Source organism: Podarcis pityusensis, assembly GCF_964106645.2.
Source record: "Podarcis pityusensis genome assembly, chromosome: 3".
Classification (NCBI taxonomy): Eukaryota; Metazoa; Chordata; class Lepidosauria; order Squamata; family Lacertidae; genus Podarcis; species Podarcis pityusensis.
In genome coordinates this window covers 47,065,734-47,189,868 of record NC_138026.1, presented here as the reverse complement: position 1 = coordinate 47,189,868, position 124,135 = coordinate 47,065,734, and the positions used below count along the sequence as shown (strand labels likewise).

Genomic DNA, 124,135 nt, shown 5'->3' with positions numbered 1-124,135 from the left:
CGCGTTTCAATCCCCTAGACGGCCTCGCAAGTACGAGGGGGTGGGATGGCGCGGCCCTAACGTGGTTTTCGCCCCTCTGTCGATCAAAGGGTTTGCTGCGAGCGACGGGAGAGTGGAAGGGAGGAAAAGACGCAATGGAAACGTCTCTCTCCCGCCCCCGATCGGTGGCCTTAATCGCAGGTCTGCGAAGGACTCGTCGGGGGACAAGGAATTAATGGCACTTCCTTTCCTACCTCTAACGAAATCATCTCCTCCTCCAGTCTGTTACTGGAGCGATTATAGCTTCGTTTGGGAGCTGCGTCTTCTCTGCCCGATCCCCACCCTGGCTAAACTCCACGACTGGAATTGAAACCGATTCCCCCCACTCCTTATTAAGAGCGGCTTGGCTCAGTACAGTATTCGGTTGAGCTGGGCAGAGCGTGTAGATCGGCCCACAGAGAAGGAATGGCATTGCCTCTCTTATTTATCTCTCCTGGACCGTCCATTCCTTTCCCACCCACCCAACTTAAAGCTGTACGCGTTGAATTCTGTTTTGTTTTGGCTTTTAAAGAAGGCCATTGGTTTCTTATTGATATCACTTTTGCATCGGGAAAACAAACAAACAAACAAACAAACAAACAAACAAACAAACTAAAGATTACCACCCTCTTGAGGAATAGAATAAATTTACCACCATTAAGCTCGGCTGTAAACTGCCAAGGTGCAAGCCAATCCCAAACACTTTGACTCACACAAGTCTCACAGACTTAACTCCCTCATAGGGATGCATTAGGATTGGAGTCTATTGGCAAATAGGCTTTCCCACTAAACGTATTTCGAGTTCAGGCGCCTGCTCCTTTGGAAGGCACGTTGCCCCAGAGCGCATTTAACTTGGAAGCTGTGATCTCTTCCTGCATCCGTTTAGGGCTGGAAGAAAGGGAAAGCTGGTCTCCGCTATCTTTGGAAGCTTAAAGGCTCCAAGATCTGGGTTCGTATTAAGCGACAGTTTGAGGACATTTTTGGAATAATAATTATTATTATGTTTATGTCTTGCCTGTGTCCAAAGTTTCAAGGCGAGGGTCATTTAGAAAAGAGGGGATCCAAACAGTTTTTCAAAATAAAAATCTTCCGGAGAAATCCACATTCTCCTTCTTTTATGACGTACAAATCTCTAAGCCACGGGGAACGCCTCTGTAGAAGGACTTTTTTCCCCATTCGAAAACTCCACCTGCATAACATTTAGCCGTTGTCAGACAAACAAAACAGCAGATCAGGGTAGATTAAACACTTAATGGCATTAAATCAAGGATCATGTCCCCAAGTATGCTCTCTCTCTCTCTATATATATAGAGAGAGAGAGAGGAACAGGACTCTGGTGCTTTTAATAGTTGTGCAAAAGAAGGAAATTCTTTTGCCACTAGTCGCCTTAGCAAAACATCGTCTTCCGGGCCTGGCCGTGAAATATTAGTAGTCAGTGGCTGCTTAGTCAGTTGCCCCCCTGAGCATGCACATAATTGGCTTTAGAGGCACGTTTCATTTCAGATCAGTAGAGAGAGCAAACACAATCCACACTACTATGCCGCCTGCCTGCTCTTCCCATAGGGCTAAATAGATGAACCCAAAAGACCAGATATAAAAGATATAAAAGATATGCTTTAAGTATATCCTGTGGGTTTATACAGGCTTCTCCACCTCACCCTCTTCCCTGCATTTATCCCTGAGAAATTACTTGTGCAGTTTGATCCTATCCATATTGGAAACGGGTTGCGCGTGTTCGGGATCCAGCGTCTGAGGCCTCGCTTTCCTAAACCGTTCTGCGCCTTGGTGATCCTTAAAAGAAACAGCCTCTCTGAGTCGTCTTCCAAAGGCAAGCAGAGCCATGGCTCTATTTAGCTAGTCCCTTAAAAACCCGTAGAGATGATGTTTTTAATCCAAACATCTAACGGAAACGAAGGGAATTTTAACTGGGCTTTTAAAGCACTGCTGGATAACAACTAATGAATAGCGCAACCTTTGACGTGTCCCATTGACACGCACAGCCCAGACAAGTGTATATAATAGGTTGGCAGCAAAATAAGCCTATGCATGTTTACTCGGAGGTAAGTCCCACTGTGTTCTATTGGCCTTGCCTTATTGTAATGTAAGGCAACAGAAGCATCCCGTGTAACCAGGCAGAGAGGTGTGTGTGTGTGTGTGTGTGTGTGTGTGTGTGTGTGTATCTCTATCTACACACACATACCCCTGTACATTACCTCTCTGCACATTTACACATTTTATCTGCTCATTTTCGGTGCTTGTTTACTTTAAACGAGAGAAGTTGTAATCCCTCCACCACCAGGCGAAAACTTGCGTGGCAGACCTTGGCTAAGGGAGCTCTTGACAATCACGTTCTTTTGCTTCTGAAACTGAAACACTTTCAGGCTGCCGTCCGAAAACACACGAAGTGAGGGAACGATGTGCTGAGGATTGCGGGGTTAATTCTCTCTCCTAGGATTTGGCCAGCCCTCCAGTTGTATGTGTGCGTATTTTCTTCCCTTCCAGTTCTGAATCCGCCTCCATTATCATCAGCTCGCAAGACTTTCTTCTTCCTCTTCTTCTTCCTCTTCCTCTTCTTGGTGCAGTTCGCCCCACTTTCTGCCAACAGATAATTTAAAGCTGATTCCTGTTTTATTGAATCGTCAAGAGTGGCGCGCCGCGTCCCAACGTGTGACTGTCCTTCAAACCGGCACGAGAGCGCATTAAGGAGGCGTGGGTTGTACAGACCCTAAACAATTACTACTCTGCTCTGTTATTAAACAATTACTACTCTGCTCTGTTATCTGTTTCTAGAGGAGGCTAGTAAACCTCTGTCCTAAACTCGGATAATAAATTGGTCCTATAGAAATTCGTGAAAATATATTTCCAAATAATGTGCTCGAATTTGAGTCAGCAATCCTCAAACTGATCACTCGGAAGGAAACCCCGTTGACAACAGAAGTGGATACGGTTTATTTTTAAACGCCGGCCAATAAGTTTAGGGTCTGACTCTGAGGCCATTAAACGTTTTCACTCTTCCTTGAGTTTCCCACGGGCGTTATTTGCGTTCGATACCTCCAAGTTCACAGGCACAAGGGATCTGCCTCTTTGGAAGAGCGCTGGTCCAGCGGGGACCACGACTCCCAAAACCTTCCTGTCTCTCCAGTTGCAAGAAGCAAAGTGGTTTAACATGAGCCTGGCGCGAGCAGAAATAGGAGCGGGGTGCTCTTTCCCCAGGACTGTCGAAGAGCTGCCGTCGGGGTACTTTCCTTCTCATCTCCCTGGGATCCCGGAGCGGAGCGATCCAGCCGCTTCTTGGCGCGTCCCCTCCTTCGGAGCGCGGAGGTCAGAAACCAGACGCGGCGCGCGCAAGGGTAAAAAGGGGTGTGTCCGACATGCGGTGACGTCACTGCGCCGCCCAGCCAGTGCGAGGCCGGCCTTTCGGAGCCCCGTTCCAATAGGAAGCGAGCTAGCTCTGTGAGTGGCATTAAGGCCGGGCTAGAAGAAAGCAGGACTGAGAAATGAAGTTGTGCTAAAAAGCCCTTTTGGCTATCCAGAAGTTTATTAGGCATTTCTCAGCCGGAAATTAAGGGATCTTCATTAATAGCCCCTCTTCATCCCAGATTAGAGCCCAGGGCGAACCTGGGAGAAACCGAAGCGAGATGGGACGGAGGAAAACTCCATTGCCCGCGGCAGGGGAAGCTAACTTCTTCTCCACCTTGGGAGGATCTTCCTGAGTTTCATTCAAGCGCCGAGATTGTCACCTTGGGCGCGGGGACAGAAGGTAAGTGGCCGAAGGGCACGCGAGAGGGCGGGGGAGGCGAGGGCCCCCGAGGCTGTTTTGGGGAGCGGGGAGGTGCGATCCCTTCGGACTTGGCCAAACATCATCCGGACTCCCCCCCCCCATGTGGCGCTCAGATAAAGGTTATCTGATGCTCTCCCTTGCTGCGAAAATCTGTTTTGGGGGAAAGCGGGTGGGAGCACTCCCTTCGAAGGAGCTCTGCGTAGCAGTGCAAGAGAATGATTTTGGAAGGAGCGTTTGCAAGGGACCCGAACGGGATCAGCTGCGGAGGATTCTCCAAGGGCAGAGCGACAGAGGTCTCTGTTTGATCCTACCATTCCTCCCTCTCCATATTGAGATCCAAATAGAGGGAGGGGGGAGAGGAGGGACTAGCTGATTTCATTATCCACAGGTGCCGCCATCCTCAAAGTGTTTAAGCCAGAGTACCGGATTTAATAGCTGAACTGGTTCAAATGGGTTTCAAACAAGACCGGACACTACGTTAAGCGAAGGAATCCGGCCTAACTCGTTTCTGGATCGGAAGCACCGTTTGCATTGCAGGGCGTTGGACTAGATGACCCTCGGTGTCGGTGTCCCTTCCAACGCTACAATTCTTTCTGGCTGCATCACTGATTGTATTTTTCTCCTAAGAACTGGTTGCTAGGAGGAAATGGGAGATTGACACCATAGTAATAATTAATAATATCAGCAACAAGGGGCCCAAATTATTGGGGAAATCTGCGCGAATCCTGTTAAAATGAACAGAATCTGAGAAACACTGATATCAACAGAGTGTGATAAGAACATCTGCATGGGACTGGGCCCTAAATAATAATGGTGGTGGTGGTGATTACTTTTTGTTTTTACTTGGTTAAAGACTCTGCATCTGTGATGTATTGTTTAATGGAGTTACGCAGAGCCGAAGCGTTCCCCCTGGTTTCGATTATTCGGAGGAATGGGCACCACTTGAAACAGTGCCGCTTCCAAGGGAGGCCATCTGATCCCTTCTCCTCCTCCCATTCCCAATGCTGAAAGCGACACTCACTGGCCCCAGTTGCAGTCCTCGGAAGCTAGTCCCGCTGGGCTCGACGGGGCTTACACCCAAGGAAGTGTGCGCAGGATTGCACAAAATTGTAATCCTACAGGTGCCTGACTCCAAAAGCAAGCCTCCGCTGAGTTCAGTGGGACTCACTGCCAGGGAAGGATGCCCAGGTGGATGTCAGCCTCATTCCCTCCGGGGAAAGGCTTTACTTACTTACACACCGCAGAATGCTTCCAAGGTGCGATGTTTTCCCTTGAGAATTAAACCCTTCGACCTCCCCGTCTCACCTCCCTGCCGTTGTTGTCTTCACAGTAGCCTGAAGGAACGGTCCCTGCGTCTGCAGATTCCCGGCCACTTTTTCCCCCGCAAAGAGAGAGGAAGAGCTAGAGAGGCCTGGAGATTGTCAAACGTTTGAAGAGACGCTATCATGTCTCTTTTGCCCGGAATTACATTTTCAGCCACGACAGGAAGAAAGCATCAAGTACCCCCTGACTGGATTGCTGAGCTCTGAAGCCATCTTGCCGCTCTCCTCTCTACCAGTCGCTTTTGGATTCCCAGAGCTGGATTCGCAACTTTTACAGCCCATTGATAATCAGCTCCTTAATAATAATAATAATAATAATAATAATAATAATAATAATAGATGGTCTTGCATCTATCACCACCCCGCACCCTGAAGCTTAAGCATTCGCGCGCCCGCAATTTAAAATGACTTTGTGATTTCAAAACAAAGCAACAAACAATTTCACGATGCTTTGCTGGAACTGACCGAGGCGCCCGCACGCACACTTTTGTTTATTTTTTTGGATGCATCTGTGGAGCTTACACTGTCAGAAAGAAAGGGGAAGAAACCACCATGAAAGAGAAGTCCAAAAATGCGGCCCGGACTAGGCGGGAGAAAGAAAACAGCGAGTTTTACGAACTGGCCAAACTGCTGCCTTTGCCTTCCGCCATCACCTCGCAGCTGGATAAAGCCTCCATCATCAGGCTCACCACCAGCTACCTGAAGATGCGGGTGGTTTTCCCCGAAGGTAGGTGCCCATTGTCGCGGGATTCAGCTACCCACCCCTATTTCCTAATCAGCGGGCGGGGGGGGGGGGAGGTCCTTGATAGCCCAGGAAGCCCGCAGTGCTGGCCTCTTCCTCCTCTCATCTGGTCCAGTAGTTTAAGAGCGGACTAGGGGAGCCGTCGAGGAGGAGTCGCCTCGTGGCCCTGTTCCTCTGGCCTGTGTAGATTTCGCACCAGACGGCTCTCTGGAGTGGTTCCCCACTCTCTTTCAAAAATAAATCTTTCTCTTCTCTCGCTCCCCCTCTCTCCCTCCCTGCCCATAAACACTTTCCCCTTTGGTACATAGGATGTGTTTGGCTGGGAACCGCTGGCACCTTTGTCAACACGTCGAGGCTCAGAGCTCAGCTGCTTGTTCCAGTAAAACAAACAATGCATTTTCTCTCTCCGCCCCGCGTCTCCCTCCCGGCGAAGCCACGTGCGTTGCTCAAAAGGGCAATTCTCTCATATTTATTGTAGATAAATTGGGCAGGAGGGAGGAGAAGGTGGGGGAAATGAATTAATACGAGGCTAAATATTTGCATGGATGGATCGACAGCGCGCAGCCCCTGGGCTTCTGTGCCGAGCAAAAAAAGGGAGGCAGCCGCGGACAGATGCGTCGCGTCGCGGTGGAGAAAGGTGCGGGGGCGGAGGAAGGAGCCGACGAATTTAAATGCCTCTTTTGAATATGCATGAACGTGGCACATCTGGAACTGATGTCGAGGGTCCAGGTTTTTGAGAAGGCATGAATCAAGGCCGTCGGTGTAGTCAGCGAAAAACAAAAACAGTCTTTCCTGGTGTTAAAAGTTCTTCGTAAGAAGCAAGGCCGCGTTAACTGCCCGTTCTGGGTGATTAGGATGGGGGAAATAGCTGGAGTGTTTTTCTGGAGTAGAGTGATTAAAAAAAGGGGGGGGGAGAACAGGATTCCTTAACAATAAGGTATGACAAACTTCAAACGGGGAGGGGGGGAATCCAAAGAAAAGCCAGGAACATCGGCCTCGATCCCCTCTGGCAACGGCTTTTAAGAGGAAATTCCCATTGCCTAGCTGAATGTTCGACTTGCTTTTTTAAAAAAAAAAAGATCAGACTGTTACTCTAGGATCCTGTGTACTTTAAAAACGTCAGTAAGCCAAGGGCTTTTCTCCTGTGAAACTCGGATCCCAAATATGTTGGGACTGAACTCGGAAGAGAATCGTGGGACTTCCTTGCGTCGCTCCAAACTCTTCTTTGGATTAAGGGCCCCTCGTGTTTTTTGCTGTCACCAAATGAGACTTCCTTTCCCGTCTACATGGAATCGGGATATGAATATGATCCCGATTAATCTAAAATATATATTTGGCGTTATAAGATCAGTGGCTATTTTTAAATCAGGCAAGGGGTTAGAAAAATTCACTAAGGATGATACCAATATTTTGTAAAGATAAACAGGAAACCAGGGGGTATAGGAAATGGGGGGGGGGGGAATGGAATTTCTCCCGGCGGAGTTAACGAAAACAAATCATTAGGATAGCTATAGCCTTAAGAACATATGTAGTTTTATTGGGGAAGTGAGGCGATCGCATCCACAGGATATTTCAGTTATGAAATCGAGGAGAACACAAGCGCAAGGTGTTTGTTTTTACAGAAAGTCAGCCCCGACCAAATTCACTTGGAAATAAGTTGAAGTGGAATTTATTTCCCAGAAAGTCTACAATCATACTTGCTCAGAAAACGTTCCTTTGAAATTGAGGGGACTTCAGAATAACTGGGCTTGTGACGCAGCTGTGCCTTCTGCATATTTTGCAACGTGCAGTTCAACTTATTAATATGCATCAGGCTGTTTTCGTAAAACAGGATCCAACTTTCATTCTTTTTAGCTTCCGAAAGCGGGGGAGTTAAACACATGCTCAGAGAGCAGCAAAAGAAACCAGAGGGATTTAAACACAATTAACTTTGGCTGGATCGCACCCATACTTTGCAACACGTAACTTGCTGTTATTTATACAAGCATTAGATGAAAACAAGGCAGTTTGGGATGTGATGATGATTATTATTTTCCCTTTACCGTCCTGCACATACCCAAGGCACCTCCAGATTCCCCTTCTGCGCATACATATTTTCGTTTGTTTGCAAGGAAGTTCCCTTGATTTCAAGGTGGGCATGATCCAGCTAGAGCCGGTAACTTCACCAGCATACACCACACGTGCCGCATTCCTTTATGCCGCGGCTGATGGGATTAAAGCGCGCTCAATTTCGGCTGGATAATGCTCTGTGTTTGGGAAAGCAATCCAACCTGTGTGTGTGTGTTGTACACTGAGCCACTGCTCCCAAATATCCGTGTTTAGGAGAAGGGTGCTAATCACTCTTGGGGTGAGGGAGAGAAGATGCAAAGGCGATGAAGTCACCTTATCATTCCGGCGCACAGTTTTTGGAGACCTTTTATGCGCACCCTCCCTTCCTAATTTCCCCCTTTCGAAAAGGCGGCTCCTTTCGACTGTCCACGCGGAACTTGTGGAAGTATTGGGCCCGTGGGGGGCCCTTGGGGTTCCTCCAAAGATGATTAGCCACGATTTGCCCGCTTCCTCGGTCCCGGCGGGCTTCCTCCGGAGCGTGCTTTGCAGCAGCTCTGTGCAATTACCGGCGCCTCCCTCGCGGGCTTGTGCGATCAGAAGAAGCATATGGTGTTGCTTGTCGGCTGCGAGCAATCAGAGGAGGCAAAGAAGGGCTGATCCTCTGTCCCAGCTTCCCCCTGGCTTGTAAGCCGGCGAATGTCTGGAAAGAGAAAGGAAAGGGGTGGGGGGAGAGGAGAGAGAGCGAAAGTCATCAGGGAATTGAGGTGGTCAAGGGCAAAGCGAGCCAGATCCGCTGCTGGGGTAATGGCCCCCAGCGTCTGCCACACTCGGAGGCAACGAGAGAAGTTTTGGGGGCTCGGACTTCCTTTATCTCTGTTGTCTCTTTCTCTTTTGCTTCTTTTTCTTGTTTTCTATCTTAGGCAGCTGTGATATTCTTGTATCGTATGGGGAGATCTCAATAAAAATCTTACTGAAAGGTGTTCAGCTCCAGCTACGGATGGCTAAGGTTGGCCTGGATTTTGGCTCCGGTGCTTGCCCGAAGTGGGCTCCCTCCACATTTTTTATTTTTTTATTTTTTAATTATTAAGGTCGATCTTAAACGTGCTGGGCACCGCGCGACACCCAGGAGCTTCCAAGCCCATTGCAGTCACTAGACAGCAAGCCTAAATCCAGCGATTAGGAAATAAATCCCACCTCAGGCAAGGGGAATTTAACTTCTTCCTGAGCACGCACCCGCTTCTCTCTCCCTCATTCTCTCTCTTTCTCCCCACCCCCACCTCAACCATCCTCTTTATATGGGTGGGCTAAGGTAGGGAAGGGTTATGGGGAATGCGTCTTATGCGATGGCTTGCGTTTTGGTTAAAATCACTGCATATCTTGATTTTGGGAAAGGGGCGCAGAGAGAATTAGCCTGCAAGAGCTAATTGGGCTTCGGACTCGGCTGAGGGTCTTCCTTACTTCTTCCAAGCACGTTGGTAGGGATCGGGGCCTACAGGCCTGAGCCTAGCCGCCTAGATGAAGCCCCATCGATTTCAGTGGCGCCAAGCAGGGTCTCGGGCACAGCTGCCTTGTGGAATGGTTGTATCCATGTGGAAGGAGTCCCAGGATCTATCTGTGTGTGGTCCGGACTGAGCATGTTCAGGATTGCCACTTGAAGGAAGGCGAGGAAGGAGAACAGCAGTGGGGTGAGGAAAGCGAGCTTTAGAAGCAGACGCAGAAACAAACCAGCGGCGTCCAAACCATTATTGTTACTATGGCAAGGCAGGGATGGGGGAATCAGATCCTAAATGACAACTCCCATCACCTCTGGCTATTGGACGTTGGGCTGATGGGAGCTGGAGTCTAGCAGCCGTTGGAGGGCCACGGGCTCACCGCCCCCCTCCCCCGTATTATCAAGCCATCTCTTTCCTCTGAAGTACACGTGGCACCATCAGCAACCCATCAACTGTGCTGGGCCTCTGATCTAAAGCGGCCTGGCAAACTTAGCCCGGCTGAACAACGTAGGACTAGATTCCCCAGGTCTAAGGGCGCTCTCTCTCCCTCTCCCTCTCCCTCTACGTCTTGGGATCGAAGCCTTAGCACATCAAAGGCCAGCAGGTTCACTTAAAAGCGGAGCTACCGCTGGTTTCTGGATTTTGACTTGTTTTTCTTGGCTGGTTCTTGAAGACAGGCAAATACATCGCCTCTCTCCCGAATTTTTCATAGGGCCTGAAATGCTCAGCGGAATAGGGTGGGATTTGCTTAGGATCCGGGTCTGGGCGTGTTGTGAGAATGGACGCGCCGTGGCACGCAATCGCAGACAGTAGTAGGTGATTAATTTATTTTTGCACCAATTCTCTTTTTGGGGGGTGGGGGTGGGAATGACGCTTTCTGCCTTTTCCTGAGCTCTCCAGATGTTGCGTTAAGGCAAGGAAGGGAAATGCCAGACCTCGCTAAACCTACCGCATCTCTCTACTTCCGAGTCCCCAGAGATCTTAAGTGAATTCGTATTCACGCCGGTTTGGAGGGCAAAGGTCAAATTCAGGACTCCGTTTCGCCTTCCTGTGTTTATGAACGAGCTCTGGCCTTGATCCTTTTACAAATAAATGGGAGAGGGGGGACATCCCTCCTCCTCTTCTCACCCCCTCCTCTCCTCCAAGGACAAAAGCACATTTAAAGGTGAGAAGCCGGCTAACTTCCTCCCCAGAAACAAGCAGTGACGGAGCGAGTGACGGAGCCAAACGAGAGAATGACGCCATGGCGACGCCTTGCTAGGCTTTCTACGTCAGCGCCCAGTTCGGGGACCGTCTGTTAGGGATCGAAGGACTCTTGGCTGAGCCAAATCAGGCCAAGTAGCTGAACGACAGAACCATTTTTAAAGGAACCCTGCTGTAAGGGTTGCATTATTCGCAGAATGAAATGCTGCAGAAGACCATCAAGCCTGTCTTGCTTCCATGCCCCATCTGTTGTAGAGAGCTGTTGTTGCGGTTGTTGTTTCCCCAAACATTACTAAAGTTTGGTAAAATATTTTAAGGAGAGAAACACAGCTCAGCGATTTGGGAGCATGCCACGCGTCTTTTCGTCTCTCTTGTCTAAAATATTTCCTAAGCAGCGTTTGCATTCAGATGCTTGAGGGCCACCAGTTATTACGTAGCTGTTGCTTTACACCTGTGCAAGATTAGATCGAAGGGCCCAGGTCCTCCAGATAGGGAAGGGTTTATAAACCATAGCGGATAGATTTCTAGAAACGTTTTAACCGATGCCCAAACCAGGGAGTGGTCTTCGTTGCTTTAAACACGGGGGAATGAGGTGTCTTCAGAAGCAAGTTCCACTGAAGCCATGGGGGCTGTCCCTCAGTGAAGTTTTGGTAATTTAAATAGGATATTAACTATAGACCCGGTTACATTGGTTTGTGGAAAGCATGAAATAGCTGCCCAAATACATAAAACGGCTATTTTGACTGGCGAGTCCGAGGGGCAGGTAGACAGAGGGGTCGAGAGGAGGGTTCACGCAGGCAACGCCGAGAGGTCTGCGGAACGAATATTAGAGCTAACCTTGAAACACAAAGTGCGGGTTTTCGCCTGCCGGTTGGTTGCGATGGAAAGGTTCGTTGGTTGTCGGTATTTTTGTGTGTGCGCGCTTGATATTTCTCTCGCTTATTTCGTAATTATTTTTTTTATGTTCCAGTAGGAGTCTTGCTTAAAAATTGCAACTGAAACTGTGAGGCGTTTGATTCATTTTTTCCCTTCACCTGTCTTTCAAGAGGAGAGAACTCAGGTACATGGGAACAAAAATAAAAAAATAAAAAAAATCCTTCCAATAGCACCTTAGAGACCAACTAAGTTATTGGTATAAGCTTTCGTGTGCATGCACACTTCTTCAGATACGAACGAAAGCTGTTTATGTGTGAGGAATGGGCGGGTGTGGACTGGACGGAGCTGGATTGCACCGTTCTCTGAAAAGGGCTACAAGAATTAGACCTCTAGGAAGGAGAATAGCGGTCCAAAAGTCCAGAGTTTTTGCCTCCAAGTATTCATTTCTTCTCTAGAACAATCGTTTGTTGCTGTTGTTTTCAAAAAGAGCTGTAAGGTTAACGACAGCAAGAGTGAGGTAGGCAATCCTTCCCGCAGGCCTTAAATCGAAAAAGGGCTTGCTACCTTCGTTGCTGTACTTCTTTTGCGGTGTTTCAAAAGTAAAAGTGCAAGTTAAAACAGGAACAACGCGTGGAGGGAATTTCCGCGCGGTTCTCACGTCGATTTATAATTATGAAAATGTTCATTGATTTCAACTCACCCGGTGTTCTCCTATTTTTCCGATTGTTTGAGATATATATGTGGGGTTTGTGTTTGTGTGCATTGTGCGTGCGTGGGTTTATCTATGTGTACGTTATGCACTACGTGACCAGAAACACACACACACCCTCCTTCTGAAATCATCCCATCTCCATTGGGGTGGGCCGACTGGCGGATTAAACAGGCGCTTGACATCATTTTTTGATAGTAAAAATAAGGAAATGCGAGGATTTTGAAAACATATATACTGTTAATCTATCACTAGTTGGATTCTGGACGCTGCGATCAGGCGGCAATCCTATATCCACTTACCAAGCAGTAAGCCCCATTAAACTGAATGGGACATGCGTTTTGAACAGGCACCGGCAGCTTCTTGCCGCTCCGCTTAAAGGTACCCCTGCCCCGTACGGGCCAGTCGTGTCCGACTTTAGGGTTGTGCGCCCATCTCACTCAAGAGGCCGGGGGCCAGCGCTGTCCGGAGACACTTCCGGGTCACGTGGCCAGCGTGACAAGGCTGCTCTGGCGAGCCAGAGCCGCACACGGAACGCCGTTTACCTTCCCGCTAGTAAGCGGTCCCTATTTATCTACTTGCACCCGGGGGTGCTTTCGAACTGCTAGGTTGGCAGGCACTGGGACCGAGCAAGGGAGCGCCCCCCGCCGCGGGGATTCGAACCGCCGACCTTTCGATTGGCAAGCCCTAGGCGCTGAGGCTTTTACCCACAGCACCACCCGCGTCCCCCGCCGCTCAGCTTAGGGTTACTCAAAATCGCTTAGCAATGCAGCTCGACAGTTCTACACTCCATAATTTTGCAGCTACTATTTTGTTAAATAAATAAATGCGTTTAGCGTTTCAGTATTGAAATCCATTGCCTTGTTTTAGTTGGGAGGCGGTATTTAAAACAAAAACAACAAAGGGGAGAAAAGGCAGAAAAAACAACAACCCCCTTTCCCACGTGGATCGGTGATTTAATGCTGTTTTTCTTGCTGCTGAGGGAAATGATTGAGCATTGGGTTTCAGTGTTTATTTTCTTACAGACGTTTTTCTCATTTAAAAGCCTTTAAGCTGCCTCCCTTTGTTTGATTCCAGTTTTGATGTGGACTTGAAATGTGAAGTGCAGAACGAAAGCCCCGGCATAACTGCTCCAAAAGCAAATTTATGGCTGAGAAAAGCAGAGGTCAGGCTGATTGGCAAAAACCGTAATTTCTTCGCGGAAAGCCGCCTCGATCGCCAGAATAAAAAAAATGATGATGGTGGTGGTGGTAATGGTATTAATTAATAAGATGTTTGCAGATATTTTCATCAGTCGTGAGGTTAGTAGGTGGTGAAATAATTCATCCTCACCCCCCTTCCCCAAGGATTTCAGGACGAAATGTTAATTTCCCCCCTCCTCTGTTGTTATGGTTAGCATGGAAAACGGAATCGTTTTATGGGTCTGATTAACAGAGCAATACTATAGAGTTTAATGGGACTTTTCCCCAGGTAAGTGAGCATATGATTCATCTATTTTCACTTGTCTATTTTCCTGGTAAAATACGATTCTGCTTGCCAAGGCTGAATGAATCCATATCTGTTCTGCTTCCTAACGATTTTCTTTTTTAAAAACTTGTGGCAGTGGGGTTTGTGTGGATAAAACATTTTACACATATACCGTTTATTGATATTATTTAAATCACAGCATATTAAACCACCGGATTCCACTTATTATTAAAGACAAACAGCACTTTGTTTCTGCGTACATTTTTATATGCATGTAAACAGAGCTGATTTGTGCTTTTTAATGGGCAGGGTCGTAAATTTTGTAGAGGTCGCTAGCAACTGATGGTTCTGTAAGGTCGAATCTGAGCCGATCCAGCGTAAAGTTAGTTAATAAATATCGTGAACTGGATACCTAAATATGGCAGAACCCGGGTCTGTCGAAGTGAAAAGTCAGCCTCCTCGGTGTGGGGCTTTGGTTCTTGTTCTCAGTAATCAGAGCACACACACCCCTCACACACACACCATCCTAAATAAATACACGGAAACGAGGAAATTTGAGGTCCCTTGAAACAATCGCTTAAAAGGACTGACAGTCCAAGTCCCCTTTCCTCTGATTGTGTGCGAGCCATTTACAGCTCAGTCCTATGCACATCTACTCAGCAGTAAATCCCAATGAGACTTACTCTCCGCCCGGTTAAATGTGTACAGGACTGCGGCATTCCTCAATAATCCCAGTTTCCCCAATAATCCGGCCGGTGGTGTCGGAGGCATGCCTGATTTTGTCGAGGTTGCTCCAGCCCCTAGGATTCGAATACTCGAATTTGTGTGTTTCAATTCAACCCAGTTCGAAGTCAAGCGCTTCGCTTTCCTGCCTTCTTTTTGGGGAGGGGAGAGGACACTGGATAATATCGCTGGGTAGAATTAGTATTAATCCTCGAAGCCTTAAAATAAGCGAGAAAGTGGTGAAGTGTCTGCTGAGGGGGTTTAAAAGGTGCTCATTTTCTAAGCTGCAGGCTGAAATGGCCGCCTGATGACCAGGGTCTCCTCGACAAACCAAGAGGCTGAAGGGCCGCCACGTGGTGAGGGAAATGGGTTGGGTCAAAGACTGCGCATGCCTCTGCCAAGCCTGGGATGTGGCAAACTCCACTCAGTCCTTCCTCGTCTGGAGCCTTCAGGGAGACTGAGCCGAATCTGAGTAAGCAGATGCGCCACAGTTGTTCTTCCTGCTCTCCTCTGAGTCCAGAGCGGAGGAGAGACAGATTAATACGTATTATGAATTTTAATGTGAGCATTAATAAGCAAAATAGTCAATCAGCAAACTTCCGAGAAGCGCAGAATGCATTCTCAGAAGGCCTCTGCCTCACGTGGGACCTTGGCGGTACCTTGGCTCCATATCTATACGGCTCCAGACTCTATATCGACAGTCTTAGACGCGAATTTAGCTGGGTGTAAGTCTCACGGAACTGAACTCAAAGTTCTGAGCAGGCATGTATAGGACTGCACAGTTTAAACGCAAACTTGGGTGTTTCAGGGCAGACTTGGTGGGCGGGGTGGGGATGATCGAGATAAAAACAACCACCATCCTGGATTCGGACCAGGTTTTCGTTTGGTGAACTGTCTCCAAACGAGGGACACACTCCTGTAAGGAATCTCAACAGTCAACCCGAGAGCGCTGACCTCAGAGAAAAAAGCGAGGGGGGAAACCCTTCCCAGAGACTGGGATTGAAAGCGATACAGTCGGCCAAATGTCTGTAAAACTGCCTGCCTGCTCCTTGGAGAAATCCAATGTGGTTCATGGGACTTTTAGCTTTAGCTGCAGTTCTGACTGAAGTTGCTTTAGCTTGGGAGAAACTCAGTGGGATTTAACTTCCGAGTAGGGCTTGTTCCTGCTTTCTGTCTCTCGTGAACCCGGATCGATGAATTTGGAAGCGCCTTGGCAACCTGAACCAGAAAGTGCCGCGCATGCCAGCCGTGAATCTCCTGTTGCTGTCGAGAGTAAAAGCAGATCAGGCCATCTGGAAAGATGGCATTATTTAAGCACTTTTATTTAAGCACTCAGTAGAAGGGAGGGAGGGAGACGGGGGAGAGGAGGGGGGGGGGACCTTCCGTAACTCCTTTCTCATCAACAACAATCCAATTAAGAAGCAATACTTGGGTTTAGGTCAAGGTGGGCTGCACGCGCATTCCCTCCGTCTCCTGCGAGCCTGGTTTGTAGCACAAGGGCCGTGGCTCAGCGGTAGAGCAGAGAAGAGGCCTCTTAGGGGGCCTTGGCTAGACTAGAGGTCGGAGGGGGCCAAGACAGGTGGTTGCTTCAGTCCAGCTTTTGAGGGACCAGGACAGACACGGAGAGTGGCTCTCAAGTATATGACTGTTGCTGGAGAATTGGAAGGACAGAGTGACCACGGCCGCGCGATCCGCAACCCGCTGAGGTTCAGCCCGAGCCTCTTCGGCTAAAAAGAACGTGACAAGCTTTTCTTCTGTAGATTAGGAAAAACCCACGGCGGGCTGACTACCTGAGAAGGTATCGAGATGTCTACTGCAGCCACTTCCTTTGGTCCAGGGCTGAACTATGTCCACATTCAAGAGCAGATCGTGCTGCAGCGTGTTTGCTGAGCGAAACTCTGTCTGATATACGTATAACGTTGGGTGCTGGTTGCATCTCCTGAAGTAGCTGTACCACTTCAGGCTGCTCACCTGATGGAATGCTCCCCCGTCTCTCTAAACCAGGGGTGACGAGCCTTTTGTCCTCCTCCAGATGCGGCTGAACTAGAACTCCCATCACCTCTGGCCATTGGCCGGGCTTGTTCTGGATGATGGGAGTTGTAGTTCATCAACACCCTAGTGGGCCAAATATTCCCCACACCTGCTCTAAATAAAACACCTGTATATAGATGGAGATTGTGTCAGGGAGAACCATTCCCCTTGGCACTTACTTTTAGGGTAATTTTATTATTGTGCGTTATTTATTTATGGTTTTGTTTGTGGCATTTATATTCCATCTTTTCCTCCATGGAGCTAACGGCGGCGCAAATAATTCTCCCCTCTTCATTTTATCCTCACAACAACGCTGTGGGTGGGGTAGGTCACGCTGAGAGGCAGTGACTGGTTCAAGATCAGCTTGTGAGTTTCGTAGCCAACTGAGGACTTGAACCCAGGATTCCCAGATCCTAGACTTGGGCACAGCCCTTAGTGCAAACTCAGCCCAAGAGTGAAATAAGTCGAAAGGTGCAGTAGATCTACCAAGGCAAGTTCCATGTATTCTGCCTTAATTAGTTTGATGACAGCATTTTTTCAAAGAATGTGTTTGTCGGATAATTGTCCTTGAATTAACAAACCGAAGGTCCTAACTGTGGCTCCGAAGCCCAGGGTCTCATCCTTGCCTCCCTGCTTCCCACCGAACCTGCTACATACTAAATAAACGCGGCCGCAGGATTCTGCTCATCTCAGCCGAAGCCCTGCCTTTCCGGTCTTGCGTTCCTCATTGTTTATTTCAAATTGTAAACTCCGTGGAGGCAGGGACCTGTCCATTTTTATTTTATTTTATTGCTTATCGGTATGTAAAGAGCCCTGCACTGTAGCAATGGTAACAACATTTTTTCTCAGGTCTGTAGGACGAAATTATGCGTGATCTAGAAAGGTGCCGGAAATGGAGGTTTGCAGGAAGCCAACACTGCAATTTCCAAGGGCAGCGAACTACTCTAGATAAGAAAGGTGCATGGAAAGATCACTGCACAGTCGGATGGTATGAAGGGAAATGAGGTTATTCCCCGCGGTCTAATAATAAATAAAGGTTAGATTCTGGCTAGGTATAATGCAGAGCGTTGACACACAGGTAGTGTACTGTGAATTCTTGGGGACACGCAGCTCTTAGGCTCTCGGCTGAAATATGAGGACTGTGGTACTGGCCTGCCTTGCGGTGTTGTTGTAAAAATGTGTACGGGACGCGCTTTGAATACATACAAAAACACTACAGTATTAGACATGTTCAGTATTAGCCTGATCCTTCAATAACCCTTTAAAAGGCCACTAGATATAGAAACAACCCAAAGTAGAAAATCACATTTGAAAATCGGAATATTTGGGGGGGTTGGGATCCTGAAAAAATAACGTTCAGAGAAATCCTTGACATGTTTACTCAGATATATAAGCCCACCCCCCAGCGTTTCTATGGGCTTTTCTTCCAGAAAAGCATGCATAGGATCGCAGCCTATCGGTGCTGCTGTATGCTTACGAGGAAGTTAGTCTCCCAGAGGCCATTAGGACTTCCTCGCAGGGTTTCAGCGCAGGTTTGTCCGAGCTGGTTTGCCCTCCGCCCCTAATTTGAAAGAGGCGTTTGGGGACCCAAACCCTTCGCTCCAGGTTTCCGAATGCGCCTAACATGCGTCCGACCACCACATCTTTTTCGAATGACCCACCTGGGAGGGTGAAGCGCAGCGACAGAGTGGAGCTTCTCCCTGTCCCCCTTCCCAACATTTCTGAATGGAGCCACTAACCCACCTTTCCGAAGTAATGGGTTCAGTGAGACTTGCTTCCCCTTCCAACCAGTGGGTTAAGGACCCCAGTTTTTTAATCTGGCAGTGGGTGGCATTTGGAGTTTTGAATGCACCAGCAAAAGCTGAACTGAACACCGAGTCCCGTTTGGAGAAGCGCACTTTACCTTGAGATGCGGGCTCAGAGAGACGCCGAATTGGGAAAGTAATAAAGCTACATTTAGTAAAGGAAGTTTGATGGGAACGTTCATCGCTCTAATCTGAGGTGGCGATGCACAAAGAGCCATGCTTGCTCTTTGTTCTCAGCGGGAGAGGCCTACAAAGATGTCTCCTCTCCCAAGCTGAGGATGAAGGAGCAGGAAATTAGGTCAGCAACGCTAAGAGTTTCCCTCCAGCAGCTGAAGGAATGTCAGCACAGGTCGAAGGACAGTCTAGGATGCTTGCAGATTCTTCTATCTACTCTACTCTTTCCCATGCAAAGCCAACAACCTATAGGCAAGCTGTGTTGCATCTCAACACTTCCTGCAGTAGCTGGGCTTAACAGGGTTATGGGTGGGGTTTTAAGTTGCAGCTTTCTATATGTTATTACTTGGGAGTAGGCCTCAACTGAAATCTGTAGAGCTAATTTCTGAATTTCCGACTGCAGTCATTATGGCCACTTACCTGGGAACAAGACCCATTTTGTCTACTTTGGGACGAATTGCCTTGGAATAAGAAGTGTGGAGGTGGTGGTGAAATGATGAGCCAATTCAAATTTCACCACAGCTGCTGACTGGGTAGGTGGCCTTTGTTAGGCTTTTTAGGGCACTGGATGCATAGCAAATAGAACAATCTGTTCTGGATGACTACAAAAGGAAAGCAGATTTTGTGGTTGATTCCTGAAATCCAGATCAGAATCCCTCAGGATAGGTGGGAAACTGTGGAACAGAGGCAGATAAAATCCAGATCACAATATTTGTTAACGTTAGCATTGCACACAGACAATAATTCTAGGTTGGCTTGGTGTGGGGCAAGTAAGATTCTCCCAGATACTAAGAAGAATTCCTCTAGTATGAATAAGACTAAAAGCTTGTTTTGCTTCTTATATCCCTCCTGCTGTGGGGCAGGCTGTAGTAGGCAACACAAACCATTTCATAATAAAATAATAAAAATAAACAATGCTATCAGCTATTATTACTGGAAAATACTGCAGTGAGAAACATGGGCAATGCCGCTACTACAAGGACACTAATGTTGTGGCAGATTTTTAGTAATTTTTAGTAGCAGTACAGCAATGGTCTACAGCTTCCCCTATACCTGCAAAGGTGTTTTCCCAGCTTTTAATGTTACTATCACTATTGTAGCGGTTTCCTCATAGATTTACCTGCTGCATGGAACTGCATTCTTGAAGTTGCAAACACAGGAGAAAACGTTTTCTGGGTGTTAGTGATTCATTATAATAGAAGTAAATGTAATAATATTGGGAAGCCTTTTATATTCAGTTTGTGACTTTAATAATAGACATGTGGTTATTTTTGTTTGCTAAAACCAAAATGATACAGACATTGGAAAAAAATAACAATAATCTTATATGGTGTTTTTTTAAAAAAAACAACCACACCAGGTTTAAGTTCTTTGTTAAATGAACTCTTTCCCATTATTTATTTGTAACTGGTGGAATCCCGCTGGGTGAGTGAGAAGAGGCGAGCCCAAACACTTGGCCTTGATTAGAGATGTCCTCTCTTCTCTTCCTCAGCTAGGGCTGGCTTTCCCTAGAACTGTGTTTGGTCTTCCACTGTCATACTGTAAGCACACGAATCCGAGTGAGGAATCTTAGATCGGGTGGGTGGCGGGGGCGAAGGAGAGAAACCAGTCGGACTAGAAGAGATCCATTCTCCGGAGGCCCCTTTTAGTTCTGCACACCTTGCCTGCAGCGCGCACCTTGTCTACTTTGAAAAGATTTCCTCTTGTCTTTTTATTCTCGGCGGAGGCTGCTTCCAAATGTAGTTTCTCTGCCTTCAGTGCAACAGCTCGAGCAGTAGGCAGGTTGCAAGAAACCCGAGTTCTGAATATTAATAGCCGCGCGCCGGTGAGCGACTTGGGAAGAGGAGAGAGGAAAGGGAATGAAAAAGAGAGAGAGAGAGAGAGAGAGAGAGAGAGAGACTTTCTTAGTTTGCGTTGCACAAACCAGCACAATGGTGTGTGCTTTATCGAACAGGTTTCTGTCGGTTAGCTTCACCCAGACCAAACGCAAAAAAAGAAAAAAGAAAATAAGGCGACGCATCTCCACGCAAGCCCTCTCTAGTAGCCCACACTTTTGTGAAAGATTGTGCCATTGGAAGTGGAGAGCGCCTAGGATGGCAGCTCAGAGGCATTCTTAATCCGGATCGAAATTCAGTCTCGAGGGTTCAGAGATCAGAAGACGACCCTCGGGCCAGAGGAGAAGTGGTTCAAAAAACGCCATCCTCCTGCCCCACTCCGCACGGCTCTCCCCCAAGCGCGATCGATGCTCGTCGTCCGGCCAGCCATGCCGGCAGCTGCCTGGTCGCCTCTGGAGGGGGCAGGAGGGGTGGCTGTTCGCCGTCCTCCCGCCTGCCTAGTCAACGGTGCCTGTGGGATTAGGTCAATTGGTGTGGATCTCCTCCGCCTCATTTGGTTACTAATTGGTTTCTTGTTTTAGAAATCGAAATCTCATTTCCAGAAATCACAAAGCCTCGGTAGGCAGGCCGTGAAGGTAATCCGGGGGTGGGATGATGGGAAAGATGCAGGCGAGCAGGGGGCGGGGGGGGGGAGGCGTCTGCCTTCAAACAGAATCGCGAGGAAAGCAGCAGTGGAACTTCGCCCGGCTTTTCAAGCGAAATGTGAGCTCGTTAGAGCCATAATAGATACATCCCACCCACTTCTTAAGGCTACTTATGTAAATATGATAAACCAGGCTTGGCGAAGCGCGGAACGGAGACCCCCCCCTTTTTTTTACCTAGGAAGGTTAATGTAGCGTAGCTTGGAAATCTTCCAAAATAGATTATGTTTTCCCTTTTTATCTTCCACCACTTTAGCCGGGAAAATCCCCCCTTCAGATTCCAAGCTCCTTCTTCATCTCTTCCAATTCTCGCTCCTTCTTCTTCTTCCTCTGCTTCAGCGAGGCTCTCCAAACTGCAAGAAGAAACCTTTACATCTCCTGACCAACCTAATCCCAAAGGCAAAGAGAGAGGGGGAGAGGATCTGGGTTTCTCACTTTTTAAAAAGACGAAGAAAATGCAATCAGACTACAGTATTTGAAGGGGTGGGGATTGGCTGCGGTAGGTCAAGTGCACCCCAAGCAACTTTACTCAACGTTAAAATCGGGGGGGGGGAGGGGAGAGAGATACTTTAAAAATAAAAGATACCGAACTATAATGTATCTGAAGCTGCCGTTTTCCAGTACCCCCTTTTAACTCAGAGTGTCTTAACGCGCAATAAATGCAAGCGGAAGACTTAGTTGAAACGTTTCGAATTAAGTCCTAGCTTGATTCCAAAGGAACTGTCATTACGATAAATATTTTAGGATCCGTGGGTTAAATGTTGTTCACTTCAGAGGAAGAGAGGGGTGCAGGGTAGGGGGGAAACTAAACTGACAAGGGCTTGCTTCTGAGTAGTCGCGATTAGGATTGCGCCGCAACTTCCGGGTGAACATCTCCGGCCACAAGGTTGTGATCCAAACGCATTTAGGGGGCAAGCCTATCCACTCTCTCCTTGGCCTCTGTCTCCTTTGATTTTGTGGGATTCACTTCTGAGCAGACGCTCGTAGGATCCCCATGTTCCTGTAGCGCTAAATGCTATTGAATCAATGGGGCGTTTTAGACCGGAGCAACTAGGGGAGATCAGTCAGTTTGAGATGTCAGTGTTACTCAGCTTGAGTCGCAGTGCAAGTCTATCACCACCCGTCAATTAAATTTGTTGGTCACCTCTTTACCAAGGTAACTCAAAGTGACTTACAATACACTGGCAACTAAGTCTCCTTGAGCTCAGTGGGGCTTCTTCTCTCAATAAGCGGATAAAACAGCAGCCTCGACGCCCTCCACCTCCCCTGGCTTGTGGATTGAAAAAGCTGAAAGTCGCCCACCCACCACCGCGGCGAGGTTTTAAGGAATCCCAGAGACCAAAGGATTGGAGAATGGTCAGATGGCGGCCAGTCATTCATGGGAAAGGATGGAGACATCTGGCCAGTAGAAGGCTCTCGCTCCCTGCCCCCCTCCTAAATCTCACGTGGCTCAGTTTGGAAGAGAAGTGCTCGGAAGGGCGAGCAAAGCGCTTGTTTAGAAAATATTAACTTGGCTCGGCTGGAGGGAGGAGTTCACCCGGAACAGGAGCAAAAGAGCTGCAGAGCAGGGCGGGGAGGCGGGAGAGAATAGAATTGCGGATTCTGCCCAAAAGTTAATCTGTAATGCAGGCAGACTATTCATTAACCCGCCGGGGCAGGATCTGCTGCTCCACTTTTAGTAGCCTAAGAGAAATAGGAGGCCCCCCTCTCTCCTCCCCCCTTTTGCATTCGGATTAATCAGGAACTGGGAAAAGCGCAGAGATTCGAATGGGAACGTCTGGATCGCCCAGAGAGGGTCTCGTGAGTCGACAGGTGTGTCTGTGTGTATGCCCACAGACAGCGTTACTCTCGTTGCTTGTTTAAATCCAGACCTCCTTAATACGTTTATGTAGATCTGCACATCCAGGCAGCTCCCCTCCCCCCAAAAAACCCACGTCTTTACGTCTTTCTTCTTAATTCCGCTAACAAACACATCAAAACGAAAGGAACCCGTGAATGTCTGAGACCTTCCCGCTTCCCTCGGCCACTCAGGCTTCAGTACTTTCAGTTTCCCGAAGAAGAGAAAAGAACCCTACAGGAGTTGGTTGTTACCACGATCCAATACTCATTTAAGCAGGCAGCTACGTCTATCTGAATGTAGCTGGGTAGCCACGCCCTTTCGTTTAATCGTGGCGCTGAGGGAGCGCATAAACTCTCGAGGCTCCTTCATAGAAAGTCAAACCTCGACGGACGAGCCTTTTTTTTTTTAACCAACCAACAACTTAGGCACACAGGGGACTTGAGCTACAGGGGCTCCCTTCTAAAGGAAGCAAACACGCACGGATTTGGACTTCCAGGCTGAAACCCTCAGGAGGGAGTGCCACTGAATCCAAGAACAGGCATTTCCAAATGCGCATCAATCCAGTAACTCTAGGCGCCCCGGGATTCAGGAAGCTTCCTTGAGCCACGCTGAACTTTACTTCCGAGCAAGGATCAGCTTGGAGCCTTCCCTGACAGCCACTTCCGTCGTCGCTCCCACTCCCCCAAGAACGATTCCCACGTGTGGGCGGCCAGGTGGGATTTAGGAAGGAGTGTTCTCTGAAATCCGCTAGGATCTCGCCCTCCCAATATTTGGTGTTGGCAAAGCGGGCGTGTGTGTGTGTAGCGCCCGGCTCCTAGACATTTAAAAGTTGTGCAGAAGACAAGAGCGGGAGGGCTTGGTAAATCACGCACCTGCTAGCCTTTCCGCTTCTGAGCCACTACGAAAGGTTCAGGCGCCCAGCCTTCTTGCGCACCTGGGCCACCTGCGCGAGATCCCCAGCCATTAGGCGTGTCCCAACAGACATGAAGTCGGGAGACAGAAGAGCTGGACACGTACGGAATTACGGAATTCAAGAAGACCTGCGCAGAGGGTCCGATGCCCCTGTGCGCGTTCACTATTAGAGGAATCGGAGGACGCAATTAGCATGCAGAAAGTTCAGTTAGGTCGTTTTAGACTCTGGAATTAATGCTCCCCCCTAAAGATTTACTTCATAATAGTTCCAGCTTTGCTCATATCAAATGTGGTGAGCCAACCAGGCTCAGTTTTGGGAATCCTCCTGCTCATCTCGCTCTGTGGGGCCCCGGACTTCCGCCGGAAAGTCTGATGAAGAATCCGGGTTCACACTCTGGAAGCTTCAGGTTTTATTTATTGGTACCATTTCTTACCTGCCCGTCACCTGGAGGTCCCAGGGCTGGGTACAGCAAGAGAAAACACAATGTTAAAACCAAATAAAACCATCACAATACTATAACAGAACGGTTCCAAAAGGAACCGCTGGAAACACTGCTGTCAAGATGTAGGCAGTCGATGCCGGTCCTTATGGACCATATAGAGCTGGAAAGACCTGTGCTAGAAACAGAGGTGCCAACCTGAATAAAATATTGGGGGGAGGGGGAGGTAAGCCCCGCCCCACGTAGTCACAAGACGCGGCACACGCACACTAGGTGAATGGCACTGCCCATCAACTTGCGGGAGGAGCCTGCCCCCTCAAATATTTTATTGGGGGAGGGGGCGAAGGGACCTAAATTCCTAGGGTCTGGCTCCTGTGGCTAGAAGTTTCATGTCATGGTTGCTATTAGAATAGAAGAGGCAGCCTATATATGCTACAGGTGAACTCCTGCGAGGACTCGCCTGTCCTGTTCCATTTGGCGAGTCCAAGGCTAGGCCGGCGAGGAGGCCGAGTGGATTCCGGGAAAATCTGAACGGGGTGGCTCCAGGTCCGCTTTCCCCTTCGTTGGCACCGTCCTCGGTCTTTTTGGCAAAGTGAAATACGACTTCGATTGCCCTCGGGCTTAGCTTTGAATAATCGCTGGGCTCTAGGGACTTCGGCTGTATCCCACTTACTTGGGAGTCAATTCCATTTAATTCGATTGGGCTTGCTTTTGAGTAAACATGACAAGAGCTGACTGATCCCAGTTGGGGGACCGTGTGTGTGAGAGAGTGAGAGAGAGAGAGAGTGAAAGCAAAAAGAACCTATAAAGGCCAAACGACTTGATTTTCACGGCTCAGGTTTTTAGGCGGCTTACCCCGCTGACCTTGAACATCTGGATGTATGGTCCGCTGACGTGTGTATATGTGCATGTGTAAATCACGGGCGTGTAAATTATAGATCTAAGGCGTAAATCCAACGCACACTTTCCTGGGAATTGAGTCCCATTTGGATACAGTGGGACTGACTCAGGAGTCAACGTGGATAGGGTTGTGCTGTGCACGTCTACCTGGGAGTAATCTTCACAGAGGAATTGCTCTGAATGTGCCGCCAATCGGCTTAGATTCAAGCGCTCTTTGGTTTAACCGAGTTGTAGACAGGTCTGAGTCCGGAGCGGATCCTCTCCAGTGTTTTACAGCACCACTGCTAAAGCACTGAACGTATAAATTGCCATCTTATGTGAGCGCCTGCCACAATTGTTAGCTAGCTCAGCTTATGCCCTCGCGTTTCCTCAGGCTCGGTCGCTTTCACGAGTTTTCACGTGCTTGTGAACGCGAGTGAGTCCCTGGAAACGCGTGGGAGGCTCTCTGGCAGAAGAGTGGGCCGGAGGGGGGAGGCGAAGAAAGGGGAAGGGCGAAGGCTTGCGCGAAGAAGGCCCGGTGTTTGCGAAGCGCGGGCGCGATCGTTAGCGGGATTTAGCTGCATCGACAACAAGAGGCGGCTCTTGGGCCGCTTGCTTTCCATTCTAAGCCCACTTAGGGGGTGTAATGGGATGAGGCGGCATCGAGGGCACTTGCAAGGAAACGTGCGTTGGAATCCAGGCGCGAGAGAATCTGAATGAGCAGCAGAGGAGGCGTGTCCGGGGTTGTATGCGATCCACAACCCAGCTGAGCCACCACGCCCTTGGACCCCTCCCCTCCCCCCTTTGATACCCGCATCTCTCAGTAATTCCAGTGGCACTTCGAGCTCAGGTGTGTCTTAGTTTAGCAAAGCACCCCGGATCCACAGCGCACAGGTTCTGCTTGCGGTTGTTGATGATTGTGACCACTAGTTGGTTTGGCATAAACTGTTCTTGGCACCGCGGGTCCAATCCAATGGTTTCAATTTAAACCGGGAGCTGTAGGCGTTTCAGAAGTATTGTCAGAAAAAGACAACAAGGTGGAGGGAGGGGAGATAATGAGGAATGCCAGAAACAAGGGCTTTGCAGACAAAGAAAAAACACCGCGATTTCACACACACATTCATGTCCTTTCCTACACGCGGGCGATGTTTAAGCGTTGTTCCAGGAGGCTTTTCGGATCATCTGCCTGGTTCTACCGCCGCTTGAGTCGGAAGCCGGTCTCCTTCCCACTAGAGGGAACAGTTCCCGACACAGGGGGACTGGAAGAGACCATTGGGGGTAGGAAAAGTGGGGTGGAGGTGGTGGAATTAATTCACGAGGAGACGCTCTTAGACGTCATGCAGCCCCACGGTTTTAATTGGGATTTGTAAGTCGATCCCATGACTTTCCCTCCGAATAACGTTCCTTCCAGAGACACGACTAAAGCCCAGAGAAGAGGGGAAATTTCAAGGCTTCCTTCGTGGCTGGGGAGCAGCCCTTCGCCTCCCAAATAAAATTTTCTCCATTTGAAATCTGCAAAAAAGACGCGACGAAGTTATTAACTATAATTACCGCTTTTGCTTTTATTCTTTTATTTTATTCGGAGAGCTGAATGGCCACACGACGGTTTGTGTGTTTACAGGAGCTGGCTGCTTGTTCACACCCAGTTTGATGTTTTTTAAACATTGAACAGAATAGTTGTGGCTAAGCTGAGCACCCGCGTTATGTTCGTTTCCACGGCATTTCTCTCTTTCCAGGGCCCTCCAAAGGGAATGGGTTTAGTTGTTCCCCACATTTCTGGCAGAAAAACTAGTTTCTGGGTACCAGAAATTGGTTCGTTGTGTGTGAAACGGATGTGTGAATATGGGAAGATTTTTTTCCAGAGAGCCAGTTGGTAGGATTTCAATGATTCGAGAAGCAAAAGCATTCTAGGCCACGAGTCAGAGCAGAGGTTGTTCTATTTAATCCAGAAAAACATAAACCCGCATTTATTTCAATCGAATTATCATTCAAGAAAGTGGTTTCTGGTTGGAACGTCTGAAGTCCAGTCAATGAAAGCGCAACTGAGCTGTAAAGTAGAGGGGGGGGGGAGATCTTTATAGTTTCATTATTCGTGACCCCTCCCCATCTCCCCTTGTACTGTCAGGTAGAAACCACAGAATAATTATTCTTGTTTAATTAATATATACCGCTCATTGCCAGATCAGGCATTAGGACCCTGGTGCCCCGCCTCTCTTTTATTATTACTATTATTTTATAAATTTGTATACCGCCCTTCATCCGAAGATCTCGAATAACGCTGCGATGTCTCCACAGGACTTGGAGAAGCCTGGGGACACGCGAGTCGAACCAGCCCTCTGGACAACGTTGGGCGCGAGCTGGGATCTCACCTTTTGCAGGTACTAGTCCGGAATGCAGCTCCTTAAGGTTTTGTAGGGAGAGCCCGAGCCCAATCGAGATAGCGGCAGACTGGGAAGAAAGGCTATAGAAGGCTCGTGATAGAAGACAAACACGGGCTTGATGCTCTTTCCTACGAGTTGCTGAACCAGACTCAAGGTTTGCAGGCGATCGAAACGGTCCCCTGGGGAGCGACCTGCAGATCTGTCGGGCCCCATCCATGTAAAATGTCCTTTCTTTCTCTCCCTGATAAATAAGGGGACACGTCGCGTTGACTTCAGTGGTGGGCCTATGGCAAGTCTGTTTCAGGATTTGCTGGAGGGCGGGGGTCACATTTCGCCCCCTGTCGTTGCCAGCTTAATAGTGCCAGGGAGCTGGTGACAGAAAAGGCCCTTCCGCCTGGGATTCTGGACACTCTCCGAGAAGACAATCGTGGTTTAAAGGGGCAAGGCAAATAATCTGTCTCATATGATCTCCGGAGATACTGGAAGGTTGTTAATGATCATTATGTTGTTAATGATCATTATAATTCAAAACCATGTCGTCCAGAATAGTAATACGGGTAAGGGCAACGTCAGCAACGTTTGAATCAATGCACGACTGAGATAAGCACCGGTACTGATTCTGACTCCATTTAAAATCAGTGGGATAGTTTCAATTCCGCTGAGGGTTCTGAAAAAGGGAGTGAGTTTATATCTACACTACAAGCTGAAGTCAGATATCTACTGCTATATATTCCCCAAAGAGTCCTGTCAACTGTTGGTTAATGGGAGATTCTCTGAAAGAGAGCTTGGAGATGAGAGACCCCTTTAGGGGAGAGAGAGAGAGAGAAACTAAAGGTGTCTCCTCCTCCCAAGGTGGGACCAAGAAGGAGGAGCAGTGGCGTAGCGTGGGGGGTGCAGGGGGGGCCGGCCGCACCGGGCGCAACATCTGGGGGCGCGCGCTCGCACTTGCAGCTCTCTGCCCCTACCTGGCTCACTCACTCTCTCTCACTGCAGTGCTGGCTGTGCGAATCCGATCCGAGCCGCTGGGTCGCCGCCCACTGTGGAGGGGGTGGGTGCCAGGCGTGCGGTGCGGAGAGAGAGCGAGGGACTATCTGGGGGAGGGACAGTGCAGCGGCCGCCCAGCGCAGTGCTGAGCGCGGGAGAGAACCACAGCAGACCAGCCCAGGCAGCAGCAAGAAGAAGCTGGCAGCGGCGGCAGGTTAGGGGTTAGGGGGCGCAAATTACTTACCTTGCCCCGGGTGCTGACAACCCACGCTACGCCGCTGAGGAGGAGGAAGTGGGAAGTGAGGTCAGCAACTCTGAGAGTATCACATCAGAAGGAAGGTATACAGTCTACACAGTTGGGTCAGAAAGACAGTCTAGGAAATTTGGTTCTTCTCCTTGTCCACTTTCTCCCCATGCAAATCCCATCAGCCTAAATACAGGAAAAGGATTCCCTGGGGACAAGGATGATTGTGGATTTAGGATCAGATTTTTAACTGTGATGGCAATTGAATGAAGGCCTGTCTTTTGTATTTCACACTCATTATCAAACCATTTTTGTCTCTGACAGTGCAATCCTATACATTTCTATTCACAGGTAAGCCCCACTGAGTTCAGTGGTACTTACTCCCAGGTAAGTGTGTATAAGGATTGCAGCCTGAAAGTCGAGGCTGCTCCTCACTTGTTAAGGCTTGGAGGAGAGAGCAAAGAAGGGTTGGCGAGGACCAACATCTCATAAACCAGACTTGACACACAGCTCTTTTCTGCCCCTTTCCTTGCAGACTTTGGACGGTTTCATATTTGTGGTAGCTCCGGACGGCAAGATCATGTACATCTCCGAAACCGCCTCTGTTCATTTGGGTTTGTCGCAGGTATGCTATGAATGTGCAGGCATGCACAGGATCCAGGCAAAGAGGGAGGGGGAGCCAGTTTGATGAGCAACGTTCAAGGCCAGGAACCTCACATGCAAGACCTGAACATTTCACCTCCACTGCTTTTGGCGAGCAAGGCAGGTGAAGCCAAGCCTGTTTGCTTGTGCAAATCCTAGCCCCATTTACTAGTCAGTCCCATTCATTTGGAGGAGTGTTTTTAAGCACATCCTTTCAAACTCAGTAAGATGTACCTCTCAGTAAACATGCACAGGGTGGTGCTTTCAAGTTCCATTTACGATGACTTCAGTGCAATCCTAACAGCCTGATCCTAAATGTACTTATTAATTAAATTTGTATACCACCCTTCATCTACAGATCTCAGGGTGATGTACTTTTTGGGAAGCCTCACTGGGTTCAGTGGCACTTTGCTGCAGAGGAACATGAACAGGACTGGAGCTTAGCAAACATTTCCGTTGTGCTGGAAGTCCATTCCATTAAACACTCACATAGTGTTTAATTGAATAGACCTGGGACATGCTGGCACTCAGTGGCATAGTGTGGGTTGCCAGCACCCAGGGCCATGAGGAGGGGTGGGTGGGAGGGAAATGGATGGAGTACGCATGCACATTCAACTGTTTAACAGTGTCCAGGAGTTTGCAGCCACAGAGATTAGAAGAGTTGTTCAGTCGTCTGGAGAAGTCACTTCCTGGTTCACATGGAGAAGCCGTTGCCAGTGGAGCCTAGCAGAAGAAGCATGCAACTATACTGAGGCAGCACCGGGTGTTGAAATTTTACATCCTTAACAATTTTGTGCCTGGGGCAACTGCTCTTGTGGCCCCCCATGCTATGCTAATGCTATGCTGGCACGCCCATAGTACAATTCCAGAAATCTCTGTCCAGAAGATTGGCTGAGCTCCTGTGCAAGATGAATTCTGTGATGACAAGGAGGTGAAGCGTTGACCCATCTTGCATCCTGGGCTCCTTCAAGAGAAAGAGGGATATACATTCAATTAACAATATTTCCCTTTACAGCTCAGGCAAAGCTTCACCTGTTGAATTTCTAGTCACATTTAAAGGCACAGCAAACTTGCTGAAGATTGGCAACCATGCCTATTACCTGCTGCCAGTCTTGTGCATGTTTAGTCAGAAATAAGTTTTCCTTCAGTGGGGGTGTGCTCAGCCTTAGGTCCAAGGCTGGATGTGGAATCTTTGGCCGCCCAAGAGTTGCTGAACTCCAGCTCCCATCATCCCTGTCCAATGGCCATGCTGGTTGGGGCTGATGGGAACTGGAGTCCAACAACGTCTGGACAGGACCACCCCATTATTGGTTTAAGGTATCCAATTGCTTGGTGCAGATGCCATTTTGCAACTGAACCTGAACTGTCCATCTAATTTGAAGGAGCTTTGTTCCTTTTCATGGTGTGAATTGACGTCCTTCGTGGGTGCTTCAGATTCCAGACCAGAACCCGAAAAGAGAAGAGGCTCAATTCCGTCGAGTGGCTTAAGGGGCTGAAGGTGGCTGAGATCACCCTGGGCATAGAATGGGGACACGTTGCGTCGTCATCGATGGAAAGAAAGATATAGCAGGGGGTTGAACACTAAATGACCCATTGGGTTCCTTCCAACTCTACAATTCTATTGTTTTCTTTCCCCTGCCCCCGATGACTCCCTCTTGCAGGTTGAGCTGACAGGCAACAGCATTTACGAGTACATCCACCCAGCCGACCACGACGAGATGACCGCCGTCCTCACCGCCCACCAGCCGTACCATTCCCATTTCGTTCAGGGTAAAGTTCACCGAGTAAAGCAGCGGGTGGGAAGGAAGGCAGTGGCCGGCGGCAGAGAGCAGCCTCTTCCCTGACATGCGCATTGTGCCCCCTTGTTTACTAGAGTACGAGATCGAGCGCTCCTTCTTCCTAAGGATGAAATGCGTCTTGGCCAAGAGGAACGCCGGGCTGACTTGCGGAGGCTACAAGGTAGGTGGGCTTACGAGCGCCAACTAGCGGCAGAGCGAAGAACTGTTTGCGCCCGGACTTGAGTACAAAGACAAGGGCGCTTTGAAACCTTCACTGATAGGAATACAGTAATCGGGAGCAGTTGGAGCTGTGTAGCGCTGCATGTTTCCACCTCGATTTGAAGCGCATTTACTTGGCAGCCAGTCCCACCCGTTTCCCTGGGACTTGATCCCAGTGAAGGCTGAGATTCCTTGCGTACTTGTTTGGGAGAAAGCCCCACGCAGCGGGACTCACCTCTGGGTAAACAGGCATAGGATTATTCCGTGAGCCAGCAATCCTCTGCATATTTGGGAGTAAGACCCTCAAAATCCCAGTAATTGCTTTCGGTAAGACTTAAAGTCTGTGCAAATCCTCTGCATAGAGAAAATAAGGCTAGAAACGGCGGAAGGGGAGAGTGCTCTTGTGCGCGGGCCCTGCTTGCAAGTTTCCCACAGGCACCTAGGGGGCCACAGTGAGAACTGGATGCTGGACCAGGTGGGTCACCGGCCTGATCCAGCAGGCCCTTCTTATGTAGTTATGCTGACCAGCTTACTATAGACTAAGTCCCTTGGAGGTCAATGGTTGGAATTTACTTCCAAGTAAATGCACATAGGCTCTCACTGTAAGTGTTCTGGGCCTGGAGATTTTGGGGGGCTGTAGGGACGCGGGTGGCACTGTGGGTTAAACCACAGAGCCTAGGACTTGCTGATCAGAAGGTCGGTGGTTCGAATCCCCGCGACAGGGTGAGCTCCCACTGCTCGGTCCCTGCTCCTGCCAACCTAGCAGTTCAAAAGCACCTCAAAGTGCAAGTAGATAAATTGGTACTGCTCCAGTGGGAAGGTAAATGGCGTTTCCGTGCGCTGCTCTGGTTTGCCAGAAGCAGCTTAGTCATGCTGGCCACATGACCCAGAAGCTGTACGCTGGCTCCCTCGGCCAATAAAGCGAGATGAGCGCCGCAACCCCAGAGTCGGTCACGACTGGACCTAATGGTCAGGGGTCGCTTTACCTTTAAGCTCCAGTGAGGTCAATGGCACTTACTCCCAACTAAGTTGCCAAAGTCCAGGCTAGTGCTGTCAGTGGAAGGCATTTCAGAGTAAACATATTTAGGATCTGGTTGTTGGCTTGCTTCAGGTCTAAACCACTGAGCCTCTTGGGCTTGCTGATAGGAAGGTCGCGGTTTGAATCCAGGCAACGGGGTGAGCTCCCGTTGCTCTGCCCCAGCTCCTGCTAACCTAGCAGTTTGAAAGCACGCCTGTGCAAGTAGATAAATAGGTACCACTGCAGCAGGAAGGTAAATGGTGTTTCGGTGCGCTCTGACTTCCATCACTAGAAGTGGTTTAGTCATGCTGGCTACATGACCCGGAAAGATGACTGTGGACAAACGTCAGCTCCCTCGGCCTGAAAGCGAGATGAGTGCTGCAACCCAAAGTCACCTTTGACTAGACTTAACTGTGCAGGGGTCCTTTACCTTTTACCTTTACCTTACATACTTTCAGTGGCAAAGTGATACCTTCTGAAGTGCAGGCGCACTTCATGATAACTCCCCATAGCCATACCCCAGTTGACCAATGAGGACATTATGGCTTCAGTTACCATGCCAGCTTTTTAAAATTCAGCCTCAGGAAGAGTTCAGGAGGACTCCACCGCTTGCTCACGATGGCTTAACGTTTTGGTTGACCACAAAAAAGGGGCTTTGGAATTTTCCAACAAAAAGGGTGCCAGTTTACCCTTTAGCCCCATATGCTGATGTCACCTCTCTCTTCCTCTGCTTAGTGGATGGGTTTCTCTCTGAAGAAAGCTTATTTTACAGACAGAGTGTTGGCCAACAGCATCCTAGGAGATGACGCCATCGCCCCTCCGGTGACATCAGTGGTGGCGCTTCCTCCCTGCTCTCCTACAGGCTTTTTTGTGTTGGCTTGCTGAAGTCTGCAATCATATACACGGCTTTCTAGGAACAAATCCCAGTGAGCTTTCCCCCAAGTAGATATGCCTAAAAGGTAAAGGGACCCCTGACCATGAGGTCCAGTCGTGGCCAACTCTGGGGTTGCAGTGCTCATCTCACTTTATTGGCCGAGGAAGCCAGCGTACAGCTTCCGGGTCATGTGGCCAGCATGACTAAGCCACTTCTGGTGAACCAGAGCAGCGAACAGAAACGCTGTTTATCTTCCCGCCAGAGCGGTACCTATTTATCTACTTGCACTTTGAGGTGCCTTTGAACTGCTAGGTTGGCAGGAGCAGGGACCGAGCAGCGGGAGCTCACCCCGTTGTGGGGATTCGAACCGCTGACCTTCTGATCGGCAAGCCCTAGGCTCTGTGGTTTAACCCCCTAGGGAGGCGCTTTAAGAGACCTCAGAGTGCCCGCCTGTCATAACGCAGCAGCTTACCTTGTTGAGCTGCAATATTAACTCCTGAGAGTAACCCCCACTCAATTCAATAGGATTTACTTCTGAGTAGGCATGGTTAGGATTGCTATTGCAGTGTTTTCCAAGAGCCTTGTGTTTTCTGGAAGAAAACTCCTTTAATTTCGGGGCTAACTTAGTTTGGGGCAAGTCTGTTGAGCACTAAATCACGTGCATAATATTCGACTGCGGGGAATTTAGTTGTGTGAATAATTGCGTAGTTTCCGAAGGAGGAAAGGCCTGTTTTCCGATATTTTACTTGCTTCCGGACTGTGCCTAATTCTGTCGAGGACGCCTTTCTTGAGAGGCTTGAGAACTAACTGCCCCTCCGGCTGCAAGGTAGCCCACGTAATTCAAAGGGAGGCTGCCAAGCAATCGCCCTGAGACTCCGTCCTACTGACTCTCCAGTAATTCCAAGTGTTTTGCCAGCCGATCTATATCGGGCACACGCAGAGAGATGTAGTAATAGATTTTGTCATCGCAAATAAACCACGCGACCAAGTTGGGTGAGAGAGTCAACAGTGCGTCTGTCTACTCAGAACTAAGTCCCACTGAGTTTGATGGAGCTTACACCCAGGTAAGTGGGCATAGGACTGCAGCCCAAGGCTTTATCTGGGAGTGAGCCCCAGTGAACAAATTCACTTCCTCGGAAATACGTGAAAGCGCGCACCCCAATCCTATGAATATTGACCTCTCGCCAGAGGCAATTAAAGGGGGGGGGGGGGATCGCCCTGCACAGACCTCAAACGCAATACATTTAAGTTTAGACTGTTCTCACGTTCTGCTGAGAGTCAATAGGTGTAGATAATAAGCCTCGTAATTGCGGGTTGGTTGGAGGATGCAGGCACCCCACTTGATCACAGAGGAAGATGAGTGGCAGGTGAACGTCACCTAGTTTCATTCGGATGACTGAGAGGGAGTAGCGCGTTGATCCAGAAGAAGAAAGAAAAGATCATTCGGAGGCTGGCACGCTCCTTACGACCAACTAAATGGGGACCCAGAAAAGCGGCCTGCAAATAGACACAAGAGAGCGTGCAAGCTTATTTCCCTGAGAAGCATCGGTTGTAAACTGATAAACAAAGTCCTGCCTGGCCGCCGTGGCCCCTTCAGGCGCGCAAAATCAACCCTTGGCGCTGTAGTCCCAACCAGACGATTAACAGGGACCGAAAAGGAGGGGAGGGGAGACCAACCGCGCGATCCTCTGCGCGTTTACTACATTGAGGCACACCCGTGGTGTCGAGTGGGGCTCCCACACTCCCTCTTTCGCGGGTTTACTGTTTGACAGTCTCCGTCCCGGAGAGTTTTCTGTTTGCGCGCGAGCTGTTTCGCAGATCGCTGACCACGAAGGGCAACCCGAACAGCCCTCTCGACTTGAGCGGATCTCTGTGTCTCCCCAACAGGTCATTCACTGCAGCGGCTACCTGAAGATCCGCCAGTACAGCCTGGACATGTCTCCCTTCGACGGCTGCTACCAAAACGTCGGCCTGGTGGCGGTCGGCCATTCCCTGCCCCCCAGCGCCGTGACGGAGATCAAGCTGCACAGCAATATGTTCATGTTCCGGGCCAGCCTGGATATGAAGCTCATTTTCCTCGATTCCCGGTAGGTCGGCGTCGGGGCTTCCTCTTCCCTCGCCCTAGCAGCACCGACGTGCCAAATCAAAGCAACCGACCGGCTTTCTCTCTTTCTCTGTCTCTCTCTCTTTCCTGGCAGGGTAGCCGAGCTGACCGGTTACGAGCCTCAGGACCTGATCGAGAAGACGCTTTACCACCACGTCCACGGCTGCGACACTTTCCATTTGCGCTGCGCTCATCACCTGCGTAAGGAGCCTCTCCTCTTAGCACGCTTGAAGCCCCTCGCCTAGGCAGGTCGCGCTGAGTTCCCTGGGCCTTACTCCCAAGTCAAAGAGGGCTGGCTGGTGGGCTGTCTTACTTGGGTATTTCCACGTAGCTGCGTGCGATCCTAATCAGGCTTGATGGAAGTCGTGCTGCGTTCATGGGGACAAGCATGCATAGGATTGCGGTAGCTGCTGGGAGCCGGGCGAAAGAAAGAGTAGGCAGCACGATTGAAACATTTCCCCAAAGCACCATTCCATCGAAATAAGACCCCAGGGAGAAAAAGCCTCCAACACAAAGCAAATTTGTCTCCACCGCAGCCCTTTAACCATAAGCCAGGCATAGGCAAACTCGGCCCTCCAGATGTTTTGGGACTACAACTCCCATCACCCCCAGCTAACAGAACCAGTGGTCAGGGATGATGGGAATTGTAGTTCCAAAACATCTGGAGGGCTGAGTTTGCCTATGCCTGCCTTAAGCACACGAGGGGACAGGTTGCACTCCCCTTGACAAAAGGGTATCTTTTCTTTCATAGTTTGAAGGGATGATGTGTTTGGGATTAGGGGTTGAGATTCCAGCTGAGTCCAAGAGGACCAGGGTTCCTGCACCTCGTCATCGTCTTGCAGAAATTGGGGATTCCGCCTTGCAAACCATACCTGTTGAAAGCCCCTCTCCTGCACTGTGATGGTAAGGCACAGGGGCCCTGGTCCTCTTTTGCATTGGTCACCCCATCACTATGGCAAAAAGAAAGTGCTCGATTATACTGAAAGCTAAAGGAATAGATGTGCTTCATGGATAATCAACTTGACTTTTGTGTAGGAGGGGGCGGGGATGTGTAGATGAGTTTTCCCATGTCATTCCTTAACTCCAAAATAATCTCAGGCCTATTAAGGTAATAAGAGACCCAACTCCACCCCTCTAGGTTTATTTTTAGAAAGCAACAAAGGATATGCACTTCCCTCATGCCTTCTGCTGAACTGCTTTATGATGTGTTAATGGTGGGTGATGGAATAGATTTGGCTTGAATAAATGACATGGTTTGAGAAAGGGCTGTGAGAAATCGCCTCTCAAGCCTGGTATGAGTAGGAATGCAACTTCTTAACAGAAGAACACTTTGGGTTTAGTCTTCAAATCAATGACAATTTTTTAAATTTTTGTTAAGTGATTTTGATGGGAAATCCATACTACCTCCTTGCCAACCTTTAATTTTGGGTTCTCTCTTTCGGTGTGTTGGTCCCTGATTCTAATTATATTTACAAGGGTGTGAATCCTATAAGGTTCGTTTTAATTTAGGGCAGGGCTTCAAAGAATCATCTGATGTTAGTGGCTTGGAATGCACTTTTCCAGAGCAGATCCTCATCACTGCTTAAACCGGCTTGCTGCTTGGTTTGCTGTTTCCTAGCTCTGTGCTTGTAACTGTAGTACATACCACAATTGTGATAGAGACAGAAATTCAGCTGGCGAAAGGTATTCTGTAACTACATCTTCCTGCTGGGGAAAGTGGGTACTGTTAAAGCTGGGTAATGTCTTTCCAAAAAACAAAGGGTTAGGCCTAGCTGCTACTGCAGACTTCAGACTAAATAGACGTGATCGCGAAATTGTTCTTAAGTTGGAGAGACGGCACAGGAAGGACTGGGGTTTTGTGTCACTTTAACAGCACAATCCTACACGTTTCCACAAAGAAGGGAATCCAGCTGAGTTCAGTGAGGTTTTCTCCCAGGTAAGTGGGCATAGAATGCAGTTTAATGGTGCAATCCTATGCCCTTTTCTAGACACACACAACTCCCAGTTTGGGAGAGGTGATGAAAGGGGATTGGTTTATGACAGTTCAGTGGACATAAATTTATCTTTGGCTTGTTGTAGACGGGGTGGCAGGGGTGTGGCTGGTACAGCATTAGAACCTTCTAGATCTTCCCGTGGCATGCCCCTGAGCTGCCCTGCCCTGCAGCGTTAGGGGATTAAAGATCTGATAGGGGATCATCCTCTCTGAGGAGGTCTGATGTATTCTATTACCTCTGACCATATGAATGCAACATAAAAGTCTTAACTCCAATTAATCCAGGTTGTTTTGGTTTGTGGTCCACAGCTTTTGGGACCCATCCTAATTAAATCTATAAGTCTATAGCTTTAAATGTGTGTTGCACTTTTAATTGCTGCCATTCTGCACGCACTGACTTGAAAGCGCTGCTGAAAACAATGAGACATTTAAGTAAACATGGTAAAGACAGGCTTGCAAAACATTTTGTTAATTTTGAGTCTCAGATTTTGAGTGTTCAGTCTAAATTCTAATATATTTAACAAAATTTGGGACAATGGTGAGCTCTCAATATCTGCATTACAAAGACAGTGTCAAATTTGTTAAAGTTTTTTAATTCATAGTTAGGAAGCTTTACAGTACAATCTTTTATGACTGCTCAGAAGTAATTCCCATTAAGTTCAGTGGGTCTTACTCCCAGGTAAGTGTGTATAGAACTGTATCTCAGTCTGTTTTCAGAATTGCTATGTTGATGTTTGACAGAGAAGGAGGTCATGACAGCTGAACTCTTTAGTAGTGTAGACACTACAAAGCCTTTAGTCTCTCTCATGGCTGCCAGGAAAAGGCATTTTCACTAGAGACCATAAGAATGCCTTTTAATCTAACTGCTGACACTTGTGAACTCCTGTAACATAATAATCACATGCCAGAGACTCATTTTAAATTTGATTGACACCCTGGCTGGGAAGTAGACTGACTTTTGCTGTTAATGATTGATTGTGCTTTTGAGTTGCCATGCCCTTACAGTAGAGCATTGCGTTTCTACCATCTGCCACCACTTTGGTCAGAATTGTAATGGGAAGTGCGGCTTCTTTCAAAATAGGTGGAGGACAACAACTCCCACCATCCTTGGCCATGCTGGCTGGGGCTGATGGGAGGTTGAGTCCAACAACTTATGGAGGACCACAGTGTAAGTCGATGTGGTGGTCTGGAGAGGTGCCACTCTTGAAAAGACATAATGTGCCCAATGACCTTAATGTACATCAACATGAATATAGAGGACTGGTAAAACCACATTCTATTTCTTTGCTGAGAACACCGACAACATCTCTCCGAGTTCACTTCTAATTGGTCCCACTCAACGCTATTCAACCTTGTTGAAGCTAAAGGGAAGTAGTTCTGGATAAGAGACCACCCAGTTGCCCAGAGCTTTCTAAAAAGCAGGGCACAAGTTAAATCACTGAAATATAATAAAGAAAATGGTGCCCTTGTAGAGATTTGTTAGAGTTCCTCTTTGAAGGTAAAACAGAAATGGAGTAACTGCTCATTAAATAACCAGCCCTTCTATTTCTTTTTCAGTGCTAGTGAAAGGTCAAGTTACCACAAAATACTATCGCTTCTTGGCCAAGCAAGGTGGTTGGGTCTGGGTACAGAGCTACGCCACCATTGTCCACAACAGCCGATCTTCACGGCCTCATTGCATCGTCAGCGTCAATTACGTGCTCACGTAAGTACCAAATCCCATGAGGTTTCTTGTTACTCCCCAGCAGAGTGCCTGTGTCAACTCACATGAACATTGGGGCATTGCACACCAAAGGTTTGCTAATGCGCCAGTCCCATGAGTCTTGGAGAAGGGCTGTTGGAGAAAAATAAGTGCTTGATGGATTGCATCAAAGGTGCTCTTCTTTTTATTCTGCCTGTCATGGAAGTGCTTTAAGTGGGGGTCATAAAAAAAGGCAAATATTTCAGTCCTGCCAAGAAAACTCTCTTTGGCCCAGGGCTTGAGTTGACAAGGCCCATCCTTCTCCATGAGCTTGGTAGGAATCCACAAAGTTCTTTCATCTGCCTGAAAGCTTTTCCCTCCTGTCTTCTTCTGTTTCCCTAGAGGGGAAAGAACAAGATTTAGGGCTTTGTCACCCCTTGAGTTTGCTCCTTCTCCGCCTTTTTACAGTTGAAGGGGGCACCCTGCATTAAATAAAGTTTAATGCAGCGTAAAAGAAAGGTTTCAACGTACGGAGTTATTTATACTTAACAAACAGGACATCTGTTTTTCTTTTGCTCCCAAAAGGGGGGGGGGGAAACCTGGGAGTTTGAAGTTCTTAATTTTATCCAGAGTCTCTATCAAAGCCCCATGATTTCTTTCTTGTTCAAAGGGATGGAGACTTGCATGGAACTAGGTGGGGTGACCAGAAGGGGTTCAGTTAGCAAACTAATAAAATATAGGGGGAAAGGGGGAGGAAGAGTAATGAAAATGTTGACTTTTGCCCTCACTCTTTATCCCATCATTGTTAATATTTAGGCACTGCCAGAGGTAGAGGTCTACATGGATGGTATTAGACAGCATACTCAAGGTGACTCCCATGTGAATTTGTTACCTCTTAATGCAGTGCACAGAGCAATCCCTAGATATATTAACTCATAAGTACATCCCACTGGGTTCAATAGATAAACACTCATACAGGAGTGCAGACTTAGTTGTTTTCTGTTTTCAGGAGTAGAGTTGTTAAAGGGTAGTTAAGGGGAGATTCTCTCCCACCATCTGTAATTTATTTCTGGCTGTACTGGCTTACCTGTCAATAAAGTCCCATTGCTCTCAATGGGACTCACTTCTGAACAGACATGTCTAGGATTGCTTTTATGCAAGGTGACCTAGAAAGTACTATGTGATTTGGCTCACTTGTGTGATGTTTTTATGTTACAAAAAGGTAAAAGTAGCCAAGGTCCATATTAGAGCAAGAATACCTATATTAGGCCAACCCAAGTCATGTGCTTTCAATGAAGAGAGTGAGAGAGCCCATATATTCAAAGCACACTGCTTTCCCCCAAAGAATCTGGGGAACAATAATTTGCATTTCACAGAGCTACAATTCCCAGCACCCTTAATGAACTTAAGATTCTTGGGGGAAACCATGTGCTTTAGATGTGTGGTGAGGATGTAGCCAGGGAGAGAGAGAGAAAAGCTGGTAATGCAAGAGACTGGAAGCCAGCATAGAAATCCAGTAAAAGCAGCCCTTTTGGTACCATTGTATTAAATTTAAGGAAGTTGGTGGCATTGCAGCACAATCGATAGATATGGATCCAGATGAGGGGAACAGTATTTGAGGGGGGCACAGAAGAGGGGAAGTATATTTATAAGGGAGGGAGGGCCTGTGAAAAGCACCTTTCCTTCAAGTGACCATAGGGGTCTACCAATGGGGAGCATGGAACTGACTGTGTGTGGGGGGAGCACTTTCCCTCCATTTCCCCTCTGGTCAGCCTATGCCCCAAGGTGCACCCAGAGCTCAGCACTTCTTTTTGTCTCAACAACATGCTTTGACCATAAGGAATCTGAATAATATTTCTGTAAAAATTTGTGGGTCAGTGAATGTTTTGCCCACTCCTTTTTACACCCTCTCCCCACTATTTTCCTTCCTTGTGCTGCCTTAGGTATTGGTTCCAGTCTGCCTTGCTAATTCTGAATACTTAGAGAATCTAGGTGTGGTAATTATTTTAGATTACTTGATTTGGATTGTGTATCCCCAGCCCACAGGCTTGCTAATTGAGAAAGTTCAGGTGCTTCTTTTGTTGCTAATAATGTTGTCACTGCAGTGATTAAAAAGCCACATCCTGTGGCTGCTGATGGAGTGATCACAGTTGCTGGTTATAGCAGTTTACCTGGCACATCTGGTGGGCCAGTGGGCTGGCTTGTTTCTCGTTACTGCCAATCAAGTAGATTTTTTGCATTGATTCTCTTCTCTCTCCTTTGCTTTGACAGAATTGCTTTGCTCTGTTTTGAAGAGGGGGGGCATGGCCAGGAGAAGGAGTAATAAGCAAGTGACCTTTGGTTCTACTGTAAAACCTTACGAACTTTCAAATGATCTAGGACAGTGTTTCCCAAACTTGGGTCTCTGGCTGTGTTGGACTACAACTCCCACCATCCCTAGCTAGCAGGACCAGTGGTCAGGGATAATGGGAATTGTTGTCCGAAAACAGTTGAAGACCCAAGTTTGGGAAACACTGCTCTAGGAGATCCCTATTGCACAGGCTGCCTCATTCCCAGGGATGCCAACAGGATTTCCTGCTAAGGCAATGTCTATTCTTGCCAAGTAGATTTGTTTATATGGATCATCAAAAATCATTGCTGTCATTTGAACGGGATTGAAGGTTGACTTGGATGTGGGCTTTTGGTGCCCACCAGTTGTTGTTGGACAACAGCCCCCTTAGTCCATGGGCATTTGCTATTCTGGCAGAAGCTGATGAGATTTTGGGCCCAACAACATAGAGAGGGGGCCACAGGTTCCCCAACCCTGATTTACATGGTTGCAGTCTGGGAAGGAAACCCAAGGTTTCCCCAAAGCATTTATTTATTTAGAGCACTTTTACCCCACTCTTAAAGAAACTTCCTAAACAGATATTATTATTATTATTATTATTATTATTATTATTAATTATTTGTACCCCGCCCATCTGGCTGGGTTTCCCCAGCCACTCTGGGCGGCTTCCACAGAAACCAAAAATACACTAAATTCACACATTAAAAAGATTACAATCCCACCCTTGGGCTTTCAATCTAAAGGACAGGACACAATAGGAAAGTAGATTGGGAGAGAATAGGAAGAAAAAGCAAACCCAGGAATATAACAACAGCAATAATTCTATTATTTAATACCCCACTCATTTGGCTGGATTTCTCCTGCCATTCATTCTTACAAAGTTCTTCCAAGGGTCAGCTGGAATTGAAACAGTGCAAGGAGAGGAGAAGCCAGCAGATTCTAGTCTCTTGGCTTTTGGTCCAGCTTCCCACATCTCCCTCTGCACCAGACTGTCAGTTGATGGAGGAAGAGCCTTATGGAGCTGCTATCTTGTTAAGAGCTGACGGAGTGGTTCTGATTTCCTTCTCCTGCCCTGCTGCAACTGGATAGAATGACAATTGCTCAATGGTGTCACTGGGGAGGAAAAGGCGGATTGGACTGTACAACGACTTATCAATAACTGAATATGACAGTCAGAAAACAAGGAGCTGACATTTAAAAATATGCTACCTGTCAGGGATGATCATATGCTTTCACCTTTAGAGGGAAATATGGTGATAATGCTCTTCTCCCAGTTTGTTTTCTGATGATAGAATGTGATGGAACCCTGGGAACTGTTCATTTAAAAGGAATAACTGAAGGTATTATGTGTAATCTAAAGATAAACTTATTTGGCTTTTCAAGTAATGACATACAAAACAAACCTTTTAGGATGCTGGAAAGATTTCACTGTAGATTTTGTTGTTGTTTCCAAGTGCTTAAAACCTCCTTGGACTGTTATGGGCTACACAGGGTCAATAGGTGGGTACAAAATAAACATTTATATAATTCTAGAGGCAAAATTCTGCAAGTCGAGAGGCAAGTGTGGGCACAGCAATTGATGTGACCTTTGTACAATAGGTTACATTTCAGCCATACAAAAGCTGGTTGGTTTTTCTACACATCCACAATCTCTTCTTCTTCCTTCAGGCAAGCAAGACACTTGATCACATTTCAAGGACACATTGGAGCCAGGCAAAAGGACTTGAGGAGGGTCCAGAGCAAGACTGGAGATATGTGTTGCTTGAGGGGGGAGGCCTGGGGAGCACACTGAGGGTTACATAGAGAGGCCTGAGGTTATCCTTAAAATAACTGCCAGTGAAAGGGTTACTGATTCAACAGGAAAGTGCCTTTGCTGATATTAGGAATCTTAGGCTGCATACACACCATGTATTCAAAGCATACCCTCCCCAAGAATCCTGGGAAACGTAGTTTTTTTAAGGATGCTGGAAATTGTAGCTGTTTGGGGGGATAAACTACAGTTCCCATAATTCTTTTCTTCATTTTTTTGGACAATGTGTGCTTTCAGTGTATGTATGGGGTGTACATAGGCTTCATTGGCATCAGATTATCTTGCTTTGGCACCATAGATGAAGTACATTGGACTGCCCATTTATGATCTTAAGGAAGAGTCTGTTTTCTTGAATTATAGGTTTTGCAGTTTTATATCCCTCATCCCTAACTTTCTCACTAGGAGCACACCAGATGCTGACCCCCTCAAATTCCTTCTATGATTCCTCCCTCCACCTCTGCTACTGTTAGGTACACAATAACAATTGCATTTATATATTCAAAGTCCAAATCTCACATTTATTTTACCAGTTTAAATAAGGGTGCTGAATGTATATTTAGTCAAGCATTACAGCACCCAGGGCTTAAGCAGATTAGAAATGAATAAATCCAATTAAAGACCATGTCTGTGAAATTTGATAGGTCACCAGCATGAATGAACTGTTTGCACAGTAACAATAAAAACCCCATTAATGATTAGCAACTTACAAGAGGTTTAATCAAGGATCAAATATATAAGATGTAAAATATTTAGATTAAAAAGAGAGAAGATTTTGAATTCATACCAATAAATATAACTGTTTAATGATGTCTGTCTTTCTTTGGATGGTCATATTGCTGTTATGGGTCTTTTGCTGGTTACTCATCATCATAAGCTGTAATGAAACTCTGGGGTTGTCTGCCCAAGATCTTGAAGTATACAAGAACTAATAGATGTTTATTCAGTTCTGTCTCAAAAACCTTCCAGGAATGGAACCTACAGATTCACTGGGAATTATTCTTACTATTCACTGGGTTCCACTGTTCCTTGCACACAAACCATGCGCTTCCCAGCCACTTCTCAGCTATGTATCAATGTCAAGGAACTGCAACTTATTTTCCATTTTCACTTAGGAACACTTTTAAATGGGAAGAGCTGTAGCACATGCAGGAAGTCCCAGGTTCCATGCATGGCATCTCCAGATATGGGGTCTGAAACTGGCATTTCAGTGTATAATCTGCCTAATACAGCAGTATTTAAGTTAAATGTAATTATGAAGCAAACAGAGCTGGTTACGTTACATTGAAGTCTTAGGTTGGTTATAGATTGGGCCATGAAACCAAAAGATCCAGCAGCAGCCTCCTGAGACATATTTGAGTTTCTGTGGAGTTAACCCCGTTGAAGTCAATGGGACTGTGAACTGACCTAAATCCTCATGTTTTCATTAGCTTCAATGAAGTTCCATTTACAGAAATATTAACACAGTAGGTTTCTATGCTGCTTCTTAGCTGAAGCTTCCAAACCAGCTCACATCCTCATGAAATAAAAAGCGCATTGTAACAATACCATCTCTTGATTCTCTTTGCATCAAGGCCAAAAGTGAAATCTCCACTGGAAGGTTTAACTATCAGCTGTGATGGGAGCCCAGGTTAGCTCCATGTCAAGTGCTTCCAAAAATCTCATACAGAATGACTAGCCCAAGATCATTTGAGATTCTTATCGTAACAGAATGAGAAATTGAACTTGGATCTTGTGATGCTCAATCCAACAGCACTCGTATTAATGGTCCCCCCTCCCAACATGTAAAAAAGATTGCCTTGAAGATTGAGGTGAAAATGTCTAGTCTGGGAAACAGCTGGGGGTCCCTATTAACTTTGCATGTAATGGGGGATGCTCTCCTACTGGTGTGTGAGGATTTACATTTCTGTGCTATTAATACAAATAAGAGATACTGTTTATGCATAAATGCTTGGATATTAAAGTAGAAATGCAAAGGTTGGCTTTGGGAAGATGAATTCTTAAAGGAAAGATGGGAGGTGTTGAAATTGGCTGTTTTATCTCTCATCTAATAGGCTTTCAGTGTATTCTCTGCAGACATGCTGCTAAAAAGCACCTATGAATGGGAAATTATGTAATGGGAAATTATGCTATATATAAAAAAACAACCAACACGCTAGCTTGCCCAGTGTTAACATTGCAGGATTCAGGGGCACCACCTTCTCCAAAGGATTGAAGGGGCCCGTGTGTGATGTCACACGGGGCCCTTCTGAACATTGAGGAAGCCTGGTCCCTTAAAAAAAGGGGGGCGGCACAGTGCCTTAGCCCCCAAGAGCTGGCACCCTTGGCAGGATTACACCAAGTTAAAAGGGTATTGTTTCATCTGAAACATTAAATCAGGTTTCCCTCTTTATAACTTTGGTGCCAATTCAGGGTGATGTTGAGGGGTTTTGTGGAACAAAAAGTTGGCTAACATTTAAATGCCTTTGTGAACTGTCTGAAGTGTCCTTTGGTATGCTTCATGTACCTTGGTGCCTGCCCATACAAGGAGCCTAGATTGAGAGAGTAGGGTAATGTAAGCTGGTTCCAGGAATCTTCTTTATTGGGAGATCGGGGGGGGGGGGAGATCTTTGAAATTGTTTGGACCCTAGTTGAGAGCCAGGAGGCTCTTGAGCAGGGAGATGTGTCAGAAGGAGAAGGAATTGATATTGGTCTATGTTTCTGAATAATTTATATTAATGGGTTTCCATAATGTATTTGTAACTACTGTTGTTTTTTGTTTTCTGCACACCACATTTTCTTAGATATCATGTGGTATAGAAATGGTCTAAATAAGTACCTACTACTTCTGATTTGCTTGGATAGCTCAGCTGGTTACAGCATGGTGCTGATAATGCCAAGGCTGCAAGTTTGATCCTGTATGGGACTGCTGCATAATCCTGGATTGCAGAGGGGTGGGCTAGATGAGCCTCAGGGTCCCTTCCAACTCTACAGTTCTATGGAACATCAGTTGGACTTGCAAATCTCTCTTCTGAAGAAGCTAAGGCTGAAATCACTGCAGCTTGCAGCATCTCACCTATCTACCCTCTCGCTTTCGAAAAAGAGCATCTCTTTCTATGTGTGTTTTCACATTGCTTATGCCTCTTCCCATGTATATGTAACTTTATAATTGGCCTTTAAAGTGAGATGAGCGCCGCAACCCCAGAGTTGGTCACGACTGGACCTAATGGTAAGGGGTCCCTTTACCTTTTTAATTAGCCTTTATGTGTTTAAATTTTCAGTTTGTCACGACAGTATTGGCTTTTGTTATTGTCACTTCCTGCCAGGGTTTTTGCTAGCTGATTGGGCAGAGACAGCAAGTTAAACGGTCCTTTTTTTGCTTTTGGTGTAAATTTAGTCGCCAGCCTGCAGTGTCTGTGTTTATGGAAAGGCAGTAAAATACACAAAAAGGCGGCGGCGGCGGGGGGGGGGGGGAATCTGCAGTGATTGGTACAATAACTCAGCTTCTCTCCTGAGATCAACCTATTTCTTCAGCACAGTGATTTATTCCTCCTACAGCCCACGGTTCAATTTCTCTAACTGGGTGGCTCCAGAGTGAAGGAACTGGAGTTGGCAGAACAAGAGCCTCTTTTTCCAGGTGTAACATTTGCCAGACTGCTGTGCAGCAGGCAAGTGGTATTCAGAAAGGTTTTGCCTCTCCTGAAGTAGTCGAGTCCATTCTACCACTTCCAAACTCAACTCATTAATTCTGCTGCATGTGAAGCTACAGTGAGGCTATAGAATTTGCTGCTGTAAGAAGTGGTGATGGTTGGTTCCCACCCCTTTAGAAGGGGATTAGACAAATTAATGGAGGATAAGACTATCAATGGCTACTACCACCTCCAGAATCAGAGGCACCATGCCTTTGGTCAATCTCTGAGAAAGAGGCCTGTTGGCCTTGTGTCCTGCTTTTGGACTTCCTTTAAGCATCTGGTTGACTACTTTAGGAAAGCAGGATCCTGGATTTTGGTCTGATCCACCAGGGCTTGTCCTATGTTCTTAATGTAGGTTATGAAGGTAAGCCAGGCCATTGTACAAAACTTCCATTATGTCTCGACACCCATTCCATTGAAATAAACACCAACGGACACAAGGCAGAAACCTGACAAATGACCAGAAGCGTTTGTATATTCAGATTGATTGTACCTCATCTGTCAATCTCTAGACAAGCCAACTTTTCAAACCACCACAATAGTTTATAGTGCTCCGTGTATTCCCAGTTATAAATATTTTTGCATGTGGTATAATATAGACTAGACCTGTCACTTTTATACTGGAGGTCTGGCTTTGCCCAATTCCAGTTAATGAGCCACTGTTCTTGGCTTGTTTAAAGTTATGTAATGAATTAACTCTAAACTAATGAGTTATCCATCAAATGTGGATTGTCTATATTGAGACCCACACTGCTGTCATTTTAATATATATAGTGGCCTGCACCACAAACACTTCAGGTGGATTTACTTAACTAGAGCAAAATTTGGAGCAAACTTCAACACTTCTAGTTTTTTAAGGGATTTCCCCCTCAGGTCTCATGTGTAGATTATAATAAATGAATCCTCTTGTTTGTCCTTTGAAAAGCCTCAGAAATTTGGATATATTCTTAGTGATTGTGTACTCTTTGTCGTCTTAGACCATTTTGTGACAATGTACTGTTATAAATCTTTCCTTCCAATGGATGGTTTCAACTGTATCTATTTATTGCCTTCATTAATGCTTGATGCTCTTTGTTGTGCCATCTGCATTCAGTGACTCCTTATTGACATATGGAGCACTGGGCATGAAATTTAACTATGCTCATCACTACATTTGAAGAATGCTCTGTATGAATGGACAGTCTCCACTGCTCATGTGGAGCATTCTCTTGTTCAGGGAAGACTGTTTGATGTGTACCTTTGCTATTCTCTATTTTGTTTATTCCTGAGCCGCTGCCTCCCCTTTCCACTTTTCTTCTGTAGTCTGGAAAGAGACTCACATTTCCTACAGGTATGTATATTTTATGGGATGATTTCTTACAAAAGGGATCAAGACACTGCATAAAATGAAAGCTATACAAGTTGACCCCAAGTTGTCTTGGATGGTATTAATTTCGCCTTATTCCTTTTATCCAGGGATACAGAATATAAAGGACTACAGCTCTCATTGGATCAAGTTTCAGCAACAAAGCCATCATTCCCATATGCAAACTCAACACCAACAATCACTGACAACAGAAAAGGAAGCAAGTCACGTCTGCCGAGCACAAAGTCAAAATCTAGGACATCTCCATATCCACAGGTATGAATAACATGATTTTTTCATTATTATGGTTGTGCTTCATATGTTTTAAAGAAGGTCTAACTCAATATAAGGGAGTTTCCTATGCTCCCATGTCTTGGAGAGACCCCTTCTGAAGCTCTGGAGATCCATTGCCAGTTGAGTGTAGACAGTATCGAGCTAACTGGATCAACAGGTCTGATTTGGAGCAAGGCAGCTTCCCCTGCAACATATATTCTATGTTCATGTGGAAAATAAATTATCTAACTCTGGGGCCACAACTGAAAATATTTTTCTTTGTGTCCCTGTCTGCTAATCTTACTTTGTAAACCATATATATATATATATATATATATATATATAATATTTAAAATAAATAAACAAATGTGTGTGGGGTGTGTGCGTGTTAGTGATTAGGACATATGGAGGAAATTCCATCATATCCTTGCAGCTCTCCTGCAGAAGAGAGCTTCTCTACTTAATGGAGGCTGCCTGCATGGTTTTGAACTCTAGTAGATTAAATGATGAGGAAAAACTGAACATATGAGGTGCGAGCAGGTAGTGAGCAGAGAGTATTATGAAGGTCAGTGGGCAGGGCTAGCTCTTCCATTAAGCTGAGTAAGGCGGCTGTCTCAGTGTTGGTGCAGAGAGTAGAGTTGGAGAGGTAGATGTGCTTGGTTTATTATATGAAATGAAAGTGATAGAATACATCAATGCTGTTTCAGACAGTAAAATTTCAATTTAAGCAGGCAGCAAATCCTACCATACCTACATACCTTGATCTAAAGAATGGAAGAATCCCTACCTATTCTCAAAAGCCTCAGAAGTGAGCTTGACAATTTTGCCAGCAGGACTCACACTAATAGTAATTTAAGAAATGCAGAGGAGGGGGAGGAATAGCATACCTGTCCTTAAGAGTGTGTGTGTTCCTTCCTTCTGAACACTGATTGAAGGTCCTTGCTGGAGCTAGGAGAGCCAGCTGATTTTTTGAAACCTGGGGGATTTATACCATTTTGGTCAAGGTGTTCCAACAGAAAAGAAAGGAAGGCCTTCAGATGAGCAATTTCTACAATTTCCAATAGTTCTACTGCCTTTTCCCCAGAGTTCCTGCCCAGCTTCACCTGGTCCATATTTCAGATTAAGTGTTTGAAAGGAAATCATCCTGGTGGGGTGTGACTGAACTGATTACCTTTGTCTGCTCACTGTCTTCAAATTATCAAATTATCAGGTGGTGAATAAAGGTTACCAGATGTCCCCGTTTCCCGGGGACAGTCCCTGGATTTATACATCAGTCCCCATACAAAATCCATTGAAGTTGAAAAGTGTCCCTGGAGTCATTGAAAAAAATCTGGTAACCTTAGAATAGACTGTATGGACTGGCAACTAAATGTACATGTGCTGACCTTTATGCGAAGTGTGAGGAACTCAGGGTGTTTCCTGAATGCCCTCAGGGCATGTTTTGAGATCAAACTTGTACCAAGGTCACCAGAGTTCATCATGTCATATTAGAGCTATGTCAGTTTTTTTACCTATGCTATGATCTACAGTAATAAACAACAGAATAAGTACAGATTGACACACACCTATTCACAGTACAGCAGAAATTGACAAGAGGTATTATTGATAATGATCATCTGAATGTAATCTTTCCTTATAATGACCATATAATGAAAAGTACTCTTTCTGTAATGGAAACACTTGGCCAGCATCTGGTTTGACCTTTCAGGGGTTCTTCTGCAATTCATTTTTTAGCGCTGTTGGAGAATTGTGTTTAAGCCACTGATTGCAATGTTATTTGCAGCTGTTTAACTCCAAACCTATTTACTGTAATAGCCTTGGCTGATGAGTGTCAATGAAATATTGCTAAGCTTTCATGTGATGAATATTGATATCTCCTCCAAAAGCTAACCATCTCATACTGCAGCCTGTTACTTTCATTTAGAAACTTCTGTTTCGTTGATTAAAAAGGACTGTATAAATAATGGGTTGGATCCAATGGTGGCTTTGCAGAAAGGGCTTCTTACATAAGTTAGGATATCTGTTTTGTTTGTTTGTTTGTTTTGTTTTGTTTTTGCCAATCCCACCTCCACCACTCTCCAAAATACACTTCCAAAGTCTGGGGAACAAAGAGTAGAAAGGAATAAAATATGACATGGCAGGGTAGCTGCAGTACTTGGGTGGTGTGTGAGGGGGTCAGATTAGTGATAATCCCGTATCCACTAAGGCAAAGGTGCCATAAGATACCACTCAACACATTCAGCCCACCAGACTTCATACCAATAGACCCATACAAATCTTTTCCAACTCTGAAAAACACAAGGGAGAATCTCTCCATTTTCTATTGCTAAAAGTAACCCCCAAACTGGCATTGACTCACTAGCAGCAGAGGTTAGTTTAATGGTTGTGCTGTGTTACTTTAATCTAAGCCCTTTGCCATCTGTTCTGCCTATAACAGTGAATGCAAAATGAACATACGTAAGATTTCAGAGTTACATTAGTAAAAAGCAAGATAAAAGTGATTTAAAAGCATGCATATGTTCTCAGCACAGTGCAGACTGCATCTGTGATTCCCCCTCAAGTTTCAGGCACAAATTAAGAAGACAGTTGCAAATGCCCAGTACTGCAGAAACCTTTGATAGCAAAGGAGACTTTATTGAGAAGGCTTTTCTCTCTCTCTTCCTTTGTAAGAGCAGTGGTGTTGCCCAGGAATTGAAATAAGAGTCACATAGGTTGTAGCACACATTTGACTTTGGGTGTGAAGCCTGGTTCTGTTGTCCTTGGCCAGACTGGCACTGAGACCTATCAAGATCCGATGGGAAGGGTTTGTGTGCTGTTGCCCCAAGCCAGCCGGCAAGAATGTGCTAGCGCTTAGCAGCTTAATAAAGTTACAACCCGGCGCATACTGATGCATGCTTAAGTTCCCCTGAAATCTACCACGTGCATTCTCAGTTTTCTCAGCCTCTCTTCTTAACCTAAGTGTTTTACAGCTTTGTAACTGGTAAGCCGATCTGTTCCCCTGAAGCAGCTTGCATTGTAAGAGCCTGAAAATGTAAGCTTTGCAGCTCTTTCAACAAGAAAAGGAGGGAGTGGGGAGCTAGACTCTCGTAAAATGTATTGATTTTCCTATTTTGTCTCAGTATTTATATAAAGCTTAGGTAAAAAGAGAGACCATGAAAGACTTTACCTCCTTTTGGCTGCTGTCCAGAAACCACTTAGAGCCGACTCACATGATCTGCCCTTTCACTGCATGGGGATTTTTTGTAGCCACCTTGCCAGGGTGATATATAAAGAACCTGATATATATGCTATAATGCATAACTTAATTTGAGCCAGGGCGCTCAGTTACAGAACCTGTTCTTAATGCCAGGGATTGACATCATTGTTATACAAGATTTATATACTGCTTACTAGAACAAAAGATCTCTAAGCAGCTTATGGAATACAGTCTATAATATTTATTTTAAAACACCAATAAAAAATAAACATAGAAACAAACAAAATATTTAAAAAACTGGTAATTCTAAAACACTTACGTTTGCTCAAATTACATTTCTGGGCCATGGGCGTAGCCAGGATTGGTGGAGAGTGGGGGCAGCCAAAGTTGTTGAACTTTACTGAGAAAATCAGGTGTAAAACTACCCTGCAAATAGGACATTGCGGGGTTAGGCTTCTGCTGGGGAGGGGGCAGAACCTCCGATAACTGAGTACTTTCAAAGCTTTTCAATTAATATTTGTGGATCTAGCCCCCCCCCCCCCGCTTATGCCCATGACCTGCATAGGGATGACCTTGAATGATTTTTAGCCAGGTTGAGTATTTTTGAGCAAACCTCTGCCCTGCTTTGTGATAAATGATTTGGAGGGTAGGACTTGAACCAATGGTTCAAGTTACAAGAAAGGAGATTTGGACCGAACATCAGGAAGAACTTTCTGACAGTAAGAGCTGTTCGACAGTGGAATAGACTACCTCCGAGGTGGTGTACTTTCCTTCATTGTAGGTTTTTAAGCAGCGGTTGGATGGCCATCTGTCTTGAATGCTTTAGTTGAGATTTCTGCATCTCAGGGGGTTGGACCAGATGACCCTAGGGGATCCCTTCCAACTTTGCAATTCTATGATTCCAAAAACCATCAAATATCATATATCTGAGACAAAACCTCCAAATCAGGGGGCTGGAACATACAAGCAGAGTTTCAAACCAGCTATGATTGGGAGCTCCCGGGCTTTAAAGTAGAATCTAATGACTGCTGTCTGGAGGAGCTGCTATAGCATAACAAATGCAGGACAAAGATAGAGCAGAACATTTGTGGTATAATAAGCTATGAGGTTTTAGCAGGAGGTTTTGGGGTATGCACAAGTGTGGCCACCAGAGAACTTTTGCACTTGCAAACTGTATTGAAAGCAAAATCAACTTCAATGAAATATTGGGTAAGCCCCACTCTGCATAATCAATCACACATGCCATTTGAATGGCAATGCCCATCAACTTTGGGGTGGGGGCAGATATTGGCTCCTATGCTGAGCGCCTTTGGTGTAAACAGCAGTCAGGTAGGTGGTGACTTCCAGCAGAAAACTGGCAAGGAGTTTCTGATTCAGATCAGAGCATATTCCAGATTGGCATATTCAGAGCATATTCCAGATTGGCTTTCCCCCAAAATAAATGTGGGTAAAGCACACTTATTTAAACATGAGATCAAGGCTGGTGAAGTACAGCTTGCATTATACTTAAACAGTACTAATATTGCAACTTTCGTGTGCTTAAGCAACAGGGCAAAAACATAATGCAAGCTGTCCCTAATATGAAGCGCTATGGATGCCTCTAGTAATGCATCCTTGGTCAATGCTCACTCCCCCATCTCCTGTCATTCTGCTGGCACACTGGATAAGCACACTGGATGTCAACTCTTGTTCCAGGAACTGCCAGTCCCTCCTGCTGGAAGCTATCAGTACAACAGGAAGGACTGGGCTGACTGGAGATGGTCAGAAATAGATCATATGAACTCTCTGGTGCTCCTTTACTGCCAGTAGTCCTTTTAGTTCTGGAAAGTGGTGACTGATTTCAGGAGCGACTCCAGGCCAAATGAGCTCTTAGTGTTTGTCCCAAGTTTTATCTTGTAATTTGACTAGACAAGTCATGTTAACAGCTGTAGAAGAGTTGACAGGAGGAAAATGAGAAGAAACCACTTCCAAATATGGTTGGAATTGGTCAAGAGCATGCTTCTATTTTGGCCTCATATTTCTCCCCCTCTCTTTTAATTTCATTTCTTCTTCATGAGAACTTAATTTGGTTTCCTGCCCCCAAATATACCTCCACCTTCTTCTTATTTGTTTGTGGAGAGGTGAAATTAAGGTGCATCAAAGCAATTGTTATCTCACACTTTCCCATCGCTCTCCTTATTGCAAAAAGTATTATATTTTGGGAAGTGGGTTTGTTATGGAAGACCTCAGCATTATTTACCTGAGATACTTGTACACCAGAAGCAAATGTTAAAAACAAACAAACACAAACAAACAAACAAACAAACAAACAAACAAACTGTAACTTCACAACCTGAATATGTGATTGAATTCCACTAGAAAATAGTGACAGTCTAGAAGTGCCATGAATACTACTGTTGAACTAAGTTGAACTTGTGTTTCAGTAAACGTACATAGAATTGCACTGTGATCATCATACCAGTGATTCCTAAAAAACTTCTGCTTAAGAGCCTTTTAAGTACATGGCTGTGGATTCTGGGGAAGCAATGAACTTAGAAACAAGTGTTTGCAGGTGAGGAGGGGGAAATGACTGTCCAAACATAGTTTTCTGGCCTCTATAAGCACTTGGGAAATGGTGTCTTCATTTGCCACTTGTAAACCTGAGAGCCAGCAAATAAGTATTAAGGGTGGAGATCAAACTAAGAAGGAAACTTCTTAGCTTGTGGAGTTTAAGTGAAACATCATATTGGCACAGTAAGCCCATAAAGCAGAGTGAGTGGGTGTTGCTGTTACAGCAGTATCACTAGACACAACAGCACTATTGTGAAAAGCTCTTGCATAACATGGGATTATATGGAGAGGGCTATAGGTGGCAGTGGGTCTGATGCCTCTTCATGGAGTCTTAAAAGGATTTTGGCCATTGGGATTGTGGCTGAATAGACAAAAACAGTCCCATTTGACCTCTATAGCTTTTACATTAATGATTTCAATCAGGGGTTTTTTCCAGTTGGAAATCACCAGAACTCCGTTCCAGCACTTCTCAGGTGGGTGTCATTGGTATTATAAGAGAACAAGGGAGGTATTCTTGATGTGTTCTGGCACCTATTTTTCTTGAAAAATAGCGCTAGTTTCAATGCAGAAAGCTTTGTAGTGTTATGTAGCAGTGAGAAAGCAGGCATTCTGATTCACAGCCTAGTTATGGATGCAACTTGTCTTAGTCCTTCTTCAGTTCTAACTCCTCTGTTTTGTGAAATGGGTTCCATGTTTTCAATAAATCAAATTGCTTCTTAGACCGTATCCCACTGTTAATGTCTTCTTTCCCCCTTTTTCTTTGTATTGCAGTATTCTGGATTTCATACAGAAAGATCTGAATCAGACCATGAAAGCCAGTGGGGTGGCAGCCCACTGACCGACACTGCCTCTCCACAATTGATGGATCCCATTGAAAGGCCAAACTCTCAGCATCACGATGTCTCCTGTGCCTATAGACAATACTCAGACCGCAGTGCTCTCTGCTATGGTTTTGCACTTGACCATTCCAGGTTGGCTGATGACAGACACTTCCACACTCAGGCCTGTGAAGGCAGCAGGTGTGAGGCTGGCCGATACTTCCTTGGCACACCGCAGTCTGGGAGGGAAACATGGTGGGGTACCCGATCTGGCCTTCCCTTAACCAAATCATCTCCTGAGAGCAGAGAAGCCTATGAAAACAGCATGCCTCATATAACTTCCATACACCGAATTCACGGTAAGTGGTAAATGTACTGGATGGCAGGTTGTGGTAGCAACATTGAGCCAGGGTTTGAAAGGCCTGCCTCGAATGGTCTCAAGTTGACCATTTACGAAGCTAACAATGGAGTTAGGAGATATCTGTGGTCTGTTTGTTGACTAGCACCTTACCTGGAAGTAGGGATGGGGGAGAATTTCAGTTTGGGTCACATTTAAAGGCGAATTTATCCAATTCAGACATTCCAAAACAGTGTGAACACCAAAACACAGCCATCCTTCAAAATTCACACTTATCCAAATTTTAAGATAATTTCTGTACCACTTAATATATAAAAATAACTCTAAATCGTGTGTAGAAAACTAAAGTAGCAGCAACAGGCAACTTAAACAACAATCAAATGTTGCAAAAATACAGTTCCATAAACAAATAATACATTAATGCAAATTGTGAATAAATACAGACCTAAATCAATGTCTTCTCCGTCTAATACACCTCCCTCTCAGCCTCCTGGCTCTCACCCAGAGCCCAAACAAACTCACCGCTCACCCTCATAATCTCACAAAAGAAGAAGATTCTTGGAAACTAGATATTAGTGAGAATGACAAACAAAATACATTATATTTGGAAAAACTGATTTTACCCATCAATATTCAGTGCACTGGTGTGTGTGTGTGTGTGTGTGTGTGTGTGTGAGAGAGAGAGAGAGAGAGAGAGACAGACAGACAGACACAGATTTTTAAAAGGACCATTTCAGCCAGTCAATTGTTATTATTCTGCATTATCTGAATCCCAAATTGGGATTCAAGGTGGCTTGCAACATTTAAAACATTATAAAATACAATTAATAATTAAAAAAATGATTGAAATACAACAGAACACATTTAACATCAACAAATTATATGGCTACTTGTAAGTTAATTCTGCTTGCACAGTAGGACTTCCAAAAGTGTGACCATGATTGAAGTGTCAAGCATCTTTAAAATTAGGGAATATTTTTTCTATTAAAAATGAAGTTTTACACTCATTGGCCATATTTTGACAAGTGGGGGCATCCCCTGTCAATCATTTAATACCATAATATGGCATCAGGTGGATCTGATCTTTGCAGAAAGCAATGGAACTTGTATTTGGTGCAAAATTTAATAGTGCTGAATGCAAGCCAATTATAATAATAAAAAAGCCTTCCAATACAGGGCTGCCTTCAGATGTCTTCTAAAAGTTGTGTAATTCTTTATCTCCTTGACATCTGAAGGGAGGGCGTTCCACAGGGAGGGTGCCACTACCAAGAAGAGTATAACAAAAGAATGACAAGGAGTCCACTCTAAACTGTGCATTTTTTTTTGTTCTTTGGCAGCTGTGGCTTTACCTGTTCCACACCTGATGTCAGGTGTATGTGACAGGCGGGCATGGCCAGCCAAAAATCACTTTGTGGGACAAATTGGGCAGCTGATTTGGTGGGCCTAGAGTGACCCATTAGCTGCAGGTTCCCCCCCCCCCACTGCCCTAGAGTCTAAACCAGAATTCCCCAACTTGGTGCGATGTTGTGAACTACAAATTCCACAATCCCTGACCACTGGTCACACTGTCTGGGATTGAAAGTTGCTAGAGCCTAAGAAGATCTAGGTTGGCAAAGGCTGACTTGAACTGTGACAGGGGAGTTCTGTCAGTTGTGCCCTTCTGCTGATACTTCAGTGTTGTGAACTGGTAACAAGGTCAGAGAAACAGGTGGTGGGGAGGCTTAATTTCACCATTTCATGGTTGCAGAAGACTTGTAGTTATTATAAGAGTTATATTCCCACTGGGCGTGCATAAGGTCTGAATGTTCTGCTGTTCTCTGACTGTGTACAGCCCGTTGCTGATTGCTTCTCTCCTTTGTTTTACCCCACTTTCTAGGAAGAGGGCACTGGGATGAAGAAAGCGTTGTCAGTTCCCCAGACCCTGGTTCTGCTAGTGAATCAGGTGACCGATACCACTCTGAGCAGTATCAGGGCAGCCCACACGAGCCCAGCAAAATTGAGACTCTCATAAGAGCGACTCAGCAAATGATTAAAGAAGAAGAAAACAGGCTGCAGTTGCGGAAGTCGACTCCCGATCAGCTGGTTTCCATTAACGGAGCAGGGAAAAAGCACTCTGTTTGCTTTGCAAGCTACCACCACCAGCAGCAACAACAGCTGAGAGGAGATGCCTGCAGGGTCCCTAGTGTCACCAACACATCTCCCTGCGAACACACGCAGCAACAAGATGGGAAGATGATGAGCCCCCATGACAATGACTATGACAACAGCCCCACGGCACTGTCTAGAATAAGCAGCCCCAATTCTGACCGAATTTCTAAATCCAGTTTGATACTGGCTAAGGACTGCCTTCAGTCAGAAGTGTCGCCTCATCAAACTCCAGGGGATAGCTCAGCAGAATCCCCAAACTATTACAATTCCCATCGGCAGTACTTTGATAAGCATGCATACACGCTAACAGGATATGCTCTGGAGCACCTTTACGACAGCGAAACCATCAGGAACTATTCTTTGGGTTGCAATGGGTCACACTTTGATGTGACGTCTCATCTACGGATGCAGCAAGATCCAGCACAGGGACATAAGGGGACATCTGTTATAATAACCAATGGGAGCTGATGGGTGTTTCCCAACCCCTTTTTCATTTCTCTTCTTTTTAAAAAAAGTTTGTGCTAGGAAAATATCTTTGCAGTAGTAACAGCAGGCACACGTGTTTTGATACCCTTGCTGTTACTGGCATTTGATAAAACTACAATGCACTAGAGAGAATACTTGTAAGGTACTGGGGAAGTGTTGCTTTATTTAAGTTACTGTTGAAAATGCACTGGTCTCAGTTAAGGTTACAGCAGTCAGTTGAATCACAAAGCTGATGCTACATTATGGTGGAGGAGATCTATTCTGGGAGCTTCTGGGGTACATCAAGTGAGCAGATTTTTCATTGTGTGGAAATATATGAGGATGTAGAGAGAGCGACTGAATTTCTAAGCCGCTGGCTACCTGCCACACCCTCATAAGACAAAAACTGCTATGCACTCTTTCCATGAAAAAGAAAGTGAAATGCAGCCCCCCCCCCCCATTTTAAAACAAAGCTATCTGTGCAGTTTCATATTTATACTGGTCCTGCTTCTCCAGTGACTGCAAAGAATGGCTAGATAAAAGTTATAGGGCCGGTGTGATTCTTTGATAGGGTATTGGCTATTATATGGGTATTTGACCTGGAAGCTGACTTGCTGGACAACAAACACAGACAGGAAGAGAACCGCTTGCTGAGGTCATGTGACAAGGGAGAAACAGAAGGGCGGCGAGCCATTATTATCCTGGTTCGGAGTAGCAGAAGCGATGTAACTGCCAAGGCCATTGACTCCTGGGGCACCGTGGGGCCCCCAAACATTTTTTTGAAGTGGCAGGGGTCCCTCAATGTTCAGAAGGGGCCCCTGTGCAATATCAGGACGTTGAGTGCTGCTGCGCATGGGTCCCTTCAATCTTCTGGAAACTGCATAGTTATACAGGAGAGGAGACTATCAGATTGTGATCACTTCATGGGAAATGGTTACATTCTGGGAAGGAGTATAGTAGAAGATAGAGCATAGTGGAAGTTAAGCAAGAAAAGGAAGAGCATTCAAACATAATTCATTTCCCACAACTTGGCATGCCCTGTCCTCGGTCTAAGAATGACTGAGTTGTGTGTGGAGAGAGAACTTCCTGATTTGCTAAAATAGATGTGGGGAACATTTGGCCCTCCAAAATGGTGCTGAACTGCAACTCCCATAATCACTAGCCATTGGCCAGGCTTCCTGGGGCTGATGAGAGCTGTAGTTCAGCTACATCTGAAGGGCCAAAGGCTCATCCTACCTGTGCTAAAAAAATAGAAGGGATTGTGGAAAAGTCCAACAGAGGTGATGTTAGAGAGGCTGAGGGTCAGAAACACAGGTGTGTCAGAAAAACAGAAACACAACTTGGAGGTGGGGAGAAAGGAGGGAAAATTCAGCAAAAGTGTGGAGAATGGTTGGCTTGCCCAGTTTCAGAAAATTCTGAAAATGCATCAAAGCTGGCAGGGATGATAAGAAACAGGCCAGTGAAGTGCAACTTTCAATGGTCCCATGAGAGCTCTTTGGGAATGATTGGGGCTTATGCAGAGGCCCCAATGGTTGCCGTGAAAATGTTTTGCTATCGTACAAGTATCAACACAGTGTAATGCCTCCTCTGTCACATACAGAGTTGGTCAAGCAAGTGGACTAATCATGAGACTTCGTATTGATTCGATTATTCCTAATGTTTAAAATTATCAACCACAACTTTGCCGTGACATCGGGAAGCTTTGTGAATTACTGCCACCTGGTTTCTGAGGTATCTTCCAGAGAGATTAGTCAATGTTGGCTATTTAATGAGCATTTATCTTGCTTTGTCTGTGGGGTGGTAGGACGGCACTGCATCAAGAAAGTGTTATCCCTCACTTTCCACTACATGCCCCTATCACTTTCCTTATTGGAAAAGGTCTGATCTTTGGGGGGAGTGTGTTTTGCAAGATGAACTTTCCAGGATGTATTTGAATCCCACTCAAAAATTGTGATAGTCTGGAAGTATGCTGGGTCTTTAGCATACTATGCCCTGATGTTTCTAAGCCTTTCCTCATAGCCGAAAGTGTGAAATCCACTCACAACGGCACTGCAGTAATGATGCTTTGGATTGGACTGTGTTTGATATTCTGCATCATGCAGTATCCTCTATGCTTCTGACTAGCTTTGAAATCCCTGTGGCAGGTGCCTAGCCCAGACTCCAGAGCCCCTAAAACGCTCCACATAATGTAGTTGAGATTCCTGCATTGCAAGGGATTGGACTAGATGACTCTCAAGGTCCCTACAACTCTATGATTCTATGTATCCCTTCCAGCCATGTGGAAGAAGTGATGCCTAATGTGATACAACCATGTTACTGAATACAGCCTTTGATGATCACAGTATGAGTCTGGCAGCCCATTCCCCCCACCCACATACTGCTTACATAAATCACTATGAAGAAGTGCCACTGGCAAACATGGTTGTGCTGGGTTAGCTCTTACATGATGCATCCATGTGTATGCTCTGGGTGGAAGGTTTTACAGTGTCTGCACATTCTGTCCAAATGTCTGAAGAGTATGATGCTGCAGTCTAAATCTACCTTCTACCCACTCCCCTCTTTCAGTGTAGATTCATTTAGGGTTATGGTAGTAGTGTGTTGTATAAAAAGAAAAAAAGAAAGCTGAGATTCTATGGATCCCATCAAGAGTTGTCAGAGTCCGATAGCACACTCTAGAGTCTAAGACCTGAAAGGTAATCCATTTGGTGCAGCTGTTTAAGCTAGAATGTCCATATGCTTGAGCCTCAGCTAGATCTCTTCACAATGAAGTGCTTATGCAATGCCTCTGCCTGGTTATGACAACGGCCACCTGTTAATTTTAAATGGTTATGTGGTCTATCAAATTTTAAATAAAAATTACATGCTGTTGTACAGCATATTTTACAAAAAGGATAGGAGAGGATTGAAGGACTAGGCTGTCTTGTGCATAAATGCAATTGGTCTTATTTTCAGAGCTTTAATGCCCCCACCCCCAATTAATATTGCGAAATGGTGCATTAATACACCCAAAAGGTGGGTATTTGGTTTAAGATTCAGTGCTCCAAATCAGTTGAAACGTGTGCTACGATTTTGGAGTGCTTAACAAATACTGCAAAATGCATGTTGACGTGATGTTCTTCCTCATCTGGAAGACTTCCTGGGGGTGCTTGATTTTTTTTGTTTTGTTTTTGTTTTAAAACAACAACTAAATGGTTATTTGCTTTCTTTTGCTAATTGGACACTTGCTTTCTTTTCACTGAAACTCAAGTGTTTTTCATCACAGTTTGAACATTCTTTCATGTATCTGCCAAAACCTGGAATCTATCCCCAGAGCTAAAATGCACTTAAAATTAAAGCACGAAATCCAAAATCCAGCCTTTCTGTTGATTTTGAGCTTATATGCAGTCAGTTTCCTCTAACTTTCATGTTTGCTGTATAGTTTTGGTGCAGTTGCCTTCTGTAGAATGATCTGCTCCCAGGAAAACCACAGACTGGGTTTAGCTCTGGCCTGGGTGATTCTGATAGGAATTATATTACTTTATTTGTTTATGCATTTAAAAGTTTTCTTATTTCGTCACATGGCTTTCCTCTGATCTTTCCAAGAATCTGGAAACAATGCAAGTAAAACAGCAAGGCTACTCATTCCCATCAAAATAGCATAAACTGCCATCTATCTGAGGCTGTTCTTTTATTTATGGTTGACTGTTACCTCCAGAATGTGCCTCAACAGAAAATTAAATATTTTGATAGAGAAATTCAGAAGCTTTTGTTGTTTTTGCAGAATAGGCACTGCAATGCATTTTTATTTTGCATAATAAAACAATATCGTGTATTTATCATGGAGACTACCGTAGGACAAGCTAAGGACAACTGATGCTCACTTCAAAGACAGAAAAGTCTTGTGGTTTAATCTTGGCTTCAGATGGGAAGAATATACCTGCTGATGAAAGATGGCTCATTTATGAGTTGTGGCACTCTTCATGGTAGGAAACAGTAAAGCTGGCATTAAAGACAAAGACTTGGAATTCAGAAGGTGGCAGAATCAGCATTAGATGCCTTTGCTAACGCAGTTTTGGTAGCCACCCTTTCTCCTGCAGTTGCTTTGCCATGTGCTCTTCTATTCTGAACCCATTTTTTTGTTTGTTTGTTTGTATGTATGTATGTGTGTCGAGGGTGTGAGGGCTTCAGAGTGAAGGAGAAGGCAGGACAGTCCTGTTCTGTGAATGGAACATGTTACAGTCCAAGCCAAAGTGTCTTGTCCTAGCCAAGTAAGGTGCACTTAAGCCACTGAAATCATACCCTTAATTGCATCCAGCTTGGCTACGATTGGGCTGAAAAATAGAAGTGTCCAGTTCTAGTCACAGCTACTAACCTCTCTTTTTAACAGCGAAAACAAATATGCTCAATTATTATTGTAGTCATTTAAGCTATTTATAAAAACAAACTCTTATTTATTTTTAATGCATGTTGCTTACTTTTCAAATGGAAAAAGTGTTCTTAAAACCAAGCAATTACATAAGCTTATTATGAAAGAACAGTGTTTTACTTTAAGAAGAAAAGAGAAATTAATATACACAACTATTTTCTGTTAAGTATTGATATGGTCTTATTTTTCCTTAAAGGGATTTTTTAAAGGTCAAACATAACTGCATCCAAGAGCACTTCTAAGATAACGACGCATTTTGCTTTGTTTTTTCACGGACATGCAGACACCCTGTTTCTAAACCAATTGGGTGGTATTCCATTGGCGCAAGGGCATGGGCTTTGAATTCATCAGGGAGGGGGTCTGCTAATGGTAAACAGATTTCTGTGGGGACTGCAGGGTGGAGGGGACATCAGCAAAAACCCCTCCCCTCCTCCTATTCCAGTAGTGGATGCCTTCTGTTGGAGCAACAGCAACAGGAGGACCAGCCGGATTCTACCCACTGACTTAAAAGCAGGTCCCATTTATTCTAAAACAAATCAATTCCAAATAAGCATGCTCAGGTTCAGTGAATAAGGTGATTACTATAAGCATATTTACTTGGAGTTCCACCAAAATCAAAAGGTCTTTTATCCCATATGATAATGTGTCTGATCCAGCACTCTAAGGCACATACTGAGCTCCTTTTGCGCTCACAGGCATTTCCGATAACTCAATGGAATGGGCTGCTCTATGCATGTAAAGGAATGTAGGCGTCCTCCATTGAAGTGAATGGGGAAGCTCTGCGGAGCACTTCAGAGCAAATTGTAAAACTGAAGAAAATGTGTTTAGGATCAGGAAGGCCAAAAGGATTACTTGCTGGTATGGCAAAAGTGCAAAGTTGCCAACATCACAAACACCACGACTTGCAATGTTCCTGTTCTAGTGACATTGTAGCATAACATCTGTAATTTGAAGTTCTCCTTTGGAATGTAATGTAGGAAACCCAACTTAGCTATGTCACCAATATCTTGAAAATTGTTTCCATTTATAATTATTTATATTGTAAATAGATTTCTGAAGTAAATTTGAAGTCAATGTGTATAAGATGTATTTATTATGTGAAGAAATTTTTCTTTAAAAAATACAGCTACCAATATGTAGTCTCTGTCTGGTTTCTTGATTCTTTTTGCAGTTAAACCCTTATCCTTTGCACAAAGGCAAATGATACTTACCTGTGCAGCATCTCACTCACCTTCTGTCATATCTAAACTAGGTAACTGTGTGCCCAGTATTAGTTTACAATATGATATCTGCCCAGGCCACAGTTATGATTATGCTGCATGAGAACTTAAGACAACCCAGTTCACACAGATTTTAAATTAGACCTGAGGCTGTTGGGGAAAATATTTCTGAAGCAATACCATTGTTATCTAACTGAGAGCCCACTCTCTGTAGAGAGTCTCTACAGTTAAGAGAGTCTACTTTGAGCTGCCACCACAACTATGGTGGCAGCCCATGCCTGGCAAGCAAGGGTGAGAGTCGCAGTTTGTTTCCTATCTTGTTTATTACTGATAAAGTTTAAAGGAGGGTTGTTATCTTAGTGGCAACTGGGTTTGCCTAAGGCTACTAGGACTCCAAATGTATAAATGCATTTAGCACAAAAGAAACATATCGGTTATCCTGAAGGCGATGATCAGACAGACTGCTTGCAGAAAAACAGCTGATTCTGATTTTTTAAAAAGGGGATAGCTTGGCTTCCTGTGATCAATCTTCCAAAGTATGGTAGTAAATATGCTAAACTGCAGGTGCCAGCAGGCTTTGAGGCAAATAACTTAATATGGTTCTGCTTTGTAGTGTTGTCAAAATAACCAAGCACAAGTACAACTTCGTTATTTCATGATTCTCCATTATGAATGAATATGAATGATGTTTACTGTTGGAAACTGATAGCATGTGGGAGTAATGCAAATGTATCACCGTTGGAGGAATTCATACAGAATATATATTTTAAATAATATTTGTTCCTGGGCCAGCTTTGCGGCACGGAGTAATTCCATATGGCAGCTTGACTTGAGCTTACTCCAAAGTTAACTTAAAAATGTATCTTGGCAAAATGCAGTTGCCCCATCAGGAAACCATTCTCAGCTTCTTCTGAGGATTTCCGGTAGCTTTCTTTAGTGTGTTTTCCTGCTTCCAAATCTCCTTAATATTTTTTTTTAAAAAAACATATAGTGTCTTCAAGGTTCATTTGGAAATAGGCAAATACCACTTACTTTGGAAGCTGTACAAACAGAGTGTGAGAGATCTGATGCACTCAGTATTATTTAGGGTCACCATACTGATTACATTTTTAGGCGAGCACCTAAGATATATTGTGCAAGATCCAGTGATGTCTGTCTAATCGTGCAACATGCGTCCATTTGCACAATGAGACCTTCAGTTTTTCTTATCTTTCCATTAGCTCCAAAATTGCAAATGCTCCAGAGAGAACCCAAATCCCACCCCCAGAGCAGATTTTGGAATTGCAGGTGGGAGAAGAGGAAGGAGAAGCCCTGTTATGCAAAGGGACATCTGGCTGCATTATGCTGGATGTCTCCCTCTAACGTATGCATTTTAAAAGGTAAAGTGCGAATGCACTAAATATGTGTACTGTAGAGTTGTAATTGCCTGTAGCATAGGCATTAATTGACTTTTGTATTTTAAAAGGGTGGTTCTCTAAGAAAAGGCTTATTTCTTTAATAAAATTTACACAGCGCTTGATGGTTAAAAAACCTCAAAGCTGTCCACAAAAGATAAAAAAATAAAGTAAAACAACAACAACAACCATCCTTTGAAATATACAAAATGTAATGAGATCATTGAAAAAATATTGGATGTTTCTTCAAAACACAGACAGCAACCAAAAAGACAAGCAGATGTGGAAACATCCAGCAACCATCTAAAGGGGGTGGGAGTTAAAAGAAAATAGCACTTGTTCAAATCCCTCTTCTGTTATTCAGCTGAACTGTTTCAAGTAAGAATCAAAATCCTGTGCTATAACTGCAGATAAAGTACAGTTATTGCATTAAGGTTGCTTCTGAAATGACACTTGGGGTACATTTCTGAATGAAAGGGCAACTCATTCATTGAGGGCGGGCTAGAAAATTCAAAATAAACTGTTTTTGGAAAGAGTCCCTGAGCACAACTGCAAGCTGACAGTATTCAGACCATGCAGCTGGCTTTGCAAAATTAACTGGTGTAACTTATTAAAAACTCTTAGCATTTATATGGCGTTCAGTGCGTACAAATCCTTATAAAACCCACGACGGGGTGAGCTCCCGTTGCTCGGTCCCTGCTCCTGCCAACCTAGCAGTTCGAAAGCACGTCAAAGTGCAAGTAGATAAATAGGGCGGGAAGGTAAACGGCGTTTCCGTGCGCTGCTCTGGTTCACCAGAAGTGGCTTAGTCATGCTGGCCACATGACCCGGAAGCTGTCTGTGGACAAACGCCGGCTCCCTCAGCCCATAGAGCGAGATGAGCGCCGCAACCCCAGAGTCGGTCACGACTGGACCTAATGGTCAGGGGTACCTTTACTTTTACCTTTAAGGTAGTATTGTTATTATCCTTCCAGATTCCAGTTACAGTAGCCAGGTGCAAGTGAGTTGCATAAGGCTGAAATTCCATAGCTTCATTAAACTCAATGGGATGTACTTCTCTGGAGATATGTACAGGATTGCACAGTAATGCTATTAAGTATCTCATAACTTGAGGAGAGATTCATACACAGGACTTCCTAGTTTACAGCTCAGGCTCTGTCATCCATTAAGCTGCATGACCTCTAGTTGTCGAGGAAAGGCATGCATTTATATCTCCTTATGGCTGAAAGAAATGTGTCCGTGGCCCTCATCTAAAAGGAAAGAAGCTGTGATTTGTACCAACATAATGGCATTAATATTCTTAAGAAAAGCGTAAAGTACAAGATGAAGGGGAAAGTCTTGTACTCATTTGGTCATGGAAGATGTTTTCAAAGGCATCATGATCTATCACAAGATGTTTGGTTGCTGCCAGGCACCAGTATCTATTTTTATTGGACACCCCCCCAAACTTGCATAATGCAGCACTTTGTTTTGGAATTAAATCTTAGACTACCACGTTAGTAAGATTTGCTGAAATTGTTGCCAGTTCATTTAATGAGAGAGGGCTTGTGTTTTAAACAGAACACCCAGTAGCCTTCCTGCAGATGAAGCATTTAGTGAAAAATTACAATTCGTAACATGCCAGAGTCAGGGAAATGAATGGTGGGTGGGGAAGGAAGGCATTTTGCTTGCTAAAAGCAATTAATTTCCTGAAACTTCCAGACAGACAAATTTCTGTTTTGGTTATTGATGTGGATGGCTTGCTTATGTTTAAACAAAATTAAAATTAAAATTCATTATTTCCCAGTAAATCTTCAAAGCACAAGGGCCAGCCAATCAATGATCAGCACAGCCACACGGGGTAGGGAAGGAGAAAGGGAAGTAGCTTCATGGTTGTCATAGAGGTTGGACAACAGCTCTCTGCGCAGCCAGATTCTCCTACAAATAGAGAGAAAAGGTTGGTTCTGAACATTATTATGCTAGGAATGCTGTAACCTTTGCCCTAAAACACTAAAAGTGGATGTGTAGTGGGATCACGACCCAAGTTACATACATCAGTAGTCAACACTGAGTTTGGTGTGACTTCTTTCTCTAGTATGGGTACTTTATATTATGAATCTAAAACTGTGCCTATAAGCACTTGTTCCAAGGGGTAGCAGCTCCTCTGAAACCTAGGCCCCACATTTAAAGCAGTATCATATCATTTTAAATGGTCATTAGTCCCCCCCAAAGAATCATGAGAACTATAGCTGGTTAAGGGTGCTGGGAGTTGTTAGGCAATTCCATTTTCTACTGACAAAGCTACAGTTCCCACCATTCCCTGGGATCAGGGACTGACTCTTGAGTCACTCTGAAAGTTGTAGCTCTGCGAGGGAAATAGAGTCTCCTAACACATACCCTCCAACATTTCTCCAAGGAAAATAGGGATGTCCCATTCCATAATAATAATTTGACTATTTAAACCCCTCCCACCTGACTGGGTTGCCCATATATAAAAACATAATAAAACATTAAACATTAACAAAAAACCTTCCCTATACAGGGCTGCCTTCAAATTGCTCAGGGGTCATATAACTCCATACCCATTTCTCCAATGAAAACAGGGACGTCCTGAGGAAAAGTGGGACATTCTGGGATCAAATCAGAAAATAGGGACACTTGGAGTGTCTGCTAACAACTCTTAGCACCTCAGTGCTCTTAACAAATGATAGTTCTCAGGATTCTTTGGGTATTGTGTTGCTTTAAATGTACAGTGCAGATGGGACCTATTTAAGACCCAGCATAGAACTCAGCAACCTGAAGGAGTTTATCTCCTTACATTGTCCTACTAACAATCTGAGATCAGTTGAGACGGCCCCCTGGTTGCACCATCACCACATAAAGTCCAGGTAACTGTAGCTCAGTACTAGCTCTAGTTAGTTTTGGTGCCAGCTGGGAGCATTTCTCTTTCACCCAGTCTTTTGCAATTATAATGTTGGCTAGCATGATGGGTGTGACAGCTGGAGGGAAGTAGTAAAATTTATTGGCATTTATTGCTCAATTGCATTTAGTTTCTCAATGGTGTGACCCACCCTGAGATCATTTCACAGTAATATTTAAAGCTATTAAATAAATACTAGTTGCTTGTCCACCACTCTAGGTTCCAGAGACATATCTGCAAAATTTCTGGCCCCTAAGGCTAACTGTATAATTTTAAGTATGTTTACTCAGATGTATCACTGATGTCAAGGGAATAATTGTGCTGTATTGGTTTAACCAGAGTCAAAGCAATGCTTTGTGCATTCTCCAACCACAGCTCAAATATTTACAAAGATGGTAGTAAATCAAAAGGGTTGAGCCTAGATTGACAACACAAGCAAATTTGTACCCACTTTGGCATTACCTGAGCAGTGCAGTAGCAAGAAAACCAACTCTTTATGGTTCTGACAAATGCTTATCTGCTAACATCTGTCTTTATGCAGTTAAGGGTAAACAAGATAATGGGTTTTAATCCACTAAAAACTACGCAGAGTAGCCCAACTGAATGAATGAACCTAACCTAACCATGCCCATTAACTCCAATGGGCCTACTCTGAGTAGGACTAGGGTAGTCTTGGCCTTACAGCTCTCTGGTCTTTTTACAAAACTAAAATCTCCGGAATTTGATGGGGGATGCCCTGGCCATTAAAATGACTAAATTATCATTATCATCACCATCATCATTATTATTCATTTCATTTCTATAAAAATCACAAAGTGGTTTACAACCTACATTAAAACATCAGATGAAACAACCCAGAGTGAAACATTACAGAAGAAAGCCAAATACACATTCAAAGCAACATAATTAACAGGAAACTAAATATTATCTTAAAGATTTCAAAATAAAACATTACTAAGGTGATCAAGTACAGAATGCACATTTAACACAGCAAAGCTAATAAATTATCTTAACGTTTCAAAAGAAAACATTTCTAAAGGATGTCAAATATAAAATGCACATTTAAAGGAGTGCAATTAACATGAAAATAAAATATCCCCAAGCCACACAATCAATAATTTTTAAAATATAATTTATGAATATTTTTCAAATACAATACTGAGCCTTTTAAATACAGACACATGGTTTCCATTCAGCTGCAGTTAGGTTTTGCTGCTCAGGAGAATTTTTGAGCAGCTTGGTGCAAATGGCTGCTGTTTAAAGGAAATAAATGCAAAAAGCTCTTCAAATTAAAAGATGGCGTGATCCTATGCATGTTTATTCAGCCATACTGTGTTCAATGGGTCTTACTTGCTGCTCAGATTGCTGCCCCGCAAGATTGTGTTCTCCACCAACTCAGTATCGGCACAGGACATCGCTGGTGTTAATCTGCAATTTCATTTTACTATGCTTGCACTTGTGTTTACAACAGTTTTGTTTTTACATGACTTTTTACCTCTATTGTGATTATGATTGTTTAACTTCCTTGTCACCAGTTTCAGAATGTGCTGCTTGGGAAAGCAGGTGAGAAAGTTTAATGAACGTATTGTGTTGTGATGGCCTTCTTTTTACTCTGAGGCTTGTTTAGCTTTTAGTTTTTAGGGTTTTTTTGCTATCATTCACCAGACTCTGCACTTAAGGTATCTATTTTAGTGCCACAATCAAGGGTGCCATAATATTGTCTTCATAAACAGTCCCAGCTTCAGAATCCAAATGTAATTAGCACAAAGTTATTCATGGCGTACACCAGACATTATTGCAACAGCAATATAAATTCCACAAAATGATGCATAACCTAGAAAAAGGCTGCAAATTTATCATGCTGTGATGCTTTTGCAATATGGATTGCACTTATCTTTTTATTTTCCACTGACAGCATAAGTTATGTGTAACAGGATGGTGATCCATATACTTTAGCATCTGTGCAATACTATAAATTACAGAGTTCTCCGTACACTAGAGGAAATGAGAAGTTACCAGCATCCAGCTCAGTAATTTTGATGGGAAAAGGAAGGCTGTACAAAGAGCTTTAAAACTGATGATGAATTGAACCTAAGAGGCTGAGATGTTCCTTTCGGGCCTGACAAACCCTGAGATGAAACTTTATCCATTAAAATAAGTTTCCCCACCCTCTTAATTGGGACCTGAACTACACCACCACTGTCAAATACTCATAAATCCTTCCCTCATCTTATTAACAGAAGTCAAACGGAAAATTTAAACACATCTTAGGGGTCTCTAGCTACAGGCGCTTCCAGGTGACATGTCTATTGAGCATTCATCCTGATTTGTTTGCAGACATTAGATGGCATTGGCTAATGAATGAGCTTTGTTTGTGGGGAGGCCAGATGATGTTTTGTCAAAACAAGTGCTGCCCCACATTTTCCCCATCACTTTGCTTCTCACAAAAAGTCAGATCTTTAGGGGAGGTGGGCTGGTTGTGCAAGACCTCTCAGTCAACTGCAATTGCACAGCTGCCACACCTAGCCCAAAGCTGATGCCAGACACTTCGTCCTGAGAGGATGAGTCAGATGCTCCACAGGTCAAGGCCCTTAAGGACTCCTCCTTGACTGGACCCACCTCCCTCCTCACTGCTACCACCACTATCCATTTACTTAGAATCTTAGAATTGTAGAGTTGGAAGGGACCACAAGGGTAACTTAATCCAACCCCCTTCAGCACAGGAATCTCGGCTTGCCATCTCTCTTTGGGCCTAAATGACATGGTTGCCTTGAAGGAGAGGACAAAGTGAAAGGAGGCTGCTGTTTCTCCTCCTTGCTCTTCTTACTGCTCACTTCCTTAGAGGGGACAGGTGAACTGTCAAGGGGTGGCCCGTGTTTCAGCACCTGAGGCAAAATGCCCTGCTGCCACCCCTATAGTGTGGTGGGAAACTTCGTAAGGACTTCACCTGGCCACACCGCTGGGGGGTGGAGGTGGGGAGGTCATTCTGGATCTCCCCTCCGGCCTGGCAGCAAAGCTGGGTGATGGAACGCCTCCCCTCTCACCAAGTCAGCAGGAGGGAAGGCATTCCACAGATCTTTACTGCTGGTCCTTATCTGCCCTAGAAGCTGGGGAGATGGGTGGCAAAGTTGGGTGGCCGATTAGAGGTGCCACCCCTCAAGGGGTGCTGCCTGAGGAGGCCACCTCACTATGCCTCATAGGCAGGCTGACTCTGGGTGAACCTGTAGAGGCAGCAAGCAGGACTGTGAGCCCTGGCAGATGTCCAACAACGCTGACGTCTGCTGCCAGCCCTTGTAGAGCTTAGTATCCTAAACAGCTGTTGTGCACACACATAGGGAAACTCTAGCCTGAATGCACACAGAAAGAGGAGATGCAGCATATATACCCTCAGAGGTCTAGGGCTAGTTTTGCAAGTATATTGAGGCAATCATATTGAGGGTGGTATGCAACTAGGGCGGATCTCCACCACATTTCAAGCACACCCAATTCACCTGACTCTCCCCAAAGAATCCTTGGAACTGTAGTTTGTTAAGGGTGCTGAGAAATATGGCTCTTTGGGAAGGGGAAACTAGAGTTTCCAGGATTCATTGGGGAAAGTAGTGTGCTTTAAATGTGTGTTGGATGTGTCTGAAATATATGGTCTAGTTACTAAGAGCACAGTCCCCTTTCTTCGCAGCTTGACTGGCAGCTGCTAAAAATAGGGCTGTCATACATCCAGAATTTTGTGGACATACCCGGAATACTGCAGTCGGAAGCAGTGTCTGGGCAGAAATCATCAAAAATCTGGACGTATGGCAATCCAATCTTCCTTAAAAAAAGCTTTTGTGTTCGGATTTTCACTTTTTGAAATATGGCAACCCTAGCTAGAAATATGGAGGGGATGGGGAATCTCAAACCGGGGGGCCCTCTAGGTCTCTCTCTCTGTCACCCACAGGACTCTCCCCACAACATGTCCCCTTCATCCACCCTGGGCCACACTCCTCACTGACTGTGCTTTTCATCCTTTTACCTGGCTGGGATGTGTCCTTGAACTCTAATCATGTTGTCTGGATGGTGGGGAGAGGGGTATGTAGATCCATTGCTCCTCCCACTTTTGCCTGTGGTCCATCCTACCTCTGGCATGTGACCCCTGGGAAGTTGCCTAGAAGGGTAGCCCTCAGGCTAAAAAGGTTCCCCACCCCTGAAATCAAAGTTGGGAGTTGGGAAGGATCCCCAAGTCTAATCGCCTGCAATGTAGGGATTGCACATAAAGAACCCTTGATTCTTCACTCAGGGGGAAATGAAGCTTCACTCATAAAAATGATGGCAAAGATTTCCCCAAGACCTGTCTCCTTGCACAGATGGAATGACTCTTAACTTTTCTAACAGTGATCTTCAGTTGTTGGAGCATTATTGTGCATTTGTGCATTGTGGTTAAAGCATCACTGTTAGAATAAAGTTGAACTTGTTGAACCTGTCAAAGCCCATACAAAAACAAGTAGGCAGGCAGATCGCTCATGTTTTATTTGTATCTGCTCCGTTCCAAAGCCTCTGCGTGCTTTATACAAATAGTTAACATTTTATACTGAAAAAGACAAAAGGAAACAAACAAATGCTATTTCCCTTGGTGCTCTTCCCTTCCTGCTGAGTGGCAGAAAAATGCCACTTCCTATCAGGGGGGATGTTATCTCCTCTAGGCAGTGATGGGGGTAGATTGACCTTTCTTGGGCCTCTGCAGCCACAGGGCAACCCTGTGTGTGCATGTTGAAGCGAACGTTCAGTTATCTGCCGGAAAAGTGTGCTGACGTTCACTTTCCCGTAGTTCCAGCGACTTCAGAACCTGCTCTTACATGGATCTGTTTCTTGAACTGCTTTGGTGTTGCCTCCAAAGAATCCCACTGATGCAAGTGATGAAGCCTTTGACAGCAACACCCACAAGGACGCACTAAACCACAGCAATTGTAAATCAAGCCACATATGCTTCTAATGGATCAAATTATCCTTGCTAATTTTAACTTTGTCATTGCCAGATCTGAGGAAAGCTAGATGGATTGCTGAAAAAGGAGAGAGTGAGAAGGAAGGAATTAGAAAGGTTTGAGGCATCCATCTTTAGATGCTGAAAATGAAAACATGACTTCCTCCTAGCCTGAGCTGACTCTACGCAGCATTCTGTTTAAAAATGGTTCCTTCCATCACTAAGTGAAGAAAGTGGTTAGTATATTATGTTTTTATTGGCTGCAATTGTGCAGAGATTCCCACAGGCAGAAGGGTGCGTGTTATTCCCCACCCTTTATTCTACCTGTCCCCCAGCACCACCTCCCACACTCTTTTGGAGGGTATCTGAATCCTTCAGATCAGAATTTGTTAGGGGAGGCAGCTGCAGCAGGAAAGAAATTTCCCTACCCCCTCCACCAGCAGGAGTCTCTGTAGGATTGGAGCCATTTTAGATGATTTTATTTTCATACGTCTTTTTCAAAAGCATACTTTTTTACAGCCTGGTCCTTTAGAATAGAAAGACATAAACACTTCAACAAATGCAGTTTGTTCAGCAATTGTGGAAATCATGCACTAGATCAAGAAGGATTTCTGACTCTCAATTGCTTAACAATGGCAGCAACAAAATGACTCACTCCTCTCAAATTTATTTGAAGAAAGTTGGTATGGGACATGTGTGTGTAAGGACTGTGACCACAGCTCAGTTGAGTTCAGCTCAGGTATTAAAAACAAATCTCTGGACTCAAGAGTTCTATAATTCTAAATGGATCTGGCTCGCGGATCTCAAGGTTTTAGTAAAAAAGAAAAAGTAGCTGCCAGCCACTAGTCTGCAGCTGAAGACAATGAGCAACTATTCAAGTGAGTTTTTAAAACTTCAGATGCTCTGTGCTCTGGGGGAAAGGGGGGAAATGAAGAGGGAAAAACATAAGAGGAGATGTTTTGTGTAGCTGCCCTGTGAACAAAGTGTGGCTATTCCATAGCAGGAAGCAGTCTTCATTGTATGTTCAGTTCTTTATATGGCAACTTGTTCCAGTTACTTAAAAGGGACTTACTCTCAGGTAAGTGGATGTAGGATTGCAACCTGCATCTGGCATCTTTGATTTGTGCTTCTGAACTGATGAGATATGCTCACTCTTATGTTACACAACCCAGCAACTCAGGATGCTACTGTGGCTTGATGACTGTTCCTCAGAATGATTGTTGTTTTGTTACCTGTGTATGCACCATATCCATAAAGCACTTTAGTTTGTTCAGTGTGCTGGGAATTGTAGCTCTGTGAAGGGTGTACTACAGTTCCTATTATTCTTTTTGGGGTAGGGGTAGGAAGGAGTATGTGCATTGAATGTGCTTTAAAAATATTCTGTATATAACACTTCACAGGATTAAACAATTAAAGAACAAATACTACTTCCATTCTAGCAGATGCAACACATATATGGAAACAATATTAGATATTTTATTTTTGGGTGGTGGGAAGAAAGGGAATGTAATTAATAACTGCCCCCCCCCCCAATTGAGCCGATTTCTCTTTTGAGGTATAGAATGGATCAAATTTTTAATTTCCACTTCCTATGATTGGCTAGGAAAACAAATATCAAAATACCACAAGAAAGACTCTCCTTGCATCATTTCCAGAAAGCACAGGAAATACCAGCTAGTATAGAACAGCTTTCAATCTCCAGTAGTTAATTTACTGGATATGTATCAGAGGATTTTCATAAGATAATTAGGGATACTTCCTGTGTGGAAAGGAAAATAGTCAAGATTTGATTTAAATGTCGGGGGATATTGAAAAAAGCTCAGTCCAGAGCCAGCTACGTTGAAAAGTTTTAAAGACAATTTGTTCTCAATGAAGTCAATTGAGTTATGTTGGCTTATATTCTTCAACGACAGTTTGCATGGTCCTTGATGGATCATGCTAGTGTGGAATGATTGTACTCTTCCTTAGCCTTCTCAGATTTTAGTGGTGTGTTGTTACATTCCTGAAAAAGCGCTGGATAGGCAATTCTGAAAACTGGTACTTCTGTAAATTTTTCATTCTTACACAACCACTTATGTACAATGGCATTGGTTCAATGTGCTTTACAAAACAAGCAAGCAAACAACCAACCAACCAACCAACCAACAAAAGCCGACCCTGAAATTAACTTACAATTAATTTTTCTTTATGAATCTATAAATCTTATATAAGTTACGTAGCAAAATCCTTTGTGTCATTATAACAGGAAGGCCTCTTTATAGTGCACTGGGCAATGTGAGGGTATTGTGTGTACAGTAACAACAGCCCCTGCTCCAAGTATCCTATTTTCTTCTATGGGTAGGACAGCAATGAATCCCTCTCCCCAAACGTAGCTGCTACAACCATCTTAATACCCTGCAACTGCATTTCCCTTTAAAAATCCACAACACACCAAGAAAATTAACACTGCACTGTGCTGTAGGATAACAATGGCTCTTATTTTAATTTGCATTAGCAGGGTAATTTTTAAATGTTTACATTCTCAGAATGTTTCATGCCCAAAATTAAAAATGAGTTAGAAAGAGAATTAACTCTATTTAAGTGATGGCATTTGCTCCCTTAAGAGGTAGTGATGGCCACCATCTTGGGTGGCTTTGAAAAGGATTAGATACATTCATGAAGGAGAAGGCTATTATGGGCTACTAGCCACGATGTCTATGTTCTGCCTCCACTGTTGGATGCAGAATGCATCTGTATCAGAAATGGGAAGAGGGCTATTTCACTTGGCTCCTGCTGCAGGCTTCCCATGGTTGGCCACTGTGTGAAAACCGGGCGCTGGATTAGCTGGTCCTTTGGCCTGGATGCCTCTGATGTGAGGAGGGTCACGTGAGAGAGGGAGAAGAATAGGCAATCCGGGTGTGACATGGGTTGTCAAACCAGTTTGGTGGCCTTTTGAAAAAAAAAGCCATTACCAGGATGACTTACAACATTGCCTCCTCAAACTCAGAACCGTACAACCCATCAGCAGCTGTGCGGATGCTTTCCTCTTCTGTGGGTTCCATAGATCTCCAACGGGGCGACATCAATATTACTGATATTTCTTGGTTTTGTAGAACTTGCTAATGTTCTACTATGCATTGTTGAAAGTCAACATGTTTACAACCAAGCTAGTGCTTTGTAGTTTTGTAGCACTGATTTTTTTGAATTGGGCAATAAATGTTCTTCGTTCCATAACCACATAATTAGGATAATAAATCTCCCTTCTTCGAAACGAAAACTTGTGAATGTGATAATGACTTCTGATTCCCCCAGTAAGAACAGAAGGAAGTTTTGGATATCCAAGATCAAAGATTCATGCTTCTGCTGTTAAACTGTTGTCCTCTGGGAAGGAACTTGTATTAGGTTTCAGGATGTGCTGTAATATGCACTACGTTTCACATATAATAAGTCTTTTTATCTCTGGATCTAAAAACAAATGTGAAAATATGTAAACGCAAGGTCCTGAGAAATAGGTTTACTACACTGCATCCCAATGAAACAGACATTTTAAAATAATAATAATAATAAATAATAGACATATTGCTCAGGTTTTTTAAAAAAACAATAAAGCAAATAGAGAATATATCAACCAATATGAATATCCATATTGCTTCTTTATATATATTCCTAAATTTATAAGACCATAAAGATTACTATACCTTATCTCCCAGGATACATTTGAATCCTTCATTGATTTATATATAATTATTAAACACTAAGTTATATATCAGGTTCAGTGTAATTAACTGCATAGCAATGGATAGTGGAGCAAAACACCACCACCACGTCACTAAGCAAATGTATTTTCTTGAGTGTAAACTGGTAGTGACTAACCAGGAAAGAAATTGCTGGGTCCATGGTGGAAAGCTCAATGAAAATAACAATTTGGTATGCGGCATCTGTACAAAAGACTAATTCCATGCTAAGGGGTATTAGAAAAGGAACTGAAAATAAAACTGTGAGGTTTATAATGCCTGGGCAATCATATTTAGAATACTGAGTATAGTTAAGGATGCCCTATCTCAAAAAGGATGTTGTCGAGCTGGCAAAGATGCAGAAATGGTGAATTAAAATGATAAGTAAGTCTGATGACTTTCCAAGTAAGGAAAAATAGCATTTGGGACTGTTTAGCTCAGAGAAAAACCATTAATATGTTTTGATCTAGAGCATGATGGCAAAGCTAGATATTCTATCAGGCATGGAGTTTCTGCCAATCCATGCTCCTTTTTCCTTGTGACATCTAGCAAAAGCAATGTGATGTCATTCTCTGTGTCTCTACGCACTCCACTCTCTACCAAGCAATTGTGTGAAGTATGGGTGAACAGCCCCATGTCACATAAAGTTTATTAGTAATAGATGTTGCAAGGAAACAGAGTTCAAAGTATTGACACAGATCAATGGCAGCACTCCATGTTTTTCAAAACATCTAGTTTGTCTCTCAGTAACATGCCTCCGAGGTTGTATGATCTGTAAGGCAAGGTCATTCTGGGTCATTCTGCCCAGAACAGTCTGCACCTGAACATATTTAATGAGTATTACATGAGTGACAGGGACGTGGGTGGTGCTGTGGTGTAAACCACTGAGCCTAGGGCTTGCCAATCGGAAGGTCGGCAGTTTGAATCCCCGCGACGGGGTGAGCTCCCATTGCTCGGTCCCAGCTCCTGCCAACCTAGTAGTTTGAAAGCACATCAAAGTGCACCCCTGCGGGAAGGTGCTGCTGCTCTGGTTTCGCCAGAAGTGGCTTAGTCATGCTAGCCACATGACCTGGAAAAACTGTCTGCGGACAAACATCGGCTCCCTCCGCCAGTAAAGCGAGATCAGCGCCACAACCCCAGAGTCGTTCACAACTGGACTTAACTGTCAGGGGTCCTTTACCTTTTTACATGAGTGACACATTGTGCCAGGCGTTGTTTCATGAGCAATAAATGCAGGGCTTTTTTCAGACGGAACTCACCGGAAATCAGTTCCGGCACCTCTCAGGTGGGTGCCATTGCTATTTTGAGAGAATAAGAGCTGGTGAGTTCCAGCACCCATTTTTCTAGAAAAATAGTGCTAAAGAGATGTCATACAATGCAAAAAAGGTGCTTATTTGCTGCAAACCATATTTGCTAACCTAGAGTCAAACAATCAGATATTGATGGACTCCAGCTCCCATCAGCCCCAGCCAACATGGCCAACGTTCAAGGACAATGGGAATTGTAGTCCAACAGGATCTAGGGATATCCATATTGAAAGAAAAGGTTTTAAATAAAGATTCAGTTTAAAGAATGCAGGCATAGTTATATACTGATTCTTTTTCCATGCCAAAATCATATATGCCAAAGTTAATATGTTTCATGATGTCCGAAAACCTATTTAAAGAACCCAACCAGTAGAATCCATCAGACAAAATGAAACTCTAGCTTCCTCAGCAAGCGATGATTGGGAAATTTGCTCTTCATTAGATCTGTTCAGTAGCTTTGGCCCACTTGATACTTTCCCAATTGATAATAACTGTCCCAACTAGCTTCAGCTGCAAGTGAGCCAGATTTGGAGAGACCCAGCACTGCAGATAGATGATAGCTCAAGTCAGTGGGAGGCCAGTAGTACCAGGTAGACAGGGAAGCAAGGTAGAATCAACATAATGAAGTGTGGTCCTAGGTGTGTATTTCAGGACCCACAGTTACTTGTCCTGCAGATGGGCAGTTGTAGAAGTTGTCTCAGCAGTGTCCTAGAGAAAGTCCAGACTCCAGTGAGCACAGCTTCACAATCCTATGTTCAAGGATTCCTATTCTGGGGCCATGGCACTTCATTCCATAGCCAAATATTGGAAGTTAAGGCTCACAAGTCTTTTCCCATGGGTAGGGTTCAGAGAAGAGCGATAAGAACTCCACTTGTGCAATAGGACCTTCCTGGCTTCTCTCCACTCACTGCACACCCCCTGAATCCTCCCCAAAACTGCTTCTGCAGATTGAGGGACAGTCTGGAACTGAATGGAAGAGGCATAGGGAGGGCTGTAGTGAGAAAGAGAAAAGGGGGAAATTTAGCAGGCCTACCTTGCTCAAGAGAAAGTGACTTTCTGGTTGAGCTTGACACCTTGGGATCCAAGTCCATGTAAAAACAACAAACAATCCCCCACCCTAAAATAAATAAATGAATCCAGTGATGCAGTTAGGTAATTTCAGGCGCTGAATTTAATGGACTGATTGCACTTCCAAATGTGGCAAGCCAGCCCTGCTGCATTTTGGGTACCCCTGTTAATTGTGCACATCTTCTTCCCCCAAATCCTGCCCCATTGATACTATGGAATGAATCTTAGGGATTTGCACTGAAAGTTGATCAGTCTGTATTGTCATTCAGAGTGCTTTCTGTTTGAAGCCAGCTTGTACAGCATGGATACCTAACCTGTGGCCCTCTAGTTATTGATGGAGTATAGCTGCTTTTATCCCTGACCACCGACCACACTGACTGGGATTGGAGTCCAACAATCTCTGGTGTGATCACAGGGTAAGCCAGCCCTTTCAGTGCAGTTCTAGTACTTTTGTTGAAGCTGATTTCTGGCACTAGCTCTGAACTGTAGTTAGTAAAGCTGAGTTTTACTCTGCTTAGCTGGGATGTTGGTTGCTATAAACAGGGCGTTACTTATAACATTGCTCACTAGGCAGTTAATATAACAGCACTGTGAAAGGAAAGTAGATTGTTATAGGATCTATTCAGCTTGTTTCTGGGAACAGGTAGGTAGCCGTGTTGGTCTGACGTAGTCAAAGCAAAATAAAAAAATTCCTTCCAGTAGCACCTTAGAGACCAACTAAGTTTGTTATTGGTATGAGCTTTCATGTGCTTGCACCTTCTTCTTCCTCCTATCTGAAGAAGTGTGCATGCACACGAAAGCTCATACCAATAACAAACTTAGTTGGTCTCTAAGGTGCTACTGGAGGAAATTTTTTACAGTGGTACCTCGAGTTACAGACACTTCAGGTTACAGACTCCGCTAACCCAGAAATAGTACCTCGGGTTAAGAACTTTGCTTCAGGATGAGAACAGAAATTGCATGGCAGCAGCAGTGGGAGGCCCCATTAGCTAAAGTGGTACCTCAGGTTAAGAACAGTTTCAGGTTAAGAACGGACCTCCAGAACGAATTAAGTTTTTAACCTGAGGTACCACTGTATTTTGTTACTGGGAAGTTACCCAATAACTCTATGGGCATGGGGTGGATTATACAGTTTTACTTCTCAGTCATCATTTGTAGTTATAAGTGGCACTTATTGATTAGACAACAAAAGGCACGTTTACAAATGCCTCCCATTTGTGTTTTTATCTTGGCATCAGTTTCCCAGTCATCTCCCTCCAAGTGATACTTGCTCTTTCCATTAGTTTACTGGTACAGGTGGCTAACATTTGTAGGGTGATCAATTTCTCTGCCTGTTTAAAAGCACCTATTATTTAAGCCAGTCCCTGCTTATCCTCTTTTTTATTCATTTGGACAAGAGGTGCTGCAAAACATTTTAAATAGCTTGAGATAAAGGTTAAGCTTCAGGATCCCGTGTTATCATGCACAGCCTCAAAATAAATGGGTTAAGTCTGTTCCAACACAATGTTCAGAAATTGTGTCTTTAATGTGCATTTAATTTGTGCCCTTCTTTCAGATGTGAAAACATAAGCCAAGCTAAGAAAGCTATGGCCCATAAAGAAAATCATCTGCAACAGGTTAAAAAGTGCACGATGTGCTTTTTGCCCTGGCCTTTTACAGAGGATCATACAGATCTTTAAAACCTTTTAAAGATGTTTATGGCTACATAAGTGTGTGTGTGTTTTCCCCCTTACTGGATATGTTTCTCAGTGGAGAAGTGTGATTATTCAGAGTTGTATATTTATTTCAGGTATAATTTTTTTAGAAGGCTTCATATTAGAATTAATGGCTGGTTCACAGCCCTGGTTACAAACTATAAATTATCACTTCACGTCTTGCCGTAGAAAGAGATTACTTAGCCATTCACCATTTGCCATCGGATGCTCTCCAGATGTGGTGTATGCAGCTTTCTGAATTTTTACCGGCATATGACCAAGTTAATATGTTGCTTAGGCACCAAAGAAATGGTAAACTATCACGGAACTTTGCAGGAGCCCACATATTTCTGTTTACTTTTGTGGGGGTGGGGAAATGATCTTTCTGTGCTCTAATCCTGGAATAGCTCTTTAACAATGCTCCACTGTTGCATTGCAGTTGTTTTTGTCCTCCACAGCATAATTTTATGCTAATCCTTGAGCTGTTGAGGAGGCATTCGCTTTCTTGGCTGCCTTTTACTTGGAATTCAAGTAGTCACCCACGTCTTACTATGTCTAACCGTTCCTTCTGACTACTGGAATTGTGATGGTGTAAGAATGGCTGTTTCTTCTATCTACTGTAAATATAGCACACATATGATCCAGTTGATGAAAGAACTGGGCTTTCATCTCTGTGTTGGAATAAGGCCCAGATAACGCATTTCAAAGCAGCTAAAAGGGAAGACAATCATGTTACCTTAAATCCCAGTTCAAATAATCCCAGACTCTATGCCAAAACGCAAATGTTGACCTTGCTGGAGCACCCTGTCAACCTCCAGAATAACCCATAAAGCTTTGAAAGATGTCCCAACATATTTCTGAAAAGATTTTTTTCCGGGGTGGGGGGCTGATGTTAGCAAAATATCTTTGGGTTGCCCTTAGTTTTGCTTAAATCCTGTGGAAATATTCCAAGCTCCATGGTGTCTTCAGCACTTTGGAGAAATGGCTCATCTTAGCTCCGACTGCATGATTGCTTGTGTACTTTAGCCCACCCCCCTTATTTTTCCTGGTTCACTATCAGGCTAGGCAGCTCTGTCAACTCAAAAAGACATTCTTTTTACAAACTATTGATCTCTGTTGCTCTTCCAAATCCGTTAGTATTGGCCCTTAGGATTACTATAATGCTATAATCATTTTGTTAAGGATTCAGATTCATGGTGGACTAAAAGATGGTAACATCAAAAGGATTGAAATGCCCTTGAAGAAATCAATTTTTGTTCATCAAATACAAATGCTGAGAGGCTGCTTTCAGCTAATAATTTATAACTGAATTAATGACACATGGGTTCTCTCAGTAATGGGCTTTCTCTCTTTTTTCCTCTCTCCTCTCTCCTTCCCCTCCCCATCTCTTTGGGAACCTTTTGCGCTATGATCTGATTTTATATTCTGTGAATGAAAATCAGAATTTAACAAGAATCATGGCCTGTGCTATGAAATGCTTTTGTGTGCGTGTGTGTATATGCACACACACACAGAGATGTGTATGTGTGTCTTCCTTCCTGATTCACTATGGTATTGATATATGCCATTTACTTTGGAAAATGGAATTCTTAAACATATTTTAATTCATACCACTGATGTCCTCTGGTGTTTATGCCTATGAGATTTATACAGAAGCAACTTCTCTAATTCATTACCCTTTTTTTATATCCTTCTTTTGTTAACTTGTTCCTGTGAACCAATACTGATAGACACATCACTTTTCCTTCTTTCAAAGACCAATTAAATGTTAGTACAGCATAAAACAGGCCAGGCTGCAAGTCTTTTTCTGATGTCAAAAAGAAGAAGAAGAAGAAGAAGGCTCTAGAAGAAAACAAGAATAATCCTGCTGCATATTTTTGTTATTACTTGCCATCAAAAGAAATGCTTTTGAACTAGAGATATTATCACAATTCATAATTACGTAGTTGCTTCACAATATGAATTAGTTCAGATCAACATTCGGCTATATTACAAATTGAATGTTGTTTCCCTCAGTTCTTCTCTGCCAGCCAACCAGACACCCAAAGCTAGCACTATAAATCTGTGCACCAACATTTGATCATGTTAAACTCCTTACATTTTCGTAGTGTTGGATACAGCCCCAGATGTTTATTTCAAAATATTAGATGTTAATGTTGAGGTAAAATGTTGACTTCAAAATATTTCAAATTTTGGAATTCTGTCAAATTATGAACTATTTTAAAAGCTTTGGCTTGGGCTTCACACTGGTAAACTTTTTGGACCTTATAACATTTTACTTTGAAATGTAATTTCCCTTCTCTCCACATTAATGCTTGGTCATCAAATATGCTTGTGTTGCTAAGGAGGCGCATTGTAGTTTCCTTGTGTTTAATTAGGGATTGTCTGAGTAGCTTATTTTCATCCTGTTTCAGTTTCTCTGGTGCTCAGTCACCCCATTTAGTGCAGATAATTTGGGAAACACAATGCATTTGAATTGTATGCATTTTGTACAAACATTTTATGTAAATTAAACCTTTTGTAGGATTTTGTTGTTGCTGTTGCAGAAAATGCCTATTTTTGTGTGCACTTTTAGTTCACCCAAACTTCACCACAAAATATGGAGAAGTGCACAACCCAGCTGGGAGTTGCATTTTGATCCAGAAGCAAGTTTGGGAGCATTGGGTCAGTGGTCACAAGGGAGGCCCAGGGCCTGCCTGCAAAGCCGCCTAACCAAGAAGGGCTGAACGGACATCTCAAAGAGATTTTCTGTATCAGTATGGAGAGCTGATTTACACTTGCACATCCATAACCTGTCACAGTTTGATATTTGTTAACTCACAGCTGACCATGTGAACTGTTTCCACTGAAAATCATAATGTTTAAGATGATGTGACATGGGCATGAAAGCTCTGTCTGTTATATTTTCTCCTTCATTTGGGGCTTGTCAGACGACTAGGATTTCCTTTGAGTCTAAACCTTCCTTGAGCTGCCCATGGCACACCCCAATCTGCAAGGCATTGGAGCTTCCATATTGGTAGGGCAGGAACTGTGGAAGCTTCTTTTGTGGCAGGAAGTGGCATCGGAAAGAGTATCTTTTTCTCAGTCTCTGCCTTCAGAATGGGAAATCTAGTGCTTTCTATGCCCCCTGCGACACCTACCTAGGAAAAGAATTGGCTTCTGCTACAAGATGGCAGAAGGTCTGTGTTAGATTGTGGCTTCAATGTACATCTGTGTGAAAAGTCCCCCTGGAGCTTGCTGATGTGACACCATTATAAGAAGTGCTGGATTGGCCTACTTACAACTAAATAAAGAATACTCTCCAGGAAGATCAAAGCTCAAATTAGACTTCGGGGGGGGGGGGGGAAATCATTCTATTATCATATACATTGAAGATATAGAACTCTGACTCAAAATCAATAGACCAAATTTTTCTAAGTGCTAAGAGGCCTTGTGTTTCTTTCAAGTCATATTTTTAAGATTTAAAAAGTTATAAATAGTAAAACAAACTTAAACTCAAGTCCCTGTAAAAACTCCATACACCCCATTTTGACTGCCTAAAAAGAACATAGAGTATTTTTAAAAAATTATCTAATGCATTTAAAGTTATTCCAAATAGAAGTTACAAAATAGCTAAACAATTATAATGAAAATGGGCCATTAAAAAAGCTTTTAAACTAATTGAAAACATCATAACATTAACCTCTATGACAACCATGTTTTTTTGTAAAAAAAAGAAGAAGAAGCCAAACATGTAGTGTTTGGCAAGCAACTTATTTTAAAATCTCTCCCACCCAACTGTTTAATACTTTCCAAATGTCTTTCTTTTGTCTCTTTGGTCTTATCCCATTCAGGGGCTTCCCTCCCACAACTAGATGTAGGGACCATATCACCTCCAGTAGCCCATATTGTTCCTGTGAGGTACTCACAGTCTTTTACTGATACAGTCATTTGCTAAGCTCTTTCTACTTCAGAAATATTTATGAGATTAATGACGCCAATGCTTCAAGTACTGCAGATGTTTAAGGTATGGGAGGGGAAGCTGTGGTGGTCCTCCAGATGTTGTTGGACTCCAACTCCCATCAGCTCCAGGCAGTATGGCCAAGGATCAGGGATGACGAGAGTTGTAATCTAGAAACTTCTGTAGAGTCACATGTTACCCATCTCTGATGTAGGGTCTGATCCAGGGGCAGCCAATATGGTGCTCTCCAGATGTTGCTGGAGAATGCAACTCCCATCATTCTTAACCAAGTCACTTACTATTCCAATTTATTTCTGAAATTGCTGTTAACCTCATTTGCCTGCATGCCAGTAGTATGGGGCATGTGATTCTGAGTGCTGCAGTAGTGGCCAAAGGCTGCAGCACAAATGATGATCAGATAGCAGCACAGACCTCATGGCAGCTTCTTGTTTAGCTCTAGGGACTGTCATCATGCAAACACGTGTGAGGAACACTTGTTTGGGTCTGCTTGCAGCTGATGTCTCAAAGGCCCTGAAGCCATGACAGGCAGAGTTCTTGTACTTTTCTCATTTATCATTCAAATGAGGAACATTTTTGGAATCTTCTCACCACTGGAAGTTCTTTTTGCAAGAAACTCAAGGTTATTAAAAAACTTCTCCCCCCCCCCCCCCGTGCTTCTGATTCTGACTAGCAAAACAGTTCTGGAAGAGAAGATGGGCAGGCAGACCTGCAAGTGTGGGGTATTATTTTAGTTAACCCAAACTCATCCAATGAGCACTCACATAGCAAAGAATGTGCTTGCTCCTCATAAGGAGGCATAAGGCCAACAGCTGTGCTGAGTGTAGCAGCTACAAGGCTGTAAAAACCCAGTTGATGAGCCTCACAATCACTTTGTGGTATGAGCTCAGCGAGGCAGTTTTACTAACTGTAGTATATCAGTGATGACTGAAGAAAGGTATGAGAGTGATTTATTTTACTTACAACCCCCTTCCTGTTACTTAACCCCCCAAATAGCACTTCCATCCTATTTGTCTCCATTAAGGTATGCCAATAAGGTTTTAAGACAAAATCTGCTGAATGCATTCTTGGGAGTAAGTCCCACTGCAGTCAGTTGTACTTTACTTCCGAACAAAGAAGCATAAAATCATGCTAGAAGGCTGAAACCATATGCACATTTTATTGGGAGAATGTCAGACTGAACTTTGCATTGTTTACCTTTGAGTAAACCTTCATAGAGGCACACTATGCAGGTCAAGTTGTAAGCTCACATATTAGAGAGTGTGCCCTATTGAACTTTCAGTAAGACATATTTCCAAGTAAACATCTACGGAGCTGTTAGACCAGGGCTGGCTAATTGGCATCCCTCCAGGTGCTGTTTTGACTCCAAGTCCCATTAGTTAGCATGGCCAATAGTTGGGGACAATGGGAGTTGTAGTCTGGCAACATCTGGAGGGACACATGTTAGCCAACCTGTGTGAGCCTGTAAACCTAAACTCAAGGTTAAATTTTCACTACCCTGCATATATATTGCCAAGTTATAGGTGCTTTGGGGGGGGGGGGGGAATGGTGACAATGACTGAAATACAACAAAATATTGAAACAAATTCACATCCTTAATTTATGCAATTATTTTAACTCTGCCCACTTTGTGTTCATTTTCTTTTAAAAAAACCCAACACAACTCAACTAGTCACACAGAGTTTTGTACTTTATTTCTGAAGGTGTGGGTCCAGAGAGTGTGCTGCTGCTTTGTGATTACACATTTGCTCTGACAAGACCCTGCATAGCTGCTGGTTGTCACCTGTGTACACATTACACACCCTACCCACATATCTTTCATAGCATTGTAAAATGTTCTCAGAGCAGAAACATATGGGGTCACAACTTTGACTTCTTCCAATAGATACGTTCCCTGAGTGGCCCACAGTTTTCCCTTTCAGTTTAACCCAGTGGTGACCAAACTTGGCCCTCCAGCGGTTTTTGGACTACAACTCCCATCATCCCTAGCTAACAGGACCAGTGGTCAGGGATGATGGGAACTAGAGTCCCAGAACAAATTAAGTTCGTAACCGGAGGTACCACTGTAGTTTAGCAAATGGAATGCCACCAGAGAAGAGACCCTATTCTAAGCAAACTTCCCCTAATCATGGGAAGCAGATAAGAGCTTTCTCCACAGATCACAGGGCAAAGGTCAACAACACAGCGCTCACAGGTGCCAGTGTGCCAGCCAATGCGTCAGTTGGTGCCCACATAATGTCTCAGTTGGTGCCCACATAATATCCCCTTTATCTCAGGGAGAATCTTGAAACCTGAATAGGTCTTTCTGTCCTATCCTTATTTTTCATTCATTATGAATTAAAATTAATGAATTTACAGGTGAAAGCTGTTGGTTGCTTTTGTGTTTAATGTTTTGTACATGCATTGTTTAAATTTGTACAGAGGTCATCATTCCTAAATCAGAAGTACCAGCTTAGTGAGCCTTTAAAAAAACCTGGCCAAAATTCTCCCCAAGCTATTTTTTTTAACCCCCCTGAACACCAAACTGCTTTCCCCCTCCCCACTTTTGTTTTTAAGCTTTCAATTGATTTCCCCAGTGGATGTGAAGTAGCAGCATCTTTTAAACTTTGGGTAACTGGTTTTTCCTGGTGTTTTCTTCCCTTAGTCTTTGTAAATGGATATCATTCTGAGCTTGTAGCCTTGAGTTTCTCATGTGATATTTATCTATCTGAGATAGTGATACTGCTGACATTTCTGAAACAATCTGAGATCTCTATGCTACATTTCTGCAGGTGCCAGATTACTTATCTTGGAGGAGTTTAGAATTGTCTGATAACGTCAATATTTGGCTACTACAGAAGCTTTACAGTAGTTAACAAAAGAGAGAGAAAGTAGAAGATCTGTCTTCTCCCTTATCTCAAGGTATTGACTAACAGCCCAGTACATAGCTTTGTTAAGTGAAAACACTAGAATCAAAAGTAATGGGCTCAGAAACACAAACACAAAAACACAAACCACACAAATGCAAACTTTCCCTGCTAACCTGTCTGAGACTTATTTTTCCATCTGTGGTCTGACGAAAATGCCAATGTGATCTGTTTCATGCATGGATATTAAGACTTTTCAAATTCTAACTTATTTATTTCATTTATATTCCACTTTTCCTCCAGTGTGCTGAAGGTAGCATACTTAGTTCCTCCTAGGACTTTTGTTCAGCCAGAACTCAGTTCTGGCACCTCTCAGGTGGGCGCCATTGCCATTATAAGAGAACAAGGGAGGTGTTCGTGGTGAGTTTCAGAACCTCTTTTTCCAGAAAAATAGCACTGGTTCTCCTCTTCCTCATTTTATCTTCACAATAACACTGTGAGGTAGGTTGGGCTAAGAGACAGTGACTGGCCCAAGGTCACACAGTGAGCTTCGTGGCTGAGCAAGGATTTGAAGTCTGGTCTCCTAAAGTCATAGACCAACACTCTAACCATTATATAGCAATGGATGAATGACTTGTGAGAAGCATTTAGTTGACTTGCAAAATGTCTCAAAGAGAAGAATGCACATAGCATCCTCCCTCAGCTGTTGTTCACAGAAGCAGCCAAAATTATTAGGCCACAGTGACAAGGAGTGCTTCCCACCGCCCCACTTTGGCTGGTTTACTAGGAATAATGTAGTCTCAAGGAAGTACTTCTGTTGTACAGATAATCCATTTCCCCATCAGTCCAATTGTATTCCCCCCACTTCCACTGGGAACATGAATTTTTTGATGCTGGAGAAATGCACTTTCTCCTCAACTCATTCCTCTACCTTGGCATTGAGTGTTGCGTTGAATGTAGGCACCCAAGTATCAGGCACCTATTTTATAGCACGTTTAACATTGCTTATGAGGAGTGATACAATGCCCCTTGCCGCCATCATTTAAAGTTGTGTTTTTTACGTGAGTGGCTCAACTATGTCTGCCATTAAGGCCATCTTTTGCAGCTTTGAAAATAATTTAGATAAGCAATGGAATGTACATATCTCTTTTTTAAGCAGCAACACATCAACTTTCTTCATGCATTTGTAAGAATGCATGTGGATGTAAAATGTGTGGGGTGGCAATGGTAAGTAAGCATGCACCACCTTGCCTCAATATTCCCATATGATCCTGGTTGAACCCGCACCATCCTCAGCCTACCTGCATGTGTGGCAAGATCTGAAGGGGCTTCTAACTGTCTTCAGCTAATAATGCCAGACTCCAGATCCATAGGGACGCTTTGCACCCATTCACCTTCTTTTGAATGCATGGATAGGGCTAATACTTCCTTGTTGACCCTTGCTGACCCTTCCATTATGAAGCAACAGGTTACCACATTAACCAAATTCACTGTACAGTCGTAGCTTGGATCCCGAATGCCTTGGTAGTCAGATGTTTTGGCTCCTGAACACCACAAACCCGGAAGTGAGTGTTGGAACCTGAACATCCGATGGGGCTTCTGCAGCTTCCGATTGGCCAATCAGAAGCCGCACTTTGGTTTCCAAATGGTTTGGAAGTTGAATGGACTTCCGGAACGGATTCCCTTCAACTTCCAAGGTACGACTGTATTTATATCAACACATAGTTATATATGAATAACATATATAGGTTTACTCATATGGAGAGGTTTACTCACTGCTGGTAAAAGCCAAATATTCTTGCCTTGGAAATGCTTTGGTCTCATTAAATCAGTAGGACCAAACTGGCTCTGTGCCAAGTGTTTCAGCTTCACTGGGTGGTGGACAGGGTTGCTGTTTTGTGAAATATTGCTGTGCAGAGCAGTTGAAGAAAACCCTTTCAATGGTAAAGATATTTAAAAGGCCACACTCATTTCAACTTGGCACAGGAAGAAAGTTTTTAAATGGAATTTTCTTCCTTTGAAAATCTCCTCCTAAATTTCTAAATGCCTTGTGCGAGGATTGTAATGGATTCATCCCTTAAGTAGAATAATCATAGATGGTCCTATTTACCTGAACTGGAAGCTGGATGACAACTCCCACCCCAAAAACGGAAACCTGAAAAGCATCATTGGCAGAATTCTGTCATGGGAAAACAAAGAAATAAAATAAAATAAAGGTCAGTTTTCTATGCTGGGAGAGGGGAGAGGGGGAAGATATATTAAATTATGGCAACTGGCCATTTTGGCAATGCTTTAAAAAACTCAAAGTACTTCCACTCTTTAAAAGCAGCACACACATCCATATATTATCTATTTTTTTTCTTTAATGTGAAAGTCAGAAATATGTTTGTACATTGTCTCTGGGCAAATTCTCAAGAACCTCTTTAAATATAGTAAGCAATTAAGAGCCTCAGTGGAGCAGTATAAGGTGATACTGTGACAAACAGATTGGAAAAATTCAAGCATGACAAGTACTGAGGGAATTACTGTTATGGAATTCTTGGGAATTGTGATGGAATGGCCATTTCTTATGAAGCCAAAATCAGAGCAACTTAAATGGGGATATGAGATAGTGTGAGTTACATATTAGTAGGAGAATGTAAATGGCAGTAACTTTACCCAAGAAAGATCGCCAACGGGACTGCATGCAAAACCAATATTTATATATTTGTTTAAAATTCTATCCTGCCATCCCCAAAGGCAAAATATAAAATGAGCAGCCTGCCTCTTCTCCTGTTTTATCATGTTGTTATCATCAACTTCTTGCATGCAGTTTTCTCATCTGTTGTTCTAGATTTCATCATTTCCAGGCCCACTGCTTCTTTGTGATTTGACAGAGCTGATGGGCATGGCCTAGCCCAGGGATGGGCAATCTGTAGCCCTCCAGATGCAGATGGACTGCAGCTCTCCTCATTCCTTGTTTGGTCATGCTAGGTGGGGCTGAGGGGAGTTTGACTCCAGCTACATCTGGAGGACCACAGGTTTCACACCCTTGGCTGAGCTAAACTTAAGGCTTTCTGACTGATTTTAGTGTGTTGGCATTGACCATATGATTAAAATTTGATGCATTGAAATCATTGCAATTAGAGGTGCTTAATTTTGGTTGGATTCTCCCCCAAATCCACAACGCAACACAGAGTTCAGCATCAGAGTTGTGGCAGATGATTGCTGTTGAGAAAGCAAATGCTTTCTCCTGTAGTAACCTGTCTAAAATATAAAGCACCAAACCCTTAGGAGAGAAAATGGGGAACCTGTAGTCCTCTGGGGGGTGTTGAACTTCAACTCCCATCAGCCTCAACTAGTCTGCCAATGGTTGGAGTGATGAGAAGTGTAGTCCAACTCACTGGGGAAGGCAGCAGGTTCCCCATCCCCACTCTAGCACATCAGGGAGACATATCCTAACCTAGCCTGTTCCATCTTTAGCTAGTTTCTTCTTGCATGGTAGTGGTATCTCCAGCTTCAAGGCATTGTGAACACATTTACTTCTGCCGTCACTTGCAGTCTTACAGTGGCAACAACTGAAAACACCTTAGGACAACATTTACAAGCCCTTGAGGGGAAAAACAGTGGGTGAAATTTCTCTGGCCAAAAATAGGGTGGAGAATTTTGCAAGACTGTGCACAGCTCACCAATCATTTTAAAAGGCTTTGAGATCTAGTCTATGTATATTCTGAATTTATTTTACATATTCTGTTTATGGAAACTTGTTTATACAAAATTACATGACTTGATGCTTTCATTAAGGCCAGACAATCATAAAATCCAATCAGCTGAAAGTTGATTCGCGCACTCTTCAGCAGCATGTACATATGGACTCATGCATGCACATACAATAGAGAGCCCACAGCCTATCATAGAAGAGTAGCCATGTAAGTCTGTTGCACCAAAATTCCATGAGGATGTGGCATCTTAAAAACCAATAGATTTATTGTGGCACGAGCTTTTCTGGACCACTCCATCAGATCCCAGTTCTTTGTGTGCATGAGTTACATTCTTATGAGAACATGTAAAATATTTTCTTATGAGAACATGTAAAATATTTTCTTTGTACCCATAAAGTGTAGTGTGTGAAATGACCCTTAACTCTCATTTAAATATTCTTGCTCATTCTTTTAAAGAACACTCAGCTTTACCATGTTAACACTGTATTGGGTTCCAGCATTTGGAACACAAGCTGGTTGAATACCAAATCTCATTGGCCATGGTTCATCTGCTGCTTTCCAGTATTCTGAAGATTTGCAAGGACCAGGCCAGCAGACTTATTCTTACAGAGATGTTGGTTTGCTGCCATGGGAAGTAACTGAGTGTCATGAGCATAATCGCTCATATCCAACTAAAAATGGATTGCACTGAAGAAATCAATGGAAATCAATGGAAATGTTAAGAGCCACAAACTTTAGTCTGATGGATTTCAGTAACCCTAAACACAACAAACTTTAGTTGGGTGTGTGTGATGTGGGGAAAACCACATTGCAGGCCAGCTTGGACCCTCTAGCAGGCCAAGATTGACCCATGGGGTGGAGATTTCCCACCCCTGGTATGGAGTATACACCAAGTATAGAGTATTGTGGTATAGAGCATCCTCCACATCTTTGTATGTGCTTCTCCCATTCCCAATGCCCCCATGCTTAGGACTCTCAATCTTGGGGATGATTCTAATCACATTCACCACATTCTTTTAAGCACATGGGTAGGGTAGGGTTTATGTATGTACAAACTACAAGTGCTAGGCTGTGTATGAAAGATCAGATGGAAGATCAGTGCAATCCACTTCTATACGTTGTATATACTTATTCTCTGGTAATCTAATAAGGGAAACTGTCACACACAGAGATGACTGAAAACCAAACAAACCAAAATACCAAGTGGTTGTGTAGTGCCAAATCCTTTGTTTATTTACTATATATGTCTCCTATTTTAATCATCATATTTTCCTAGAAAATGCATCCTACTCAAATATGCATTAATAATTAGAAAGTAAAACAAAAACATCTGGAACTGATGGAAATGTTGTATAACAGTGAATATGTATTATATAGAATCAGTTGTAGCACACCAGTACATAGATCTTCATATGAAACCTTAAATCAGCATGCCAGTCCCTTATATAAAACCTTCCATTGAAATTCTACATGAGCGCTGTCTGGCTATATATTGTGCAATGTTCCAACACTATCACCAATCTAAACTTAAATTGTCACAACCCAAAATGTATGAAATGGAAAATGCATATATAAGCTGCATAAGGTCCCCCCCCCCTTTTTTTTGGACTAGGAGATTTAAAGAGCTGGACAATCAATTCAGGCCAGCTTCAAAGTGGGTGTTTTGTTTTTATATATTTGTGTACAGATACTTTTCATTCTGCAATATAGGAAGAACAGAAACGCTGAACAGATCTGTAAAGAACAGCCGAACAAAGGGGGAGACAGCTCTGGTGGACATTAATGAATCTCAAAGGAGGTGAAAAGGTGAAAAAGACAGAAAACTCTGTTCTGGGGAAGGAACAGTGCTTTGTTTTTAATTATCACTAACTGAAAATAATATTTCAATGAAATAGTCCCAGTTGGCCAGAATGATTTGTGCCATTCCCTAACTAGTTGTTCAGAGCTTACATAGTTAGAATATAAAAGCAGAAGAATCTGAGACTGAACACAGTGACAAATTAGAAACACACACAGGCCTAGGTGCTAGAAGCACTGTGGTCAAGGGAGCCATGGCCTCCCACCTTTGAAAGCTTCCTGTCCAATTAACATATGAAAAAGGGTGCAGGGAAGTGGCTCTAGCAATGCCTGTAATTCTGTCTGCCTTTGCAGGGCCAGTTCAATACATTTTGGCACATGTGAACCACAGAATGACCGCTCACCACATTAAATGGGGGGTGCCCTCTGTGTGGTCGTGCGCAGCCCCCTGGACCCTATGCGGCACCATTAGCACAGGCTTGGCTTCACCATCCCCAGGTGGGATAACTGGAGGTCTCAGCCTACCTCAGCCTGTTGCTCAATCCCACCTGGGGAGGCGTTGCCAAGGTGATCAGGCCAGGTAGGGGGAGGGACCACCTGCCCACACAATAGAGGGAGGATCTTACCTCGGAATCCTCACTTGGCTCCAGAGCTTCTCCCACCCTACCCACCCTCAGTTAAGACTTCTTTTGCAGGTTAATCTTTTCTCCACAGGTACACAGGCGCTGCTACGTCAAGGTCACTGTTGAAGGGCCAGAAAGGAATTCTCCTGCATTGGCAGGTTTGCCTTTCCCATAGCAAAACGTCACAACTTTGGGGGTATCAGGCCTTGGCTTGGGCAAAATCCTTTAGTCTATCTTCCCTAAATGGGGGTGGGCATGTAGCGGTGACCCAGGCCCCCCTCCTCTTTGCGGTGGTGATACCAGGGTTCCCCGTTAAAGGATTTTGAGGGGAGGCTTTGGCCGTACGCCTAGAGGTTGTCATTGCTCTCCCCTGCGACAGTGGCGAAATGGGGGTGGGCTCTCTCTGCTTGAACATATGTTCTCCAGAGCCAGCCCATACCCCACAAACACTGGATAACCCTGATGTTCCCCAGATCCCCAGCGGGGGACTGGGAGGGATAAATGCCCAGTGCCTGAGCCAAGGTCTATCCACATCTGAAACATAATAAAGTTGAGGCCAATATTAATCCCATAGCATGTTGTCTTGAGTTCTTATTCTACACGGGTTTGGGGGACTCCACCTGTCCACGCAATGGCAGCTCTCTCCCTGCCAGGGAAGAAGAGGTTAGTGAAAATCTGCATCAGGGACAAGAGGGGAATAAGATCTATATCGGGATCCACTATCCCTGTGGATCCTGCTGCCTGAGGCAGTCAATTCACCTTGCCTCATAGGTGGGCCAGCCCTACTTTCACACCACTCCTGAAACTTCATTGCAAACTGTGTTCATAATGCTGCCATTGGTTTCTGGGGAATGTTGATCGGGGATGGTAGAGTCAGATTGTGATGGGCTACGAGATGTATGTTCACAGTTGTGTATTTATTCATTTAAGGATTTGTCTGCCACCTTTAGAAACAAAAACTTTTCTTAAAGTGGCTTAAGCAGTTGGCCCCTTACCTTTCCCGCCCCGATCTGGCCACAGTGATCCATGCGACGGTCACCTCCAGGCTTGACTACTGTAATTCGCTTTACGCGGGGCTGCCCTTGAAACTGTCCCACAAACTCCAGCGGGTGCAGAATGCTGCAGCGAGGCTCCTCACGGGGTCCCTGCCATGGGAGCATATTCACCCAGTGCTTTACCAGTTGCCCTGGCTCCCGGTGGAGTATAGGGTCAGTTTCAAGGTGCTGGTTTTGATCTTTAAAGCCCTTTGTGGCTTAGGGCCCTCATATTTACGGGACTGCCTCTCTTGGTATGCCCCGTAGAGGACCTTAAGGTCCATGAATAACCATAGTTTAGAGGTCCTGGGCCCTAAGGAAGTCAGAATATCATCCACCAGGGCCAGGGCCTTTTCAGTGATGGCTCCGATCTGGTGGAATGCTCTGTCCCATGAGACTAGGGCCCTACAGAATTTAACCTCCTTTCACTGGGCCTGTAGGACAGGGCTATTCCGCCTGGCCTTTAATTTGAATTTGAAAAGCCTGATCTTTTTATTTCCCTTCTCTTCCCTCCCCCTCCCCTTTTATGAAGATTACCCACTCTGAGACCCCACAGCTAATTCTCCCCTGGCCTCCTCACTGGCCCAAGTAGGACTAATTCAGCCAGCTAGCCCTGGTGACTATCTAATGTTTATTGGATGGATTTCCCCCAAATTGATTTCTGAACTTTGAATTTTATTGTCATTCATGCTTTTATACTATATTTTGTTCTGCTTCTAATTACAATTAAGTGTTTTAAATTTGTTGTTAGCCGCCCTGAGCCCGGTTTTCTGAACTGGGAAGGGCGGGGTATAAATAAAAATGTATTATTACTTATTATTTATGATTATGAACAATACCATAAAAACCATTTGGAATATATACGTATATATAAAAACTAAAACTGAAGAAGAGCTGCATAAATAAATCCCATCCAGACCAACAAATCTGAGAATTGATACAGGCTTCTAAAAATTATTTCATTGGCATCATAATCCTAAATATACATTGGACTTTGCAACAGCCTTGACAGAGTAGACATGATGGGAGCAGGGAGTTGTGTCTGTATCTCTGCTCTGTGGCTTATTGTTGATGGTGAGTAGATGTTTTAAGTTGGGAGGAGGGATGTCTGTAAGCAAGTACAAGTGCTTTCAGAGGGAAGTGGATCAATCTGTGCACTGGGGAGTTCCTATTGTTGGCTGCAGAACGAGTCTTTTATCTTCAATAGCCAATAATGAAACTTTTGGATTGTGAATAATGTGTTTAGGACTGGAAAATATTTGCATTAGTGCCCAATCCAGAAGCCACTTAGATTTAAACCAATTAAGTCTAACGGTAGTCAATAATGCTAATAGCCTCATCCTCAGTGCAGAATGTGAACATGTGATTGGTTTCAACTTCCAGGCAATGACTCAGGGTGCCAAAACATTTAAATCCACATACTTAAATTTAAGCAGCTTGTAGACTTTGAGGAAATAAAAGTCTTGCTTGCTGGCTCACAGTTGTATTTTGCTTAGTGAAAAATGATGTGCAAAAGATAAGTACTCCTACAATATGGATTTTGTCCACTATCCCACAGCATTGTTTTTTATGTGTGGGGAAGGTGGGGAAGCAGATACAGGAATTTGCTTTACAGTATTGGTCCATCTAGTCAGGGCCAGCCCTAGTATTGGGCAGTCTCTGGCGGTTGATTTTGGATGCCACGAAGGGGCAGCAGATTGTTACTATTGCATTTTTATTGCCAGGGTGAGGAGTAGAATTTTTTGTGGGACTGTTTCAGGTGTCTAAATAACTTGGCCAGCATTGAGTACTCTGCACTATAACTATGGCCGAGGGGTGGGGATGGGAGCACCATTTGCTGCCTTGTCTCAGGCAAAGAAATGACTTGGGTTGACCCAGCATCAAGCTCAACATGGTCTACAGTGACTCGCAGCAGCCTTTAAGAATTTTGGTGCTTCTCAGCCCTTTTCAAATATCCCAAGGATTGATCCTGTGACTTTCTGCATGCCAAGCATGTACTCTTATTACAGAAGTACAGTCCCTCTCCTGAGGGGCCTGATGCAGAAGCAGAATCCATATATAGATCCCTCCTTCCCAGTGTAGACTGCCCACATTTCAGCAGGGTGCAAGTTTAATTGGTAATTACAAATGACAGGCTGTGTACAACGTATACCTTTAAAGCACACTCAGATTCTGGGCACTGTAGTTTATCTCTCACAAATGTACAGTTCCCAGAAACCCTTGACAAACGACAGTGCCAAGAATTCTTTGAGGGGTGAAAATGTGCCTTGAATGTGCTTCGAAAGGTAAAGTGTGTCTGCAGTCCCAGTAGAATACTTCTGTCTATAACAGGGGTAGGGAACCTAAGGCCCATGAGCCACAAGCGGCCCACAAGGGTCGTTTAACCGGCCCACAAGCTGCCCCTGAACCAAGCTTCCTGCTCAGTGAGTCCCTGTGCGCTGCGCTAAACCTGCGCAACGCAGCACGGAGACTCACTTCCGTGGCGCCATAAATTGCATCTGCACAGACGCAGACACCGGAAATCGCAGGCATGCACGCTCACACACATGCGCAATCCAGCCCACGGAGGGATTTCCGCTGGAGTGAACTGGCCCAGGCAGGGCAAACCTTGCCACCCCCTGGTCTACAAGGATTGGCACTTTCCTGTCATAGCAGGCAAAATTCAGCTGGTAAAGCTTTCCCCCTCACAGCATCTTACAAATGCTTTAAACTGTTATGGGCACATGACTCCTGTCTGAATAAAGGTGAATGATCTCACCACATATATGTGCTCTCTCTCTCTCTCTCTCTCTCTCTCTCTCTCCCTCTCTCTCTCTCCTCCCCCCATCTCGGTGTCATTAATGGCAGTCGTCTGAGCAGAAAAGTGCCCCAGAGTGTGACACTACAGGAAAACAGTGTGGAAAAAAAGGAGAAAAACAAACATCTTAGGAAAGAATGTGTTCAGACTTTCAAATGCATTCTTTGTCAAACATTGAAAGAATTTTGATTTAGTGGGACTCTCAAGTATGCCATTGGCAGCCTTTCTTTCTGAATGGGTTAGTTAAAATACACACCATGCCCGCCACCTTAATATTATTTTGAAATGCAAATGTTCACTGTTTAGTTTGCTTTTTTGATTAGGCAGTTTCAGTTCCAGCAACCCCAACTAACCTATAGTTTTGTTTGCTCTGGATTCATTCGGCCCTCCCGGTAAAGAATAGCTATCATCCATTCAATTGTCCTTTCTCTTTGCTTTGCTTGCTCACTGCTATGACACTTTCTCCTCAAACAGCTCTCTCTCTTTGCCAATCCATATCCTTTGTCATTCTGAAAACAATAAGCATGAGGAATGAAGTTTTCTTTTCCAGAACCTAATGGGATTCTAGCCCCCAGCCCAACTGTGTTTTCTTTTACTGCAGATTGCAAACCTTATTTTTACTCAAGATAGCAGGCATTTTTTGGCTCTGTGTTTTGTAATCTTCTCTAGATAAAATGAACAGGATCAGTATTTGCACTTACACTAGAAAAAGCTAACGTAAGGACAAAGAAACCCCCATGTTTAGAAGCTGTCTGTCACAGAGCCTGTGCCATCAAACTCCGTATAGTTTTCTCTGACTGGCCGTGGTATTTCTGAGTTTCAGATCAGACTGTTTGCCAGCCTTATTCGTAGATGCCCGTGATTGAACCTTGGCTCTTTGGCCTGCAAAGTGGATGCTCTACTGCTGAGCTACAGCCCTGCCTCAAAGCTATGACCCTTCCCATAATCTTTGGAGCAAGATAGAGAAAGATAGCAGAAAAACAAAGGTGGCGTGTAGTGGCTCTTTCCCATCCTGGTGTCCTTCAGGTGTTTTACACTACAACTCCCATCCTCAGTGACCATCAGCAATACTGACTTGGGCTGATGGGAGCTGTATTCTAAAAAATCTAGAAGGCACCTGTTTCAGGAAGTGTGGTGTTCAGGAAGAGGAAAAAGGTGAAACTGCATGCAAGGTACGAGCTTCTTTTCTTCCCAAGGCCAGAGCAGGTAAAACAGAATAACCCACAACTATTATTTCTATCTCAGACCTTCTGAGATTACACACAGTATGGTGGTAACTTCAGGTTGCCTTATTTTACAGCTGTACCTTGTGCTTGTCTGTCTGGTGCCTCATTTGTGCATCAGTGTATGAATATACACCACTGTCTTTAGGGTGCTTTCTTATACATTGCCATGCTAAGATTAGTATGGTCAAGATGTGGCCAATATAAACACTAAGAAATGCCACTGATTTCAGTAGGAGAAATATGTGCTCAAACCAAAATCAGTGGGACTAACCGTACTTAACATTTAGACTGACCCCGTATATTTCAAGCTTAAATATTCTGTACAAACTTTGAAGGTCAATATATATATATATATATATATATATATTCTCTTTTCCCCCACCCCTTTTAAAAAGAAGTATATGATTTGTTTCTGCTGTTCAAGTTCAAAGAATGTTCAATGCAAAATGAAAATGAAAGTACAGAAGAAGTACTGATGAAGTGAGGCTGCCTGGAGGCTCACTTGTGAACACAGGGGACATTGAAGGGAGTGGGGAGAGCTAAAGAAGAGATTGCATGCGTGGAGCACTGTGCGCACATAGGATCCCCATGGAGCTTTGAATCTCTGCCAATGTGTGTGTATTTCTAAGCCAGGCAGCATCAGGCACAGCAGGCAGCAAAAAGGTGCAGTTCTGCCGCATTAATCATTGGCTTATTCTGGGATTAATTTGAATCAAGGCTCACCAGGGCTTAGCTGCGGTAATTGTTTCAATTGCAAGGCTCAGCTCTGGGACGTTAGATGTAATAATAATGAAAAGTAGAAACAATGCTGGTGAGCATGTACAGGCTGCCTTGGCAGTGTGCAATCACAGCGTGTGGAGAAAACACAAGGCTTTTCAAAAACTATGCAATAAAGTTCAATTTTTCCAGCCTCGTCTCCCTCCCTCCCTCCCTCCTCTTTCACATATAGGCATCCTAGAGCAAAGGGAAGCAGACTTCAGGCTTGTGGGATCACCTTTGTGTGTTAGGAGAGCCCTGGGATCCACCAACTGGAGCCTGGTGCAAAAGGCACACACTTAAGAGTGCCACTCATTGGGAAGCTGCTGTAAGTATAAACAGGGCTTGTCAATCTATCTGCGTCAATTAAAATGATGCAATACAGCTGAGTAATGTTTTATTCTACAATACAGTAATACACCAGCACCTATTATCTGCCACACAATACAGCCTTCTAATTATTCGGTTTTAAAAGTTTAATGTTGTGCGCATACAATGGAGAATTCAGTTGGAAAGAATACAGTGGCTTAAATGGAGTTATTCTCCGGTGTTTGTTTAAAAAGCAAAATGTAGCCCCCTAGGGATTGCTTTGTCATTTTGTTTTGGTTTTTCTAGGACTTGATATCTCTGCTATTGATATCAGGTTGTTCCCATATTTCAAGACTGAATTGAAATTCAAGCTGGGGAGTGCCAAGAGTAGCAGTAGCCTTTAACTGTTCCCCAGAGCTCCCATTTGTCTAGTTTGGAATCAGGAAGAGGGCAATGGCAGGCTGCAATCTATTTCCTTTTCGTTATAGCTTCTTATATGCTGCTAAAACCAATCCACTGGTACAGGGTACATATATATCATACATAACATTCCATGTATGTATATTCCATCTATATACATACATTCCATATATATTTGCCTGCCTGCCTTCTTTTTTCCTTTCTCTTCCTGGTTATGGATAGCATCAAAAACAGCTAAGTTCAACACATACTGCAACTATCTCTGGAAAATGTGCCTTGCTGATTACAGTAGCAATTCAAGAACCTGCAAAACTCCCCAGAAGTGACAGTGGATGTCTGGTGAGTGTGTGCAGTACAGGTCATGATACCTCTGTCATTCCAGTTCCAACTTTCTTAAAAACTGTTTTTTGTCTCCAGTCGTGTAGTGCGTTGATTATGTCAGCTCTGTCTGCACTCATTCATAACTCCCCTGTTCCAACTGTTACCGGAAAAATCCAAGGGCTCCCTTGGACAAAACAAAGACACCAACCAGGATAACTTGGAGCAAAACAGCAGCCTGTAGGCTTGGCCTTTATTGAACTGTTGCAACAGGGTGTTCCCCTCACTTGCAGGAGAGAGGAAAGACACAGAAAAATGGTGTGCAAGACCTTATAAAAACTTTTGAAATTCCCATCCTCTAGGTCAAGCCCACCCCCAGAAACATCATGCATACATTACAGAAAGGAGGGGTTGAGGGAGGAGTTGTGGTGGTAACCTGAGTGTCCTGTCACCTGGCTGGTTCCCTTCTCCTCCTCCCCATGAGTCATTTTCTGAAGACAAAAGGTAGTCACAGTTTCCTGCCCCCGGAGGGAAGATCTGATCATTGTCCTTTGTTCCAGTCCATGCTGAATCCACTCCCATATGCAAGTTCTTTGTGATCTTGATTGTCTTCTGTCTAGGACCATCAGGGTTGGCATAGCAACTGGGCAGGGCTCCTGTGGATGTGCTGGCCTGGCCTGTATCAAACCTTCCCCATTTTGTAGTCCTTCCTTCATGGAGTAAAATAAAAGTGGAACAGTGCAAATCCGATGTATGGTTGATTTTCTATGAATTTATAACAGAAGTGTAGCGTATGTAGTGTGTGTGTGTGAGAGAGGTTTGTACAAACTGAATGATTGGGGGGGGGTTTCCTGCTACACTCCTTAAACCACTTTTATTTAGGAAGTTTGATTTATTGATCTGAAATTTATAGACAATAACAATGCTATCCAGCAAGCCTGGTTCCCAGGCAGCATACAATATGATAATTTCAGTGGGACTTCTGTGGGAGCCTTATCTGGCTCCAAGCCGCCGTTTCAGCAGAAAGAAAAGCTAATTGATCTCCTGGAAGGAATCAACTATGCACCACAGTGGCATATCATCAATATCACTACCTATTTTGGAGCTGTTTCCACACAACATATATAGTTACATGGGAACGCGTCAAAAGGCCTGATATTTTCCCAGCAAATCCAAATATATGTTTGTAAAAATATCCTGAGATGGGGGCAGAGAGTCTTTTGAAGCACCTTCCTCAAGTTTTATGACTCCCTGGGAGCTTTTTTGGCCGAACTCATCTGTTCAACGGACTTCTTTATTTATTGTTCCAGAGCGGTGTAGATATCACTTTAAACCACTGTGCGCTCTCTCTCGCTCTCTCTCTCTCTCTGTGTGTGTGTGTGTTACTACCATATGGAACTCATTTTTTTCAACAGGAGAAAGTAGCCCTTCATTCAGCTTGTGAGGGAGATATATCAAGGTAACTTGGCCTCATCATGCAGTGTGCTTACTCAGAACACACAACACACAGCCCTTAATGATACCAGCAGCTCCAGTGTTTCCCATGACTGATGGGACTGTGTCATTTGCTTCCCCCCCCCTTTGGTCAGTGGCCTGATTTTGTCCTGAGTGTGGCTTGGCAGACAAGGGCCAAGGAAACACAAATGTAAAAGGACAGGCTCATCAAAGTTGCCTTTAATTCACTGCAAATTATTGCAGTTCTGTTTATTCCTGTTTCACGTTCCCCCCGTCCGGTTTCTCTTTCCCATTCCAAAGCAATTGTGTCATTTGCAGCCTTTGCCTCAGCTCAGTGACAGCTGTGCGAACAAAGGCAAACCAACAGAAAGTGTTCCAGTCTTGCCATTGTTTGCCTTGCTCAGCTGATGGCTAAACAGCGATTTTGAAACCAAACTGCTTATCTACAGGAGAAGAGAACTGGGCCATTTCCACCTTGATTATCATCTCCATTGTATTTGCCAACTACATGGGCAAAAAGAGTTCCTTCTGATAACTGGGTGTATTTTTGCAGGATCTAAATTTTTATTTGCCAGTGCTCATATGGTTGTTTATTAATATTTACCTTCTTAAGGACAATTCTCCCATTGTTGCTGCAACCTGATCAACGTTATTTTCCCTTGGGGGTGTGTGGGTTGGGGAACAGTGCTTTTGATTGCGTGGACAATTTCTTTCTGCAACATGCCATATCAGATCTGGTATTTTGGTCAAGTTGGAGAGGTGGAATCCGAAAATGACTTCAGCCTAAATACTTTGACCACAAGCCAGTGTGGAGCGAAAACAGATTATTAGCTTTAAATGCAAGGGTTCCCCATTTCAGGCATGAAGCTCATTGGGAAGCCAGTATCTCTTAATCTAAGGGTGCATCTAAACATGCATCCTTTGAGCAAGGGAGCTATAGTAGCAACACATCTTACGTTCTTATTAAAAAAGGATTAGACAAATTCACAGAGAAGGCCATCAAAGGCTACTAGCCATGACATCTATGTACCAACTCCACAGAGACAATGTGCCCCTGAATACCAGTTGTCACTGTTGAACTTATGCCCTGCTTGTGGGTTTCCCATAGGCATCTGGTTGACCACTTGTGCTGGACTTGATGGGCCTCCGGTCTGATCCAGCAGGGCTTTCCTTACGTACTTGCTCACCCTGTTTAGTTCATATGTATACTTTTCTCCCTAGAATGGAGTTGAAGGAAACCTTAGCTCTGTGTGTTTGGGGCAGAAGCTGGTGCTACACTGCGCTGGATAGCCAAGGACTTGTGATGCTCTTGAACTTTTTGAAATTTGAGCTCTTTAAAAAATGCTGAACAATATATCCAATAAACTGGGAAGGGGTACTTTCAAAAATTAAAAAGGTGGTTACTCACCCAGAAACACATGGAAAGGTGCAAGATAGGTTACTTGATCAGCATAACATTTGCTGAGAGGCATATCTACTGAAACATTAGGACAGCAAGGAGAAGCTGGGCTTGATCCTACATCAAGGGAGGCATTTGACTTACAAGACCCCATCCAACTCTATGATTCTAAGGCTGTGCACACACCATACATTTAAAACACATTTAAAGAACATTACTTCCCCACCCCACCCCAGAATTCTGGGAACTGTAGTTAACAAGAGGTTGCTGGGAATCTCTGAGGAGTAAACTACAATTCCCAAGATTCTTTGGGGGAAGGCATGTGCTTTAAATGTATGGTGCGCACACAGCCTGTGGTTCAATAATGCTCAGGAGAGGGGGAAAACCTTCAGAAAATATTTCTGTTAAGGTACGACATACCTTGGAGGCTACCTTAGAGGGTGCTCTAGTCACTTTGTTGCCATGGCAAAAAAAGGCAACAAATAAATTTAATTAAATAATTAATAATTTGTGAGCATGCAGGTAGGATCTTGTATACGTTTTATTTTATAAACTGCATGGCATGTGGATAAGTGATAATGATTTAAGAAAACAAAATTAAACCAGAATAAAACAAATGCAAACAGTATTATTATTTTTTTAAAGAAAGCCAAGTTAATCCTTCACCACTCATACAGCTGTTGGCTCTTTTGATATCTTCTGCTTGTTCTGTCCAGGCTAGGGAAGCCCACACCTTGTAGACAGATGTGTGTATATAAGGATCTGAATGAGTCACATATGCAAACACAACTGTTTACACAGGGCCACCTTGCATGACTTTTTAACTTTGCCCTCTTAGGACTAGAGTATGAGTTACAAGCACCGTACATGAAAGAATAATTTTAACAGACAAGTGATCTTGTGAACTGTGTCAAGCAATCTCTGCTGGGAACAGCCTTCCAACCATCAATAATGCAATGCCTGGTATTTCCATTGGAAATGGCAAATTCTTTTCACCCAGCAATTGCATGACAGGTCAAGATTTTAAAAACACACACACAAAAAACACCATAATAAGTGGGAGCAATTTGTAAAATCGTCTGAAGAGCTGCCCTAGCCTTTCTGAAGAGTTTAATATGTAAAATTGGTGGTACCAGGTTTCCTATCTGCAAAAGGTGAGCTTGTTCTTCCCTTCTAGATCGTGTTCGCTTATTTTACAGTATTGAGGTCAGGCAGAGCAATCTCAACCCCTATATACTAGATCTGCTGGCTGAATGGTGTTAGAAAGACACAGCAATGTTTCAGTGGTTTGAGAAAGGCCTGGGCAGGTCCATAACTATGCCCACAGACAGCTTTTAATAGGTTAGGTATGTTTTTATGAGGGTGCCATGCTGTAAGTGGCATGTACCCCAACTTAGGAACAAGTGTGACATTTGTTTGACAGGCTGTCATATGATTCTGGAGTCTCTGGTACTATGACGAAGACATAATGTCCTAAAATCTGTGGTGGGAATTAAGAAGTATAGATCAACAGCAATTGCTGGTTTCATTCTTTATTTCTATAAGTTTTCATTTCAGATTTCATTTCTGAACACACTTTAACCGAGTGGGAGTGTCCCCTACCATGATCTCAATAGATCCTCAAAAGAGCATTCCTTCATTGTTTTAACCACATGCTTTATCTGTGTGTCTTTCACTATTTTTGCCAGGAGACACGTTGCCCATGCCGACTTTTACTTTAAAGCACACATTGCTGTTGTAATAAACAGTCTTGGCCAACTTAATGTCAGAAAAATAAACACAGCTAATATTCAAGGATTTAATCAATGTTTGATTCACATGTGTGAAAACAGATTTTCACAGTTCTTTTGCATGGTGCATTTTACTGACATTAGAACCTGTTTTGTTTTGTATTACAAAAACTGAAATGTTACATTTCTGTTGGCAGCAGAAAAGTCAGTCAGTAAAGGAGAACCATTAGAGGTGAAACGAACAGATGTACACTCTAATCCATGACCCATCAAGTCAAAATATTTAAGCTAATTTATTCTCTGACATACTTGGAAGCAAGTCCCACTAATTCAGATTCAACGTATTTTCGAGTAAGTGTGCTTAGGAATGAAACCAGGCGGCTCAATCCTTTTAAGCCATGACAGCTGAAGTAGCACAAATACTGACCATGGCATCTGATCCCTGGCATGGGAAGTCAAAATCATCTGCCAGGCAACCCTCCCATAAAACGGTTAATGAAGAACACCACATTGAGTAAATGGACCATCTGTGGTTCTAGCTCATCCCTGTTCACAACAGAATACAGTACTAGGTATGCTTACATGCATCATGTCAAAAACAATGGGAAAGGCAGCAGCATGAATGCAAGTTGTGCCAAGACCACAGGATGGGTCAAATATCAGTGATGATGGCACAATGAGCTATGTTCTAGCATTACATTGACATGAGAACATTAGTCTCACATCCAGTTCTGGATTCTGACAGGCTGGTACACTGCCACACCGATCAGGCTGTATAGCCAGAATTTGAAACACTCATGTTTGAAAGGAAGTTCCATTTAAATAAATGTCCTGTTGACACTTCATAGACTACGTCATGGGTCCTACTCACTTGGCTTTGAGACACACACACATCCTGCTGGGATGATATGGGATGAAGCCCTCACACTGGTGAGCCAAAGTGTGTTGGGCCTGATTTTGCAAATGAATCTCATAGGTGACCTTGCATTCTTCAGCTTAGCTGTGAACCCGGCACCTAAAAAGCACCACTGCAAGCCATTATGCAATTCCATCTTCATGCTGGTATAAGTCTGTTGATTCCGGGTGCTGCGGTAACAAAGAGATGGTTTTGGAGCTCGCAGCACTGCAGCCTAAGAAATGAGGCTAGTCAGTATAGAAAGCTGGGAGAGGTGGCACACTTTAATGAATATCTTTGGGCCCTTTTTGCTTTATGCACTTTGCTTCATTCTACCTCAGTAATTTGGATCCCCAGCCTTGTAATAGTGTGCACTTTGGCAGCAAAAATGCTGGCAAGGTTTAGGGTGGAAAAGCTCTACAAATTGTCAGCTCACCTCTGAGCTCTAGCATGGATTATAGGATCAAAAGTCATTAAAATGGAATGGTTTGTTTGCCGTTACATGAATTGGAACTATGTTTACTGTGTAGAACATTTGGTGGCTGGATTTCATGATGGGAATCAAATAGGACTTTTCCTGTTGGAGTGTGACATTTCTGGAGAGTTTGAATTGCTTTGGAAATGCTATACTCTGAGTTTTTATTTAGGATGAAGCTTTGTGTGTGCTTGTATCTCTTAGGGGGATGCATCAGCTCTGCTTACATCCCCAATTATTAGACATATAGGACAATTTAGGTGAGATTTCTTTTAGGGAAATGTCCTGAGCTTGAGTGGGAAAGGGGTGTGGTGGAGCTCTTTCATTTTGCTGGACAGATCTAGGTTTTAGGTTTTGGGGAAAATGTTAAAATATGTGTTTGCTTTTTTACTGTACATGGATCTATACCAGTTTTCTCACCGCCCCCTTCCCTTGTGGAAGCCAATAGAAATATATGTCATCCAGGGAGAAGAGTCTGTACCCAAAAAAATATGTGGTGGGGGACAGAAGTCCACCCCCACCACCAATGGCCCTTGTGGTAGCTGGGTCCTTTCTGTGAGGGTGACACAGAATGGTTACAAAACAGACAAAGCTGCTTTCCAAAGCCACAGATATATATTGTTATGAGTTTGTGGGTATTAGACTCCCCTAAATTACTGGGTCTAGTGGGTGTTAGAATTTAATCAAGGCAAATGTTATAAGATAAGCCTGGCCAGTTTCTTGATAAGGTAATCACTTGGGAGATGGGCCATTTTGAGAACAAAGGGAAGGTAATGAGACAATAAGGAAAGCCAAAGAGAGGGGTTTTAAAGTTGAATTTGCTGTGCTGCGACCTGGAGAAAAAAGCTGCAGGTTGCTAAAGTCAGCAAGCTGGAGAGAGGGTCAGAGCACGATGTCTGATGTGTGTTTTGAATCCAGAGCTGCACCTGTGGGAGAAACAAGACCTTCTCAGAGTGAAATGTGTCCCCCTCCATTGTAAGTTCAGGTTGTATATACATGTAAATATACCATTATATCATCCGGACACCACAGTGTGCACTGTTCCTCATTTCCAAAAGGATGCTCAGAGATTGGTGTGACATGCAACAACATGCAAGTCTGATCTTGTCCCCAGTGCATACTGCTAATATATATGAATTGAGGCTTTTGAAGTACATTGAGTTATGTGTGTATGAAAGGATGGGTTGTGATAGAAAACAGTGTCCTTGAGTTTAAATGGTTTTGTGTTAAATTAGGAAACATAATGTAGACAAACAGTTAAGGTCCTAATATACACAATGGAGACTATATCATGGTCCTCACGTGGCCCTTAGCTTTCCCAAGCTTCCTTTTCCCTTTTATGTACTTTTATACATTATGTTCCTCAACTTCTCAGAACTGATATACTTAGATTTTGATGCTCCTGCTGGCTTAAGTAGGGAAACACTGTGCTAATAAATTCTAATGCATAGTCAAGTCTCCACAGGCCTATGACCTTCCAGCAGTCGGGGGCTCGATGTAACACTTCATTCCCCTCCCCTTTTCTGGCTCTCGCTGTTTCTCTTGCCATTAGCCAGTGTCCTTGATTTATGGGTGGGCTGCCAGCAGGGCAACTCACCTGCAAAAATAGTTCACACAGTGTTGTTTATTGTACTAAGTAGACTTCACGCTGACTGAGGGATTTTTCCAAGGGAAAAGGAGCTGCTGTCAGATCTTCCAGTATCACACCAAAATTGGCACCAATGATCTCTCAAATTTCGAGAGGAAATCCAGGAATAAGATGCCAACATGAGTTGCAGGCTTTTCTCATCGCTTGGGAGTTTGGGGGCAGAAGAGGACTACCCCCTACCAACCCAATTACACCCTGGCTTATACTGAGAAACGTTCCAAGGATGAACATGTGGCGCTTGTTCTCTTCCTTCCCTATTATGTTTGGGTCACTGTTCTTTCTTCATTTGCCCTTGAAAGCACATCTGAACTTTCTTCCAGTGTTTAGGTTTGAAATATTGCTGGGGTAGTTTATCCCACCCCAGAAATGAAGATGCAATATGTAAAAAGAGTAAATGAGCACCAGTGTTAATACTAAACAGAATAGTTTATACAAAAAGGTGAATAAGAGGCAGCATGATAGAAGTGTATGAAATTATTCATGGTATGGGCAGTGGCAGATTCTGAGCTCTCAAATGTCAGCAGCGCCTTGTGCGGTGCTAAAATTCAGCGCCATTCTACAGCATTGTTTGGGCGTCCCTTGTGACCAAACTGCCTGCGCCACCCTAAAACCGCTTCTGGTATTTAGAAAGAGGCTAGAGAAAGTTTTTTGTCCCTCTCTTATATCACTGGAAGTCATGGACATCCAGTGAAATGGAAAGTTGGAAGGTTCGGGCAGACAAAGGAAAGTACTTCTTCACACAGCTATGGAATTCATTCCCATAGGAAGCAGTGGTGGCCCCCAAGTTGAATGGCTATAAAAGAGGAACCAACAAATTCATGAAGCATGAGGGTATCAGTTGTTACTAACTATGATGACTGTGTTCTGCCTCCACAGCCAGAAGCACTATGCTCCTGAATACCAGTTGTGGGGAAAACACAGGAGAGAAGAGTGCTCTTACCTTCAGGTCATGCCTGAGAGTTTCTGATAGGCCACTGGTTAGCAGCTGGGTCTAGATCCTATACAGCTATAAAAAAAATACTCTGCAAAAAAACTGTTGTAAAGCTAACAATTGAAAATATCATTGAGTTGCGATTTCAGCTCTACAGCACCATCTGGTTTCAGAGTGCGATAACATATTTATAACACTGTATTTTGACTAATGTAACTGAGTTTTGGGAGAACAGGATGCTGCTACAAAGTGGGGCAGGGTGACTTAGTAAGTATCTATGAATCAGGATATTAGTACAGAATTTATAGTACACAATGGGCCGGATTCAGCTAACTGATCCACTCAAGGAGTTACACTAGCATAATGGAGCTACCCCCCTCATAGGAGCCAATTCCTAGGGACCAAGGTCCCTTCAGCCCCTCATTTAAATGTTTGAAGTGTCTTCCCCGCCGCCTCCCAGTTGATGGATATTGCCATTCAAATGGTGTGCATTGCAGCATCTTGTGATTGATTTTGCAGGATAGAGCTTACCTGCTCCCCTCATTATCTTATTCAAGTTGGCACCCCTGCCTCCCTCCTTCCCTGCACACATCATGTGCAAATTGGGGTGGAGGTGGGAAAGCTCCCAGAACATCAAGGGGGAAGGAAGGGAAATATTGTTCCATCGGGCAAGCAGAACTGCATGCACTTAATGCAGTAATCTTCTTAATGCTATGTTGAATTCCTCCCAGTTAATTTACTCAATTTGCATTATGCTTGTCTATTACAGAAATAATATTTTAAACTGTATACACATATAAACATCCACTCACATATGGTGAGAGAAGAAAAAGCACTAAATACATAATGAGCTGGGCCACTGAAATGTCTCTTTGTTAAGATGTCATCAGAGTTTCACATTGCACAGTTATGGCTATGCAGCAAGTCCTGCTTGCTGATCGGGCACCTGTGCGCATAAATCAGCAGAATGGCTAAATTTACAAAGGGCATCATTAAGTGCATATACTAAATTTATCATGACTTTGCAGTGTTCGCTCAGTTTGGTAATTACTCTTTTTTTCCCTTGGACAGAAAGGATTGAGTGCTTTTTCCCTGCTAATCCCAATTTACCTCTTTGTTTCATTGTGGAAAATTGAAAGAGAAAAATTGTTTCAATGTGTCTAAGAAGAAAAGCGACTTTTGTATACTTAGGTGTCACTTGGCAATTTAATCAACAGCTCTTTTTCTGTTTTATCTGTGTAATGAAGAAAAGATGAGAGAGCCCTAGTGGAAGTTCCAGTGCTAGAAACCTATCGGCCTAGCAATCCGCATATCATTCACTATAATTGCTAAGAGATCACAGCTTTATCCAAGTGTGGAGCCTGACTGGCAGACAGCAACATTGTGGAAATTGTTTCATTGATATTTGTCAGTCATTGCTTATAATTTATGGCTATGGTGAATAGCTGTTCTCTCCTTCCCCCAGTGCTCACTACTCTAGGAATTTCTGGTCTGCAGAATGGAATGCCCTATCAGTGGCGTAGCGTGGGGGGTGCCAGGGGTGCCAGCCGCACCGGGCGCAACACCTGGGGAGGCGCGAGTCCAGAGGGAAGGGACAAGCAATCGAGGCTTGGTTGGGGTGGGGGGTCGTCGTCTCCGCCACTGCTTCTGTTTTCCGCTGCGCTGAGGCGAGCTGGGCGCGGCCAGGCATGCAAGCGCAGCGCCTGGCCAAGCGCTGCAGCCTGGGGAGCCGGCGCCTTAGCGCCTCGCCGTCGGCCGCGCAGCCGTTGCCCAAGCTCGACAACTCGTGGAGGGCGCCTCTCTCTCTCTCTCTCTCTCTGCCTGGAGGGGAGGGGCTTTCCCTGCTCTTTGTTCCGTTTGAGCAAACACAGCAACGAAACAGAGCAGGGTGGGCAGTAAGACCCTGAGGCAGAATGCAGGAAAGCAGCCGCTTCCTCTTTTCAGGTTTCCCTTCTCCGGTACCTACCCACCCACGTTTATTGCGAGGGAAATCTAGCTGACTGCAGGGAAGGGGTTGGGTGCATGTAATGTGTGACAAAGGCATCAGGTGTACGTCTTGGGTGGAAAGGGTATAAGGGTGGGGAGGTAGAGTGCATTTAAAAAAACCAAAACATTGTGGATTTAAACAAGGAAAATGTAGCATAATCTACTGTTTGTAAGGGCCCTTTGGGATTGGTTTTACCCATCTCAGACAGTTAGCTCATAGTGTAAATAAAGATGGCTGTTGTTTACATTTTTTTAATAAAAGCATCAACAACGATCCTTTTGCACGGTCTGTTGTGCTGTGTTGCAGAACTTTTGGCAGTTGCAGGATTAGGGATGGTGTTCTGTGCTACAGTGGCGTAGCGTGGGGGGTGCAGGCTGGGCCGGCCACACCGGGCGCAACATCTGGGGGGCCGCGCTCCACGGGTTAGGGGGCGCAAAATCCACGGGTTAGGGGGCGCAAATTACTTGCCTTGCCCTGGGTGCTGACAACCCACGCTACGCCACTGTGCCCTATAGTTTGCGTATTAGTTAATAGAACATGGGTTTTAACACATTGGATTGGACTGAAAAATGTTGTAACACACTGGATTGGATCCAGATTTAGGCAGTAATCCTATACATACTTGTGCAGGAGGAAATGCCATTGAACTCAATGAGACTTATTTCCGAGTATAAATGTATAGGATTGTACTGTAAATTCCTTGGAATTTCATTCCCATTGAAATTAGTGGGGCTTAAAAATTGTACACGATTAGCTTTTAATATTGATTTCAGTGAATCTAAGTGCAACAAACTCTGATCCATTGAATCTAAATAGCCTCGTATTAAGTACTGCACAGTTCTGAGCTTTTATAAGCAACCAAGTTATGCTGCGTTCTATGGAACCTATAGCATTTGAGCCTTCCTTGAATATTGTCATAAAGAAATAAGGGGAGGAATTCAATGGTGTGCAAAGGCAAGGCAAGCATTTGGACTTGCCAGAAATAATGACTCTCCCTTTCCTTCCCCCTTGAATTGTTCTAGGGATTCTCCCATTTCAGGGGCATGCAGGGGATGGAGGGAAGCCCTGTTGAGTAAGCAGAAATCCTTGCACAGGGCTTTTGCTGATGGGACTCATTAGCTGAATCACATCCAGTGAATTATATCTTCCACTATGGAATCTCCTGTTGCAGCTTGGTGTGCTTGTATGTGTATTAGGGTTTCACATCCCACAACTCATTCAACTGATTGGGTCAATTAAATACATGATCTGGACCCTACTGCGTGTACACAATTGCTGGCCAATGATACTGTGAACTGGTCTGGCTCAGAACAGTAAACTTAAAGAGAAAGAAGAGTAGTAGTAATAATAATAATAATAATAATAATAATAATAGTAGTAGTAGTAGTAATAATAATAATAATAATAGTATACCTGTTATTTTAATATATATTTAGCAGCAGAGTGCCCCTCTACCTGTTTAACATAAGAATATTTCTACACTGCTACAGTAATTGTTTTCATCTGTGAGCTGTAAAGGAAAGTGAATCCACTATGAAAGCAATTTCATTTTTCTTGGGCTTTTCTGCCTCCGCATTGCCAATTATTCTTTTCTGGTGGCGAGTATTCCTAAGTGCATGCTACTTCAGATTTCAGCTATTCCATCTCTTCTATGTTTCCAAATACATCAGGGCACTTTATATCACCTATTGCAGCTTGCAGAAAGATGAGAATAAATATTCAGCTGGAAACTGACCAAGAACTCTGAATATCCTTGAGTGTAATAGAAATGAGCTAGAAATATATAATCTAGGTGTTTCTATTAGCTCTGTTAGTATTTCTCGTGAGACAGAAGTTGAACATGTTCCCAGGATGCCTAGAGTGCTAAAAATACTACTGATATGCTTTATGCCTCCAACATTATTGTAATTGATAAACAATCTGGAAAACATAGTATTAATGAAATCACTGAAGCCTGCTCACTTGCTTTGTGTGCAAAAGATTCAAGGTTCAATCCCAGGCACCTCCAGGAAGGGCTAGAGATGCCTCTGTCTAAAACTCTGGAAAGCTTCTGCCAGTCAATGTAAAACAATACTGAGCAAGCTGGACCAAAGATCTGACTCAGTATAAGTTTCCTGTGTTAGCGTTCAATATGATTACATTTATGTACAGTCTACAAAAATAGACCTTTGTGAGTTTAGTACACGGGCTGCTACAATGGTAAACAAAGTTAAGACTGAGTGGTTAGGGATGCTAACAACAGAAATTATTGTTAATATAAGTAATGTCTGCCATTAATGCCATTAGTGAAACAGAGGGGAAAAAGAGACAGGCACAAGCATGGCAGTTTTAAAAGCTGCAGCTTTAGTGATGAAACTTGAAAGGGTACTAACTGAGCAAGTGTCACAGAAATAATGTGGAGGAGATTTCACACTCTTCAGTTCAGGCTCAAAACTGACCTACTTTAGCAGGACCTGCCATGGATAGGTGAACTGTATTGTGCCATAGAAGGTAGTTTGGCAGGGCCGTCTTAAGCATATCCGGCACTGTGGTGCAAAGTTCCCTCCGCCCCCCCCCCCCATTTCCCAAAGTTGTTGACCTTTTTAAGGAAAGGTTCCCCAGAGTTGTTGACCTTTTTTTGGGAGCTGACAACCGCTTACACATTATCTCTGCTTGGGAAAAGAAAACAGGAAACATAAACTTTTTTTAGTTGCTCATTTATTAACAATGCACCTATATACACACTTATATAGTCTCAGATGCATGTGGGCCAGCCAAAATCTGACAAGTCACTCCTGGTCTTAAATTGTCCAAGTAAAATGGCATAGCTTAACCTGGCACCAAAATGAGAAAAAAATGCTGAACTTAGATATACCGCAGTCAGTAAAGCACGAGACTCTTAATCTCATGGTTGTGGTTTCAAGCCCCATGTTGGGCAAAAGATTCCTGCATTGCAGGGGGTTGGACTAGATGACCCTGGTGGTTCCCTTCCAACTCTGTGAATGGTTCTGTTATTCTGTTGTACCTGAAGGGCTGTTCCCAGGGAAGATGGATCAAATTTGTTTTGTGAGAGATGCTTGTGCTGTGATTCCTGCACTGTCCAGTTCTGTGATACTATGATTAAAATACTCCAAAAAATAAATAAACTGGCTTCTCTGTGGCAGTCACTGGAAAGGGCTCCAGGGGCAGCCATCCCACAGAAAGTTTGTTATGTGCCCTGTAGCCCAAGCCCCATTCACCAGGTGAGACCCGGTGAGCCAAAGGAGTGCTCCGCAGTGGCAACAGGGCTGCCCAGGACAGCTTGAGTACGTGACTGCATGCCTGAGGGATCTGGGTAGGTTGAGGTGCGTGTAGGCCGGCCACCTCAACACCTCCCTTGCTCAGCCTTGGACTCTGGGCAGGAGCCCAAGGCAGCGGAGGGTGGCGGAGGCAAGGCTGAGCTGTGCGCCTAGTGGGAAGCGCCCAGCTTCTAGGCAGGTTGAGACACGTGCAGGCTGCCCCTGCCTCAACGCCTCCGGCTCAGCACTCCTAAGCAGCAGCCGGAGCCCGAGTCCCAAGGCGACGGCAGGCAGCGGAGGCTGCAAGGCCGGGCATGCAAAAAACCAAGCATCACTGGACGAGCCAAGGCAAGCCAAGGCAACTGCTGAAGCCAGCCAACGGAGCCTCATGAGTAGCACGCTGCTGGTCTGGCCCTACACCAATGGTGCGTAGGGGGTGGAGCTGGGTAGCTGCCTCAGCGCCTGCTCCGCTGAATAAGCAGAGAGGGAGCCATCTGCAAAAGAGCTATGCCTGCCTGCTGCTAGGCTCTCTCGGCTCTTCCCAGACGACTCCGCTCAACTCCAGACTCCCCGTGGCACCTTCAGCAGTGGGGAGCGCCCTGATTCAGCGCACCAGCTGCACCACTGGTTAGAGACGGGCCTGTAGTTTGGGGCTAAAATAATGATTAAGAGCAAAGGTGGGCAACCCTTGTACTCTAGCTGTAGGGATCCATCAATGTGGTAGATGTGGGCATTATTCTGCCATAGATTCTCTTCTCTCCTTACATTAGCATTACTCTGTGAATCGGTACTATATATAAAGGCTGGTATATACGCTTCCATAGGTGTTTGGTGGAACAGTGTGAATGACCATGTAATCTCACCAAACATAATGGAATGTTATGTGTGACACATGCACAGGCCTTTTCTGTGGTGGCTCCCTGCTTGTGGAATGCTCTCCCTTCGGAGGCTTGCCTGGTGCCTTCACTACATAGCTTTAGGTACCAGGCAAAAACATTCTTTCTTTCCCAGGCCTTTGGCTAGTTAAACAATCTATGACTTTTTAAACTGTGTTGAGATGGGAGTTACTGCTTTTGTTTGATACTGCGGTATGTATTTTTGTGTTTTTATATTGTAATGTAAACCACCCTGTGATCCTCAGATGAAGGGCAGTATAGAAATTTAATAAAAAATGATAATACTCGGATAATTTACATATTTTTCTTTCCCCCTTGTCTTCTGATAAAGTATCTGAGATGACAGCTGCGTCTTCACATATTTGGCTGTTAGATGAACGATTGTTGGTTGCAACTGGCTTATGCTGGTTTTAATAAGCATTCATTCTAAAACTGGATTCTTATTTTTCTTTTAACTTGTTTGTGCCTCTGCTGTTTAAAAGGCATGTTCTACATGTCTTCTTTCATTAAATCAAATGCCTACATGGAGGGTTTGAAGAACAGTATTCAGAACAGAAAATAAACATCACAAGCATTTTATAGGATAAGTATTCTAATGAATTAATTGTTTATGACACTTTAATAGCACATATAAAAATCCGCTTGTCATGTGGAGTCCCTCTTGTGCCAATGTTATATATTAGACAACTAACAGCTCAGCATGCATGTGCATCCTGCCTTTTGTACAGATTCCCAATTCTATTAGTTGCCAGAGATTCATAGCCAATGATTTGGCTGGCTGCTTCACAACAATATAGTATGTGAAATTACAAACCCTCTCCCCTGCTACTTTCCCCATTGTTTTGGTGCTGTTGGAACATTAAGGAGGGACATTTTTATTATTATTATTTATTACATTTGTATACTGTCCTTCACTCAAAGATCTCAGGGCTGGTCACAATATAAAATACAGGATACAACCACAAAGGCTTATCACATTATGAAGAAAGTGAAGGGGTGGCAGCAGAGGGAGAGACCCCTGTTAGCTTATTTGGCTCACAGTCTAACATAGGCATCCCAAAACTTGCCCCTCTAGAGGTTTTAGGACTACAACTCCCATCATCCCTAGCTAACAGGACCAGTGGTCAGGGACGATGGGAACTGTAGTCCCAAAACATCTGGAGGGTCGAGTTTGGGGGTGCCTGGTCTCAAATGACTGAGTGCACTACTGACCAGAATCCTTTAACCTCCAGATTCCCCCAGCTTTTCCTATCCACTCTCTTCTCACCACACAGACCTTTCTCTTTGAGGTTTCTCCTGAAACATTCATTGACCTCTCTTCCTCATACTATTATCCCCTTATATAACTTCGTTCTCTTTTTTTCTGATGCTTTCATGCTTCTTTCTTCCAGGATATGCATCTAATCTCCTGCTTGCTTGCTTGCTCATTCATTCATTCATTCATTCATTTCTTTATGGAATTTATCCCCTGTCAACATGACTTAAAAAATAAATACTCCATGGTGGGTTGGGTCTTAAGTGCCCTACCTCTTGCATCCTATCTCAACTCTCAGGACTTTGTTCTTCTTCCTGCCCATGCTGTACTCCGGCCTACATTCCTGCTGCCTGCTACCAATGCCACTTGTCAACACAAATATAGACTTGAGTTATGAGTTGTCCTCAAGGCCAAACATTCACAGGACTACTTTGTTAGGGGCAAACAATTCAGCCCTGAATTCAATGTTGAATATGTTTAATGCACCTTCTCACCCTCCCCATAAAGTTGCATCAAACTACAACTTTGATCAGGTTGGTTTTTCTATACCTTACTAAAGGCCTAGAACATGAGGCATTAGATTTTTCTGATAAGGAAAGGAGGAAGGAAAGAGTACTAGATTTAAAAGAAAAATCTGGACTCAAGCTTAGTTTATCCAAATTCCTAGCAAATCTCAATTTCAGTAAAATGCTGCACTTTTTGGTAACAAGGAAAGGTGAGGAAAGTATTATTATATATATATATCAGTTTAAAAAATCAGTTATCAAAAATGTTATTGAGTAGGTGAAGTATTAGTTCCCTTTGATATGCATTAGTATGAGCAAACAGATCCATTTAACTTCAATCACATATGTATTGACTTGGTATTTTATTGGTTTAGAGAATTGCATCAATGCGGTCCTCACTTTTATTGGTTAATGCCTCAGTAAACAAGACTAGTTGTAGTGAATGAAGAGTAGAATTCTCAGATGCATGAGAGGAATACATTAAGAATTCATTTACTTAAAATTTGATTTAAGTCTTGATAAGGTTTGTTTCCCAAACGTCTTTACTACAGCTAAATTGTAAAGTTCTCTAGCATGTGGTCTCCAAGACTGCAGCTGAAAATTCTCATGGCAGTGCAGAGATATAACCAAGGAACCATGTTTAAGATTTTGAATCAATAGTCAAATAGTGGATCTTATTCTGATTGCCAACATGGGGGAGTTTGAAAAACAGATTTGCTATTAAAAAAAAAATCAAAGAGGAAAAATAGCAACTGACTGGGGTAGCACAAGCTTTGGGTTTTTCCTAAAGCAGCCCATTGAATTGTAGCCTGGGATTCAACAGCAACAGCACCATCTGTGTTGTGCATACAAAATATATGGAAGAGACCTTCACTTTTGTTGAATTGCACATTTTACTCAATCCAGTGTTCATACAGCTGCAGGTACATTGGCACATGAGCACCTGACCTAATGCATATTCAAGTGGAATGAAGGGCATCCAATGAACATTTCTTCCTCTTAGTGATTCACTGTCTCAACAAAAGGATGGCTGCTCTAGACACATGTAAACTGCTTCAGTGTTCAGTACAGCAGTCAAGTCTTGTGGCTCCTCCTACTCCTTGAGAGGAGGGCTGCCTGTATGATTTGGAAGCTCTGGCAAAAAGCCTGAGCTCATTGATTACAGATCACTGTTAATAAAGAGCATTTGTAATGCAGCAGTGGCGCTACAATCTCCACACGCCAGTTCATGATGGTCCTTCAGTCTCCACAATTAAGTCGTCCAGCAGGCATGCCCCCTGTTGCAGCTGCTCTGTCAATCTCATTTTGCAGTACAAATGATCTTAGACCCAGTGTTTGACATGGGGTTTTAACACCAAAGAAGGCAATTCTGCAACTTCAAATGAGCCTAATTGGCTGTGCGCTCAGGCGTTCACTCAAGCTGCTTCAGTCCATCAGAGAAAGATTTCCAACTAATTGAACAGCTCAGAAGAAAAAGAACCAAGGAAATCACAATGCTCTGAACCAGTGGAGAGGGGTCTTTTTCATGATTAAAAAATAACAACACACCTTCAAAATAATGCGAGGGGAACCAGCCACCTGTCATTCTAGACATAAATCTTCTTGATAAAGACACTTTCAGAGGGAAAAAGCAGTTGCTGATATTAATCAGTTAGCTCCACAGGTACATATGCATTTAAAAAATGACAATAAAAGAGAATAATTTCGCTTAGATAAATGCTTGGTTTGAGTTGGAATGCTTCGAAACAGCAAAAAATGCTTCAAAATCTCATTTGAGATGTCTTATATGGGTGGCGAATTGCTCACATGTTCTCGAATTGATGGAAGTAGATCCCATGGAAGAAAATATTTGGTCTGGTTTTGAGTGTTCTTTCAATATAATTCATTTCATTTCAATAAATTAATTTTGTAAAATGTAACAACAACAACAACATAATATCTGGACATCTCATCTTACAGTTGGTAGGGGGTTTTCAGGGAGTGGGGAACAATACACACTCCTGATGCCACCCCCTGTTGCTGCAACTCACCATACTTATTTCTCCCAAATAACAGGACACCATACTTGGAGCATTTGGAAAAGAAGAAAAATGTTGCCTGGAAGCAATCTATTGCATCTCAATAGTCAAAATGGAGATTCTATAGTGGGAAGCATTTCAGTTTGCAAATTGCATATTTGCAAAATGGTTTATACTAAATTGCATTCAGTGTTAAAAAAAACAAGTCAGTGGTTATATCCAGTAGCAGACGATGTGCTGGGGTGCTGTTGCTCATGACCTCTGGTTGGTCATGTTGCCGCTGCTTACTGTGAAGTAGGGAGGGAGGGGCTGGGCAACAGCCGGATCAGCATGGTGCAAACTTGGCAGGAGTGGTGGGTTGGTTCTACCATTGCATTTGCACCATGCTGGCCTTGTCACTGCCTTGTCCCTCCCTCTCAGTACACAGCAGTGACATGACAACGGTAGTGCCCCCACTCACCATGTCATCTGCTACTAGTTATACCCACTAGTGGACTTTCCTATGAGTTGAACTCTGCTCATGGGAAATCTGGAACTAACCCACTATATTAGTGGTGGGAAGGTTAATCGTTTCCTCTTGCTTTTGCTTTGTGAAGGATGTTCCTGCTGTACTTTCTGTTTTTATTGCAATGCCATTGGAGCTTTATTTTTTATTTTTTTTATTTGGTAACTGATGGGTTTAACTTTGAAGTTTGCCACTTTGTGAATTGTTGTAGTGGAAAAATTAGTTGTATAGGCTTTAAATGACTGAATGGGAAAGTGACTGGGCCAAGCGCTCTCCAATCAGGTCTGTTTACCAGCTGATTTTTCAAAAAACATGCAGAGTTATGTGTACAGTTTCCACTGGGACTTGTGTGCAATGAAACAACACACAGCTTGCAGCACTAAACTTCAGTCATGCAATCAGGCATGCTTGCTTAAATGCCACTAATTTCAGTGAGACTTAAAATTGCATAAGCAAGTGCAGCCTTGGTGTTTAATTTGCATGCACTAGAAGTATATGCATAGCCACAATGCAGTGTTAAGGTTATAACTGCACTGAGGCTCATTTTGATTAGTACACTGTATTCCATGGCTGACAGTAATACGGGTGGCAATGTTTCATAAAATAATATGAGTGATTTCACTGTGACACATCTAAGTGAATGGAGTTTGTACTGTGTAGTGGCTGTAGGCCTTCATGGAAAAACTCCTTCATTTCCACTGACCACGCCACAGAAGCACTGTGTGTTTCACCGAGCTGCTATACATTTCTACAGTGGGGATAAAACCCCATCTATTCTGATAGAGAAGAAACTAGAAATGAAAGAACATGCTTATTGTAAGGACTCCCTAAAGTGCCCAAGCACCTAATAGGATAAACCTTAACTGTGTGGTAAAGTCTACCACAGGGGTGAGGAACCTCAGATGTGGTTCTGCAAGCCGCATTATCTGGCCCATTATCTGACTCTTCCTGGGTCACATCTATTACCCTCAGGCCACAGCCCATAGAAATTTATCCACGAGGGAATGTAACCATTGGACTGAGAAAGGTTCTCGACTCCTGGTCTAGCACCACAGTTGAATTATGGCTTCCTCACTAAGATGTTATGAAAGAAGGTAAGCTACTGCCCGCTGGGATCTAAAGGGCTGCATTGGGATGTCTACCTATGAAGATGGGCTATTGAGCTCTTCTCCCTTTGATTGCTTCAGGCTACTCAGTAAGCCACTCCTAAAATTCAAGCCTGGCCTCTAAGGCAGTGTGATGTTTGTGACTTGAATAGGAAACTGGAGGGCTGGGGGCCTCCAATGAACCTGCATAAGCACTTGCACGTGCCATTTGGCCACTGTGTTTTTATAAACCGAAGCAATAAAAAAATAAATGGAGCATTTCTCACATAGGGTCACTTCATGGATACCATTTGATACTGGCTCCACATCGGCTGTTTCAGCCCCACCATGTCATGCAACTTCAACCAAGCATTCTGGGGGCAGAAGCGCATGTGTGGAAATGGCACGTGGGGAGCTAATCCATGTGGGGAGCTGGCAAGCATGCAACAGATCAGCAGATGGAGCAGCTGCTCTGCCAAGGCAGTTTCAAGTGTTCCCCATGTGGTAGCACTGAGGAGCAGCCATTGTCTGAGCTTTCAAATTGGAATAGATACAAGTCCTCCAAATTTCTGAATTTAACTGTATCACTGGTACAAAGACCGCCAATTCTTTAAATAACACTATATGAATGTATAGTCCTCTTATTTCTAGCTTCCCTGATCCGTTATCCATGCAGTATTAATAGGAAAAGCATGTGATGACCATCAGGCATTGATCAGCAATTAAATGTTATGACAGCCATACATGTCTGCTCTCCCTTTCCTTCTATTCAGTTTATCTTTATTTATCATCTCTCTTTTGCTAACAATATAGTTTCTATAGCAACAGCCATTGGCTGTCAAAATAATGAAAGCCACAGCAAGATCTCCTGTGGTGAAATCCCTCATGCTGACAAACCCAGCTTCTATTATCTTTGTCCAGTGTTTTTCATTACCTACCAGAATGACCCATTTATCAGGATTTACAAGATATCAACTAATTACTTCTGAAATAAATAGACTAATGGAAACAAGGCCACCGGCTTTTCTTATACCTAAACGCAAAACCTCTGCATGGTGTATATCTGCCTTAAAGCATGAACCAATCATTTGTCTTTTCTTAGTGCCAGAAGCTAAATCAATAGATCCATTACAAACAATTGACCATCCTCAATAAAAAAAAACAACACACACCTGGTAATCACAGTAGAAGACAGCATGGTATCCTCCAGATGTTGGTAGACTACAACTCCCGCCATCCCTGACCATTAACTCTGAGGCTGATGGGAGTTGTAGTCCAACAACTTCTGAAAGGCACCACATAGGCTTTGCCTGGAGTGGAATAAGAGAACCATTTGCCAGCTGGTAGCCTACCACATTGTATTTGTAAACTAGCTATTTGTATTGACGTATTTTACTGTATGTCAGGATCTGCTCAAAAATCTGTAGGAAGGAGAAGGGTGAGGAAATTCTTCTCACCACTTGACAGGGCGATACAGGAGACATCCAGCTATATGCAGACTTGGCAAATGCTCATATGTATTCACCTTGAAACCACTGCTTTATTACTTCAGAAAAGTGAAGTCATGAAAATCTCCCATTGAATATGCTTCTATGTTTGTGTAACTTGTCGTCTATGAGAAATGACTAGCAGATTCTAAACTGTATAAGCAATTGTCCAGAATAAATAAGTAGGGTAAAAATGGAACGCATTGTAATTTAGTTTCTCTCTTCTTGATCTGGGCAATTTTAGAGCAACTTGCATTTATTTTCAAGAGCTGCGTGTGACAGTGTTGGCAATTACATTGAAAATTAAAAAGGAAATAAACGTGCCCCTTTGGCCACTACTTCTGACAGTTGTTCCACTGACAGACCTTTAAGCTAATTAGCTCCAGCCAATCTCTGTTCAGGAAAGTGTTGTAAATTTCCCCAAGCCTATTTGTCTCACATAGAACACCTTGAATTTTGAAGTGGCTCCATCCCATAATATTATATGCACTCCTTTATCTTGGTAAACGTGTACACTACACACAGCTTCAATTTGAAATATTACAGCTGTGGGAATGTTTTTTAAAAAGAATATGGATGAAAGTTTTATTTTGAAGTAGTGGTGATATTATTCATCATGCTGTAAATGAAATAAAGCATTACATTGTTACCAACTTTAATTAATGCTTGAAAGAGGGTTTTTTTCTCCTACAGCTTTGAGGGCACCTTTGTATTTTGTTATTTTATTTCCTTAATCACTACCACCTATCATTTATTCTTGTTTCATACTATATATATATAACCTGATGAATGATTTTTGGTGTTTAAAGAATCTAGAACTTTTAATGAGTATTTTCATGGAAGGTTGTCCAGTTTGTATATTTGACTGCAAAATTTATGGTTGCTAGTGGTAGCTTTTATATAGCATCCATATAAATGATTTGTTTTCTTGATGCCAAGTAAAATTTAGCCAAGGCTTTGGGCAGGAAACCTTGTTCAGTAAGGTTGAGTGAGCTGTTCAATGAACCTAGAACTTTGTGTTGAAACTTGTACTTTTTTGTGCTGCTGGCAATGCCACATTAACTGTCTGGTCATTGTCATTTTTCATTCATCTTTTATATTTAGGTCCTCTCTTTAACATTTTCCAACATATAAAAATGTAAGCTATATATGCATTTTAAAGTATGGCTGCTGACAAGAGCCATTTATGTTCAGGGCAGTGTAAGGTAGAGGAATCTGTGAGCACCAGTGTGATGTAGTGGAGAATATTTGCCTGGGATATACCTGGGTCTAAATTCTCACTCCACCCTAAAACACACTGAGGGACCCTGGATAAGTTCTTTAGCATCCAACCTTTAGCACCAAAGGTTACGTAATGATAAACTGGGATGACCCACAGAAAGACGGGATGTAGTCATGTAGAGTTGACAAGTTGCAGCTGATACCTTTAAATTCATTGGTGAATTGGGAAAGAAGACAGTGAGGGCTTTCCCTACCCTTTCCCCTAAGGTCCTTTTCAGCTTCCCCACTCTCCACCCTGTTAAGTATAATTGATTTAATTCACACAGAAATGAAAAATGTATGTATATTAATGAAGGTTTAAAATGGAAAATGTCTAAATGTGTATTGCTAACATGGGGTGTTTTTTTACACAGTAGCTTTCTAAGTGGAGCTCTTGCTGAATTGATAAATAACTAATTGTTGTTTTCTGCTAGCTAACATGTAAGAGTTGTAACCTTAGATCAGGTGACAAAGGTATTGAGTTGCAAGTTCACCATCTGGAAAGGGTAGTGACTGTATAGCCTTGGGCAGGCTGGAATGTGTGAGAGAGACAGACACTGTTTTGATTTTTGGAGTTATCTTTTATTTATAAGATGCTGAACCTGTGTTGGACAGCACAAGACATTGTTTGGATGTATCATTTGGTGTTTCTGTTTTGTTTTATAGAGGTTTGCCAGTAAAACATTGAATACTATTTTTATGGGTCTGGACAATGCTTCATTTCCAAAAGGAGTCAGTTCTTATTCTTCGAGTCACTTCAAGCCGTGCAATATTAATATATGCAATAGTTATGCAACCCCCTGGACTTGGCAGGCCTAAGGCAGGGAGAAAACATAGGTGAGAGAAGTGGCCATTGCCTCAATCCCAATTCACCAGGTATTAGGCATAGGTGGCTAACCTGTAATCCTTCAGATGTTGTTGGGACTACAGTTCCCATGAGTCACAGCAAGCAAGGCTAAGGGTCAAGAATATCCACCCCGCTATAGTGTGAATCTCTGGCCACTTTAGCAGGATCTATATGACCATTAA

General features: G+C 43.9%; 1 protein-coding gene across 2 annotated transcripts; it reads left to right on the top strand.

The window, feature by feature from the left end:
* The first annotated feature begins 3,504 nt into the window (after positions 1 to 3,504).
* SIM1 (SIM bHLH transcription factor 1) lies at positions 3,505 to 63,416 on the top strand. Of its 2 annotated transcripts, XM_080999961.1 has the most exons (12): positions 3,505 to 3,778; positions 5,130 to 5,848; positions 27,296 to 27,378; positions 29,145 to 29,234; positions 30,913 to 31,021; positions 31,125 to 31,210; positions 35,028 to 35,227; positions 35,339 to 35,445; positions 38,795 to 38,942; positions 48,181 to 48,346; positions 54,861 to 55,266; positions 57,142 to 63,416. In XM_080999961.1, exons 2-12 carry the CDS (start codon positions 5,674 to 5,676, stop codon positions 57,879 to 57,881), a joined length of 2,310 nt encoding a protein of 769 aa, XP_080856087.1. In that variant the 5' UTR covers positions 3,505 to 3,778; positions 5,130 to 5,673; the 3' UTR covers positions 57,882 to 63,416. The 2 variants fall into 2 exon arrangements, with proteins under 2 accessions (XP_080856087.1, XP_080856088.1); XM_080999962.1 differs by lacking the exons at positions 3,505 to 3,778; positions 5,130 to 5,848 and adding an exon at positions 13,429 to 13,494.
* Positions 63,417 to 124,135: the final 60,719 nt, after the last annotated feature.

What these genes read in the sequence shown, in the direction of transcription:
- SIM1 (XM_080999961.1), top strand. Translation starts at nt 5,674, where the DNA reads ATGAAAGAGAAGTCCAAAAATGCGGCCCGGACTAGGCGGGAGAAAGAA. An exon ending in GCGGGTGGTTTTCCCCGAAG is followed by an intron (nt 5,849 to 27,295) that starts GTAGGTGCCCAT and finishes ATGTCTCCACAG; the next exon opens with GACTTGGAGAAGCCTGGGGA. An exon ending in TGGGATCTCACCTTTTGCAG is followed by an intron (nt 27,379 to 29,144) that starts GTACTAGTCCGG and finishes CTTTCCTTGCAG; the next exon opens with ACTTTGGACGGTTTCATATT.